Below are 114,681 nucleotides of genomic sequence, written 5' to 3' on the forward strand. Positions count from 1 at the left end.
GCGTACATGTAATGTGGTTAACTAGAGCGCTTTGAACCAAAAGATGAGCCCTCAGAGCCCTTGACACGGCGTGACCAGAAGAAATGTGCTTTACGGTATCCTCAGAGTAGACCTCTTCGAATAGCTCTTCCAAACCGGAACCTTTCATTAAATTACCGATACTGCCAAGGAAACTCATCAGTGTATGGAATCCTCCGAGCCTGCAAACGATATTCAACTGCTTGACTTTGATGATGCCCAATGCTTTCTGCCACAACGGTTGATCAAAGGTAATACAAGGGACAGGAATGTTCGATCTTTTGGCTTCGTCGATTACAAACAAAAGAGTGGAATAGATGCAATTTTCGTCCGAGGAATTCAAATCGATTATTGGAAGGAAGCTCACATTAGCTACATCATACACGTTAGAAGGTTGCGATGTTGCATGCATCATGAAGCCAGACCAACTTGGCCGGGGATTTTTGGACGAAGCGAAAAACCAAGCTGAATGCCATAAAAAGTCTAGATTCATTTCAGCGGCTGTGATAGTTTCTGTAGCTTCGACACGACAATTAAACTTCAGCTCCTTCAATCCATTGAAACTTGAACCGTATAGCTCTATGATCGGTATAGATGACCCTGAAAGGTTTTTTTGACTACGATGCTTCAAACGTCTGATTACCTTTTGTTTCGATGTTTCGCCTGAACCAATTCTTATAATACCCATACCATGGAAAGTTCCTTTACCAGTAAGAGTTCTTATATTGTGGTCCACATTATCTGCTGCCCATTGGTCGAATTTCGAACTGTTAGTTGGTGCGGCGTCTTTGGTTGACAAGCTGCTGGTCGATAGGACGTCTTGGGTTGACGGGCTGCTGGCTGGTGCGACGTCTTGGGTTGACGAGCTGCTGGCTGGTGCGACGTCTTGGGTTAACGAGCTGCTGTCTGGTGCGACGTCTTGGGTTAACGAACTGTTAGTTGGTGCGACGTCTTGGGTTAACGAACTGTTAGTTGGTGCGACATCTTGGGTTAACGAATTGTTAGTTGGTGCGATGCTTTGGGTTGACGAATTGTTGGTCGGTGGATCATTACTGTGTTTAACCGAGGCTATCGCTGATTCTTTGAACAGTTTAACTTCATCTGATGTTATGGAGAAACCAAACTTTGCGAGATGATCGACGAACCATCTAGTAGCGAAAGACTTATCGAGGTCTACACCAATTCCAAAGGGTATAGGTGATATCAAAGATCGTGGTCTCGAAGCTTGGGTAATACATTGTCCTATGCTGATTTGTTTTAGCTTTGAAGGAAAAAGTTGGTCCAGGAATATCTGCAAACTTTCAGGAACCCAATCGCTTTGGTAATCTAAATTCCTCATCTCGAATAGCGATGGGTAAAGTGTCTTATCAAGTGGCATTTCTCTGATATCACTTTTGACAATTTTTGCTGCAGCTACAATCATGTCAATTGGAGTTCGCTCTTTCATTTTCATGAATTCTTCCATGAAGAATTTGCTCATATGTCTAAATCCGATGATGTCGCTACGTCCTTCAGATTGAAAGAAATATATATGTTCCTTGTAGTTTTCGATGAGTTTTGTTTTTAAATACTTTTTATGATAACAGTCAGTCCCTTCACTCAGTTCAATCATCTTATCGTAAATCTCAGTAAGCGTATACAATTCCCCATCTCCTTCATCTAGCCACTGGCACACTTTCAAAAAATTTTCCATCAAAGAGGTATCGACTGGTCTACCTGAGGATTTATCGTTAGTAGGCTTGATTAAACGGAATCGATTCATACAAACTATATGGTAAACGGCTTCTTCAGCCGGTAAGTCGATTATGGAGTTCAAACGAGCCTCTACCTTTCCTCCCCACTTATCATCTCTCTCTCGTGAACATTTCAACAACTGCTTCTTGATCGGTAGAGTTTCTATAGCAATAACGGTCGAATATTTACGGTTAGCTTTTTCGTCGCATAGAAAGCAGTTTTTCTTCCAATCAAAAACAGGTTTTGCAGCATACGATGATCGTAAGCGTTTTGGTTGTGGGGTTGGGAGGTTATCTGGAACTGGAAGGGTACGCTTATCGATTGTCTTTTTCCTACATGATTCATGCACTGCGATACTGGACTCTGAATTCGATGCATCGTTCAGCTCCCTTTACACAATAAGTGAAATGAAAATAAACTTAAAGGAGAAATCAACAATCAAATATTTCTAGCAGGTACAGTATCACAAACACAACACCTCCTATCAGCTCCTATAGAACTTTAATTTAGATCAGACTTGGTTTTTAAACTTGTCAACATTCTATCTAGCTTCTAGTCCAATATTAAAAGGAAATAAAGGTCCACATTTAAACTAAAAATTAAGCTTACCCGAGCAAGATATCCAAACCACGATCATTGCATGCTCTGATCAAAGTATTTAGACCTTTTCTTGTAACGGTAACTTTCTTGACATCACTGAAATCTTTCTTACATATAATGCAATATTCCATAACTTTATTTTAATTTTTCCTTCTTATACTCTAAATGAAAATCGAAGTAAGACTAGAATGATATTCCAATACTAAATACAACCAAAACTCAATATCAAGAGTCTACTTCATACACCAAAAGCTTTTTACTAACAACAAAGATCTAACAAAACTTCGTGTAGGAACTGGAATAAATTTAGATATTCGCACATGGCCTATAATTATAAAGAAAATATGAAAATCAACCACTATTAATTAATATAAGAAAAACGAAATGAAAATATTTTATTATAATTAGAATATAAAAACAAAAGCAGCTGACATAATAGCAGATTTATTGACTTTTTTTCGACTTGCTATAAGCTCTAACTTAATTTAATATGGAATTTTCTCATTATGACGCCATAAGTTTAGGCTCAATTTACTGTTATTCAGTGCATTTATAGGGTATTTTGTAAGCAAAAATGTTGTTCAGCTTTCTGCAAGCTTTCCAACGGTATATAATATGCCTATGTTTGAAGAAGTTTGATTTCCGAAGTTTTTGACCTGATGACGTCATAGACCTTTAAGCCCAATTTACTCACATTCAGTACATATTTGGAAAATTTCGTAAACAAAAAAGTTGTTCAGAATTCAATAAGCTTTCCAACAGTATATAATATTCCTATGTTTGAACAACTTAAAATTTGAACAAATTTTAGCGCAGCCATTATGGATTATGACGTCATAGCTCGTGACGCCAAGGTGCTGAAGGTGGGGGGTTTTAATGGGAGGTTCCCAAGACCTTTCCCTAACTATGTGCAAAATTTCAGCTTTATATGTATTTTTTTCCGGTCATAACCTAATTCCCTTCTACTATCAAGCAATCAGAGCTTCACTACTTTACTCGACGATTTTTCGCGACTCTTTTACATGAATCTGTCGATAGGAAGTTTGTGTACAGGGTGTCCCGGAAAACAGTCATGTGTCAACATGACTTCAAGTAGAAAAATTCTTGTGTGTATGTTTAGTTTCTCTCTTTCTATCCGCAATACAATTGATATTTTAAGTTTTTTTGTACTTCTGCTTCACTGTAATTATTAAAGTGTTAATTACTGAGTTGCGTTAAAGAGATAAACTAGACATACACGCAAAACAAATTTCTACTTGACTTTGTTCTGAGACAGAACTTTTTTTCGGGACACCCCGTACTCTTAGTCGTGTTCTGACACAGGACTTTTTTCGGGACACCCCGCATTTAACATGAAATACCACCGTATGCTTGAATTAGCAATTTTTAACACTGTATAAGATTTTTTTGTTTCAAGTATTTATTTGCATAAAACCAAATATTATTAGTAAAGGATTTTAGATAATATTGATATGTTCCATAAGATAGCGCGGTATTATAAAAAATTTGTTTATAAAGATGTCAATTTTTTTAACCCTGTCCTATTTATCCACTTTTGGTAGGTATTAACGGCCCTATTTATACTAGGTTGTGTAAGTGGTTAAAGCGTCGGGCTGAAGCTTTTGTTTGTGTGGCTCATTAAGCATTTAAGTTCATCAGCATTCGTTCATTTTGCACTTTTTTTGCTTGCCATTTTTTTAACAAACTATATACTGTTGGAAAGATCATTTAAAGCACAACATTTTTTGAGAAACATAATTCGAAAATGAAGAAGAAAATGAAAATTCTCCTTTGATGCTAGAAACTTTGTTTTTGGTATAGAGTTACCAGTAGCGTAGCCAAGAGGGGCGCAAAATTTGTGTATGAGAGTAGATTTTTATGACACTGTAATTACCTATTCATGGTATTAAAAGATAATTATAATGGTACAAAAATCTGCTCTCCTACACAAATTTTGTGCGCCCCTCTTGGCTACGCTACTGGTTACTTTGAATCTTCCCGGTTTCAGCTACTGTATATGATTATTTTTCACATAAAGTTTTTGCATCAAAAGCTACAGCCTGTATAGAAGGTAGCTCGTTTGTTCAAATAACTCCAGTTTGGCTAATGGTAGAAACATGAAATTTAGAACAACGTTGTATATCATTAACATGATTAGTTTGCAAAAGTTTGCTGTCATCAGCAGAAATCAGTAAAATACAAAATTTAGCAAAAAAGTACTGACGTCAGCAAAATTTCAGAAACTTTTGTAAAACAACTTTAGTCCAAATTTATATTTCTACCTTAAAGTTTTTGTTTTTAAATAAGAGTGATATCGTTTGCTTACTCATCGATTTTAATTTACAAGCTTTTTCACATTGAATTGACACGGATGTGAAGCAAGATTGGTCCAGAAAGAGGAAAAGAAAAACAATTTTTTGTTTATATCAGCACTATATAACAATAAGAAGACACTGTCCTGGTATGAAATATGTGTCTGATATAAAACAGGAACACTTATGTAAAATTAAAACTTTTAAGCCTAAATGGAGTTATTCACAAAAAAGTTTTGCTGACGTCAGCGCTTTTTGTTTTTCTTCGTTTTTTTTCTCGAAAATGAGGGCGTAAACAATTAGGTATAACACCCCTACAGGGAAACTTCATCATGGTATCCTTCGTATTAAATCATTAGTTTGCTCATTTTCTGCCGGCTAATGGTCTTCCAAAATTGAGGTAATTTTTATGTTTTTGAGACATGCCATAAGTTACCTGAGAAAATTCTCTACCTACCTTATCGGGGAAAACTTCGTCGGGGAAAATTTTCGTCGGGGAAAAATTCTTCACTTGCTGGTAGTTGGTAAACGCATTAAGGCCGGGGAAAATTTTCGTCACTTGTCCAAAATTTCGTCACTTTTCCCCGACGAAGTTTTCCCCGATAAGTAACTCTTGTTTCCTGAATAGACGTCCCCACGCTAATTGTTAAGAGAAAAAAAATCCACCCCTCCCCCCGCTCTTATTAAGACCCCCTCGCTAATTAAATTCGAATAGTTCAATATCTTATTACAGTGTAGATAGACCTTAAACCTGTTAAAATTCAAGTCTGTTCGCGATAAGTGTGCACTCTTTTTTCTTTTACTTATAAGGGGGGGGGGAGGGTTTCAGGGGTCTTAAATACCGTCATACCGACAAAATTTTGGGTCAAATACCGTAATACCGTCGGTGAAGGAAGCCTAATACCGATACCGATATCATATTTATGTTTTTTTTCGAAAATAATGAATTTTCAGTTGTCAAATCTATTGTGTAGTAACAAATTAAAAACTGTACAAACAAATCTTGTACTTTATGAGGCCCCCAATTTTGCTTTTACATCTTTGGTTAAACGATTGTGACCTTATTGGGCTAAATTTAACCTATTCTTATACCAAACATTTTCGCCAAAATATAAAGTTTTTTGCTAGTTTTGTGACCTTATTCTCGATACCGTCGACTTTTTAAGGCCTCTTTTACAGCTATATGAGTTTTCATAAAGCAATATTTTAGGTCTGCCGCGCCAAAGTGACTTGCTTGTTACGGGAAGCAAATGCAAAATTAAGCCTTTCCCCCAATAATTTCTTCCTTGCAGACCCGTAAGATGTCTTTTATATTTAGAATTAATTTAAAATCGAGGTTTGGGCCAATCATGGTGCTAGAAGCCGTAGACTTCAACACAGGCTTCATACAGGTGGTGCTGTGGTGCAACTAGAGGACGCGAATTTTAAAGTTTAAGCCTTCCTATCGGAGTAAATAAGATAAATGGAAAGTAAGAATGCGAGCGAAGTGAGCGCGAAAATTTTTCGACAATTTTCACTCTCCTTTTGTTATTGAAAAGCGGCCTTAATACGCTATTGTTAGCCAAGTATGCCTTGTTTTGTCACACAATTTTTGATTTTATTTAACACTGACCATTTGTTGGCAAAAATATGGTGACGGTGAGCGACGTACCTGCCGTACCAAGTGCGGCGTTCCAAGAGTTTCGCCCAAGAAAAAAATTAAAATTTAGAATGCCTAGATTGCCTGAAAACGCATCATGTGCATCGTGATGTGAATTATTTTTTAATCGTTTTAATCTGCACAAGATGTTTTTAGAACTAACTACTTTTACTAATTATTGGAAGATTAAATACCGCGTTTACTGTCTCTAAGTCACTGCAGTATCAGTGTATTGTATTGTGGTAGCAATATAAGTGAATATGGAGAGACGACCATATCATTCAGTGCTGACGGATAAAACTTTATCTAGACTCATTCTTTGGATGCAGTATTTGCATCACAAAAGTTGTCATTAACCTTTAGACACCGCTGTTTTTAAAAACAGCGCGCGCTGCTGCCGCTGTTTTTTTCATGAAAATGGAGGTTTCGCGGAAAATGTCATAAAATCTGAACCGCTAAAGCTTAAGTAAAAAGTAAACCCATTTTGAAAAGCTAAGGATCTATTTTTTCAGATAATACCAAAAAGACGCCTCATCACCCTTTTAAACCTGACTACACAGCCTCAAATCAAAACAGTAAAAATTCCATGTTTACGATTTTTTCACTTTTTTTCTTTTTTTTGACAAATTGAATGAAAAAAGTGGGTACAAGGTAAAGATTGGTCCCAGAAAAATTATTTTGTTTTAGTTTATGTTATAAGCCACCATTGTGTGAAATTTCAGGGCTGAAGAAGCTCATTTCATCTCAGAATCTAAGTTTCGGTGAAGCACACTTTTCCACCAAAATCGACACTCTGGCCACAACAGGTAAAATAAGTGGTCCCGTTGCTCTAAAATTGGCCCTGCACTTACCCTAAGCCTGTAAAATTACTACAATAATCATAACAGACTCTCTATTATGTAAATTCAAGCAATAAAACACCAGAATAGTGGAAAACTGAGGCAAAACAGCCCTGAGTTGTTGGAGCTAGAGATAGGCATGTATGTCAGGAAATACCCCCTAAAACCCCTTCAAACCACATAGAAACTGCCAATAAAGGTTCTCTATCTCATATAATGATACTTATATGCTGAAACCAAGAAAAAACCAGACATAAACATGACTTTTCAGTCCAAAAATCCATCAAACACCCTCTGTCCACCACTAAAAACGATGCTTTGTTGACATTTGAAAAATACACCGACATTGAGTTCCGATATCTCGAGATGTATAAAAGCAGGACCCGTAAAATTTTTAAAAAATGAACCTTCACCCCTATCCTGTCTGCTAAACTTTACAGAATAGAAAAATTCTTAAAAAAATGCGCCCGCAGAAAAATAACGAAAATATTTGTTTAGATATCGTAAAGTTTTGTTTATTTTGAATAATCTCACCATGACAATAAGTTAATAGGACATCCAAGATAGTGCGAGGGAAGCGATGAGCAAGAAAATTTTACTGGTTAAATAGCGGAATAAACTTATCTTTTTTGAAAATTTTTCTGCATGAAACTCATGAAGAAACTAAAAGGTAAATAGTTTTGTACCGAAATACCGTTCTTTATTGATAAAAATATCGAAATACCGACAAAAAAACAGGCAATTTACCGATACCGGTAGAAAATGAAATACCGTAATCCCGTTGTTTTTTTCTCGTAATACCGATTTACCGGGGGTAAAAAGGCCCAATACCGTAAAAGTGAAATCCCCCCTTATAACCTTTGAAGGAATTCTTCAATCTTTATAAATTTGGTATCGTTGGAGAGATATTTGTGAGTGGAACAATTTGAAATAAAAAAGTCTTCAAAAAAATTCTAAAAACGAAGATGAAAATAAAAAGAAGAAAAAAATAAAGATCTTGCAGAAAAGTGCTATAACTTTCATTTTTCACTGGGGAGATTCTTTGAGGCAAGCTCGCAATGTATGGGCCAGCGAAATTGTCGGATTTTCAAATGCACGTCACATTCAAATTTGACGGTGTTTTTTTACAGACAGTTTATAACCCATAACATAACATAATGTAATGTAACATCATTCGCTGATGTTAAAAAAGCATTATCAATTTAACGCATAATCTATGTCAAGTGCCAATTAGAATGCCGGAAAACAGTGCTGATTTCAATGTTTTCCAGTGCTTTTCTTTAGTTTTTCCCTCCCGTATGAGACATGGTGTATGAGAGAAAGGCCTATTTCCGATGATTTCAGTGTTTTCCTAGGTCTTCCAGCGTTTTTTCTTAGTTTTTCTGTATGTGTATTGCCACAAGACATGTCGTAAGCGGAAACGTATCACTAATTTCAATGTTTTTCTAGGTCTTCCAGTGTCTTTCCTTAGTTTTTCTGTATAGAGAGCGCTTCAGCGAGGACGACTATTGACATGCTATAAGGCCAAGGCATAATATTGATTTCACTGTTTTTCTAAGTATTCCATTGTCTTTCCTTAGTTTTTCTGTATAGAGAGCGCTTCAGCGAGGAAGACTATCCTAAGACATGCTATAAGGCCAAGGCATATTATTGATTTCACCGTTTTTCTAGGTATTCCAGTGTCTTTCCTTAGTTTTTCTGTATAGAGAGCGCTTCAGCGAAGACGACTATTGACATGCTATAAGGCCAAGGCATATTATTGATTTCACCGTTTTTCTAGGTATTCCAGTGTCTTTCCTTAGTTTTTCTGTATAGAGAGCGATTCAGCGAGGACGACTATTGACGACATTGACATGCTATAAGGCCAAGGCATATTATTGATTTCACTGTTTTTCTAGGCCCCTTATTTTGATCTAAATAGCCTGATTTTAGCCTATTTTTACCTTATTTTTGGGTTTCAGAAGTACAATTTCCACCCCCCTCCCGGCAATTAGGTCCTCCCCGTTTATTAAAATCTAGAAAATTTAAACATTACTAAACCTAAAAAACTCGCGACAAGATCACGCGAAAATTTATTACCGAAAATATATACACTTTAGAGCCTCAGAAATGTTATTCAATTGAGTTTTCGGATAAAGAATTAAGGGTTTTTGACAATCCTTGTTTTCTTTACATATCTATCATGTGTCCCTTTTTGTCGGACAAATTTAACGATATTCAATAGAGGAAAACTTATCTTCAGTTCCTAAAGAATTTAGTCACTCTTTATCATTTACTTTTTTCCCAAGTGATTAACCTTTTCTTACCATCGGATCGTAGAAGATATTCTACTTTTTCGGTGTTATTTTGACATTAAAAAATTTTCTATTTGCTAATTGTGAAATTTATACATTATGGCATTTTAATACCATTGTGAACAAAATTATACTTCATTTGTCTTTTGCTTTTCATGATCAACTAAGAAAGACAATAGAACATATACCATTCAAAAAAAATGTTCTTCGATATATTACCGTGGCTGAAGAGGACCTTTTAGTTTGTATTTAGTTTGCGTTGTAACGCGTGGCCGCGCCTTTTAACACGCGGCCGCGTGTATTTTTTAAGAAACGCGGCCGCATGTTTAAACGCGCGGCCGCGTGTTATAATACACGGCCGCGTGTTATGAGATGCGGCCGCGTGAAAAACACGCGGCCGCGTCTTTTCTTGAAAACACGTGGCCGCGTCTTTTCTTGAAAACACGCGGCCGCATCTTTTATGAAAAACACGCGGCCGCGTCTTTTATATAAAACATGCGGCCGCATCTTTTATGAGAAACACGCGGCCGCATCTTTTATGAAAAACACGCGGCCGCGTCTTTTTTGAAAAAAAGACACATGACGGCTTCCAAAATGTAGACTAGTAACTAGTCGTTGTATTTCGCTGTAGCTCCGTTTTCAACACGCTCACTACGTTCACTGAATACAAACCTCTCATTCCCGTAGCGTTTTTTTTATAAGAATAATTTCCCCGCCCGCACATCACTTTATAAGCACAATTTCCGCGTCTTGTGTCTCAGGAAAACTGGACGCTTGCTAGTCTACCCAAAATGATGCCCACCAATGGGCGCACTGTGTGGGGTGGTATCCAAAAGTATGGTATGTCAAAAGTACCCAGTTTAGACAACAGTCAGAGGTTTGAAAATGATTGTGCCGGTTTATAAAGTGATTAGGTCGGTTTAAAAGGTGATCGGCTTGGTTTTTTCGTATTTCCCGGGAAATCGGATTACTAAGTCCTCCTAAGTATGGTCTGGAAAATGTCACATTTCACTAGATCTAATTATGATAAAGCTAAGCGCCGATTTTTTGGTACCAACTTTTCCAAAACACCAAGCCAAAAAACCAAAGGCCCAATAGATGTATTTAATTAACGATCGTTTTCTACAAAACAAGTCTGTACCTTATTTTACTTTCTTCTAATTTAGAAAAATTCCTACCTAAACTTAATCTAGAAAGTACTTCGGATTAACTTTCGCGAGATAAACTTAAGCGAGTTTCGCGAATTTTGCCCTTTTTCGCGAAAATTTGTCTCGCGAAAAATCTAAAATTGCTCATTCGCGAAAGTTTATCTCGCAAACTTCTGCAACTTTTCCAATTCTCGACCTCTGGAGCTATTGAGCCACTCCCAAATGGTCAAATCCTCACAATTTCATGGCCCTGGTGAGAACTAGACCCTTGGGAGTTGGCTGGGTTCTGTGGTTTGGTGGTTTGTTTTTTAATCAATTTCTTCATGTTTATAACGCGCGCCGCGTGTTTTTCTTAAGAGAAACACGCGGCCGCGTCTTTTTCTTGACAAAAACACGCGGCCGCAGGTTTTATTCCCCGGCCGCGTGTTTTCGAAAAAAGACGCGGCCGCATGTTTTAGAAAAAAGATGCGGCCGCATGTTTTTTTTTTTCAAAAAAATACGCGGCCGCGTATTGTAACACGCGGCCGCATACTGTAACACGCGGCCGCGTATAATTAGCGCGGCCGCGCGTTACAACGCAAACTAAATACAAACTAAAAGGTCCTCTTCAGCCACGGTAATATATTGACTTTTGTATCTTTAATCTTGAGGGCCTCTCGGGTAGAGAAACTAAAGAAAACAATTAAATTAGTAAACAGTGGAAGCCTAAGAGATACAGATAAATCAGTGATACGCCTTTTCGTCGTAGCATAGGTTTGCACGTACTGGAGGGCTTTTTGCATAGAAAAACTGAGAACAAACACTGGAAGACATAGGTAAACATTCAAATTAGTGATATGCTTCTTCAGTCCACGACGTTTCTTGTAGCAATACAGTTAAAGAACCTTCAATACAGAAAAACTTAAGAAAAACACTGGAAGACCTAGAAATCAATAATATGCCTTGGCCTTATAGCATGTAAATAGTCGTCCTCGCTGAAGCGCTCTCTATACAGGAAAACGAAGGAAAGACACTGGAAGACCTAGAAAAACAGTGAAATCAATATTAAGGCTTGTCTGATAATAGTCTTCCTCGCTGAAGCGCTTTCTATACAGAAAAACTAAGGAAAGACACTGGAAGACCTAGAAAAATAGTGAAATCAATAATATGCCTTGGCCTTATAGCATGTCTTATGATAGTCTTCCACGATGAGGCGCTCTCTATACAGAAAAACTAAGGAAAGATACTGGAAGACCTAGAAAAACAGTGAAATCAATAATATGCCTTGGCCTTATAGCATGTCTTATGATAGTCTTCCACGCTGAAGCGCCCTCTATACAGAAAAACTAAGGAAAGACACTGGAAGACCTAGAAAAACGGTGAAATCAATATTATGCTTTGGCCTTATAGCATTTCTTATGACAGTCTTCCACGCTGAAGCGCTCTCTATACAGAAAATCTAAGGAAAGAAACTGGAAGACCTAGAAAAACGGTGAAATCAATAATATGCCTTGGCCTTATAGCATTGTCTTATGATAGTCGTCCTGGCTGAAGCGCTCTCTATACAGAAAAACTAACGAAAAACACTGGAAGACCTAGAAAAACAGTGAAATCAATAATATGCCTTGGCCTTATAGCATGTCTTATGATAGTCTTCCTTAGAAAAACAGTGAAATCAATATTATGCCTTGGCCTTATAGCATGTCAATAGTCGTTCTCGCTGAAGCACTCTATATACAGAAAAACTAAGGAAAGACACTGGAATACCTAGAAAAACGTCGAAATCAATAATATGCCTTGGCCTTATAGCATGTCTTATGATAGTCTTCCTCGCTGAAGCGCTCTCTATACAGAAAAACTAAGGAAAGACACTGGAATACTTAGAAAAACAGTGAAATCAATAATATGCCTTGGCCTTATAGCATGTCTTATGATAGTCTTCCTCGCTGAAGCGCTCTCTATACAGAAAAACTAAGGAAAGACACTGGAATACTTAGAAAAACAGTGAAATCAATATTATGCCTTGGCCTTATAGCATGTCAATAGTCGTCCTCGCTGAAGCGCTCTCTATACAGAAAAACTAAGGAAAGACACTGGAATACTTAGAAAAACAGTGAAATCAATAATATGCCTTGGCCTTATAGCATGTCTTATGATAGTCTTCCTCGCTGAAGCGCTCTCTATACAGAAAAACTAAGGAAAGATACTGGAATACCTAGAAAAACGTCGAAATCAATAATATGCCTTGGCCTTATAGCATGTCTTATGATAGTCTTCCTCGCTGAAGCGCTCTCTATACAGAAAAACTAAGGAAAGACACTGGAATACCTAGAAAAACATTGAAATTAGTGATATGCTTCCGCCCAAGACATGTCTTGTGGCAATACGCATACAGAAAAACTAAGAAAAAAACGCAGAAAGACCTAGGAAAACACTGAAATCATCGGAAATACGCCTTTCACTCGAATACACCATGTCTCATACGGGAGGGAAAAACTAAAAAAAAGCACCGGAAAACATTGAAATCAGCACTGTTTTCCGGCATTCTAATTGGCACTTGACATAGATTATGCGTTAAATTGATAACGCTTTTTTCACATCAGCGAATGATGTTACATTACATTACATTGTGTTATGTTATGGGTTATACACTGTCTGTAAAAAAACACCGTCAAATTTGAATGTGACGTGCATTTGAAAATCCGACGATTTCGCTGTTCCATACATTGCGAGCTTCCCTTCTTTGATCTTAGGAGGTCATCACTTTGAAGAAATTTCACTAAAATATTTATATGATATAAAGTTATGATTCAAAGTTAATAAGTGATTGACCCCAAAAAACAGCAGAAAACAGCGTTTTTAGACGTCAATCAGCTTATAACTTTGTTTGATATCTTTGACTGAAAAGTGAAAATAGTGAAAATTACAGTTATAGCACTTTTCTACAAGATCTTCATTTTTTTCTTCTTCATTTTCATCTTCGTTTTTAGAATTTTTTTTATAGATTTTTTTATTTCAGATTGTTCCACTTTTTGATATCTTTCCAATGATACTAAATTTATAAAGATTGAAGAATTTCTACAAAAGTTATAGGTAAAAGAAAAAACAGTGCACACTTATCGTGAATAGACTTTAAGTAGTATTGGTTCTTGTTTTACGTGTTCATTTGTTAAATTTTCTTTTTAATTTCGCCTAGCGAAAGTATTACGATAGCCTTTCGCGGCGGCGGTGTTGGTGTCCTCGGAAAAAAATTAGAAAACGAAAGTACTCGATACGGTGGATGAACTCACTTAGTTTAATTTAAACTTGCACCCTGCACTCTCCGTTTAACCACGACAATTTTCGCGGTTTTTTTTAGATTACGTCATATCTTTCATATTGGCTCATACTAGTTCGGTATTGTGGAGGTAATGAGATGATCAGTATCATTTTGTCTATTGTACCATTAGCTCCACAGTCTGACGCGTACGGCACCACACTTCTGGAATAAGGCAAGGAGGAATTTCATTTTTAGAAGCGTCTTGCAGGTTTGCATCCATCGATTTTCTATGCAATAACGACTATTTTTAGTAGGAATATGGTTATATTTTGTTTTGCATCGGATATTTGCTTAATATAAAGGCTTTAATAAATCTAAGTTACTAAGTTGGGGCTTTAGGATAATCTGTGGGGCTCGACTGCGACTACGATCTATGCCCTGAGCTATTGGAGGAAATATTTAACCACATCTTTGTGGCTCTTGTTTCCTATAAGCAACTACTTTGCTATAATAGTATATACCTTTCGGTAATTACCGTATTCCTTCAAATACACGCTCCTTCTCTGAGGAAAAACACATTTTTTTAGATTTTTTAATTAACACGTCTTTCTTTAACGCCGTTCGAATAAACACCCCTCCTAAATAAAAGTCTAAAAAATAAGAAGACGCCTAAGGCGTTTATACGAAGAAATACGGTAAGCTAGAAAGTGGAGATACAATCAAATTCTTGTAGAGGAGGAGATACGGCCAATTGAAGTTTGAAATACTGTCAGTTCGAATAAGATTGACGCCAAAATCGTAACGCAATATCTCCCTTTCTGTATGGGTCTTGCTTGTGTTTGTTTGCACTGTAAGTTCCGGTAGGGATATCATGTTCCTGCTAAATATAGTATGGCGAAAAACTTATAGCAGTGAAAAATATACATTATATATTATTACATATTACATTTTATAAGTTTTGAATAACCGTTGAAAAGCTGAAGCGAGCGTATTATAGTAAGATTATATCATAATACGAATTAAAATATTACAGATACTTACTTTACCCGAGCAAACGATCAAAACAAAGAAAATGGCAAACTAGACTGGTCATGGCCGTTTTGATGATAGGCTGATTCTTTTAGGCTGATTCTTTCTTTGACTGGAAAGTGTTCGTATCTCAAATTTTGTGTTTTGTCTTTAAAACTGATCACTACTTTTACTGTAATTTAGTCAGCAGTTCATTCCAGCAATGATTTGTTTTCTTTTTTTCTAAATCTTTATATACATTTGCTCAAGTTTTCAAACGCATAATACAGTTGTTTTTGTTCAAATTGTATAATTTGTGGATTTGCATATTTTAATAAGACCTTTACAGAGCTTTATATACCTTTATAAGACAGACAGGCATGCAGAAAACTATAAAGTAGCTTTAAACTCAGTCTATCGTAAATCGGGCATCAGGGGTTTTACTTCCATCAACTTCTAACAGCAAATCTTTCTGGCCTGTAAATTTTAATTGAAGGTAGATAGAATGTAAACTTTTAAAAATTGCAGACCAGAATAATCTGCTGTTTAAAGTTAATGAAAGTAACCCCTTTTGCTTAATGAAAGTAGCCCCTTTTGCTTAATGAAAGTAGCCCCTTTTGCTTAATGAAAGTAGCCCCTTTTGCTTAATGAAAGTAACCCCTTTTGCTTAATGAAAGTAGCCCCTTTTGCTTAATGAAAGTAACCCCGATTGACTGTAGGTTGTTGTAGGCTGTTAGCCGCTCTCCGCTCACGTGTGCTGCGATCCGGGGGGTACTTAGGCAAATGGAGGGTACGGTATGTGACGCCCTCAAGGGTGCCTTTTTGGATTTCCAAGGTCCCACTAAGGGTCGGAAAATAGGAAAATTTCAACTTTTTACATACTTTTTTATCCCCGGAAAGATCGAAATTTGGTCAGAATTGGTAAAGTTATGTATTCCCCAAATGGGTCGTAGAATCTACAAAATTTTCCTTTGTTTTCTTCTTTTTAGTCCCGGTAAGGGTCCGAGGGTCAAAGGTTGGGCGGCAACCCTCCGTCAGCTTGCAATCCTAGTACCTCTCCCCCTGGGGGCTGCGATCATATATCGTTTTCATCTCCTTTGAAAATAATAACATCGTACGTGCTTAAAAAAAGGTTGTTGCGGAAGACCGCTCCCCACTTTCATGTGCTGCGAACTTTTATTGTTTTCAAGTCTTTTAAAATTCAGCATAGAGAAAATAATAGCATTATAAAAAGCAAGCTGTATGTGCTTGAAAAGAAGTTGTATTTCAACTTTTTTGACTTACAGGACCAATACAATAAAGTTAAGCTTTCGCTTGAAAAGTGCAATAACAGCGTGTGCAAGTGGAGACCGGCATTAACTGGGACATTTACGTGACCCATTCAACAGTGGTACTCAATCTTTTTGAGGGAGAGTTTAAATTTGTTATTATTTCTTAATGTGAGTAATTGCTCTCCATTAAAAACATTGAGTACTTTACATCCGCCCTTGGATTTAGAGCATTTGCAAGTAGGGACCGGCCTGAACTAGGAACTGCTCTTTCACCCTAATTTAATATGGCCGCAATATAATAGCGGCTTCTATTTTGCTTACCTTAAGGGAATAAATTAATGCGAGAATAAATTAATGCGGAATTTAATTGATGCGAATTTGGCCTTAATTCGCATTATTTAATTCCGCAATTCCTGAATTGTGTCATTCGCATTAATATGTTCCGCATGTTCCTTAATTTCGCTTTCATTTTGTTATGAAAAAAAAAATCATTCACATTAATTAATTCCGCAAAACATAATATTTTTCCAGCCTCATTCCTAATTATCAATTCTGAATTTTTTTAAATGCTAAACATTCCGACGGGCCTTCTCTTAATAAAAAGTGCTCTACAAGGGAAAAAAATCTTTATTCCTAAAAGAATTCTTCTTTCGTGAATTTAAATTTGCCTACGACTGAGCCTTTTTTAATCCTTCTGAGTACTCATCGCTCTGGATTTTACAATTGAGCCTTCCCTTTTCTGTGTGTCTGTCAAAGTAGGCTCTTTACACCCTGCGTTTACAATTTAAGCTTACCTTATCCTGTGTATCCATCACTCTGAGTTTACAATCAAATCTTCCCAAATTTCTTATTCCGAGAACCCATCACCCTGGGTTTACAATCGAGCTTTCTCTTACCCCGAACGCCTATCACCCTGGGTTTACAATGAGCTTTCCATTATCCCGAGTGAACCATCACCCTGGGTTTACATCAGCCTTCTATTATCCTGAGGGCTCATCCCTGAAGTTGAGCCCAGTGCTTTAGCACGTTACAGTTTTCAAATAGCACCTATTACCGAAATGATCTAATTCGAAACGAAAACTTGGGTGGTGTAATGAGATTTCCGAGCCCTCCATCTGAACTTACTAAATATTATGATCAGACGGAGTAAATAAAACGAAAGGGACACGAGTGCAGAATGAACTTTGAGACAAATTTAGTTCCCTATAAAAATAATCTTTAACATAACCAGCTCCTAGAGTTACAAAACAAATTATAATTTGAGAATAAATTGATGAAGATTGAAATAACTTCACTGCCATACTTACCTACTTACAAAGAAAATTTGACCTCTATATATACTAGGTGTCCCTACACCTAAAATAAATTTTAATTGCCTGATTACATATGGCTTACATATTATATATGGCTGGGGGTTATGGGGTTAGCTTCTGTATTTCAAATTAACAAAGTCATAAAACTTTGTAAGCACAAGGAAGGCTTAACAGGAAGGTAATTAAAATCGAAGTTAGTTAAAGTGGTAACACAATAGAGGAGATGGAAAATAGCCGTCTACTGAATAATAATTGTCTCTTGTTTTATTTTCGCGAAAAGAACATCCATTTCTATTTATTAACACCCCTTCCGTTAACAAATTTGACTTGAAACACCACGCCCTAATCACTCTTCCCTTAAAACAATCCTTTTATATAGATAATTAAAATCTCTAGTAAAATTATAGATAAAAAACAACAAAATAACCAAATCGTTATCCGCCTAAATCTCTAGCTGTTTGATGAAATTTTCCAGTTTCGCAAACAATAATGTCGGTATTTTTTTGCTAATAAAATAATTTCCTTGTTCTTTGATAATATTTTCACACAACCGATGGTCCCAGTGGGCACACAACGTTGTTTCAACGTCCATTTAACGTTTGTAAGGTTCCATTTTTAATGATTAGAACTTTAAAAACCTATGAAAAAAATTTGATCCTTTCATCACCGTCTGGCATAGGTGTTTCATAGCAAAATTGTGATAATCGTTGATATTTTCTTCTTTTTTCTTTTCACACAGTGCCCGCATTCGAGAAGTATATAACTCCATTTTCGTGGCTGAAAGTAAAAAAATAGTCAATCAATATTACGGATTATCGGAACATATTTTTCAACAATCCGCATGCCGCTCTGTCACAAATCAGGTAGAATTTTTACTAGTCAATTGGAAAATATTTCCCAAAAGATGTTGTTACCTGGTGCAGGTAAAATAAGTGTCAATATGGTGGAGAAACAAAGAAAAAAACGCGCATGCGATTGTTTTAAACGTTTTTTTTTATAAGAATATACTTTATAAGAATATTCATGATGAAATTGGGCGAAAAATTAAGAATGTCCTAAGAATATTACCATCATGAAATTTATATTTTGATCTTCTTTTGACCATAACTCTCTCAATTTACACGAAAAATTTCAGTAATTTCAATTTTTCCACCTTGAAATAGTATTATTTCTGGAAATTGCAATAAATCCTCTTTGGTATTGTATTATTAAGGTATGGCTTTAAAATTGACTAATATAAGAAAGCCTTAAGAATATTTTAGAATGATTTTTCCGAAAAAGTTAAGAATATTCATGATCGAATGGAAAAAGACCATTCTTATAAAAAAAAGCGTGTACCTCTTCTTCCATAAACTTCAACTTCGCACAAAGCTATAGACACGTGTGGTCTTGTTTGATCAAGCCTCACAATATCACCAAAAACATCTTTCGTGGTCTTAATTTCTTTGGCGATTACAGCATTCATGATTCCTGTATCACCAAATGGTACTTCCCATGGTTTACCATCTTTCGAACCAGAAGCTATTGAGCTTAAAACAGTTATTTTTACATTCGATAAATCATTTGTACAGCAGTCGACACGGTTGTATATGATAACGGATTCGATTTTTGCAATTGAGATCAATTGAACTTGCCAAAAGCTTTTTGGATCACGACTAAAATCTATTGAACTAATACCTGGAATTTGCATTCCTGGCCTTGGCGGCATACGGGTTGACGGTATCTGGCCTTTTTCAATGACGGGCCCGGGATAACCACGGCCTTTTTCATACACAGGCCCGGGATGACGACGGTATCCGTCGGAAATAAATACGGGATGAACGGAATTTAGCACTGGCAAGTTTTTCACTTTCATGTCACAGTTCAGGTTGTCTCCATCAACTGCAAGTGAGCTAAGACGGCTGCTTGATGCATTTGTTTTACCATGTAAAGCCAAATTTTCTCTGTTTTGAACATCAACTATAAAAAAATTGTATTCTCTATTTGTTCATGAAGGTAATAAAGATACAGATGGAGAGAAAACGTCTCGGTAATGACCTAAATGGTCGTTGAAATCTTTTATAAATCTATTCAAAGCGGCTTTTCTATTATGTACCATCATTGGAAGTAGAAAACATCAATTTACCTTAAGGGAACTTATTTTGGCGGGAACTAATTTTGGCGCTCAGCAAAAATCTTAAATACTTTTATTTTTGGCGGGAACTTATATTGGCGAATGATGAAATTTTTTAATTTTGGTGGGAACTAATTTTGGCGAATGACGGCGTAAATTTGTTCTATTTTGTCTTATTTTGAGCAATTTTGATGAATTTCAGGGGTTATTTAAGCAAGAAAACAAAAACTTAAATTTTGGCGGGAACTTATTTTGACGAGTGAGCAAAATATTTAATTTTGGCGGGAACTAATTTTGGCGAATTTTGTCTAAATTTGCCAAATTCACCAAAATTAGTTCCTGCCAAAATAAGTTCCCTTAAGGTATCACTTTATAAGAACAGAAAGAGGCTGATCCGTTGATTTTGAAAAACTTAATTTTGCGAGAAATCTTAGTTAAAAATGCGATTCGAAATAGTTTCAACTGATATAAGGATAAAAGAATATATTAACTTCATAAGGATATATTTTTGGGCTGGCATTTTGTGAACATTCGCATTCGCATGACATTATCATTGAAAGTTTTTCTCTTAGAAGTTTTATATCGGACTTGCCGAACCTGCTTTCAAAAAAGGTTTCGCAAACCACAAGTCTTCTTTCGCAAACCACCATTACGAAAAAGAGACGGAATTGCCAAAAAAAGTTTGGAGGTTAAAACGAAAAAACCTATCGCCAAAAATCGCATGGAAAACCATCCGACAGTACCCACCGCTCAACTGTTCGTCACTGAAATGCTCACTTTTTCTTGCGGAGAAACTTGAAATCGCTATATTTCCGAACCCTGACAAGATTTTTAATTCTAGGAATGAACTGATTTCAAAATGACGTCACGTGAACAAATTCACTTTAAAAGTTCACGACTAAAATGACGTCAATTTTTGACGAAGACCCTGCAATATTATTTTTTTGTAAGAGCAATCCGTTGCAATTTTATTTTCAACTGAGGTTTGTTTGTAAAAACATGAAACTGCCAGTATTGAAACAAAAATTTTCATTACTTCTACTACGAAAATAAGTTATAAAGGTAGGGTATAGGAAGCTTTCTATACCTAATACAACCTATCCGAAAATCCAGGTGTTTTTATATCACGAGAAGTTGGATGAAACATAAACCATATCAAAGTCAACTAACATTTTGGGAGCCCTTGAAGATGGGTAATAGCTAAAGACTGCGAAATTCTTTTGCTACCAACTGCAACAGAGAATCAACTTATATGCAATAATACTTGCTGAATCAGCCAAAACAGCAAAAACTGTCATTTCCGTGGAATATTATTAGTTACACGGTCTTCTCGAGGTGGGATACGGGATATACAGGGTCAGTAAAAACCGTATTGGTGGCGAGGCTTGCCGAGTCCCAATACGGTTTTTACTGATCCCTGTATATCCCGTATCCCACCTCGAGACGACCGTGCAACGGATTTATCCCGTTGAAGTCCTTTTGCATGTGTTTCAAAAGCACGAAAAATTTTCAGAACTCTCCAAGCAGATACTTACAATAAAGAGCAAACTGTAAAAGCGGGATATGTGAAAGTGACATTTCATAGCATCGCAATTGAAAGTCTTGCTCGATCCATATGAACCAAATAAAAGTAAAAATCAAAATAACTTAAAGATTTTCTGCATCCTATTGACACAAACATTCTCAATCACTGTTTTCCTCTTATTTTATTTTTTCTGTCTTTTCAAAACAAAACATTCGAATTTTGACCAAAACATTCGAAAGCGCATTCGTCAATATGCAATGTCTTCTTTTTTTTCTCAATCGAATGCGAGGAAGACAGATACGGTTTATATCCCACCTCCACGTGATGTCTTTCGACCAATGGAATTGCGAGAATCTTACTGATGCGGGATAAATGAATTTATCGTCCACCTCTAAGCAAAACGCACTGTCGAATATTTTTAGATATCCGATAGCAAAATATCTCTTCTGTAGCAGCGAGCATAAAGAAAATAGTTTTTTGATCAAATAATTATTATAAATACAGATAAAAAGAAAGTTCTTTTTAACAAAAGAGAAAGGAAATTCGAACGTTTTGTAATTAAGGACATGTTTTTTTTTGACTGTACCAAAATCAGGTTTTCGAAAATCGTGAAAATCACTTTATTTTAATTATTTCGTCATTCGCATGATGAATTTCCCCAAAATTTTGATATGTATTGAAATTTGGGAAGGGCTTTAAAATGAGCTATTTGAAATTTCAAAATTCGGAGTATTTCAGGATTAATTAATCATGGAGTGTTTTGGATCATATCTCACTCCATGACTCATTGTTCGTTCATTTATGACGTCATCAATTTTTGGAAATTTTACTGATTTTCAGCATTGATTTTAACAATAAAAATAAACCTTTTCAAAATAAAAAACCGGCGCGTTTAATTGAAAGAATAACTATTTATCTTCAAGAATCTGAAAACAGAACCTGAATATCTCAACCCGTTTGATTCTGAGATCATTTTTTCTAAACCATACTTTTTGCCTAATTTTCCGACAGGTGGAAATTTTAGGATGACTTCATCGACTTTTGGATGACCTCATGAAATTTTTTTATTCCAGGAAGTTTGTTTCATCTGTACCAATTTTTATGATCATAGCACTTCTAGATCAAAAATAATTGAGCGTGGTAGATTCCACCCCCTAGGGGCTACAGCAATCAAAACAGGTCGAGGTTAATAGGGCGGTTTAACCGACATATTGGGGGACCATATACTGTAGAATGTAGAGACTTCTTTAGAATGATTTTTAATTAACCCTTTCTAGTATGCAATGCCATTTTGTACTTCAAATTATGAAGGCAAGTTACTGAATGTAATGTTTTAACTCGCTAACCAAAAAATGAATAAACAATCGAGGAAACGATATCGGTTTTAAATTTTTGCGTTAAATTTCACAGGATTCACGAGAATTCAGGTTTTTCCTCGATTTTAGTTCCTCTATGGGTCTGTTTCAGTTTTAGCATCACAGTACCAAGATTCAGGTGGCGCAATCATGCAAGCTTAGTATTTCCGGAGTTTATTTACGTCTGTTATTTTATTTCTAGAGTCAAACTATTTTGAGTCTGCTAAATGACGTGCCCTACGTGCCCTCGAAACTTTGACGTGCCCGTGTGCTCACGTGCCCAAAATTTTGACGTGTCCTCAAATTTCCACATGCCCTTAATTTTTTGACGTACCCTCAAATTTTGACATGCCCTCTATTTTTGACGTGCCCTGAAATTTTGACGTGCCCTCTATTTTTGACGTGCCCCCTATTTTTTGATGTGCCCTCTATTTTTGACGTGCCCTCAAATTTTGACGTGCCCTCTATTTTTGATGTGCCCTCTATTTTCGACGTGCCTTTGATTTTTTGACGTGTTGTCTATTTTTTGACGTACCCTCCCTTCACAGACATCATTAAGATTCTTCTCTACCGAATTAATTACAAAACCAAATAAATGAGCTTGTATTTCAATTTGCCGGTATTGACTTTTTATGGGCAGCCATTTCAATTTCAATGATTCACGACAATACGTTGTTAATGCGCACGAGCCTTTTTCGCACTCTTTTTTTTTGCAAAACAGAACACATGATCTTTTAATGAACATTTTGTGGATCCCATTTTATTTACTTGTTACTAAAAGTGGTAACACGGGGTAACAGGGGGCAACACTATGGTAACAGGGGGTAACACCAGGGTAACACCAAGGTAGCACCAAGGTAACAGGGGGTAGCACTCGGGTAACAGGGTAACAGATTGAAAATGGTGGCTCCGAGGACGTTGTTACTAAAAGTGGTAACATGGGTTAACACAGGGTAACAGGGGGTAACACCTGGGTAACAGGGGGTAACACTGGGGTAACAGGGGTAACACTGGGGTAACAGGGGAAACTCTGGGGTAACAGGCCCGTAACAGGGTAACAGGTTGAAAATAATTGGAAAAGAAGAGTTTTTTGTAGGCACGTGGCGTTTTGACAAAATGCTGATACCCTGTTCACATTTTTGACGAAAATAATTACAAAATCATAAAATATGATGCCTACCAGGAGAAAAAAACCAAAAGTGTTAAGTATACGGAATAGTAGGGGGAAATTTGTAAAATCGCTCGAATTTTTTAGTCAAAGCACTTGTTATACATTTTTGGAAAGCTAAGGGGTAGGGGAATCAAAATAACTTGGGTGCCAATTTTTTTTCGGACACTTTGGTGTGATTTTCGGACAAATACGACGGTCTCAGGCAAAAATCATAGGGTGAAAAATTAATGAAAATTTTAGCTTGAGAAAACGGAGACCTGTTGTATATTTTTGGAAAGCTCTCAAAAAATTAAGATTAGTGATATATTGCGAGTATAGGTGATTTCTTTACCTAACTCGAGATATTAATCCTTAAAAACAGTGTTTTTCAGTGTTTTTCAGCCAGAAACAGCTGTTTTGTCCAGGTTTTGCGCTTTCGGAAGCTCAATATCTCGAGTTAGGTAAAGAAATCACCTATACTCGCAATATATCACTAATCTTAATTTTTTGAGAGCTTTCCAAAAATATACAACAGGTCTCCGTTTTCTCAAGCTAAAATTTTCATTAATTTTTCACCCTATGATTTTTGCCTGAGACCGTCGTATTTGTCCGAAAATCACACCAAAGTGTCCGAAACAAAATTGGCACCCAAGTTATTTTGATTCCCCTACCCCTTAGCTTTCCAAAAATGTATAACAAGTGCTTTGACTAAAAAAGTCGAGCGACCTCAAAAAAACGAACAAATTTTCCTCTACTAGAATGTGATGACAGCAATGTGGCTGGATATAAAATGCCCCCTGTTACCCTGGTGTTACCTGCTGTTACCCTAGTGTTATCCCCTGTTACCCCGTGTTACCACTTTTAGTAACAACGCTTTATTTATGGTATGAGCTTAGATATTAGACTGGCACTTCGAAATATGAGGGCACGTCGAAATTTGAAGGCACGTCAAAAATCCAGGGTACGTCGAAATTTGAAGGCACGTAAAAATTTTGGGCACGTGAGCACGCGGGCACGCGAGCACGTCAGGCACGTCAATGTTTCAAGGGAGCGTAGGCACGTAAGTACGCGGGCACGTCAGGGCACGTAAGCACGTCAAAAAATTGAGGGCACGTGGGTACGTAGGGCACGTCATTTAGCAGACTCAACTATTTTATGCTAGCTAGAGTGTGTCCGAAAAAATTGGAACAGAATTTGCATAGATTCAAATACTCAAATCTTCTATCCCAACGAGTTCGGAATAATTACAATAAGATGGAAATGTTTTGTTCAATTAAAAGGTATTCAATTCCCAAGCTATTTTAATAGGTTTTGGATAAAAGAAATCAAGTAATTGATTGATTCTTTTCATAAATTCTGTTCCATTTTTTCCAGACATTCGAAATAACAAAACCTAATTAATCACTTACATTGGCGCCCATAAACTTCAACTTCGCATAATCTCAACGGTTGATCTAAATATTTCATATCAATACGAACAACCTCGCCATACGCCTTCTCTCCACACTTGACATTGTTGAAAGGGAATTCGCGGGCTAAATCGTACACATGTCTACACAGGGAAATCTTTCCGTCCGAATTGATGACTGTAATATCAAATTGTGATAACGAACTGTCACCGCATCCGTATATTAAAACATTTTCAACATAATACGATGTTGGCAGCTGCACTTGCCACCAGATTTTTCCGTAAGGAGATTGTGAAACCATTGTGCTTGAGCATGCCGTGTTGCTTGAACAATTAGCTTTGTTACCATCTACAGCTTTGGAACTTGGAAAATTGGATAGGGTAGAGGATTGCCTTGTTAAACCGTTTAATGCAAGGTTCCTACCATAAGATTTGACTGAAAAAGAAATATAGTATTTGTCCATAGACGATGTTGTTCATTAATCTCAAATTTGCAGCTGAGACAAGAAAGGTTGTAACTTTTAATATAATTCGAATCATATTGCGATTTTGTGCTCGTTGAAAAGACATTCGTGAGTGGAACATGATGAAACAAAACAAATTTGAAAAATACATGAAAAATGAAAATGAAAAATGAAGAAGAAAAGAATCATTTTCTGGTAGAATTGTAATTACCATATTCACAGGAGTGATTCTTCAATCTTCATCACTGTGAAAATTGTTTTCAAAAATATTCATTCAATCAACAGACAAACAAAGTTTATTGCTAGTTAACTCTATAAAGTAGTAAAAAACAACAAAAAATGATTGTCAATTAACCAATATTATTATCCCGGGGGGGGGAGGGGCACTCGATCTGAAAACGACCATACGTTCGGGCCAAAATTTGGCTTCTAAAATCGGACCCTTACAATTTTTCCTCCAAAATTGACCAATTTTGTGCCAATTTTACCAAGAAATTGGCCTTTTATCAAAACTTCCTACCCTTGCAGTGCAGTTCAGTGCAGTTTTGTAATTTCCTACCCTTACAGTGCACTAGCTGAACTATGAAAAACCTACCCTTCAGGGCCGAACGTCTGGTAGGTCATTTACCGTGAGTGCCCCCCCCGGGATTATTATATACCCGTAGGCAAAAACAGCCATTGAATAATTCCTGATATACTACGGTAGATTTTTTATATTTTCTTTTCGAAATTTGATTTTTTTGTCACATTTATTCTGTTGCAATTAAAGAGAGACAATAAAATAGTTCAATTGTGAATTTTGTGAACAATTTAATGACTTAAGTCATTAAAAAACAATTAGAAAGAAAAACATTCAAATGTTTCATTCGTGTGAATCTCTCTACAAAATAGAAAACTTATGTCTTGTTTTCGTCTTTGGGCATATGATAAAACATATATTCAATAGGTTTACGTTGGTTATTGGATTTATTAACCCTGATGAATATTACGTCACCTCGGGTAAATAAATCTCAATAACCAACTTTTACCTATTGAATATCTGCTTAGTAAACTTTGCTTGATATCTTTTGATCAACTGGATATTTGTGAAATATTTTTTCACAGTGATGATGATCTAAGATGAGGCACAACTCCTTTGGAAATGGTAATTATAACCACGATTCTACAAGAAGTTGATTTTTTTCTTCTTCATTTTTATTTTTTTCAATTTTCTATATTAGATATTATTCCACTCGTAGATATCTTTTCAACGCGAGTTTATAACCGCAACTTGATTCGAATTCTATCAAAAGTTGCAACATTCTTTATCTCAGCTGAGATAAGGTTTAGTCTTTAACAGCGAAACATGCATAAAGAAATTTTTGTCCGACCTATAAGGTTTTCTCCAGCAAAAAAAAAGAGAAAAAGCAAACAAAATCGGCCCAATAGATTAGATCTAGCATTTTCATTGCTTTCGGAAAGCGGGGTGAAGAAAAGTAAGCGGTAAAAGTTCCATCTCTTAAACCGGCCAAGTCTCATGCGGTATAAAGAATGATTTTTCTTGCTCTACCTAACCCAGCTGACACACAACGTTGTTTTTACGTCCATATAACGTTCATAACGTTAGATGAACGTTAAAACAACGTTGTGTGTGAGCTGGGAAGCCACTGACCTTGCCCTTCGGCACCCACAGTAGCTAGCAGAAATCAAAAGCAGAATGCTTTCACTAACCTTTTTGTCCATAAACCATAACTTCACATAAATTCAGCTGTCCGTGGACTTGCTTTTCAAGCTTGACTTTATTTCCTATTGCACCAAAATTGCACGTAACTCGTATCATTTTACGAGATACGCTCATGTCTCCGGTATTTGCACAAAAATGTGGTTTGTTGTTTTTATCATAAACGTAAATATCAGTATGTGAAAGTGAGTTTGCATGGGCGTAAGGGTTGTAATTACCAACATAAAGAATGATGTATCTGACATCGTAAGCTTTGTCCAGTGTGACAGTCCAAGATGGATTCTGTTGCAGACCTGTGTTCGTACTCTGGTGATCCTGAGGAAAGCATTTGTCATGTTTTCCATCGACGGCAAGATTGCTACCGCTATTTTGGCCTGATTGAGAAGTCGGTCGACCCAAGGCGAGATTTGGCGGACCTGTAGATAAGAGTTTCATTGGTAAACTTTGCTTTGACGTTACAAACCCTCACACGGACAGATTTTTTAAAAATTTGAAAAATCACCCCGATATGGGTTAGGTACAGGCTTAAATTGCACGATACCAAGTTCAACATGGATATTTTTCGTCCTATTCAACGGCGCTTACAGAAAATACTCAAAATTAATGAAGGAGGGCGTTTCTTTTGTATTATTCTTTTTATTTTATGGGAGTAATTGCTCTCCATTAAAAACACTGAGTACCATATGTGACCGCCGTTTTCTGAGACTTGGTGGAAAATGCAGAAAAACCTAAATTGTCTAAATGAATGGAACATTTGAAAACTTGTTTAAAAATCATCAGTGCAATTGCTCACGACTTTATTATCCACTATAAGAAAGAGCTTGATAGCTTGGTAAATAGCTTTTTTTATGAAAGTTAGACTTTACTAGTAAACAGCCAAAGCTGTAATTATTTAGGACACTAGGTCCTATCATTGTTACCAACTCAAAATTAATTGATGATAATGGGCTTTTCCAGAAAAAAATCGTGCACCCCCTGTTGAGGAGGTCCATTTCCGTTCCAAGGGGTAAGTAGGGTTTGAAATGCAGTGGAAGTCCATAGGGGTAGACAAAAATCCATTAGAAATAAGCGGAATTCCATGGGGGTAAGGTTTGATAATCTTTAAAAATTCGGAATTCCAGAGGAGTAGAATCCTAAAATTGTCTGGAATTCCAAGAGGATAGAGTGTGAATAGTTGGCGACCTCCTCAACAGGGGTTGCACGGTTTTTTTCCGATAGCCCAATAATAATTATTATGTATTACCTGCAATTGAAAGGAGCTCTTTTTGAGTGTCGACTGCGAATTGCTCCCACAATTGAACTTGAGACATTACAGTCTCTTGCCAATATTTTTGAACAAGTAATAATGTTTGTTTCCAATAAATATCCTCGTGTCTGTACAGCATGTCTTTTGCGTTAATTCCAAGCCATTTTTTGAAATCATGCCATTGACCATTTGGCCGATTGTGTGCTTGATATTCACACAATTCATGAGGTAAAGCATCAGCGAACATTCGACATTCACATGCGCGTGACCTGTCGACAACTTTTTTATCACTCCAAAAGTCTTTTGCTTTTTTGGTTTCCTTCATTTCTTTACAATGCATTGTCTTCTTACAGAGATTCTTTGATTGTGCACCATAAAAGTTGAGTATAGCGTTGTTGACTTCGTGAGCGTATTTAATAAGTTCTTGTGACACTGTGATGCTTTTTTTCAAATAAGCGATGTATTCGTCCCATTCGCCTCTTTCGTTTTTGAAACTGTCCCTTACTGAGCGCAAAACGAGTAATGTTAAAAAGGAATAATCTCGGAATGCAGGAAATTGCATTTCCAATTCTTTCAACTGTTCCCGGCTTACTGTCCCCTTCTGTAATTGATTTTTGAATATCATAAATTTGGCTCTTTCGCTTCGAATAGCTAAGTATGCTCTTTTTTGGCATTGGTTCACTTCAGTTTCCTCATGATAATGGTGAAGACAGGCCGACCATTTCGGCATCAACGTCTGGTACTCTCTTTTTAACATGATGGCTCTGGACTCGATAATTTTACCATCAACATAGCCTTTCATTTCGCTCATCCTGTTATTGACGTCTTCGGCAAACTCCTCAAAAGCTTTATTAGTAGCATCAAGAATATCCTGAGCACTCGGTTCACCTCCAAGATAAGACAAGATTCCACTTACAAACCACATGGTCGATGCCATCTTTGAAGCAGTATTAAAAACTTTTTGAACGTTTTTTATTTTGGACGACCCTTCTCCAATGAAACCTGTAAGTCCTGCAATAAATCCTGTTGCTTGGGTACCTGCTGAAAAACCACTGAGGATTTCGTTTTCTTCAAGTGTAGCTTTGGGAGCCTTAATTTTTTGGATCGTTTTAATACCACCACCGGGGACGTATGGCTTTGGATCACAATATATAGTAGAGCCAATAAATTTACCATGATAACGGTCCCCCCAATTGTACGGTGATTTGTATGCATCTGCGCATGGGCAACACATACAAAGAATGACACCAATAAAGATCAGCTTTTCCATTATTGCACTGTATGGAAGATCGAATAAATTGATTAGAATTAAACCTTTAAGTGCCAGGGTTTACTTTTTAGGTTTTGGGATGACAAGTTATTAAGTCATCGGCACTTAAAGGGTTAAAAGAATCATATAGATAGCTCAACCCAGCTGCCACGCAACGTTGTTTCAACGTTCATCTAACGTTAAATGAACGTTCTGGATGTTAGATGAACGTTGAAACAACGCTCTGTGCCAGTTGGGAAAGCTATGAGTGAATTCATCTCTTTTGAATGTAACTAGGTCAAAATTTGGTCTCTTAATAATTGCTCCTATTCAGTATACCAGATAGGATTTTAATGAACACCATCATTTTTAAGAAATCTCATGATCTTTCAGGAAATATATACTTTTAAGCTGCGTGTCCACTGAAAGAAAATATGTCCGTCGCAAATGATCATCGCGAAAACATTTGTCCATCGAAAAAAAATTCCAGTGGACACATTTCATCGCTAAATATTTTTTGTCTTAGAATCAAAATTAATTCCGAATAATTGGTGATAGAAAATGAAAACGTTTTCAATGCGTTTGCGTTTGTTTTTAATAAATTTGTATTTTGTGTTACCATGGAGATAAGTTAAGATACATCTTTTTTGAACACATTTCTTTTAACACTTTCCTGACGGCCCCAGCTACTTTCGTTCAATTTGGAACGATATTTTTCGGCTGCCCTAATTTTTTTTGAGGAACTAATTCAAAAATCTGGCACACTGAAAAGATAAAGCATGAAAAGAGCTTTGCAACGAACCCAAACATATTAAGATTGCTCGGAAGCTGAGATAATTGCATGTGAAGTTGGAAGTTCTAAAAAACTAACGGAAAGAGTTAAATACAAAACTTATTTTCATGATCGCCGAAATATTTCGTAAGTATTTATTTTTTAGATGGACATTGTGAACACGTGCCTGCGATAAAGAATTCGCGACAAGAAATTTATTCATTGCAAACTATTTGCAATAGCTTAATTTTAGTGGACACGCAGCTTTATTGTTTAACCCTTCGTGCATCTTCCTATTTTTTTATATGCGGATCATCTTGAGGGGCATGTTAGCCCGCCCCCTTCGGATCTCAGGATTGACAAGTGCTATGAACTTGAAATTTTCACCAGTGACAGATATTGACAAATGAAGATGATTTACAAATTTTCAGGTCGGCCACCTGTTTAGTTGGTATTTTACAGACCAGAATGCTAAATTAGCTGCTAGAATGAATTATCCAATTGGCTTGGTACTTTTTGTTGAAATTGCGTGTATTTGCCAAATCCAATCAGAGTAAACCGAAAAAAAATAGTTCCAGGGGTATTCGTATTTAGTACTATACACACCCCCTTTTCCGGAACTCAAGGACTTGAAATTTTCACCAGTGATAGGTCTTGACCATCTAAGACAATGTGCAAAATTTCAAGTCGGCCACCTGTGCGGTTGGTATTTTACAGACCAGCCAGTATTTTACCTTAAATGCTCACCTTCTGCATAACTAATGGTCCGATCTCGCTAAAATTTTGAGAGAAAGTTTCCATTATCAATACCTACCACTGGTCAAATTTCAAGTCAATAGCATTTTCCAATTGAGATATAAAAATTTAGGACTAATTTAGGCAAAAAAGGCAAATTTGGGCCGGTCTGTAAAATACACGCCAATGCAGGTGGGCAAAATTGACCCTTAGTCCGGGGGAATTTCTGGCTTTTTTTAGGGAACCCAAAATTTGCCTACACATGGAATTTTTTGATTGAAATGTGTTCATTAGGTCCCTAGGAGTGAAAAACCGTCAAGTGCCACTTTGCACACTTTGTCTTCGAACATAGGCATACCGTATTACTTCGAATAAACGCCCCCTTCTTTTAAAAGCCCCCCTCGAATAAACGCCCCCCTTTTTTCAAAAATTATTTAATAAACGCCCCCCCCTCTTTTAAACGCCCCCCTCGAATAAACGCCCCCCCCTTAGAGGGGGCGTTAATTCGAAACACGATTATTATATGCAAGTGTTAGGCATCACTGAACATTGTTTTTAACCAATTACTTTTTCAAAGCGGGCTACACGGCTTTTTGCGCAATGCAATTAGTACTTTTTGCATGACGACGGGCCTACACTGTCCAGAGTTGCCCGTCGTTAGGAAAATTCATTGTGACGTCACTTTTTCAAAGGAAAATGAACAAATGCGTTGACATCATTTCTCTCATTTTTTTTTCGCTTTATTTTGCTATTTTTCCTGGATAAAGCGCTAAAAATCAATCGAAGCTGAAGGAAACGGTTAACAAATACAATAATAACCCGCTTTTTTCGGGCTGTACTGAGAAGTACTGCCCGAGGTCAAGTAACGACCGAGCTTGCGAGCCCTCCAGCCTACAGCCCTCACTAACCGGTCATTATTGTATTACTACTAGACTACTACTTTGACACTCAATGTTCCACTCCTAGGATTACAAGCTTCCTGCTATCATAGCATGAAAGTATCTAAGTATTATATAAGTATATGTTATCAATCGTTTACAAAGGGAGCAGGCATCATTACAACCGAGTATCGTAAATTGGGAAGAGGAACGAAAGTCCCCCATCAAATTTGTATGTCATAATACTGAGGACATTTTTGTCTTGCTAACATCATCCTGTCCATAAATACTCAGTGCGATCACCATTTCTTATGAAATCCTTTTCAGATACTCATCAAAATCAACCAAAGAACTAAGAAGCAAGCCGACATTGTGACGCCAGCAATTCCTAGGCATCTGGTTGTGTAATTTTTCTGTACATATGACAGTCAGGTCATACTAAACACTATCACTACCCTTACACTGACGGGTTATTGATTACCTAGCCAATATGATCATCTATCTCCATACATCCCTGTCTGCCATCAGAGTTTCGCGTTCAGTGGTTTCGATTTCGGTGGTTTTACAGCCAGTGTCTTCAATATTATGTAGTCGGTAAGTAACTTTAGTGTGGTCTATTTCCAACATTTGCTTTTTCCTGTTTTGGTTACGAGGTGATAACTTCACTGGCAAGCTTGTCTTTACTCATGATCGAGTCACAGGCAAGCATGTGATACGAAATTTTATGATGGTTGGAAAGAATTGGTAGTTAGTTTTTTATAGAAGCGCTCTGTAGTTGGATGTTCACGCCAGGAGATGTTCAGCACTACTCGAAGCTCAGCCTGTGTTTGTACTGCATTTAGGACGTGTAGTAGACTTCTGGTTAAGTGACGATTGAGAGAAGTCTTCATCAGTACATAGCATAGCCACATAAAATAGAAAAGGTGTCATCACTTATATCGAAGGGATCTGTATCGCTATCAGGCGATAGCATTTGTTCCGTGGTAATGTACCACGATTGAATTAATGATTGGATAAGGAATCCCATAAACTTCAAAGATGTTTGCTATCTTTCCTTGTGTTGTTTGTCTATTCCTTTGAGTCGAAGGCTTTTGTTAACAAATAAGGATATTATTCCATTCATTTTACGTCACTTCACAAGTTTTCAACTGGATACCAAGAGTAACAAGCTACATGCTGAATGGACCTACCTGAAGATTGATGTAATAAGACAATTGAAAAATGAGAACAATAGTATGAAAATGCAGAATAATACGAGAACAACTCAAGAAATTCATGGAATCCGGCGATTCTCGGCTGTTCTGGCGATTTTTAGAAAGTTCCTGTACCAAAATCAGTTTCATTAAAGATTGAACCATGCTTAATCGTGGACATTCTTATAAATGATGTTTTTGTTTGAAAAAAACAAAGACATGAAACGAAAAAACCAATGAAAATCTGCAACAACGGAAATTTCCGGCTTTTTTGGCCGGAAAAAACATTTTCTCAAAAATCGAAATCGGTCATGTTTTGAACATTGCGAATACGCATCATTTTGCAAAAAATCAAAGAAAAATCAGGATGAAAATTCGAGAAAATGTAAAAAAAAACCGGTTTTCTGGCATATTAAAATGTTTTTCGAAAATCAGGCTCCGTCACATTTTAGGTATTGTCATTTTGCATCAGTGTGCAAAATTTCACAACAAAATATAAGTACAGCTCGAGAAATTCAAGAAATACTGTCTTTCCGGCGAAGATAGGTTGTTCCGGCGACTTTTGAATAGTTCCGGCTTCAAAAATCAATTTCATTGGAAATTGGAACATACTTGATGGTGGGCATTGCTATTAATAATTTTTTTGAATGAAAAAACAACCAATTATGAGGAAAAAGTCCAATGAAAATCCAGAAAAACAGCAATTTCCGGCATATTTCCGGCATTTTCGGCCGGAAAATTTTTTTTCTCAAAAATCGGACTCGGCCATGTTTTGCGGCATTGTTAATATGCATCTTTGAGCAAAAAATCAGAAAAAACTAGTGATAAAATCTCGAGAAAGTGCCAAAAAACCAGTTTTTGCGGGATATTTCCGGTATTTTCGGCCGGAAAATTTTTTTTTCCGAAAATCGGGCTCCGTCACATTTTGGGCATTGCCATTTTGCATCATTTTGCAAAAAATCAGAAAAAACTAATGAGCTAATCCCGAGAAAAGCTGGCAACAGACGAACGAACGGACGGACATGGGTTAATTTAAAGGACCTCCACCGGGGTACCCGGAGGTAGGTCCAACAACCTAGGTGTGGAACTGACCGCGAGCCATGTACAATGGTTGATAGCACCCATAGAGGTGGTTCAGTCGGTCATTAACTATTCCGAAGATATACCGAAGATTCAATCATTCAAGAAAGCATCTATTTTATTGCTGCCTGCTACGGAATAAAACTGAATGAAGTCAATCTGTCAAAAAGGTAGATTCTCCATGTGGGTCAAGCGAACAAAAAAAGAGGTTGTCTGCAGCGTTTAAACCATTAGAATCCATTCGACCTAAAGTCAGGGCACTTATTAATTTCGTTTAGTGAAAGTATTACGATCGCCTTCCGTGTATGTGTCTGGCTGGCGAGACATTTTTTGGGGTGCAATATAGGCGTGTGGGCGTTTTTTAAATGGGCGTTTCTTTATAAGAATCAAATCAATAACTTTTGATGGACGGTGATATACCTTTCGGTAACTAGTTCTTTCAAAGTAATTAAGGGATGACGCACAATATGAGCATATTAATTTTTCTTATAAGCATATACTTTATAAGAATCAAATCAGTAACTCTTGATAGACGGTGATATACCTTTCGGTAATTAGTTCTTACAAAGTAAACAAGGGATGGCGCAGAATATGAGCATATCTATTTTTCTTATAAGCATATACTTTATAAGAATTAAATCAATAACTCTTGATAGACGGTGATACACCTTTCGGTAATTAGTTCTTACAAAGTAAACAAGGGACGGCACACAATATGAGCATATTCATTTTTATTATAAGCATTTACTTTATAAGAATCGAATTAATAACTCTCGAGAGACGGTGATATACCTTTCGGTAATTAGTTCTTACAAAGTAAACAAGGGATGGCGCACAATATGAGTATCTATTTTTCTTATAAGCATATACTTTATAAGAATCAAATCAATAACTCTTGATAGACGGTGATACACCTTTCGGTAATTTGTTCTTACAAAGTAAACAAGGGACGGCACACAATTTGAGTATATTCATTTTTATTATAAGCATTTACTTTATAAGAATCAAATCAATAACTCTCGATAGACGGTGATATGCCTTTCGGTAATTAGTTCTTACAAAGTAAACAAAGGATGGTGCAAAATATGAGCATATTTATTTTTCTTATAAGCAAATACTTTATAAGAATCAAATCAGTAACTCTTGATAGACGGTGATATACATTTTGGTAATAAGTTCTTACAAAGTAAACAAAGGATGACGCACAATATGAGCATATTAATTTTTCTCATAAGCAAATACTTTATAAGAATCAAATCAATAACTCTTGATAGACGGTGATATACATTTTGGTAGTAAGTTCTTACAAAGTAAACAAAGGATGGTGCAAAATATGAGCATATTTATTTTTCTCATAAGCAAATACTTTATAAGAATCAAATCAATAACTCTTGATAGACGGTGATATACCTTTCGGTAACTAGTTCTTACAAAGTAATTAAGGGATGACGTGCAATATGAGCATATTTAATTTTCTTATAAGCATATACTTTATAAGAATCAAATCAATAACTCTTGATAGACGGTGATATACCTTTCGGTAACTAGTTCTTTCAAAGTAATTAAGGGATGACGCACAATATGAGCATATTTAATTTTCTTATAAGCATATAATTTATAAGAATCAACTAAATAACTCTTGATTGATAGACGGTGATATACATTTTGGTAATAAGTTCTTACAAAGTAAACAAGGGATGACGCACAATATGAGCATATTTAATTTTCTTATAAGCATATAATTTATAAGAATCAACTAAATAACTCTTGATTGATAGACGGTGATATACATTTTGGTAGTAAGTTCTTACAAAGTAAACAAAGGATGGTGCAAAATATGAGCATATTTATTTTTCTCATAAGCAAATACTTTATAAGAATCAAATCAATAACTCTTGATAGACGGTGATATACCTTTCGGTAACTAGTTCTTACAAAGTAATTAAGGGATGACGTGCAATATGAGCATATTTAATTTTCTTATAAGCATATACTTTATAAGAATCAAATCAATAACTCTTGATAGACGGTGATATACCTTTCGGTAACTAGTTCTTTCAAAGTAATTAAGGGATGACGCACAATATGAGCATATTTAATTTTCTTATAAGCATATAATTTATAAGAATCAACTAAATAACTCTTGATTGATAGACGGTGATATACATTTTGGTAATAAGTTCTTACAAAGTAAACAAGGGATGACGTGCAATATGAGCATATTTACTTTTCTTATAAGCATATACTTTATAAGAATCAAATCAATAACTCTTGATATACGGGAATATACCTTTCGGTAATTAGTTCTTACAAAGTAAACAAGAGATGGCGCACAATATGAGCATATTTATTTTTTTTATAAGCATATACTTTATAAGAATCAAATCAATAACTCTTGATATACGGGAATATACCTTTCGGTAATTAGTTCTTACAAAGTAAACAAGAGATGGCGCACAATATGAGCATATTTATTTTTTTATAAGCATTTACTTTATAAGAATCAAATCAATAAATCTTGATAGACGGTGACATGCCTTTCGGTAGTAAGTTCTTACAAGGTAAACAAGGGACGGCGCACAATATGAGCATATTTATTTTTTTATAAGCATTTACTTTATAAGAATCAAATCAATAACTCTTGATAGAGGGTGAAGGCTCGATGTAAAGTAGATTTCAGATTAGCTTCAATCTCTACTTCTTGTTTTTCCTATGTAGTTTAAATTCTAGGCGAAACTTTCGACTTCAAATCGTGTTGTTTCTTTCAAAACATGCATTTGGAATATTTATCAGATTTATTAAATTTCAGAATTTTAGACGTCATTTTTGACACCTTTTATCGCTTTTTATTTGCACTAAGTACATTTATTGTTGTTCAGCATAAAAAATCTTTTTCAACGGTGTGTATATAACACTTAATATTTTAGCCAAACTTTGGAGAAATTTTATTTTGACACTACCTTCTATTACTTATTACATTGAATAATTTTTTCAAACTTTTTTGAAATAGTAAAGAAAAGTTGTTAATCATGAAAAATCCTTTCCAACGGTATTTATTATATAACACTTAATAGTTTGGAGCAAATGTCAAGTTTTGGGAAAATGATAACGTCATTTTGACACTTTTTATCGCTTTTAACCCACATTGAGTACATTTTCAGACTTTTTTGTAAGCAACAAATTTGTTCTCCTTTCAATCGGTATATAATATGCCTATGTTCGAAGACATCAAAAATTCAAAAAACTTCAAAATCCGCCATTTTGGAATTTCCGCCATTAGTGAAAATGCCAAAGTGTGCAAAGTAGCACTCAAAGGTTTTTCACTCCTAGGGACCTAATGAACACATTTCAATCAAAAAATTCCATGTGTACGCAAATTTTAGGTCAACCCTAAATTCCCCTGGACTACCCTGTGCCCCTTGTATAAATGTCAAACGGAGTTCCCGTACAAAATTTGAACAAAAAATATAGAAGTGAAAATAGGTTAGAGTGGGGTCCTATTTTTGGAGGTTTTAAAAATTGATGACGTCATCAGGTGGCAATGACGTCATCACTAATGATAAAATTGTGTCAGAAGTTGTCAATCCATGATTTAGCCATACTGCCAAAATTTCATGAAAAAATATTAAGTCTATCAGAAGTTATTAAAAATTTTCGACCAGGGGGGGGGGCTTTAGCCCCAAGATGCACCAAGGGTTAAAAACATTTTTTCGGGAGTTATTAACAAAAAAAGAGAAGGTATCAATTCAAAAAAGATCCATTTTTTGGGTATATCGTTTTTTGAGGGCTTTCCAATGGTGTAAGTGGTTATGAGTTTATGAAATAATTTGCTGGCCCTAATTCGCTTACCCCTTTTTAAATACACTTAAATGTATTGAGTCTGCAAAAATTATCAATTCTACAATCTGATTATTTTGTAATCTTAGCCAACAATCTCGTACAAGAGGTTTTTCACATTTCTTTAAGTTACTCAGTTTCTGCCATTATGGAGTAAAACGTTCGAATTGTGTAAGGGATCGCCTCTACGAAATCGAATGCTTTCTTCTATGATGGCGGAAATTACGTAACTTTGCAAAATGTGAAGAACCACTATAGCGCCCCCACGGAACAATTAAATAAAAACTAGAATAGAAATCTCTGTACCGAAATCTTAAAATTTTTCAATGCCACTATGCCTGAAATGGTTGCACTGTTTGCCGGAAAAGATTGTGCGGATCAAAATAGTTACCACAGCTGCGGGAGTTTTAAAAAGGGTCTTAGAATGTTTGTCTGTGAGGAAGATACAAGCAGACTTACCTTTTTGTTGTGCACGCGTCAACTTTATATGTCTTCTTCGCAAAGAGCAATGCTCTTATGAATTACTGAGGCATTGGTTCCTGCTTGATATCCTATATGATGTTTCAATATCATTTTTTTCTATTATCAAATGAAGAAACCACAAAAATAAAGGAAAACCATAATAAACTACGTGGCATTTTTAATCAAATTTTTTATTGTCCCCATTGAAAAAGATTTTTAAAAAGTTTGTGTCAAAAAGGTGTGCATTTTTTATTCTTTTTGCCGATAACTTTCCAGCCATTTTTCGCATAATAAAAAGTTTGGTATCGTTGGAAAATAATTTAAATACGCTTATATTTTTCACTTATCAGTTTTTCAAAATTTGTCCAAGAAAGTGAAGAAAAACGAAGAAGAAAACTTGCTACTTTTGATAGAAAGGTGTCACGAAAATGATTTTTACACCAATCGAAAACTGAATAATACCCGAGTCCAAAAATATATAGGTTCAATCAAAAATTTCATTTTCATTGTGAGATTTAAAGAGAATTCTTGCAACGTTTAACTCATAATTATTCCTTTGGGAACCAGCTGTAAAACTACTTTTTTTTTAATTTGAGTAAGTAACCGTATACCATGCATGCATATTTAGTGGCTTGTAATTTTATTTCTCTTAATTCATTTGAGAAAACAAAAAAGAAGGAATATAATACCCCCTAATTTTGACAAATATGACATTGGAAAAAAGTATGAAATATTTCAAAACCTCTTAACGATAAGTGAAATTTTCGACTTTGAGTCGACTTGTTTGAGTCGTCTTATTTTTCTAATATGTTTTAGATTAAAATTTGTGATTAAATAGTGTTATTAACAAATTCATAAAAACACGCTAGCAATTTACCTGTGGTGTTCCACAAACTTGTTCCTCTTAAAAAAGAGGAGATAAAAAATGCAATTTATTTTAGATTTTATAATCTCGTGTAATTTTTCTTGCTTTCTTACCTAAATAACTCCTGTTTGTTACATTGAGAAGGATTTCTTTGTGCATGGTGTTTTGCAGAAAATCTATACGATAAAGTGAAATGTTTACAACACCCCTGTCTCTGTGCCCCAGTGGGTGTTAAAAACCCAATGGGGTGGGTTGTGACAAATTTAAAATTCACTGGGCTGCAAGATATTTTCTAAAAATTGAGTGGTGTGATCAATCTCTCCTTGATTTTCACTGGGGTGAGGGGAAGTTAGAGTAGTTAGTTATCATCATCATCATGGTTCCACCGCAGTCGAGACCACGGGATTCACTATTTCCCTCCAGACATCCTTGTCTTGCATTGCTGTATCCCGGTCTTCCTTACATAATCCAGTATCTCGGGAGATAACGTCTGGAAAGGATTGTTTCTACCTATACGGATGATTGTTGGGGGCTTCCATAGATACCTGTGAGAAACACAGGAAAAAGTCATCAGTTCCCACGGATGGGAAAGTCAAATTAAAAGGGTGGGAAAGTACATGTTTCCCACGCGTGGGACCCTGCAATGTTTTACTCTGGTGGGAAGTGCCAAATACCACTCTATAAAATCCCACGTTGAAAAAACAGATTCCAGCGGTTTGAAACTAAATTAACATGCAAAAAGTGGTTGCTCTCGACATTGTGCGGAGAATAGTGAAAATGAAAATCACACGCCTAAATTTGAACTTCACACCCAACTTATCAAAAGGTCAAATCGAAAATCACACGCCGAAATTTCAATTCCCCACCGAGCTATTACCAATTATTTGATAAATTGTTAAATGTATTTCATCATTCGTGAGCATTGGCTCGATAGCTCCCATTCGTTCTGTCATGTACTTGCGCTACTTTGAGAATCTTGGCACTTTGTCACAACATCGGAAAAACGACGTGATACCGATTGAACGGCCGCACGGCGGATGACGATTCCACTGAGCCCTTGCGACGCAAGTCCATTGCGAACGAACGAGGCCGCCCTTGCGGGACGCCTTACCTTTAGCATTGTGTTACACACTGATCGAATTCACTCTTATAATGTTAATGATTTGCATACAATCTGAACAGTTTTGACCCAATTTTCACTTGTGGTTTTTTTTTACGCATGCGTTACAAGTATGGGTATTTAATTGTACTTTCCCACCCTATATATTGTACTTTCCCACCGTATTAATTGTACCTTCCCACCCTATTAATTGCACTTTCCCATCCTATTAATTTGACTTTCCCACCCTATTAATTTGACTTTCACACTCTATTAATTCAACTTTCCCACCCGTGGGAACTAATGATTTTTCCTTTGTCTGTCTTGACCTACTGCGTTTTTAGAGTTTTGTAGTGACTATATAGTTGCTAAGTGTTTATTTGAAATTCACACCTAAGATATATCAAAAAGACTCTAAAGGGGTTTCCGCAGTGTGATATTAGTAATACCGATGTATGGATGTATCAAAATATTTTAGATAAAGTCCAGGGTGTGAAATCGGAAATCCTAAAGATTCAAATTTGTACCCGAATTTTATTGCAGGGAAATTTCAATGGGGGAAATTACGTTTCACACTAGCGTAATGTGCTTTTTCTCGTAAGAAGGGTTTATTTCAATATAACACGTCTAAAAATTCAGACTAAAATATTTTTTGAAAAAAGTCCGCAGTGGGATTTTGCAAATCCTCTGCCTTAAAAAATTCCACTTTGCAGCTTGAGAAAAATTACGCGGAACAAATAATTTTTAAAGTTTCCAGCGCTGGAAATGGGGTTTTCCCACCCGTAGGATCTGATGAATTTTTCCTGTGAAATGTAGCAGGATGGTGCGCGTCGCACTTTCTTGTTATCTGAATACTCTTGTCTGTTAAAGGATCAACTGAAACACGTAAAATATAATCGACAACAATGATAAACAAAAATGAGGCAAGTGTATCACCCTGAAGTATTCCTGCCAGAATTTCGAAAGGGGAGGTCTCGTCTTCGGTAGTAAGTATTTTTGAATATGAGTTGGTGTAAAGAACTTTGATGCCGGATAGTATTTTGGGGGGAATACCATAGAGTTCCAGAATTTCAAAGATTTATTTTCTGTCGACAGAGTCAAATGCCTTTGAGAAATATTTACAAAAACAAGGAAATGCCTAAGCTACAGAGCTCTGATTCTTCGATAAGGCGACGAAGGCAGAAGATTCGACTAATGGTAGAACGTACCCTGAGTACCATAGGTTGAGTTTTTAAAGAATACTAGCCGTATGCGCATGCGTCACCTAGAGGCATTTTCGTCACTTTCCCCCGACCAAAATTTCAAATTCGTCACTTTTCCCCAACCAAATTTACAATTTAGTCACTTCCACCAGACTAAATTGTCCAAATGAAATGGTTTCCTTCACTACCTCGAAAATAGATCTAATTCGATGTTTAAAGCACTAATTTCGGTTAATAAATGCGTAAAATATTTGGATTTGAATTTTGGTTAATGGAAAAAAATCGAGTAAAGGTTTTGGTCGGGGATTTCCATGTTTTCCTTGGAAGATGGTGTTGCTTGTTTGCATGCTGATTGGAAAGATCATCGATTTTACCAGAGATGAGAGCTGCCTCGGCGCTCAGATGAGCATCATCCAGAGTCTTTTTTGTTTTATCTAATTGAGCTTTTCTCCTCCTAGCTGCGTACTTACTAAAACGTAAAACGCCCAGGAAACGAGGGGAGACGAGGGGAACCGTCTGGAAATCGAAGGGATAGGTTGATTTTTCAATATTGGATAGCTTTTTCAATTTAGAAGATCTTTACTTAAGACAATTACATTCAACTGGAGGTAGCTTCAGTTACTTTCATTGTAGGATAACAGGACCACAGCTCCAAATTCATTAATAATTTATCTTGGAAAACTTTAACTCTGACACTTAGGGTAGGCAATTTCTTAGCTTTAATCACTCCCTGCACTGCATCTGCATCATACGTTAAGCATTATGATAGGAAAGAAACGAATAAGAATTTGTTGGCTACGAAATATTTGATCGACTGTTATTTTTTCAAAGTCACTGATTTGGTTATACTGACGTTGTTACATGTTACATTGAGATTACTTCTGGCTTCAGAGATATCAACAGGGGTATATTTCGACCGTTCAGGCATCTTAGCAGAACTGAATGTGCGACTTCCCTGTTAACTTTTATCAATTGGTCGTAAACGTCATCAACATTACTGGAGGTGATTTGAGAAGTAGGAATTGCAGAGAATCTGTTATAGACCTAAACTGCATATTGATCACGCAGATTCAAGTCACCAGACACGCTTTTCCAATCTATCTGCTTTAATGGGTTGGGTTTAGAAGGTTTCGAGGTAATCTTATTGAGCGCGGTCACCTGAAGGAGTATTTTGTAGGTATTGTCCTTTGTGATATTCATTGAGTAATATGTCTTAATGAAAAAAAGGTACTCAATTACAAAATGTAGTCGGAAACCCTTCTAATACAATATACCGTTTTCCCGTCACTTTTTTCGTCAAATCCCGTAATACCGTACTAAAAAAGGGCCAATCCCGTCACACCGTAGAAATACAAACTCCCCCTGTCTATTTTGCTAAGAATATATTTAGTACTGGTAAAAAGCTCCAATGTGTGACAATTTAGTGAATGAAGCAGGGTACTGTTAGTTTAAATTAAATTGAAAATACCTTGGTACTGTAAGATTAAAATGTCTTCTTATACAATTTGATTTCTTTAGAAACGTTCGCTAAAAATACCTCTCACTCAACACCCTTTGTCTGTTATCAGAAATAAAAATCAAAAATTTTGGGTCTATAAGAATTTTATCACTCGCTACTGGGTTCCTCTGGCGATAACACAAAGACTCAAAAAATTAAAATAGTTTCAGACAGACATTTTGCTGATCCATCTTTCTTGGCAAATTACCTTTTTAAAACACTATTTTGTCTTCTAATAAGTTCACCAAGATTCTTGGTTCAGAGACAAATCCCAATAACATTCCTTTTGGAATATTGACTGGAATTTCGAGTCACGTTTTCCAAGTAAAAGTTTTCAAACTTTTTTTCAGAAATACAAAAATACCTTAATTAAATTTCTTAATGTTTTTTGTACAAAAACCTTAATCTGACCTTAATCTTAGTGCATGCCCTTTTCTTAAAGTTGAAAAGACAAGAGATTTTTATCTTGCTACTAAATGAGGCCCCCCCAGCGGTTGGCGTGATGGCGTGTTGGAGGGTTTTTCGTGGCGTGATGGCGTGAAATTTTGAAAAAAACGGCGTGATGGCGTGAAAATGAATTGCCGGCGTGATCGTGAAATCGAGTTTTATTAGGCGTGATGGCGTGAAATTTGCAGTTCAGCGTGATCGTGAAAATTATATTTATTACTATTAGTTGAATCGTATTTCTATGTCCATTTTAGCCAATTTAGAGGGTTTAAATTTCAAAATTTTCTTGGTCGGCCCCAACTGGTGGGACCTTCTATAGATCTCATTTTAAAACATAAAAGAAACGGTGCAAACAGTTCTATTCATCTGCCATTTATCCTTGTAACTTCCGATTGTTTTTTTTGCAGTTGCTAGCTTGTCTTTGAAATAATAAAGTCGAACGCTATCAGAGGGTCGAAAATTGAAAATTTTCCCCGTCAGCGCAAACCATGGTTGCACTTCCTCCGTAACTAACATTTTCCTCTCTTTCTTAAATGCTTATTCTTATAGATGCATCAAAGACATCAGGTCCTTTATTTCATGAAAATATATATATTTATAGCAAAGCCTTAAACAAAAAGAAGCAACAGGTTTATTATGAGGTGTAATTTTAAGCAGATTAATCAAAGGAATCCTATGATGTTTAAACCATATTTTGGGAAAAAGAGAGTAAATGAGGGCGGTTTTAGCCATACTAAATTGAAAATTTCTCCCGTCGGTGCAAACCATTGTTGCGCCTCCTCGTTTCCCTTTTGAAAACTATTCACGCTAGTTCACAATTAATGCCCATGGGTCCCGTCAACGGGGGACCAGGGGGGCATGGCCCCTCATGTTGCTTGTACTTTTAAAAGATTTCCATTATTTTTACATGAATTATTTTTCAAATTGAATTGAAATGGGTCCTTAAATAGCACTTTGAACCCTTCAAAATTCAAAAATTTTCTCCGTTACCCAACCACGGTGAGCTTTGTCAATTTACTCAAATATACCTCAGCCCTCAAACTGGTGCTCTTTAATTTGACCAGTTGTCCAACAATTTTTGATATGCACAAGTCAAGATTACGTCATTTTTCCTATCGAAAACACAAAAAAAAACTGGAATTTGACCCCTGTGTATTCCTAAAAATAGAAAAACAGAGATGAAATTTCTTCCAAACTTTTCGGGTGTTTTCAATAGGAAAAATGATATAATCTTGACTTACGCATATGAGAATGCCCAAACACACATATATGTTGGCAAAAATTAAGTTTATATAACAAAATATGAGCGTGAAAACTAAATTTCTAGGCGTAATGGTGGGAAATCGAAAAAAAATAGCGTGATCGTGAAAATCAAATTTTTCAGTCGTGATGGCGTGAAATCGAAAAAAAATTGGCGTGATGGCGTGAATTTTGGGTCCGCTGGGGGGGCCTCCTAAATAGCAAGAAAAATTAAAAAAATTAATTAATTTAAAATTGAATTCAAACCTCTTTCGAGACTAAAAAATGGAATGATTCAAAGTTGAGTCATACTAGAGACTCAACTGTTGTATAGATAAAATAAAATTGGAGTATCTAAGGACGTTCCTCTGATAGTAAAGTAGACATAATGAACCTAATTTCCAAAAAGATATAGGAAAATTTTTGATTTTCAACTGTCTTGTTTGGCATTCCCTTTTTTCTCAAATTTTGCAAATAATTATTCAAAATAAAAATATAAATGAATTCAGGCAAATATGTTCATGTCAAATTTTTATGTTCCATTTTCTATTAACCCTTCGACAGTGCACTGGTTTTTGAAAGTAGCGTTTTTTTCCAATTTGTTTTTTGATAAAAATCAATTTTCAAATAACGATATTTTGGCTCAAAAAATGGCTTTTAAGCAAAAACGTTGGAACAGTTGGAAAGCTCTCGGCCTCAGCTTTCTAAAACAACTCGGGTATTTGATTTGAAAACGTAGTAGTTCTGAGTTATGGTTGGTAGCATTTAAGATTTACTCGCAAGTAAATTGTCAATGTTTGATTTTTTGTCCGATTTTGTGCAACACATACTTACCTATTAGCAGTGCAGTATAAGGCTGATGGGTTTTAGTAGTAAAAGCGCTAAGATTGTTGAAAAATTTGCGCCCTTGCTTCGCTCGCGTTAGAGATGGTCCGCCTTGGGAATTTGTGTCCCCCTGCTTGCCCCTTGTCGCACCGCTGTACATACACTAATTTACGAACTTTCATGATCTGATAGATATTAATACTTTATTAGATTTTTACTGATGACAGCAACCGGCCCATTTTTAGAGGAGCTTGAGTGGAACAACAACTAAAGTTTTACTACTTTGATTGAAAAATAATTTAAGCCTTTTTTGTGTATTTCATTTTCACAACATGGATTCCATAAGAGAAGAGGAGATTCTAGTGGGGTGACTTTTTGATGGGAAAATTCTACTGGGGTACATTAAAATCAGAACATTTTGAGTGGGGTATGTGTGGTTTCTTCGTTATTTTCAAGGGGGTCATTTTCAGCTATAAGATTCCAGTGGGGTGAGTGATTTATCTAGTAGGGTGAAAAAATGGGCCATTTTCACAGAGACTGGGGTGTTTTACATGTACTTACATTATGATTATCATCAAAGTAAAACAAGTTTATTTTCCTTGGGGAAATGTTGTAGATAGAAATTAATTTCATTCCAACTTTTAATGACACGCATGCAATGAAGACCGATTCGCTCAATTTGATTTAAAGTGAATGCAATATAAAAAAAACTTTCGTAAACAAGGAAAGCTTCTAGGGTGTTTTTCCACTGAAGGCTTTAGCAAACATGATCAACGAAACTTTTAATAAAACGATGAACAGCCCAAAAATATAATTCACGGGTAAAAAGAGATGCTTGTCTGTAGAGGAGTTTGAAGAACTGGTGGAAATGATTCTTTCAAATGTTGTTCAATAATTTTGCTGAAAATTCATTTGTATGTATGTATGTAATAGTTTATTTCAAGTTGACGAACAGGTAGCAACAAAGGCTAATAAAAGTCAACGCTACTTTACAATTTGTAAGGTGATTACAAAAAGCCGACACCGTCAATATAGGTTCGGCAGTTTCTACACGGGCATGATGTAGGCCTCCATTGCTTAATCTTTTCCTTAAAAATACTAAGATCAACTATATCTCTATACTCATCCGGAATTAATTCCCAAACTTTTGGCCCTAAAAATGAAAGTGACTCTGAACCGTGAAAAACAGAGTTTATTTCTCTTGATCTGAAGTAAGGCGTTTTGCGATTTACTTTGATATTTTCATCATGTTTGAAAATTTCTTTAGTTAGATCTGATATGTTATTTTTACATTTGAAAAGTTCTATTGCTAACAACTGAAGATTTTTATGATGGAATTTGATGGCACCGTCTTTCTCTAAAAGCTGCTCAAAAGTAGATGTATGATCAGAATACACTATCCTTAAACATCTTTCGTGGAGGTGATTTATTTTTTGATCTAGCCTGCGAACATGAAACATCCAGACAAGCGAACAATAATTGAATTGACTTCGAAAGAAGGCATTCATGAGCCTTTGTTTTTTCTTTTGATTTATGTACGGTGCTACCCTCGCAAGTGCACTGATTTTCTGGCTAGCTTTCTTATAAATCATGTTAATGTGTGGCTCAAAAGTCAGACAGTTGTCAAAAGTTAATCCTAGGATCTTGCCTGAGTTGCTGTTAAAGATGCGTTCATTCTGTATAGTAATGAAGATTTCTTTGCTGGTATTGTTAGCTATCAACTCAGACTTGTCTGCATTTCCTTTCATTTGATTTTGGGTTATCCATTCAAAGATGATAGCAGCTCCATTCGAGAGCTCCTCACCAACCTGTTCCCAAGAATCAGCTATCACAAAAGGTGTTGTATCGTCTGCATAATTCAGTACATTTCTATTTTCAAGAAAGTAGAACAAATCTCTCATGTAGATGTTAAATAGTAGCGGCCCTAGAATGGATCCTTGGGGAACACCTACTTTAACATTATGCCAGGTACTGTAATGGTCGCCAATTTTCGTTCTTTGCTTTCTATCTGATAGATAGGCTGCTATGAGACCTAAGGCACTCCTTGAAAATCCGTATGCTTCAAGTTTAGCAATCAATAGTTCGTGCGAGATGCAGTCGATAGCTTTGATCGAGAGTTCCAAATTCGAATACACGGGTTTCGAATTAGTTTTTTGTTTTGATTCCATGTAATTTGCACGAAAAAACAAACTCTGATTGGCAGAAAATTGTGCACAATAACATTTTATCTAATCAGAAGTTTGTTTAGTTGGAATTTTTCCTAGGAGTTCCTTTCTGTAGGAAACATTCCTGCAAAATTTCATGGTCATATCTCTTTTAGATCAGAAGATTTTCATACCTGTTGGAAAACACCCCTTGGTTCTACTACACTAAAAAAAGCTTGGTCCTAATAGGGTTTAAGGGTGCCTTTATATATTGGACCTTCAAAATCCAGCTAAGGGAGTAAAAAAATCATAAAATCTAATTTCAGTCCCCGTAGGGGGGGGTTGTACTTTTACGGTGTGACGGGATTGGCCCTTTTTTAGTACGGTATTACGGGATTTGACGAAAAAAGAGACGGGAAAACGGTATTTTAAAATCAGACGGTGACGGTATTTAGGTACATTTTTGCCCTGTAAAAGCCGGTGTGACGGTGTTATTATTTTTCCAATTTTCAGGATTCTGGGATTCAGCAAAAATTTTGACGGGAAAACGGTATTTCGAACCCCTACAAACCCCCCCCCAACGTAAGGATTGTAAAATCAGCATCGAAGTTAAGTCCCTCTAAGGGTCGGTTTTAGTCCCTCCAATGCGCCCACCCACCATAAGTCGGGCGGCACAACCGTCAGCTCGCAACCCTAGTACTACCCTCCCGGGGAAATATTTCTAAGCTTCAAAACAATGTGGTTCTTGAATGTTATCATTATAGTTTTTATATTTTTGGACTCGCGTATTTTTCAATATCGACAGTCTCTCTCTCAATGAATAGCTAGAAAAGATAAACAAAAGATGCTACCTATGATCACATATCAGGATTAATGAATTGAAAAAAAGGTGTATATCTATTTCTTTTCCAACTATTTTCGGTGATTCGAAGACGCTTATTTCATCTTAAAATCTCATACAATAGGCGAAATTTGCGACTTTGGGTCGTCTTGGTTCTTTAATATGTTTTAGATTGTGAAGTAGGTCAGAAAATCGAATCGGAAATTGAAGCCGGGTGGATAAAGTCTTCTTAGGCGAGACCAATTTAATTACGTTGTATTTTATTTTTAATTTATTTTTAATTTTCTGATTTATTTAACGTTGGTCTGACATTGTAATAATGAAATACTAAAATTACTAATTAATACCACCTAATCTCATAACATACCATCATTGCTACGGCATATGATGATCTGAATACTTTTATTCGCCAATCCTTGCAAATCTGCGTGGAAGCCTGATGCGTATAAATAATACCTCATGACTAATATCGAAATTTCAAATTTCAAATTGGTTTACCCGATAGTCGGCTCTGTGCCGCAAAAGAAAAGTGGTCTCTGCAGATCCTCCAGCGGAACCACGGGGTTTACATTGCAGCGTCCCGTGAGTGGAGCGGAGGACCTGCTTGGAGATTAACCATGGACCCTAATAACGTCTTTCGTGGAGCGAAACTACCTTATCGGCCCTTTTTACGTCGGCCCTTATTTACGCCAGCGACGAAAAAACGCCAATAAGGGCCGGTGTAAAAAGGGCCGATAAGGTATGCATTTCCGTGTTTCATCTATCGATTTCAATGTTAGCAGTGCCGTGTTTGTATTATACATTGGATAAGCAGACCCGAAAGTCATTATGAGCCTATGGACACGTTTTCGGGTAGTTTTTTGGACCTACCTTTGGAGGTCCTATAAATTAACCCGTGTTCGTTCGTTCGTTCGTTCGTTCGTTCGTTCGTTCGTCCGTTCGTTACTAGCTTTTCTCGGGATTGGCTCATTAGTTTTTCCTAATTTTTAAATTAAATTAAAGATGCAAAATGGTAATGCCCAAAATGTGACGGAGCCCGATTTTAGAAAAAAATTCATTTCCGGCCGAAAATGCCGGAAATATGCCGGAAAAACCGGTTTTTTGGCATTTTCTCGAGATTTCATCATTAGTTTTTTCTGATTTTTTGCACAAAGATGCGTATTAGTAATGCCTAAAACATGGATTAGTCCGATTTTTGAGAAAAATTCTATTCCGGCTGAAAATGCCGGAAATATCCCGGAAATCGCCGTTTTTGCAGATTTTCATTGGACTTTTTCCTTATATTTCGTTGTTTTTTCACACAAAAACATTATTTGTAGCAATGCCCACCATCAAGCATGGTTTAATTGTCAATAAAAGTGATTTTTGAAGCCGGAACTTTCTAAAAATCGCCGGAACAGCCGATTTTCGCCGGAAAAACGGTATTTCTTGAACTTCTCGAGCTGTACTTTATATTTTTTCATGAAATTTTGCACACTGATGCAAAATGGCAATACCTAAAATATGACAGAGCCTGATTTTCAATTAACGTACTTTTCCGGCCGAAAATGCCAGAAATATGCTGGAAAAACCGGTTTTTTGGCATTTTCTCGAGATTTCATCAATAGTTTTCTCTGATTTTTTGCACAAAGATGCGTATTAGCAATCGCCAAAACATGGCCGAGTCCGATTTGTGAGAAAAATTCATTTCCGGCCGAACAGATATCTTTCCAATGATAGTAAGAATTTCGTTAAGTATTGTGAGAAGTGGCATCTTAAGTATTAAGTAAACCTCTACACTTGATATTTTGGTGTAAATAACCTTACAACAAGTATAATGTACTGAGTCTGACAATACAAGATGTTCTACTATTTTTCGCCTTGCAAATGTGTTTTGTCGAACAACTGAGTTGTCGAAAAAGTATATAACTAGCATCAACTAAGATATTGACAGCAATATTTTTCTTTTTAGACACACCTCTGGCACACAATCTGTTTGGATCGAAGCGAAGTTTGACTTTTTAATAATGGTTTCAATTTGCTAACATTGATGCACGATCGAATTGATAATGTTTTGTTGTGTTGTTTCAAGAACTCGGGTAAGTTATGGCATGTCTCAAAAACTGAAAATTACCATAATTTTTAGATCGCATTAGTCGACAGAAAATGACCAAACAATTGACTGAACATGAAGGGTATTATGATGTAGTTTCTAACCTGACGTGTAACCTAATTGTTTTTTCGCTGATTTTCGCGAAAAACCGCAAAATCTGATTACTACGTAATAATCGATGACGTCATCAAAACTAAAAATTGAATTTCTCAAGAATAGTTAATCCAATTGTCTTTAAACTTTCACCAAAGTTGTATCTTATTAAAGTCGATCATTTGAAAAAAAAATTATTTCGAAATTTTGATGACGTCAGCAGAAATTAGTGAAAAACGAAAAATCCTATTTTCTGCTGACGTCATCAAAATTTTGAAAAAATCTTTTTATCAAATGATCGACTTTAGTACGATACATCTTTGGTGAAAGTTTGAAGACAATTGGATAAACCATTCTTGAAAAATTCAATTTTTAGTTTTGATGACGTCATCGATTATTACGTAATAATCAGTTTTTGCGGTTTTTCGCGAAAATCAGCGAAAAAACAATTAGGTTACACATCAGGCTAGAAACTACATCATAGTACCCTTCATGTTCAGTCATTTGTTTGGTCATTTTCTGTCGACTAATGCGATCTAAAAATTATGGTAATTTTAAGACATGCCATAACTTACCCGAGAACGTATCCATTCTCCTTCACTTTTTAATAATGGTTTCAATTTGCTGACACTTGATGCACGATCGAATTGATAATGTTTTGTTGTGTTGCTTCAAGAACGTATCCATTCTCCTTCACTTTTTAATAATGGTTTCAATTTGCTGACACTTGATGCTCGATCAAAATTGATAATATTTTGGTGGCTTTCTTCAAGAATAACGTATCCATTCTCCTTCAGGTAGTACATATCATTTTTCTGTAAAGTTTATTCATCAATGAAGTGAACTCCACAACTGTCCAGGAATGCTTTCATATGTTCAGATAGATTGGAATGTATAACATTGGTTGGTGTTGTCTTAGCAGGACTGATTTGCTAAAATAACCGGACCACAAGGAAAAGGCTTATTTCGACCACTGATCACCCTTTTAAATATAGCCTTATTTTGCATTTCTTTTTTAGCATGAAATAATTTTTATTATGTGTTTAATTGTAATGGGGTTTAAACACTCAAGTACAAAAATAATTAAATGGGGGTTATTATTAATATATGATATTATATGATAATATGGTATATAATATAGGATATTTTCTCTTAAAAATTGGAGATTTTTGATACGTTTGTGGAAATGTTATTTTGAAGTGAAAATCGAAAAAAAATGAAAAATGACCCTTTGACAAATCCAGTACTTAAAGCTAAAATTTTATCTAGCATTTTGTCCTAAGTTTGATCCTTCTTTTCCTCTGTTTACATTTTTTGGTGATTTACATTTTTTTGGACTCGCTTGATTATTGCTACTAGTACCTGGTAAGCAATATTTTAATCTGAGAAAGTGTTTAATAATAATCATTTTGTATTTCCATTTTTGACTTGCTAGTTTTTTCACACATCAACAATTATATTGTTTCTTTTCTTCTTGAACTTCTGCCATTGATTGTACTAGTAAGATTATATGAATTAAAATTTGAACAGTAAAAATTATTCGTACAAGAATAAAATTATACGGTAAAATTTTATCTTATTTACTCATTGATTAATTACTGATTTGACTCTAAGCACTCTATGCAATATTTTTTATTTCTAAATATATACATTATTTAATCTTAGTTTATCTGTTTTATCTCCAGTTTGCAGTATACAACCTCTTTTGCAATTTCTCATCAAGTTCTAGTTTTACCACGTTTTTCAGATCCTATCAATCCTTGACAATACCACCTCGACAACAATTTTGACATTTACTTTGCACTGTCTTTTCTTTCCAAGCCCTATTCTAAAATACGGTCACGAGTTTAGTGATTATATTACTTATTAGTTTTTACCTAAAATATTTATAATATTTACCTAACATTTTAATCTGATGGTCTGATAAACACTAACATTTTGTAGCACTAGTCACTTCATGATACTACAACTGTACCTAACTTCTCCTCAGTCTTTATTACTACGACAGAGCGTCCCATAAAAAAACCCACTTCAACTATGAGAGAAAGTATAATTTTGTGTTAATAAAAGTTGACATTTTCTCTCTTTGTCTCTCTGTCATTTAAAAAAACATATTTTGTCATTATGTCAATCAATTAATTTTTTTTATAAAAAGTACGGTTGTAAAGACAAATAAAATAAAGCAATTCATAACTCACAAGGGACCTTTAAAGAGTTATATTGTTTTTTTTTAAGATAAAGAAAAAGTTTCGTAACATGATTGACAGCTATTTGTCACTTTTTATAAAATCAAGATTATATTTCTCCACACAGTCGGAGTAGGTAATTTAAATATATTTTTTTAATATTTTTTAGATATTATTTCTTTATTTAATATGATTATTTTTACATAGAACGAATAGCCATTGTAAAATATGGAAGAGCCTTTTTCATAGAAAATATTATTTCTTTATTTAATATGACTATTTTTACATAGGACGAATAGCCATTGTAAAATATGGAAGAGCCTGAAAGACAGTTAATAAAAAAAATCACTGTGTTTAGTTTGACCTTTCACATAAAACAAAAATTCAAACAAAATCAATTGATTATACTCTATTTGAACTACCACTTTTAAGTTTCCGCCAAATTTATTTTATTTTATGTCCGATTTTTCACAACTTACCCCCGAAAAGAATGTGATATCAATGTTTTGCACCCTGACATTGAATCTAAAAATATGTCATCCGTTAAATTAAATTCTCACCAAAATCAACTTTTTCCCTAATCGGCCAAATTAAATTCCCTATGCTATCCGGCTAAAATTTCGTCCTTTAATGTACCCATCACTCTGAGATTTACAATTGGGCCTTCTTTAATAAAAATGTCCTTGGTGGAAAAGTTTTGAAATTGAGGCTGATACAGAAGAATAAGGGCAAAACAGGGAACTTTCATAAATATTTTTCCAAAAATTAATAAGCGGGGGGGGGGGGATAAGAAATACACATTAGTGGGGGGACGCTTATTAGGTACCCGAGAGTAATGTTTACAATTGGGCCTTGCACTCTCACACGTACTTACACTGAAGTTGAGCCCAGTGCTTTAGCACGTTACAGTTTATACCAACCTTGATCGTCAACCTGAGAAAATTACACGGTTTTGATTGGTCGAGAAGGATTTCGAGGATTACAATTAATCGTTAATTGTACTCTCTGAGAATGCAGTATTTCAATTGAAATGTAAAAAGCAGACCCGAAGTTTTTCCAATTGAAAAACAGTTTCTTGCAAAGAAGTCAATAGAATGTTGATGTGTTCGGGTCTGTTTTTTGAAAATTGTCCAAAAGAAGACTTTGTAAAGCTCTGACGTTAATTTTTCTCAAAGTTGAAGTTTTAAATGACGTCAATTTTATTCAATTTTCTTTGACTGAACTTTGCTTTCTGATAATTTTTGATGGTGCTGAAGTTCAGACGAGTAGACTAGAGGATATTACAAACTATGTAACACAAAAACAACAAAAGGTTACCACTCTTACACAGATCTCTTATATAATGTATTATCAGCGTCATCCAGTCTATCAAAAAGCTCTAAGTGGCCTTCGGGCTAGGTTGCGTGTGAATCTGAATTATGACATTTTACAGACTAAATTATCAAAAACAAAACTAAACATTGACTTAAATAACCAGAAATTTTTTATATTTTTATAATAAATTGAAATAAATTTAAAGTTAAAATTCAATATTGTTCATTTTAAGAAATTTTTTCAATTCAATGATATCTAAATTTTCATTTTAAGAAATTTTTTCAATTCAATGATATCTAAATTTTCACTTTTTTAAGTCATGAAAATTAAATAGCAGACGTTTTTCTAACGTGCACTGATCTGACCTGTACATATTTTTATAAATTCAAAATCTTGGTAATATTTAGCATTATCATATGTACAGGTTCATTTATGCAGCCGCAAGGGATTGTGGTTTGTTTTCTTTGGTATCCAAGCTTCAAAAACTCACCAAAAAGCTGCACGTGCATCAGACTTTTCTTTTTCCTTCTTTCGTCGTAAAGCTGTCAAGATCATGGCTTCATTCAGTAAATGTAAGTTATATATACTGTACTAAGTTATATAATACAGTTTCTTTCTAAATATAAAAAAATACTGTCTTAGCTATAAAACTTAGCAACTTGGAACTAACTAGCAAACTTTGCCACATGTATTTGAATTGAGAAGTTTAATAAAATTTTCACATTTTTTAGCTCAACCATCACCATCTAAACGAATGAAACACAGCGATGAAGTTAGTGGTTTTGTCATTAACTGCCTGGATGAAATTGTCAAAACACAATCGAAACCAAACAATTATCAATCACCGAAAAAATCGCGTCCAATTAACTGGTTCAATTTTGGTTTGGTGACAGAAAACAAGAGATATAGATGTGTAAGCTTTTGTCCGCATCACATCGACATTGTAAAGTCTGTCAATAATAGCAAAACATATGGTTTAAAGTTGACAAACGTTGAATTTACTGGGGGTGAAGAATATAAATTGAATATAGAATCAAGAATCGAAAAAATAGAACTGCATAAAAAATACGATCCTGCGCACGCACCATTCGTAACATTATCAGATTTGTATGGAAAAGAATTTGGCGGATTGGCCTCAATTAAATGCAAGGTAACAAAAGTCGAAGAATTTGAAGGAAAAGTCGTCCGTTATGAATATATATGTACAGATCCATCAACGTCAATAACACTATCATCATTTCAAGACTTAAAACTCCAAAAACTCAAGAACTATTCGATTACAGATCTAACCATATCACACTTCAGTAATGAACTGAGATTGCAACATTCACCAATAACAAACATAATTGAGTTAAAAAAGGCAGAAATAAAATTGGACTCTCAAAAGAACATAAAAATTGAAAATGTCAACATTACGTCTCTTACAAAACCTGAAATTGATTACAAATGCAAACGATGTGACCATTTTTATGATCAAAAGCTGGATTTTGTACCATTGTCCGAAGTGCTCGTTTACATGTCTTGATTGTCAGGAAGTTATCCAAATGGGTGAAATAAATGTTATTGTGAATGGAAATGAAAAAGTTTTCAAATTCACCGACAAAATTTTTCTCTCTGTAGAAAATATTGGTATCCTAACAAATGAATTTACTTCTGAACATTACAAACGACTTCTTACTACAAAATACGATATTGAGGTGAGTGGTGATGAAGTCATTAAAATATCATCAAAGATTTGATTTGTGAGAAACTGTTATTTTATTTTACTGTTTAAGTCAGGCCTGGTTTAAGTACAGTAAACGTTTGTATTCTTTTGATTTGTTCTACATTTTCACGACAAGCATTAGGGATGGATATGAAAACGATACATGTTGTTTTGTGTGAAGTGATACTGTAAAAATGCTCAAATATTATTTTACTGCCATAGTTCTAATACCAATAAGCTGAATAGGTTCGATTGTTCATAATAATTTTAGTACATCTATACATTTATACACATGCTATGAACATATTTAAATGTTGTAGATCTAGGGCTCCCTCCCCTTGTACGGCAAGCGTATACAAATGTATATAACCTCTGCTTAGTACCAACTTTTACTCTGTTTATTTTCTTTCAACCAATTTGCAAACAATAATAGGGCTGTGAAATTTTTTTTCCTGTGTACATAATTTTTCTTTCAACTCCTCCCCTCCCTGTTTCCCTCTCCCCCTCTCCCTGTACACAAGCATGCACTTTTGAGAAAACACCCCTCCACCTTAGTGTGTACACACTATGTGGTCAGCCTTTAAAATGAAATACTCTTATGTCTTGAATTTTAGTAGTGCCCCAATAGCTTTTTTTATATTTATTTTTGGAAAGTAGCTACCTTTTACATTTAAACTGTAATGACAGTTCTTTTTATATTTTTTAATGTTTTAGAAACATGTTCTATTTTGTGATATAACTTGATTGTTACATTTTAACTGTAAGCAGTTACAGTTCATTTAATATTTGTTTTGAACATTTTAAGATGTCTATTTTGAAAATTAACTTTATGTGAATTTATTAAGTAATTCTTATGGATTATTTATAAATGAGGGTTAGCATAGATTCATCATTATATAGTTTTATTGACAATTTCAAATTTGCTTTTTGAGACTAGCAACTTATTTGAAAATTTCTCTTGCTCATTATGTTTAGAAATTTTGCATCACTCTAATTCTTATTTTAACCTCCCGTTAAATACACAAAGTACAACTTTTCTCTATACATTTTATGTGCACATTTTTGTTTATGTTTATATTTCAGCTAAAAAAAATAAAAAATTTAATAATGTCTCAAATTCTTTCGCATCCAAATGTTCACATCACCTTTGTATTCTTAGCATTTGTAATTCAAATTCATTTGCATGGACTTTTACGTCAAGCAATAGCGAAATGCTAACACAAATTACAATAGCTGGTTCTATTTTTGACTTTTCTATATTAGCTTCTAAATTGTGTAAATTATGTTCTGTTTTTATTTATTTTTACAGACTGAAAAATAATAATAAAAAAAATGAAATGGCATGGATTTTCATCACTGGAACACTGATATATATCTTGAAAATTATTGGAAGTAGTTGTGTTTAGAGTATTGATGGTTTATTTCAAAAGATGAAAAAAATACAATATTGGTAAGAATGTTTCATTCTTTAGTTAATTTGTCTGTCAATAATCATTGGACCTACCTTGGGGGTCCTATAAGTAGTTAACCTTTGTCTGTCTGTTCTTCCGTCTGTTTGTTTGTTTGTCTGTTACTAGCTTTTCTTAAATTGGCTTATTAGTGTTTGCTGATTTTTGCAACAAATATGTAAAAAAGCAATGCCCAAAATGTGACAGTTTCAAAAAAAATTCATTTCTAGTAAAAAAATGCTAAAAATCGACATTTTTTGCATAGGTTTGTTGAATTCTTTCGTTATATTTCTTTCTTTTATAAACAAGAATTGACAATTTCTGATTCGACATTCTTATATTCAATAAGATCCCTAATTCAATAAAATTTAAAATCAACAAGAAAGTCTCATAAACGACGCTCTATAATTTGATAGGCTTATTGGATGAAATTCCCCTTGAGATGGAATAAGAGAGGGTCAACCATAATACCAATGCCCCACAATTGAGTTATGGAAGAGGAACTGTGCATATTTAGACTAATAAACTAGTCGTATTTCACTGAAGTTTCACCTGCCTACACACAAACCACTCCTGCAGCTGCAACAATTTTTTTGAACCTACCTTGTAAGTCCAAAAAATTAACCATTTTGTTCGTTCGTTTGTTCGTTCATTGCCAGCTTTTCTCGAGATTAGCTCATTAGTTTTTGCTGATTTTTGGCACAATAACACAAAATGGCAATGCCCAAAATGTGATGAAGCCCAATTTCTAGAAAAAATTCAATTCCAACCAAAAATGCTGGAATTGAACGAGAAAATCCAGTTTTTTTAGCATTTTTTTGAGATTTCATCATTAGTTTTATCTGATTTTTTCCATAAAGATGCGCATTAGCAATGCTCAAAATATAGCCGATGCCGATTTTGAGTAAAATTCTTTTTTGGCCAGAAATGCCAGAAATCGCTATTTTTGCAGATTTTCATCAGAATTTCACAGAAAAACTTTATTTTAATAACAATGCCAACCATAAAGAATGGTTCAACTGTCAGTAAAACTGATTTTGAAGCCATAACTCTGTAAAGATCGCCAGAACAGCCATTTTTCGCCAGATAAAAAGGCATTTCTTGAATTTCTAAGGCCTATACTTTTGTTTTTAATGAAACTTTTCAAACTCACGCAAAATGGTACTATCTAACATGTGACAGAGCCCAACTTTCTAAAAACATATTTATCTGGCCAAAAATGCTGCAAATGCCTTTCGTGTTGTTTATTGAGGTATAAAATGAGCTCTTGCAGTGTCACAATTTGGACATTCAAATGATTCTAATGTTCAAACATTCGAATGATTCGAAATGTTCCATTATAGACTTTTCAAATGTTTAGCTTTTTTATGCATGAGTACATAAGTGTTAGTCCTTCAGATTTAAGAATTACTGTAATCTTTTTTAAAGATAAGCTATAAATAAAGTACAAAACAACAAAAAACAACCCGAAAGATATTCCAAAGCTTGGTGATTGCATTAAACGACCAGTATTCGAATACTCTGCATTCATTTACATCAACTAATCAATTGGAAATTTTGAAATTTTCTCTGGCAAATTTTGTAATTGGTGATTGGACTGTCAATAAACAGAAAGAGACAAGAGGAAAGTAGAATTCAACTCGTTAGAAGAAGGAAGAAAAGAATAATTATTTTATATTACTAGGACATTCTTGTAACTTAAAAATTCTTGTTGTCAAAAAAAAAAGACATAAAGGAGGCATAAAAGAATAAAAATAAACAAATAGAAACAAAGAAAACAAAAAAAAACAAAAAAAAACAAAAAAAAACAAAGACAACAAAAAAAATGCCCACAAAAAGAGCTTGTAACAGCCAAGTCCAGCACAGGCACCGTCAGGGTAGTGAGAGATACTCTCTTTTGCTACCTTGGCAGGACTATAAACGCCACGAAAGTCAAGCACGGCACGACTATGAACGCCACAATAGTCAATCACGGCACGACTATAAACGCCACGTAAGTCAAGCACGGCACGACTATAAATGCCACGTAAGTCAAGCACGGCACGACTATAAACGCCACGTAAGTCAAGCACGGCACGACTATAAACGCCACAAAAGTCAAGCACGGCAAGACTATAAACGCCACAAAAGTCAAACACGGCAGGACTATAAAACGCCACTCAGAATTGCAACGTCAAACAGAGCACAACGTAAAACACCACCCAAACTTACAATACTTTCAATGCCAACATACAAATAGAAAACCCTTTACTTACGATACAAGTTTTTTGCTATTCACTCAGCTTACTTTAGATGGAGATGTAGAATTGAATCCAGGACCAACAAAAAATTCATTCAAATCTCCAAGTGGTAGACCAAAAAAGAAAAAGTGTTTCCGAGGAACCCCAAATAGAAATGAGACAAACGATAACGATAACGTCAACCTTCAAAAATGAGTGATGGGTATGTGCGGGCGATAAGGGTCTGTTACAAAAATCATACACTATCAAAGTACAGGGTGTGAATTTTTCTTTTGGTTTATGTATATTTTTTTGCAAACATTTTCATCAAAAGGTATTACTGATGGTTTATTGTAGAAAATATAGATTTGGCGAAAATAAAAAAAATGTAGAGTTTCCTGAATCCGTCCGGTTGAAAAAAAGATTATTCTGACCTGGCCGCAGACTTTCGTTAGTACAATCCTGGACAAAACTAGTGGTCCACCCCTTCCCCCAATATCAGTGTTGATGTGGAAGTTGTTGGGACTGGGCTAAAAATCTTGAAAACAACATTGAACTTGGGGGAATGGGGTTTAAAGGTTGAAAAGGTGTATGGACAGGGGTTTTGTCCACGATTGTAGTTGATACATTTCAGGGCTCACTGCATACTGTTTTTACAAAAAGTTATCTTTGTTAAAGTTCGGTTTCAGTGATGTTAAGTTAACAAAAATAGCAAAAAAATATATTTTCCAACCGGCCCCATGAGAGCTTTTTTCGTTCGGAAACACTTTTTTATTTTCGCCTTAGTTTACTTTTTTCAGCTATACATTATGTACATTTTTTGTTTTTAAAGTTCTTTAAAGCCGGTCTTTAGTTTTTAGTTTTTTTTATTTAGACTAAATAAATGCTGACTTTTATTCCTGCTAGTTCAAAGTACAGGGTGTCAATCTGTCTTTATTTAAGTGTACTTTTTTTGCGAACATTATCATCAAAAGTATTACTTAAGGAAAACCTGGAAAAGCCAGGGAGTTTTTATGAAATATCTTTAAAAAGTCAGGAAATTGTTTTCCAGAGTGCCTTGAATTTAATGTTTTTTAGCCAATCTAGAAATCTCCTTTATTCAAAATCTTTCTTCTCGAACCCAACCATGATGGGTCGTCTAAATAACCATTATGACCACAAATGTCAGTTGACTAATGTAAAAATGGGATAGGGTTGTTTGTGAATAGTGCAATTTTTCTTTAGCCACAACATAAAAGATTTGTCGTTTTTGGTCAGGGAGAAAAGAAGGTGAACTTTTAACTAAATCTATTCTGGGGAGCTTCTGAGAACACTCCGTGAATGCGTGCGTTAGTATTTTAATCCTTTGGGGGTGAGAAGGGTTCGATTATGTTTGGAAATTAGCGTCGCTTTTAAAACAGAAGACTGTTTCATAATGTGTGTTTCATAATGCTTGGACTTTATAGTAATAACATTATATTTCCTTGCTTTTTGGTCAGCCCAAGCTGAGCTTTCAAATGGGCTTTTTCCAGGCGGGGCGTCAGTCAAAATAAATAGTTATCAGATTCGGATTATTTTTCGGGAAAACAAGTTATCGGGAAAATCGGAAAAACTATAATAAGATTGGGAACGAGTTGGTCAATAACAAAATTCGACCATCTTTTATTACAACTTCTAACTTAGGCTTTATATCTTTGCGGGGGTCAAGGAAGAAATTTCTGGAATATTTCGAATTCTTTGGCCCTTTTCAAACAAGACTTCACGTGCACAAGACAGATTTTCCCCATCAGATCAATTCGTATCCAAGGTGAGTTTTTTTAAAAATATCTTATTGATACTGCCTAATTGTCTTGAAATGTTGAAGTACTTGACAATATCTGTATTTAACTCAACTTCCCAGTATGCAAATTGGGCATGAGCGATTAAAATGGACTCAAATTCATCGAGAAATCACTTTATTTTAGGTGTAAGAATTTCTTCCATCTGCAGGTATCCAATGTGCATGTAATTCTTTACACAGCACTGAAAAAAATTTTTTGTTTGTTTATATTAGATTCAACTATGGCATCTCCATCTCCATCAAAGAAAACCAAAAAAGGTATTTCTCAAACATTGACATTACATTCACCTGCATTTACATCTCATCCAGTCTGGAAGGAAGGAAATGTTTATGCCAGAAATTTCCGTGCTATAGCCTTGGTATAAAAGCATCAGAAATCGTCTGCCGGAGATATCCGGTGGGCTCTCCAGATTGGCATGTCATCAATACACATCAGTGCTACTAGATTAGTCCTCCCTACTTTCAGTCCTTACCTTACCTTCACAAGGCGGTAACCTCTCTTCAGTCCTTACCTTACCTTCATAAGGCGGTTATCAAAATATCTTTGTTTCGTGTTGCCCGATTGACTCTTGAAAATTGAGTAAATTTGAGTCAGTAATGTCAGACTTTTTGTGACAATGACTTTTCCTTTGCTCAAAAATTTTACTTTTGCTAATATTAATTGTGAGCAATACACCTTTCCCGTATTTCAGATTTCCCGGAAAAAGACCTGTTCTCCACCATTGTGATATTTTTTCACGGGAGGTAAACAAACTCGATTTTGCCTACGTTTGCTTAGGGGAAAGCAGTTTTTGTCTTCTATCTTTTGATGCACAAATTCGTTTTTAAAAAAATTTGGAGGGTAGTATTGTATCATGAATAGTAAAAACATACCATAGTTTGAAGAAATTCTATACGATGGAAGTTGAGAAAAGTCCAAAAAACCACCTTTTTCTAAGCAATCGCCAGCAAAAATAGGTTTGTTTACCTCCCGTCCAAGAAACGATGGAGAGCCAAAAAATATGCGCGCGCATATTTTTTTTGAAATACGGGAAAGGTGTATTGCCGCCTAAATTTGACAATAAATCATTGGTATAACTCAAAGTTTTCAAGCTAAAAGGACTTTCGCAATACATTAACTGGTAAATTAAAATCTTTTTATTTTTAGATCTAGTTAACTTGGAAGGCTACGTCAATTTTGTGGGTTCACCAAGAAAAGCCAAGCAAAAGGCTGCCGACAAAAAGGAAATCGAGTTCTTTGAAGTATCAGTCAATTGTGAAAACAATACGGTCCGTGCTGTTTGTTATGATCTCGATCGCAGACCTTTGTTGGAAAAATTCAACAAAGAAAGTAACTCCTGCTGCTTGCTGAATGCAGAAAAATCAGATAATGATGTCATTATTCTAGATGATACAATTATTAAACAAAAGAAGGTTGCTTTTGATAACAAAACTTTTGAACCACAGATTACATCATTAATGTCAGTTTTACAAGAAATTCCCATTTGGGCCAGAGTATCAGTGCTTGGCAGAATCTATGACCTACAAGACACGTCCTCATCTTCAAAACAAAAGACAAAACTTAGAGAAGCCAAAATCATTGACCAATCAAATGTTTCCCGTCAGATAACTTTCTTTGACCACTTTGATGAAGTTGATGAAGGTAAGGATGTTTTAAGAATTTTTAATTGTTTCTATTCATTACCATCCTCTCCTGACAACTTAATTCCCTGGTGAACTCTCAAAAGTTTGATTGGAACAGTGCGAATTTTTTAATATGCTTAAATTTGATTTAGCTCCCCCTGACACGAGCTTTATTGGGCAGTTCCAGAAAAAAACCATTACCCCCCTGTGGACAACAGGGTTTTTTGGAATTTTTTGTCACTTGGAAATCCTGAGAAATTTGAGAAAGGTCTCGGAAAATCCATTATTTTTCTTCATTATTTTGTCATCCGTATCGGAAAATCCTGGAAAATCCATAAAATTTGCTCTATTTTCTTGCAAAGTATCGGAAAATCCAAGATTTTTCCTTAAAAAATCTTGAATGTTACGGAAATCCTTAAGTTTCTCAAAAGTAAATTGTTACGGAAAATCCATGTCGTCCACAGGGGGGTAACGGACTATAACTGGAACCGCCCATTGGTCACATATGGTGAAATACATTACGTAATCTAACTACATGTTTGTGAATTTGACCCTCAACAGTACAGCCACTTTTCATTAATTTAGTTACGTTGTTAAGTAAAGTGAGGTTAAATTTAATTACACTTTGCGCTAGCTTGTGGTAAACCATTTTAGCATGGCTTCAAATGATAAAAGTGGTGCGCCTCTCATTATTGTGGCTTTTTTTTCGACCAAAAGCAAGTATTTAATTCATATGACGGCCATCGAAAAATGTTCTATTCGTGTCACCCACCCGCATCATTTTTCGCTGATTTTCCAGTGCGGAGATTCCGGTGAGGCAAAATCCGGGAAAAGCAATTTGTTCTTATAAGGTATAGCTGTTTTCTTGATCGCTCTTGGAGGCCATAAAAAATTGTATTGTTTGCCGCAATTTTGAAATACCTGGGAATTTTTCCACCGCCTGTCCACCCGCATGAATTTTTAACATCCGCTGTGACGCTAACAGAGCAATTTTTCGATGGCCGTATGCGCAATGTGAACTATATTTATTTTGCCTAAATATAGCGCACAAGTTAGAAAATAAATGAGTTTGAGAAAATAAATGAGTTTGTTTTTCATGCAACTTAACTTTCTTTTTCTTTTAATTTAGGGAAAGTATACAAGATTACAAATGTAATGGTTGCAAAGTATGATAAGAAGAAAGTCCTCAAAGTTTCGGAAAATTCTTCAATCCAAGAAATTCATGATAAACCTGAAATTCCAAAACCAGCAACAACCACTCGCTCATCTGAAAAATGTTCCGGTATAGTTTGTATGGTCGACCCGAAATCCTTGAATACAAGATTTTTATGCGGTAAATGTGAAAAAGAAACACAACGCAATCATGATAACTTGTTTTATTGTTGCAATAACATATCAATCGAGTCAGAAATGGTGAAGAAAGAAGACGTCATTTTCATGGTGAAATCGTCAGTCGGTGAAGAAAGTCTTAAAATTCAATTAAATTCGAAAAAGCATCTGCTGGAAAGTATGGTTGGTGTGCCGACAACAAATCCTTTATTTCTCAAGTTATTTATGGGATCCAAAGTTGATGTTACTTATAAAATGGTTTCAACTGTGAAAGATGTTGTCGACATATCGGATTGTGCTCAACAATCAACATCTAAATTGGCTCCCCAAAACATTGACGAACAGCCTTCAACTGACTCTATAAATACAGAAAGTAACTGAACTTTTTTGGATTACGTTTCAGTTTGATTTTTTCATTTACTTGTTTTAGTTATTATGTATGAGTGAACCTTGTAAATCTTTTGAAACTCTACTCTAAACCCTTAAGTTTGATGCCGATTTCAGTTTTGAAAATCTGAATAACAACCAAAATTATGTTCAAGTGTGAGCTATTCTCAAACAAATAACACTTTATTCTTTACTGAGATATTTAAAATTCAAAACCAACAATGTAAATAGATTTCAGCTTTTTGTTTTTACAGTATTTCTAATACTAGCATTTTGTTATGATATCTTTTGTTGTTGTGCTGGCCACAACTCCATGAATGTATTTTTTCAAAGTACAACGAAAAACTCAAAATGTAAATAAAGCCTAAGTATTTTAACTTTTTACCTTAGAATACTTGAAAATATTTTATTTAAACCTGATCAAAAACCAAAATGTAGATAGACTTTATAAATTCTTGTATTTCTATCATTGAACAAAACCACGACATATAAAAATAACCTTATTTCTCAAATTCATTCAACATTCAGCTAACTTGAATAGCAAAGTCTAGCAAAAGTTCAAAATATTTGGTTCTGCAAAATCTGCAAACACCTCGTTATCGAATGTTATACTATTCTGTGCTTAATTGTTGGTGGTGAACCCCGAAAATTTTTGAAAAAATGACATAAATGGCCTTGGAAAAAGAACTAAATATAGGGCAAAATAGCCTTTGAAACTCTGAAAGTGTGTTTTGACAATTTTAAGAAAAGGGTTTCCCCGATTTTCCCGATTGTAATATTGAAGATGCCTTATTGGGGAAAAATTTTCGGGGTTTTAATTTGTCGGGGAAAAATCCGTCATCTAGAGGCAATTCTGTCACTTTTCCCCGACCAAAATTTACATTTTAGCTATTTCCATCTTAGCCAAGCGGGTGATAAAATATCGAGGAATTTTTTCGACGGGAAAAAACTTCGTCAACTTAAATTTTTCGTCACTTTCCCCGACATTTTTTCTCCGATAATTGCGTAATTCTACGAACTATTGCATCAGTATTTTATCTCCTTAATGTTAAACACCCGATACACCATACCGGTCAATCTTTCTTTCCGGGTTTTTTTGCTCTCCATCGTATTTAATATTTGGTATAGGATCCTCAAAGCTACTATTTGGAATAATTAAAAAAAGGGAGAGTGCAAGTTTCTTCCGGGCTAAATTTGAATGACGGTAAAGTCGAGGTGACTATTTCTCCAGTTCTACCTTCCCAATACCTGGCTAAGCAGTGTTACTATTATGAAGTCATGAAGCATACAAGGTTTTGGCTGGTTGCAAAGACGAAATAATCAATGTCTCTTCTCTATTGAATGGGTAAGAGTGTTTCGATTTCAAGAGAATTTTTGATTCCAAGATATTTGTTTCAAAAAGATAGCTGCAAGTGTAAACTGGTAAATATACCTCACTTGCAAGTTATTCAAAAGATAGCATAAAGCTTGTCTGTGTTATATATCAGACAAGCAGCTACACCCCTAATAACCACTTGTCATACTTGTAACACTTGTCATACTTGTAACACTTGTCAAACTTGCAAAACGTGCAAAGCCTTCAAAGCGTGCGAAGCCAACAAAGCTTGCCAAACGTCTTGTATATCTTTATTAACCTGCGGTGTAAGGGCTTACTTAAACTATACAACATACTTAACAACATACACAGCTTACAACATACAAAGCCTGCCAAACCAAAATTTCAAGAACCTGCCAAACATCAGAAACTTGCGAAACTCTGCAAAGTTGCTAATAACCTGCTAGCATACCTCATATTCTGCTGAGTGACTTTCATTTTGAAAACATGTCAAACTTGCTCCCATACCGAGTTTCAAAATTTGTATTAGGCTCATTTAATCAGGCAAATGAAGATTTATTCGGTCGAACAGCTGGGACCCAATGCAGTGCTAATTGCCTTTATGCTATATTTTGGTCAAATTTTCGCAGAGTCTCTATTTGGAAGACTACAGACCTAGATAAAATTTTGATTGAAGGAGACAGTCTATACAAACTACTTGATACTAGAAGCTATTTATCTGTTGACGAAATGCCACGATTCATTGAGACAAATGGTATTATAACTGAAATAAATTTTTTGAATAATGAAAATGGTGAAGCCAAATTAATTGATGATTACCCTTTTCTGCAAATTCCTCTGAGTACTTCTCAAAATCAAGAATTTGACGCCTTAATGATAATTAATGGTTTCACTATTGTTATAATGAAGAGGTTTCAAGGCTTTTATGTTTTTGACTCGCATAGCCGTAATAAACTTGGGTTGCTTGATCCTACTGGAATGTCATGTCTGTTAAAGTTTGAAAATATTTTTGAACTTGAGAAATATATCCAGCATTTTTATTTAGTAAAAATGGAAAAAGAGAACGCGCATTTTGAAATCCAATTTGTTGAAGTTCTTGAACTAAAAGATGAACTTAAAAAGGCACTCCAACAGGACTTTTCAGCATTTTTAAAACAATCAAAAAAGCGGAAAAATGATTGCAGTGATAGAAAAGATACTTCCAAGCGTAAAAAAACAGAAAGCAATATGAAATACTATGAACAAAACAAAGAAAAAATAAAGGAAAAAAGAAAAGAGTATCGCGCCCAAAACAAAGAAAAAATTAATAATAAAAAAAAAACTTATCGCACCCAAAACAAAGAAAAAATAAATGAAAAAAATAAAACATATCGTACTGAAAATAAAGAAAAAAGGAATGAAAAGAGTCGAGACTATCATCAAAATAATAAAAATAAGTTATCAGAAAGAAAAAAGACTTATTATGAGAAAAATAAAACCCAAATTGACAATCTAATATCAAAGTTTAAAAAGCTTGTATATGAAGGTCCTTTTTATATCTGTGTTTGTTGCAACAGATGTCTCTACCGAAAAACTGTTATAAAATATTCAGCTGAAAGGTATAATATGCCTCAAGAAAATTTTTTTTTTCCTATTACTTCTTTTGACGGTCAATTATACATCTGCAAAACATGCCATAGCAAACTCCTAAAAGATGCTCTACCATGCCAATCTGTCAGAAACAAACTGAAGCTTGACGAACTACCAGCTGAATTTTGTAGTCTTCGCAGACTTGAAAAAATTTTGATTTCACGTAGAATTCTGTTTAAAAAGATAGCAATCATGCCAAAAGGCCAGTTTCCTAAAATTAAAGGTTCAATTTGTAATGTACCCATTGATGTTGAAGATATTGCAAATACCTTGCCTAGAAGAACAAGTGATAATGGTTTGGTCATTGTGAAACTAAAAAGAAAATTAGAATATAAAGGGCATGTTATTTTTGAGCCAATCAGACCTGATTTTATGCAACGTTTATTGAATTACTTCAAAGCTAACAATCCTCTCTATGAGGACATAAGGATTGACGTGAATGATATTTCTAATGATGGGAATATGATAGAAAATGATACAACTATTGAAAGTTTCAATTCTGAAGAGACGATTGAACATGAAGAAGAGGAAAACTCTGATGCCAATGAAACACAAAGTAATGGTACAGTTTTAGAGGAACTTGAAACTTCAGCAAACCCTCTTGATGCATTTCGCTCAAGCGCAAATGAAACAACCCTCATGTCACACACCCCAACAGATGCTGAATTAGACAATGAAATTTTGACATTAGCACCTGGTCAAGGGAAAAAGCCTGTTTCAATCTTGCATGATGAAAATTGTGAAATGCTTGCCCATCCTCATTTATTTCCTAAAGGTCAATTTGGATACAAAGTCGAACGGGATGTTAAGCTAAGTCCTTCAAAGTATTTCAATCAACGCTTGTTAAACTATACTCAAAAATTTGCTTCAGACCCAGACTACATTTTTTTTGCTAATTCTGTCATTCAACAAGTTTCGTTAACTAATCAAATAAATGTTGCGATGAGAAAAGTCGCAGCCTCAAATTTGAATGCAGGTATGTTGAGTCAAAACTTTAAAGAAACAGTGAGGCAATTCATTGCAAATGATAAAGCTTTTGCGTTTATGAGTACTGTCAAAGGAACCCCGGCTTATTGGAAAAAATTTCAGCTTGAAGTTTTAGCAATGGTCAAGCAATTGGGACCACCAACTTTCTTTTTCACATTGAGTTGCGCGGATCTTCGTTGGAACGAAATGATTTCCATAATTTACAAACTCAAGGGTGAAGATGTTACCAATGAATTTATTGAAAATCTTTCATATCACGAAAGGTGTGATTTGCTAAACAGTAATCCAGTACTTGTTGCTCGTCATTTTCAATATAGAGTTGAAGTATTCTTTAAAACTATTGTCTTGGACGGTCCACTTGGTAAAACAACCTATTATGCTATTAGAGTTGAATTTCAAGTACGAGGAAGCCCTCATATCCATTCTTTTCTCTGGATTTTAAATGCACCAAAATTGACTCTAGAGACTAAAACTGAATACATTGAATTTATTGATAAAATTATCAAGGTTTATCTTCCTTCCAAGGAAGAAGACCCTGATTTATTCCACCTTGTTACAACATATCAGTTACATCGACATTCAAAGACATGTCGTAAATATAAAAATACACCTTGCAGATTCCATTTTGGAAAATTCTTTTGTGAGCAAACAATAGTTTCTGTGCCCTTACCTCAAGGATTATCTCAAGAAGAAAAGCAAGCTATTTTGACATTGCAAAAAGAAACACTAGCTAAAGTAAAGAGTTACATCAATGAAAACCTCAATCCAAGCAAGCGAAACTTTTTTGACACTGAAGCCGAAAACTATAGTCCAGTTCCATCTATCGACGAAGTTCTTCTTGCACTTAATATTTCAAAATATGATTATGAGTATGCTCTCTCAGTGTCTGAGGATGATGATTTTCATATACATCTGAAGCGTGATACAAATGCATGTTTTGTGAATAATTATTTCACTGAAGGTTTAAAAGCTTGGGAAGCAAATTTAGATATTCAACCTGTGTTCAATTATTACAAGGCTGTCACTTACATGTGTGCATACCTGTCCAAAACAGAAGATGAAGTTTCACATGCTATGACCCAAGCTGTTCAAGATGCATTCGAAAATGGTGGTGACAAGTATGAACAAATGAAATCTGTTGCACATGCCTATGTTTCAAAGCGGGAAGTATCAGTCCAAGAAGCAGTCTATCTAAGCATGCCACAGTTATGGCTTAGAAAACTTTACCCAGGTGTAACCTTTGCAAACACCAATTTACCAGAAAAAAGGTTTAAAATGTGCCTGAGTGAAAATGAAATTAATGAGCTTCCTGAGGATAGTACTTCAATTTTCAAGAAAAATATGCTAGATAGGTATTGTGATAGGCCAATTGATGCAAATGGAATTTACAGTTCTGTATCGAAAATGTGTTATGCAGAATTCTTAAGGTTTTATAGTATTGTGTATGAAGAAACTGATGAAAATGATTGTCAACCGAATGAACTTGAAGATAATTTGATTGAATCAAATCATCAAACAACAAACAACTACCCAAAGACTGTTCCACTTCGGTCAATGAAAGGGAAATTAAAATGTCGGAAAGTTCCACTAGTTCTTCGACTTCATGAACCTAACCGTAATAAAAGGCCAGAAGATTATGCGCATCATCTTTTGATGCTGTATCTCCCATTCTATGATGAAAATGAATTACTATCCCAAGAGCACAACTCTTACACAGCCAAGCTATTAGAACCTGGTATTATTGAAACTGTTGAGACCAATAGAGCCTTGATTCAACCATATGCCGGTTTAGTAGATGATGCCTTACAAAGGTTTAGAACTGACATGGTACTCAATATGAATGACTATGAACAACAGGAAAATGATGAAACCAATGCTGAGGTAGAAAATGCTCCTTCCAACGATAATGAATCAGATGATGATACCAATGAAGGTACCCAACTCAGAGCAGCGATACCAATGGAATCAATTTTATTCCCTGACAATGAAATAAATGCTCGCATTAGATCTCTCAATCAGCAACAAAGAGAAGTCTTTAATGTAATTCACAAATGGGGAAGGGACTTTGTAAAAAACCTTTCTTCTAAGACACCTAAAAGTGTAGAACCATTTCACATTTTTTTAACTGGTGGCGGAGGCGTGGGAAAAAGCCATTTACTAACTACTATATATCACTCATTGTCAAAACTTTTGATGTACAGAGGTGGTGAACCTACAAAGGAAAGAATTCTTGTACTTGCACCAACAGCTGTTGCTGCAATCAACGTCTCGGGAACCACCATACACACTGGTCTGATCATCCCTACCAAAAAGCTATTTCCATTGAATGCATCTTCCAAAGATAAATTGCAAAAGAAACTAGCTTGTGTTGAAATAATTATGATTGATGAAATTTCTATGGTTTCTAGTCGTTTGTTCAGACACTTAGATTCAAGGTTACGTGAAATATTTGGTGTAGACAAACCCTTTGCTGGAAAGTCAGTCTTATTGTGTGGTGATTTATATCAACTTCCACCAATTTACAGGGACCCTGTATACAAAGCTGATTGTTCATCCATGCAAAATATTATTGCATTTGAATTATGGCGTACTTTCCAAATGGCAGAATTAACAACTGTCATGAGGCAGCGTGATGATATAGATTTCATTGATCTCTTAAACCAGATTCGTTTAGGTGAACTTGACAAAGAAAAAGAAGAGCTTTTGAAATCTAGATTTATTTCAACAGACAGTCCAGATTACCCTGCTAATACGACCCATATTTTCGCAGAAAATAAACCAGCAGACTTGTACAATTTACAAATGTTGGATAAGCTACCAACTGAAAAGTATTCCATCGTTGCACAAGATGAGGTGCCAAAACATTTGACAAATAATGATTTGAAATTCATTGAAAATGCTAGACCAGGGGAAACAGGTGGCCTTGCCCGCATAATTCATTTAAAAGTAGGTGCTCGTGTATTTATCACAAAAAACATTGACATTGCAGATAGATTGGTTAATGGCCAAGTTGGAACAGTTATGAGGTTCAAATTTAATAGCAACAACATAATATCAGGTATTTATGTCAAGCTTGATGATGCTGCTGCCGGTAAACAAGCATCCAATTTAGACCATGTGTGCAGAGAAAATAATTGGACTATAATTGAAAGAGCAGAATCTACTTTCGACACAAGAAAGAACAAAAGAAAACATGAAAATACTTTAATGGTACGAAGAACACAATTCCCTCTGACTTTATCATACGCATGCACTAGTCACAAAGTACAAGGATTGACTCTCACATCAGCAGTTGTTAGTTTTGAATTACTTAATCAAAGATATTTTAATGAAGGTCAAATGTATGTTAGTTTGTCTAGAGTTACTGACATTAATGGACTGTTCTTAATTGGCGAATACAATAAAAACGCGATTCGGGTAAACAATGAAGCTGGTCTTGAATATGAGCGATTAAGAAACGACTGTTCTTTGCAAAATAATCTTTCTTTCTCATCAGTTACAGAACTCTCTGCTAAATATTTGCATGTCTCCCTTCTTAACGTACGCTCTCTGAAAAAACATGCTGATGACATAAAAAAGACAAAAGATCTCATTAGCAGTGACTTGTTGTGCCTCACTGAAACCCAGCTTTCTTTGTCAAGTGATACAAGTGACATTGATCAAAAATTGGACACTTTCAATATTGAGTATAACAATATGTCAGTCAATCGCTTTCAAAACAGTGCATGCTGTTCAAATACATCGACTCAAGTTTTAGATTGTGATAAAGTAGCTGGCTATACAATGATTAAATTTCTGAAAAAAACATTTAGTAATAAGGCTATTAAGCTTTTGCTTTTGTACAAGCCACCTAATTACTCGACAGATGATTTTTGTGAAGAATTAAGACAAGTGACAGCTTATGATGACATTGATATAATAGTCGGAGATTTCAACATTGACGCTCTAGATCCAGCAAACAACTTCTTGAAAAATATTCTTTCTTCATATGAAATGGTAGTGAATGAACCAACTCATCTAGCAGGTGGTCTTCTTGACCATGTTTATTTAAAGAAAAGCTTTAAAGATAAAAAAGAAGTTAAATGTTTTGTAAAGGACGTGTATTTTTCTGATCACGATGGAGTTTGTTTTGCCATATCAAACAACAATTAGTTCTTCAAACCTGTTTAACCTACTTAGCCTACTTGATCCACTTGACCGACTTGACCGACTTGGTTGACTAGACTTTTATATGGGGAATAGGGGAGGGTGGGGTCGAAGGAGTTGCAAAACTCTAGAGCAGTTTAAAATGATTTTCGATGAACTGTAGCATTCAATGAAACATGCCCTTTGCTGCTGAGATTTGCAACTCCTTCTTACACAGCCATGTACATCTAAATCTTTCATTCGTTAAAATGTAGAGAAAGCTCCAAGGCAGCTCATTGATTTTCATTCAAACTTTAAATTTATATCAACGCTGAAATGCTACATGCACATGGTGGTATTGCTTTGGGATCTAATTTAATATGGCTAGTGGGAGAAGAATGTCACAAGTCTGTTATTGATTTTTTAGAAAGAACTTTTTCAGGTCACTCTATTTAAATAAACTGAGTTTAACCAGTCAAGTACCGTTATGCTAGCAATTTTATCTTCCTGTGATGCTTTGAGAGTGTTGATCTTGTCACAAAAACTCTGAATGTCTGTGATCAAAATTACAAAGTAATACCTTAAAGGGAACTAATTTTTGCGGGTTTTGAGGATTTGGCCCAAACCGCAAAATTAAGTTAGCGCAGAATTTTTCAAATGTGAAAAACGTGGAGGTGGAGTAATTTACAGAACGGCTCAAATTTTCTTTGAAGTCAAAAATCTGCAAAATTAAGTTCCGCAAAAATTACATTAGTTCCCGCAAAAAATAGTTCCCTTAAGGTATCATTCAAAAAAGAGACTTTCCTCACTAACCATACCTTTTCTGATTATTTTACATAGAACTTTAAATTATTATATACTTTTTTGTACTTTACATTTGTTTTTTTTTGTTTTACACAAAAATTCAAATTACTTTTATACAAAAATTGGAATTGTTTTTATACAGAATTTTGAATTATTTTTGTAATTTTCATTTATAAAATCATCTTTTGCAATTATTTTTTCAGTAACATGTTTTTCTTATACATATCTTAATAGTTTAAATTTCAATTTTTTGCATATAAACCTCTATTTTATAAATCAAAATTTTACAAAATTTACAAAAAATGAACATTCAAATCTATTATCTATTGACAAAAATAATGGACAAAATGTATATAATGAATGAGTTTTGGTGTTGAAATGAAAATGTTGGTAATTTATTGATTGTTTATTGTTGTTTTAGTATCTGGTGTTACATGTTTGTAGTGTCGAAAAACTCCATGGCTTTGCATCGTTTGAGCTTGACATAGCGTCACGTTCCTGTATTTGATGTTGTTTGGTACAATATACTCGATTATTTCACTCATCATGGCTTGGTACTTTTAAACCATCGGTTCGTTTCTGGACACCTGAATATTGTAAAGAGTTCATAAAAATGATAGGTAAGCTAAAGGTCTCTTTTTGATCAATTTACGATAGAAAAATGTTGACACTTGACGTTCATTTCTAGGTCTTTTTTACAAAGCAATCATTTTGCAATTGCAGTACGCGACCGTGAATAATCTAAGATTGAAAATGTGAAATGACTTTGTTCATATTATTTATTATTTACCTGTGTATTTGACTTTGATATCTTCATTGTTTGTTGTAGATATGCTGTCCAGAGATCAATCAGTAACCGTATATCATGATTCATTATCAGCGAAAATATTGCTTCCCTCTAACACCATCCAATAATTTGAATGCCGACACTACAAAAATCGAAATAAGGTACTATAAGTCTCCAAAATGACCTACATTAAGTGTTTGCATAGTGGCCAATTGGTCAATTGATATTTTGATGAATGAGTATTATGTCGAAAAAGTGCGAGTCTACTGAAATGATTACTTTATAGATTATACCTATCCATGAATTGACCTCTTTTTTTAATTTGGAGAAAATAACTTGTAATTTTTTTTTCTACAGAAATTCAATCATCCACAATCAATTTCCAAAGTTTCTTCGCCACTGTTATGCAGATATGATTGAAAATACACACATTAACGTATCCTATGCTTGACCGATGTATTTTTCAAAGCTTTTACGTCATTACAGTTCGTTTTTGGAGTATTATGCTGTAATGTCTTATGGTACTTATACCTATCCTGTTTCTAATTCAATTTGTCTCGTTATTCGAAATACTGCTGGGCCTGGAAATAATGAAATTGGAATTGAACAATAATGGTAGACTTAAATTCAACTGGACAGTATTTGTCAATTTTGCAAAGGATCTTGTACAATAGTAATTTTGTTTATATTTAAAAACAACTACATGATTATCTAAAACAACATTATTCATTTTATTTGTAAATTGAAAATTATAAAATTGAAGTTGTTTCAAAGTTCGTTAATCGACCCTATTGTGACAAAATTTGATTTTTGAACCCACTTTTCCTAAGCCAAGAGTAGTTGAAATCTTTATCCTGTGATCACATGCTTTTTGCTACTCTCGATAATCTTTTAATCTATCTTATCCTTTGATCTATCTCATCCTTTCGGGCTGACCTTCCAGCGCAGCTGGTTTATTTAATATAAAATGTATACAAATACTCCGTAATAAATATTGTAGCCAATACCATTTCTTGAAGCGTTCGTGGGTTCCCGTTGACACAGTCACCAAATACTCGGCTTATTTGGAAATTCTGATTCAAGTAGCGATTCCTTGCATCTTTAAGATGCTCAAAGCCTTCTAATAAGTCCAAACCAAAGTGTTTCAAAGTTCAACCTCCCATAATAAACCGCCTCATAAAGATCTTTAGCGTCTTGCATATTTGGTAGGTCTTCTTCGTTTATCGGGATGAGCTGATCTGTTTGCCTCCTGATATTAATAGGCGTGCCTCGTCCTGTAAGTAAAGAAAAAAATGTGAGTAAACGAAGTAGTTTTTTACACAGAAATATTGTACGCTGTACTAACACACTTTGTAATAACGCCACACTTTGTAATACCTGACAAGTGCGTCAGATGTTATTACAAAGTGTGTCAGCTTTTCATATTACAAAGTGCGTTAGGTATTACAAAGTGCGTCAAGGTGTATTACAATAAGTGCGTCAGGTATTACAAAATGTGGCGTTTATTACAAAGTGCGTTAGTACACCAGTGAAAAAGAAACATCAAAAACAATCATTAACAAGAAAAGAGCCTGAGCAAAATAACGACGAAGGAAATTCTTTATTCTTTGAGGCGTTTTTGTACTCCATTCGAGCCAATTGTAATAGCCCAAGTTACTTTATCTAAATATAAAATTCCTCGCAAAAATTGTTAGACCAAACTAGATTTCAAACCTGGAATGCAGTTCCATGAATTTACAACAAGTGTGATGCCGTAGCTCGTCAATAACATCGCAGTAATAGATACGCAAAACCTATGGACTTTATTTTCCATATCAATTTGCCCAATCCCTAAATCTTTTGGAAGATACACGTTTTTTTTTTTTAAGAAACACACTTTTAAGAAACACGAGGCTCAGAATGCCTAAAAACTAAGAAACATCTAAGAAACATGCTGAGGCTGAGAATGAGAAAATAACATTTTTTAATTCGGTTTCTTTTAAAAACCTTCCAATTCGGCCTTCCATGAGACTGATTTATGTCAAAAATTTTAGAAACATGTAAGAAACATTTAAGGCTCAAAAGGCCGATTTTATAACAAACATTGAGGCTGCTTGGTAAAACTAGTTTCTTAAAAAAAAAAACGTGTATTCTTTCTCAGCTTTGGATGGTGATTTAACTAGTAAAATTGATATCTCTCTCTTCTCTAGAATATCTCTATCAGTATGGACTTGTAGTATGAACTTAGGAGTATGAATTTCTTTAAAATCGAGAGCTTTCTAGTCAAGAATCTGATAATTTTCAGATTTTTTTATCAATTCCAATGCCTTATTTTTATAATTTCAGGAAACCGGCCCCAATTTGGAAAACATTTGTGGTTTCAAATTATGAAGTGTGTAAGGTTACGGGGAAAGTAAAATCAATCAACAGTGTGCTTGACGTCAAAGTAGATTTGGCTATGCTGGAAGCAAGAAACCAACATTTTAGTGTTCTAGAAATCCAAAGTGAAATTGCTGTCCTTTTGGATGTCGACGAAAAATTGGTCATCCTATACAAGGGTGGGTCTCCGGTGAAAGATTCCGCAAGTAGTAGAGGTAAATATGTCTAGGACACAAAAAACTTCGATTCCCCAAACTCAAACATTGAAGAAGCATCACTTAAGCTGTGTTTCCACTGGCAAAAACAATTATCTAAATAACTTGAGAAAAGTATGTCTGGAATTTTAATCTTGTTTTATTTAATGATAATCCGTTGGGAAAAGTGCTTAATATTAAGCACTTTTTTCAAATTTTTATAACAAAAATTACTGAAACACAATTAGGATTATCCTGAAATACTTTTTTGAGCAACTAACATATTGTGTTAGTGTTATAGTAAATCAAGGATGACAAATGAAGCTGTTAAGGACCATTCAAAAAGTACATACGGCTCAAAATCGGTGAAAATGACACCCCCTCCCTCCTTGTCCGCTACGTCGCTTGGCATTACCCCCCCCCCTTTCGCGTACGTACGCTTTGAAACGACCCCCCCCCTCAAAAAAAATTTAGATCGTATTAAACAGTCTATACAAAGGTAAATTAGGGGATTTTGAGAAAAATTAAAATAAGTTCAACTTCTGTTTGTCTTTGTTGATGATATAATCAGAAGATCTAACCAAACTTTGGCTGAAATTTCGTTGTATTGAAAAATGTCAAATCGTACGTACCTTTCTACCTGACCTCCCCCTCCCCCTCGTACACTTTTGGTAGTACCCTCCACCTCAGAGCGTACGTACTTTTTGAATGGACATAAATTGAGGGTTTGATTGCCCAAAAATTCTGTTAATCGATAATTTCATTTTTTCTTTGTTAGGAATGTCAAATTGGAATAATAAAGTAGCTTTTAGAGCTGTCGACCTTGAAGTATTTTCTGAATTGAAACCCGATTCTTCGAATTTGGTTAAAAACGATAATGGGTTTTTTGATACCCAAAATGCTGAAACAGATGTTGGAGCAGAAAGTCGACGTCATCAAAATTCGTCTCCATTAGTGCCAACACTGCCTGATTCAGTTACGTCTACAAACGACTACACTGGTACTATGTCTACGCCAAACATAGCTGTGTCGTCTGCACCAACACTTCCTGGTGCGTCTACTACGCCAAACAAACAAGATAGCATAAAAGCTGCTTTAAATGAAAGTCTTTCATCCATTGAGAGCAATTCCAAACCTAACAGTTTCCACTGTTGTGCAGCGTGTGGGCGCTACTTGGGCTGCTTTCATTGTTCAAACCACATAGCAGACAAACGGTGTCCAACATGTAGGGGCAGACTCAATTGTACTGTAAGATTTTTCATTCTGGGGATTGAGGACATTATACAGTGCGACCTGTTGCCGCCTGTAGAACCAGTTGTTCCAGTCCCACCCACCTGCATTTAATATTGATGAGAGTGATACTGACTTTGAGAACGAGTGAGTTTTTAGCATCTGGACATGTTGATTTGTTATTGTTTAGCTTCTGTTATTGATTTATACATATAGGAGGTATATTAGGTCTTTTTATTTTCTGTTTTTGCAATTGACAAGTTGTTAAGACATTTTTAGACGCTCTTTTGAAAAGGACTTCGATATTTAGCCTACATCACTATCCACCTGAAACTTGAAAACGATCTGTAAAGGTTGAAATGTCGTTCAAAAGAAAAATGTGTTTTTTGTTATAATTCACTACCCACCCAGTTGCTTATGTTTTAGTTGGCAAAAAATGTTGAAATTTGACATCACCAATTTGGAGACATTTTTATTCAAAATATTCAAACAAAACCAGGTGCAATAATCACATAGAATGTATTTTTCTGGCGGAGTCAAAGATCTTTTTGGAGCACTATTTTTAAATCAATCAACAGGAACATATATTTTCTAGCTTTTGTTAATATTTCTATTACACAGACATTTTGTTTTTTTGCTTTTGCTGATTTTTTGAAAATTTCGCGAGTCGACCATTCGCGAAATTTCGCGTATTTTGATGGAATTTAATTTCGCGAATCAGCAACATTGATTTACTTTTTGGGAATTAATTTTCGCGAAATTGGATTTTCCAAAACAAAAATGCTGATAAAGTGAGCTAAAAAGCCTGTTTTATTATCTATTTAGAGACAAATGACCAAGAAATTCTGAAAACTGTGTTCCTTAGGAATTTTCGCCAATCAGCCAAATCAACTCTTTTCGCGGCGGGAATTTAATTTCGCAAATCATTCACGAAAATCGCAAAGTTTTCTGGACGCAAAATTTTCTGACTTTGATGGTATTTTTAGCCTTTTGTTAATTGGTTTTAAGTAAAAAGAAAAATATTGACAATTTATTTATTTCGTCAATTTTAACTTTTGTTAATTTATTTGTAAGGTAAAGAAAGACATTGACGGTCATTTCATTTTTAGCCTTTTGTTAATTTATTTTAGGTAAAAAGAAAGAACATAACTAAAAACAAAGTTTTTTAATTTTTTGTACTTCCTATTATACATATTTTGGAAATTATAAGATTGGATTGGATGGTCGAGATAAATTCTCACAAATTTTCGTGATGGGATTTTGCGAAAAATCAGTATAAAAAGTCCAAAAGGGTCGCGATTTTTGAAACATGAACACAACAATCTCTCCTCCAGGACAACTAGTAACCACATGAGTACATTTTTTACATTTTAAGAAAAACGAAAACTTGTAGATATATCTAGAGGACAAATTTTTATTATTTATACCACATTGTTTTGGTGATTAAAGGGATTGAAATAAAAAAAAACTATAAAGATTCGAAATCATATGGTAAACATTCGAAAACAATAGAATGTCTTCATTTCTCACAAGATTAAAGAGAGGGGGAAATGCGCGAAAAATTTTACCCCCATAATATTCATAATATTTTTACCAAGCATAGGGTTAAGCATAAGTCGAGGCTCAAAATTGAGCTTCAGCCTAAATTTACCGTATGCTTATAAAAAAAATGAGTGAGCACGCTTTTTAAGAATAGTGTACTTTGGCTGAGGGTCAAGTAATAATTTGGCAAATTTTCACCCTGATATTCTTATAGAAGGTATTCTTATAAAAAGAAAAGCGTGTATTATTTTCATAAATTTCATCAAAAATACCCCCAAGCCAAAGAGCATCCCTAAAATCACGAGGATACGCGAGAATTAAAGAGTACGCGAAAGCCGCATTTTGAGAGGTGTGCGAATATTCAAGCTGAAAATCAACACCTTTTTGTAGATGAGAAGCAGAGAAAGTGAGTTCGAGAAGCAGAGAAGCAGATCTGAGAATGAGAGAAGTGAGTTCGAGAAGCAGAGAAGCTGAGAAGCAGATCTGAGAATGAGAGAAGTGAGTTCGAGAAGCAGAGAAGCTGAGAAGCAGATCTGAGAATGAGAGATGCAAGTTCGAGAAGCAGAGAAGCAGGGTTGAAATACTAAAAAGTCGTTTGGCCGTAAAGGTACACTGATCGTGTACTTTATCTAATGACATATTTATTAATTTTTTTGGTCTACAAAAAGAAAAAAAAAATTGTATACAGAAGATCAAAATAAAATTTAATAAGAACATTTTTTCTAGTTTGTAGTATTAAACCTTTGGTAAGCTACAAAGAATTTAGAATACAGCATTTTTTGCCATTATTAGACACTAAGTGGTCAACCAGGGAAATAAAAAGGAATTGACTACGTACATGGCATTTTTTTGGTTCTACAGGAATAATATAAATAAAATGGGTGTAAATTAAGGACCAAACATTTAACAAAAGCAAAATATGTAAATAGTACAATAAAGAACAAACTTAAATGAATCTAAAAAAAACATTAAGTGGGTAAGCAAAAGTAGTAAAACAAAAAAAGCAAAATCCTAAAAAGAAGGGTTCCAAGAAGTCACAATATGTGGAAAACTGAAAAAGCTCATAATTTTCGAACCAGTTTGCCAAATTTGATGTTTTTTATATCAATTCATATCAGAATCTGGCTCTCTTTCTGATGGTGTTGCCTAAACAACATCAAAAGCTTTAAAATATACGAAATATTTAATATCAATTTTTCACTGTGTGTACTTGTGAGAATAGGGCAGAGGCTTGGCCTTGAAAATCTCAAAATCTGATTTGGAATATTTGGTACGTTTTGAACCTTCTGAAAAATACCTGATAGGTGGCAAGATAACATAATTAGGTGTTACTGCTTAAAATTAATTTTTAGACCCCCTTAGAGTCATCTGAAGTATTTTTGTGCTAACAGATCTCACTATACAGTCAGATTAACCTCTATAAAATAGCTCCTCACTCTATGAAGGCAAAAGACTAACTGAATACCTAGTCTAAGGCTCTATTTTTACTAAAATGATTGAAAATCAATTATGTCATTAACCACCTGGTTGGGGAAAACAATTTTTACGTTGTTAAATATCTTTTGTGTATACAAATTATTTCATGAAAAATAAAATTCAGTATAAATAGAGCCTTTGATTAGTAGGTATTCAGTTAGGCTTTTGCCTTCATAGAGTAAGGAGCTATTTTATAGAAGTTAATCTGACTGCTATAAGGCTTTACAAAGGACATTAGAGTGAGCCTTAATCAGGTTGAAATCAAAACAAATTATTTGTATCTAAAAACCCAATATGCAATTAAGCATATTTGCCAGAGTAAGAACTACTACTCTAAGGTCCCGAATAGTAGGGGGGTCTGAATAAAAGGGGGGGTCTGAAATTTTTGCAAAATATAATAAACGGGGGGGTCTGAAATAAACGGGGGGGTCTTGAAAATATTTAGGTAAATAAAGGCTAAAATCAGGCTATTTAGAGCAAAATAAGGGTCCTTCTCTTTGACAGCTGAAAATATTCTTAAAAACTAATAAACGGGGGGGTCCTAATAAGAACGGGGGGGTCCGAAATATTTTCGAAAATTAATAAGCGGGGGGGGGACGTCTATTCGGGACCTTAGAGTACATCTGGATAATTAAAAATATAAGGTAAGACGAAAAACTTCCAATGGTTAAAATTTTTCATTTAATAAGTTATTTAGTGCCCAGGCTAAATTCTAGAAAGGCAAGGCAGCGTCCGCCAGAGACCAAAAAAGGCACTTTTTCTGCTCTGTTTCATAAAAAAGCTGTTTTTACCATTTTAATAATTCAAAAGGGGTAGGGGTAGCATCCGATAACCGAACGCTAAAAATGCATGGTCTATTTCTTTTGGTTGAGTTGCAGGAGGTTTAAGAAGCCTATTCTCTCAATTATAGATGCTTATTAATGAGTGTTCCGTGAGCACCTTGAACTGACTACCCAATTCCCCTCACACGGCATGGGTTGACCCGGGCGAAGGAACGTTCACTTGCCAAGTGAACTGCCATGAGTGGGAATCAAACCACTATACCACAGCACCTTAGCATAAGTCTGGTGGCTATCCCTTCTAGATAAAATCATCAATGCTATATAATTATACCTATAACTACTTATACCTAATTATACCTATATAACCTATAATTATATATAACTTATATATATCACATGGAAGAACATGCTTGAATATATCTGATAACATTACCATAAATATCAATACCATCTGCAACTGAATGAGCAGTTGGATTTATTTGTTGATGCAGATTAGATAACTGTGTAGGTGTAAGCGATGCAATATATCGAGGCACAACAACTGAAATGTCATCTGGCTCGACTAAATTGTGCGATTCCAAAATTTCTTCCACAGTAAGATTCACCTCATTGATATTCCGTCTAAATAGATTGTTCATTGCAGTGTAATTTTGGTGTTGGGAATTGAGGCTTCCTTGATAAAATAATTGCAAAGGGCTTTTATTTTTTTCGGTGCGAACAGGATGGTTATTGTGGGCAATTTGCCAATTCTTTAGCATATTTTGAATACGGGGGCCAAAGACATACTGCAGGCTAAACATATGAATTGGATTTTGTATATCCAGTATGTTATGGTCTTCCATATGGTAGAAAATGACATAAAATTTATGTAAAACTTTCCAATATACATTTCGCCAGAGTCTTTCGATTCTCTGGTTATGGACAGAGCGCCCGCGTATACAGCTGCCCCTTCCTTCCCCATTGAAAACTTTTATCATATGCTCCACATGATTGAATTCTTTTCCTTTATCTAGTCTAATTCTGCTAGGAACACCAAATTCTTTTACACTTTCAATGAATGCGAAAAGAGCAGAAGCAGCCTTGTTATCAGAAGACAAATTAAGTTGGGTGACAAGTCTTGAATAGCCATCAATCTGACCAAAAACAACATAAACCCATCTGAAAAAAGTAAAACATGCCAAGGAAAATTAATCAAGCAGTGATAAACTTTAAAATTACTGTTCCATGTGAAACTTCTTTGCAGAACACTACAGAGTTGGTTTTCTACTTTACACGCTAATTCGAAATTCACGCAAACCCAATTTTTTGGGAAATCTGGAGAAATTGTCAAAAATTGAGGTTTTTCACATTTCCTTAAGTTACGTAATTTGTGCTATTATGGACTAAAACGTTCGATTTGTATAAGGGATCGCCTCTACGCAAACAAATGTTTTGGCGGAAATTACCTAACTTATCGAAATGTTAAAGACCTCTATAGGGGAACTTTCACGCATTCACGCAAACCACTGCCGGGGGCCTTTTAACTGTTGGAACCATCTGGAAAACAATAGTGACAGTGGCGTAGCCACCGGGAGGGGGGGGGCAGGGGGCGGTCGCCCCCCAAAAAATAAAAATTGACCAAAAGGGTCAAAGTTTTCCCAATAAAATGTGAAGGGGTCTGTAGTTTTTTTGACCTTTTTCCCGACTACCTTTGACCTTTTTAAGCCCTCTTTTAAGCTGTTTGACATTTTTTATTTGACATTTTTTAGACCAAAATTTTCGCCAAAATTTTCGCCATGATTACAAAGAAAACTCTCTGCGACATGAAATTTTATGCTTTCTGCACTTTTTGTGACCTTAACTTTGAGCTTTCTTAGAGCAAAAATTTACGCCTGCGGCGCATAAGTTACGAGAAAATTTTCCCTAAAAAAGGTCAAAATTTTCCCAACCTCGTCCCCCGAAACGAAAATTCGTGGCTACGCCTCTGAGTGATGGAGATCATGGATTGATCTTACCTTATTAGAGCATGATTAGAGTCGATATGCCTGTTATAAACTGTTAGGCGATGGTACACTATATTGCCTCCGCTTAATTACTTGAGCCCAACGCCTTGCTGTCCCAATAGGATCTACTTCCCCTAAAAGTCTTGACATCTGTTTCTTTGTAAAATTACTGGTGGTTCCAATCTTTTAAGATGTGCAATCATCTCTCTAATTCCTGAATTTGGGAAATCTTTTTTTATTTCTATCATAAGCAGCTTTACCTCCTCATCGGACTTTGAAGTTTAGCGCTGACGAATTGAAAGCATATTTTCTCTGACCATAAAATTATGGATAGTATTATTATCAGTAGCGGCCTGGCTTAATTTTCTTGGTGGTGCAAAATATGAAATTGGCACCCCTGTTTTTTTGTCCTTATTTGCGCCCTCCATCATTAACCATTAAGTGAAAATATTAAACTGTAAGAGCAGTGACTGGTTGAAAGAAACGCCCGGAAACTTTGAGTTAAAAAAACTTTTATTTATATGTGGCGGTGGTAATGATAACTTGTTATCTGTTTCCTTGTTATAATTTGAAATGTCATACTCATAGTTTTCTGAACAAGGAAAATTTTTCAATTTTCAACTTTTAAAATGGCTAGAAATGCCCCAATTTATACCGATTTAGCACCAAAAATAAAGCTCCTCAAATAAAAGAGATGAGCTGTTGCTGTTGGAAGTTTTATACCTAGTAAGCCGATTTGCTCAATATTTTTATTTTCTAAAACTTTATCAAAAAAATTCATACCTGATAATCTTTAAACTTTTGCGACACTGGTTTTACTTTACTGTCCATTAAAGATAAAATGGCTGAAAGAGGCCCCAAAATTCGAAGGTTGGCAGGAATAAGAGTTATAATTAAATTTTGCGCGGCAGGCAAAAAATTTTTGTATAAAAAAGGTCAAACAGCTTAAAAGATCTTCTAAAAAGGAGAAAGTTAGTCAGCATAGGACCACAAAAAACCACAGCGAGCATCAACAAGTTTTGATCTTTTTCCTTTTTTGGCAAACTCTCATTTTGTGGGTGAGCATCCCCTTTAACCCCTGGTGGATACACACTTCTCTTGCTTTGACTTTTGCGATTCAATGTTGATAGTATTTTTGAAAAAGTTCAAAAGAAAGGATGCAAGAGCGTAAAAAAAACGAAGCAGCGCAGGCAAAAAAAATAAACATTGAACTTATAGAGGGCGCTATAAACTTGTCGAAAGGCGCCAAATCGCCCAATCAAACATTAACTAAATTTTGGCGCCCCTTTGAAAAGCTCTTTTGGCGCCCCTCTCAGATCTTTCTGGGTGGTGCACTGCACACCCTGCACCCCCTGCCAGATTGGTTACTAAGTAGAAATATACATCTGAGCTATCTACATAGTTTTTCTTTTTTCCTAGTTAAAAAATAAATAAAAAAGTGAAAATTTATGCTCGCGAAAATAATTTTTAGGTCCAATATATGCAAAAGTGCAACCTTGCAAAACTTTATGCTTCATCCATTAGCCCAGGAGATATTAGAGTTCTAGTACCATAGTGTCAAGATAGTAACAAATTAAGTGTGATACAAAAGAAAAGAAATATGGAGCAGTGTAAAACTGTTGTTGCGAGCGAACCGCAATTATTTCAAGAAACATTATCTAATATCTCCCGGACTCATGCATGGTTGGCAGACTTCTGCTCTTTTTCAGGTAGGTCCTTGCCATTTGAAAGCTCCTGGTGCAAAAGACCTTTAATCTTGGGAGTGTACATTTTACCAATTGAGGTTGGACTCCCTTCTTTGTACGTTCCAACTTGTCTTGACAATTAACAAGGCAAAATTCTGAAAAAAAATAATTTGGTTATTAAACTTTGTGAATGAGTTAAAATACAGAAAATGTTACATACGTTAGGAAAAGAAACTTTTGCGAAATGTCCAATTTACGAAAGTTTTCTTTTGTGACATGCGAATATTTTGGGAAAGTTTCTTCCCACAAAAGTTTCTTCTCCTAAAGTACTTCAAAAATCATCTTGACGCGAAAGTGCCTTTTAGATACCAAGAAAATTCACAATAATTGCCAACAAACAAATGATTACCAAGAGTTAGTAGAGACAAAAAGCAACTTACGGAAAATAGCATGCTTAATATGAGGAGGAATTATGGTGTGAGTGTCGGTCTCCTCCTCCTCCACAGCCAGATGTGTCTGTGTTTGATGGGTAAAGAATCTTAAGATAAAAAAAGTAGACTGTTTCCGTAAAAAAGCAGTCAAATTCCAAACTGTTTATAAAAATTATTATAAATTATTCCCAATGCAATTAAATGGCTTTAATGAGTAATCAGGAACATTTTTTAGCATTAGGCTTAAATTACAAAGATTTATTAATTTAAAATCTGCAAGACTTTTTTATTGACAGTGTATAATCCATAAAGCAACCAGGAGAACATGCTTAATAGATCTAATTTAAGCAAAGTAAAGTAATAACCTTCTAATCAAATAAGAAGCCAATCATTTGCAAGAGGCTTCAACAGAGCAACACAAAGGGTTTCAGGCATGACCATCACTCCAGTGCCTGGAGATAATTCAACCATTTGTTGCTGTTTTGGCGGTTTTTGTGGCGGTTGCTGTTGTTGTTGTTGTTGCTGTTGAAGTTGTTGCTGTAGTCCTTGATTCTAAATTGACATTAGGTTTATAATACACTACTAGGTCTTAAAACATCAATTGTGGACACGGTTGATGTTTTTATTCACAGTCAATCATTTTTATGGACAGTCAATATCCAAACATCGACTGTCAATACTTTTCATCAACTGTCAATATCCAGATATCAACAGTTAATATCCAGACATCAGCAGTCAATTTTAAAAATAATCTCAACAGTTGATCAAAAGTATTGACAGTCGATGTTTGGATATTGACTGCTGATGTCTGGATATTGACTGTTGATATCTGGATATTGACAGTTGATGAAAAGTATTGACAGTCGATGTTAGGATATTGACTGTCCATAAAAATGATTGACTGTGGATAAAAAACATCAACCGTGTCCACAATTGATGTTTTCAGGCCTAGTAGTGATAGAATGTCCCATTAAAGTACATTAATATTTGGTCGAGTTTTCAGTAGACAATGGAACCTTATGTAAAAGATCTAAGGTATATTTCTACTTACGCTCTCATTCAAGATGCGAATTTGTTCCTTGAGGTTTTCATTTTCCTCATTTGCTTTGATAATGGCAGTCTAAATTAGAGGGGAATAAAAACAGTATGTAATATGAAACTTGTACAAAGCGTCCTCCCCTTTTTTACTGGAGGGTCTGGAGATTCCCACACCAAAATAGCTTTTACTCATTATGGGAGATAAACATTGTCAATAACACCTTCAAGTTAATGTTACTACAAAATTTATTTCATTTACATTGATCTTTTTTATAAAGGTCATTCACATATCATAATTTTGTAAATTTTCTGATTCGCAAAGGTTTCTTTCCATGGAAGTTTCTTTCCTAAAGAAAAAAGTTTTAAATTTCTGAATGAAAAATATCTATACTGTTTGTTCTTTGGTTATCGTGCCTTTATCATTTAATTGTTGTTCATCTAAAGACAACAGAAATAATACACAGGTGCATATGTCTCAGATTTGTTTTGATAAAGTTTACAGTTATAAAGTGAATAATTCGCTAGCATATTTGAAACATTATACTGTGTAAAATAGCCATATAATTAAATAAAATGTTTAAAAAAATGCAGTGTAAAATGTTTACTCACAATTTTGAAGAGTGTTCTTCAGCTTAAACACCCGAACATCCTTTTGCTCACAATCTACACACGAAGTAACACCAAGGCTCCTTGCAATGCCAAAACCAATACCAGAGAGTCTTGAGTTAGGTGAACCTAGAGAAAAACTATAAAATTTGTTGTTGTTTTTATCAAGCTAAACATTGAGTATTATTCCTACTTTCATGGCGGCATTTATTTCTCTTTTGTTTTTACATTTCTAAAATTAATCATTATAATTTTTTATTTTGGAAAGTATATCATACTTCAGCTAGACGTCTACTGAAAAAAAAACAAGTTTGTCCTTAATTGTCCATCGCAAACAAAAATTACATGCTTGTAAAAAAAGTGTGTCTGTAACAGTCTGGAATTGTTTTTTGTTTATTGTGCATCTAAATAACAATACATTTTTTGAATTCCAGACATATCTGATCTGATCTTTTATTTGTGACGGACAAATTAAAAACAAACTTGTTTTATTCAGTGAACACCCAGCCTTTGGTGGTAAACTGCCTAGAGTACTTTCTAGTTTATCTTTAGATTTCATGAGTAAAAAGCTACATGTTTAGCAAGTAAATAATAACAAATTTTATAAGATGGACATCAATGAATTTACTCTTCTCTACTCTAAAATACTTGACAAAGTAAATTCTGAAAAAAAAAAAAATTTTTCATTATGGGTGATTTTAACATTGATCTACTGAAAATTGAGACTAAACCTCAACATGAAGAATTTTTACAGTGTAACCTTTCCAATGGTCTAAAACCTTACATCATAAGACCTACAAGAATCACTCCTACTTCCAAAACATTGATCGACAACATCTATTCTAACAACATAGATAATCAAAATATTTCTGGAAATCTTATTTTGGCTATTTCTGATCATCTTCCACAATTTCTCCTGGTCAAAGCTCCAAAAAAAACAAAGACCTATACCTATTATTCTTGGCGAGACTTGAGAAATTTTAATGAAAATAATTATTTGCTTGAGTTCCAGTACACAAACCGGGACACCTATTTCATGGAAAAATTCAAAATTCTAATTAAAAAAACAAATGAAATTATTGACAGACATGCACCCCTCAAAAGATCTAAAATAAATAAAAAACCAAACAAACCATGGATAACAAAGGGCATCTCTAAATCAATTAAGCAAAAAAACAAACTCTACAGATATTTCATGCGTGCCAAAAACCAGAAGATAAAAGCACAAAAAACACTTAATTTTCAAAAGATACCGTAATGTTCTGGTAAAGGTCATGAGGAAAAGCAAATCAAATTATTACAAAAACTATTTTCAACAAAATGAAAAAAACCTTCGTAAAACCTGGATTGCCATAAACGAGATCTCACATGGAAGACTGAACAAAGAACAACAAATAAATGTCATTCAAAGAGAAGACAAATTGTTGGAAAAGCCTGAAGAAATAGCAGAAGAATTCAATTCTTATTACAGTTCGATCGCCACAAAAACAAAATCAAGAATACCAAACACAGAAAAGCACTTCTCTAGTTACCTTGACGATCCAGTGTTAGACTCCATTTACTTATACGAAACAAACAAAGAGGAAGTAGACAAATTAATTCACAAACTAAAAGATAGCAAAGGCACAGGACCAAACAGTATTCCTACAAAATTTTTAAAAATCTTATCTCCTGCCATAAGCCAGATCATTTCCAATTTAATCAACATTTCTATTCTGAATGGAATATATCCTGACTGCCTCAAAATTGCTTCTATAAAACCACTACACAAAAAGGATTCCAAACTACTAACTGGAAACTACAGGCCCATCTCCCTCCTTTCTAACCTGAACAAAATTTTTGAAAAAATAATTCATTGCCGACTTTATCGTTTTCTTGAAAGTAAAAAAAGCCTCTACAAACATCAGTTCGGTTTCAGAAAAAAACACAGCACAAATCATGCAATCATAGCATTAACCGAAGAAATCAGAGACGCTCTTGACAACGGAGAATTTGCCATAGGTGTCTTCATTGACCTACAGAAGGCATTTGATACAGTAGAACATTCTATACTTCTTGAAAAACTTGCAAATCATGGCATTAGAGGAACTGCAAACCGTCTGTTGACATCCTATCTAAACAATAGAAAACACTGCACTAAAATTAATCAAAAATCATCAACATATAAAGAATGTAAACATGGAGTACCTCAAGGATCGGTACTCGGTCCTCTACTTTTTTTAGTTTATATAAATGATCTCCATAAAAGCATTACCAATTCCAAAACTTTTCATTTTGCAGATGATACTAGCATTGTTTGTAGGGGAGCCTCCCTAAAAGACTTAAAACTCCTTGTACAAAATGATCTCTTCGGACTAGTCCATTGGCTTAGAGCAAATAAAATAAGCCTCAATGCAGGAAAAACTGAGATAATTATTTTCAGATCAAGATACAAAAAAATTGATTGTAAGCTTATCTTCAAAATGAGTGGACAGAAATTATTCATCAAAAAGAAAGTAAAATACTTGGGTATCATCTTAGATGAACATCTTACATGGTCCGAACATATGATAATCCTAATCAGCAAACTATCAAGAGCTACTGGTATCTTAGCTAAAATCAGACATTTTGTAAATTTTAAAACCCGCCTCTCAATTTATTACTCTCTCTTTGAATCACATTTAAATTATTGTATTCAGTGCTTTGGCCACCTCCCTCTAACAAATCTTTCAAAACTTCAAGTTCTTCAAAACAAAGCAATGAGAATGATATTTTTCAAAGGTCCTAGAGAATCAGCAAGACCACTTTATCTACAAGCAAAAATCCTGCCTGTTGACAAACTATTAATTTTAAAAAACTGCCTCTTTATCTTTGATCATCAAAACAAAAAACTTCCTGCTTTTTTCGATTCATTTTGTGCTCCTGTTGCTGAAGAACATGAAATTGGAACCAGGGATTCAAAAAATCGTAAACTAGCTGTTAAAATGACCGAAACAGTTACATATGGTAGTTGCAACATTAAGAACACTGTGGCAAAACATCAGGGGGGGTCGGTAGTAAAATCTCAGACATAATGACGTTTACTACGGTGGTGGTGTGACGAAAAATCAAAAAAAAANTATGATAATCTTAATCAGCAAACTGTCAAGAGCTACTGGTATCTTAGCTAAAATCAGACATTTTGTAAATTTTAAAACCCGCCTCTCAATTTATTACTCTCTCTTTGAATCACATTTAAATTATTGTATTCAGTGCTTTGGCTACCTCCCTCTAACAAATCTATCAAAACTTCAAGTTCTTCAAAACAAAGCAATGAGAATGACATTTTTCAAAGGTCCTAGAGAATCAGCAAGACCACTTTATCTACAAGCAAAAATCCTGCCTGTTGACAAACTATTAATTTTAAAAAACTGCCTCTTTATCTTTGATCATCAAAACAAAAAACTTCCTGCTTTTTTCGATTCATTTTGTGCTTAAATTGACCGAAACAGTTACATATGGTAGTTGCAACATTAAGAACACTGTGGCAAAACATTGGAATTTAATAATTCCCTATATAAAAGTTGACATCAAAGATGTCTCTTTAAAGACACCTTTAGAGATCATGTAAAATCATACATAATTGACAAGATGGCCTAAACATTATTTTCTTTTCCCTAGACCGAGCACTGACTTCTCTGAAATCTTTTCACTTCGAACAATTCATCGTAAGTATTGGTAAGTATCTATTGTTATTTATTTCAGTCGTTTCAAAGAGGTATATGTAATGGGAACTCGACAAACCTTGACACTCTCATTTAAAAACAATTAAGTACAGAATGGATCACCTCCCCCTCCCCCTTTAGTTCTTTTAGGCCTTTTCTTTTGTTAATAAAACATTCCATATTAGCCAGCAAGGTGGTCATGAAACTTTAGCTAACGCTCCTCTCATTGGCCTGCCTTCAAACGTGAAGCTATAGTTTTTTACATTTTTATCCTGTATATATCATACAGCAAAGTAGTTTTTATCATGTATATAACTTGTGCTATACGTTGAGAAATATATTTACCTTACCTTACCTTAGCTTTCTCAGTCATTTTCTTTTTCATTCTTTCCCGTGCGGACGGTGCACGGCATTTCGGACTTTAGGTGTCGAACCGGGTTCTGGGCCTACTTTTTGAAAATTTGCGTTTTTTGATACTTGTCTTTTGTCTTGTTCTTGTCTCTTTGAACTTGTTTGTTTTGTTTGTTGTTTAACCCCTTTTTTGTTTCTTTGTAGTTTTTGTTTATTTTTCTATGTTTGTACCAGACCCGATCAATCGAACTAATCGAACTCCATCGAACGATTAAAGTTCGATTAAAAAAATTAATCGAACTCTAAGATTTTTTAAAAGAGTGCGAGTGTTCGATTAAGTTCGATCAATGGGTTTCGGTTCGATCAATTCGATAAACCAATTTTGTTTGACAAGTTTGTGCTACTCCACCATATTTTAGCTTCTTTTCAAAGCCAAATTCAGAATGCAAATCGGGAAATTACTTCCGATATCGGATTACACACTTTTCCTGTATCCTTTTAGCACCAGAGGCAGTTTGTTGGGGCGTAGTATTCCGCCACTCGGCCGCGCGCGAGATCGCAACAGAGGGGCTACGGACTTTATTCCGGATAGACAAATATCCGGGTACAATAAACTTCAAGCTGTTAAGTCCGGGAACTGTCGAAATGTGCCAGGACAAAGTTTTTGCAAGCGAGGGAAGATATAGAGGGTTTAATATCATCGAACTTTTTACTGACCGAACTAATCGAACTGCTATTACTTCAAAAATTGTGAGTGTTCGATTAAGTTCTATTAATTTTTTTAATCGAACATTAATTGTTCGATGGAGTTTGATTGGTTCGACAAGTTCGATTGATCGGGTCTGGTTTGGACTGCGGGTCGGTTCAGGGTTATGGAATCCTGGGGGAGGCTGAGTGTGTGTTGGAGGTCCTTAAAACATGTATAAAGCCGCTGCGCCTGTCGCAAGTCTGGGACTCCAGATTGTATTTGTTGGGTTTTTGGTTTTTGGTGTTTGTGTTTATGTGATTGCTGTTTTGTTATTCTGCTTGGCTTTTTAAACTTTGTGTCTATTGGTTTCTTGGTTCTCTTTCTCATAAAATTCTCATTGGGCCATTCCAGAATTTGTCTGTAACAGGGGGCGCAACAGGATTTCCGAGGGCAAAAGTTTTCACCAAAATTCAAAATTTGCCAGGCGAGAGAAGAAAATGTATGAATTTTCACGCCAATTGAATTAAAAAAGCAGAAAATAGTGGATTTTCCAACGCATTTTGCGAAAATACATGGATTTTCATTGGAATTTAAATTAAATGATGCAAAGTCTTGGGTATCACCACTTTTTCTGTAAAGAAACGATCAAATAAGTGTCACGGAAATACAACAAAACAATCTTTATTCAATTTTTTGTCAGAGAATACATTAACACCGCACTGTACCACACAGAAACCAGGGAAACATGGTGCAGTATTCTATTTTTGATAGCTAAGTTAAAAGAATTTAACACAGCTGACTGCTTGGTTTCTATCCATAGTAAGAAGCACCAAAAAACGTCGAGCTTGCTAGCTTGCTTGGCTATATATATAAAGTGTAGATCGTGAAGAAACCAGGAAAGGTGCAATGTTTGCCCTCTATTTTTCATTGTGATTTAATTTTTAAAGTATATCATTTGCTTTCTATGATCTCGCTCACTGAAATGAATATATTTGAATAAGTCTTCATTTTCTTTTGAGTAGCAAAGCCAAGGAGTTAAAAACAAACTCATAAAGATGGCAGCCTTAACTACGACAATTTCAAAACATTGCAGGGGAAGAGAACAAGTTTGTTAAAGCACAAAAAAAGTTATCGATGACTCTTTCACTTTAGAGGTTCTTCAGGTAATTTGAATCAGTGTGTTCCTCTTACTTATCATAAGAAAAATGTGAAGAAACTTTATATACCAAAACAATGTCTTGTTAAAGAATTTAGAACTAATTTCCAGGTGTTGTATGCAAAATTTGCACAAAATATTAGCAGTTACTCCACAAAATAATAACTGATATTCAAAATTCTGTATTAGGTACCACCCTAAATGCAGTTACTCCACTGGAGGAGTAACTGTTTTTACTTTTTTAATTTTAGCTCCCATACCACAAGTGTCATAGTGTTCGAATAGAAACTGCATGTCCCCCCCCCTGCCCAAAACCGGCAAATTTTAGAACAGTAGGATTTCGTCGAACATAGGGTCAACCTAGAAAAAATTATTATAAAAGGTTTCTATATACCATATATACCATTGAAAAGACAATTTCATCAGCTTTCGAATGCCGAATATGGTCAATTTTTTCCTCTTGGGCGATTAAAGGTATAGTTTGCATGTATGAATCTCGAGATATTTGACTTTTAAATTTCGCTGACTCAGCATATTTTAGCGTTTTTGCTGGTTTTTTGGCTGGTTGGACTAAAACACTCAACGAAGGAATTCATAAGCCTGAAGATCTTCCCTTTCATTTCTTTTGATGTTACCAGCACCACCCTTTTTAGTGTTATAAATGTCAACAATATGAATAATTTATCACTTACCAGAGTAAAACTCTCTGGATATCCCTCCTAGAGTAAAACTCTCTGGATATCCCTCCATCATCTTGGCCTTCTTTACCAAGATATTAGATTTTATATCCACAAAGCTGTGTTCTTTCTATTCCAGCTTTTCGCAAAATGTTCTTTAAAATCAGAAAATTCGAAACCTCTTCGGACATTAATGTATTGATCTTTTTTTGTATCCACTTGGAATTTTGAAATGCACCTCTTAATTTCAACAAGGAGTTCTTCTACAGAAAGGCTTGTTTTTGGTTGAATTTCTTCATTGTTCTCTTGAATTATTTGAACGTCCTCGTCTGATTCAACTCAACAAAGTATTTTGCAGTTTGTCATAAGCACTCTGAAATTTTAACAAGCATTCATTTGCATGTTCGTTAATATCATTTGCGGCATATTGATTATTACATACTGGACAAGGGTAAAAACTGATTTCATTCTCTGTATCCACAAGCTCTGGAAATATAGCAACGTTTGGCACTCCCCACTCTCTGGCTGCAGGAGAGTTGGGAGTTGCTGAAGCAGACAACGACAAACCGTTTGTACTGGTCCAACATCAAAGCTGTTTGGCAGATGATTGTCGTCGTACAACAACGACAGGGAGCAAAAAGTCAAAATCTGACTACTGCACGTCATGGTAGGTGTAGCGAGCCACCATGGCTAATCCACAGCTACTGGAAAAAGCTATGACAAAGTCCATTCGAAGCACCAAGGTTAAAGCCCTTGATCCTCTACTTGACGCATCAAGTCTTGACGAAAGTACCTTATCGTCCCATGACGAACCAGCTCTCAATCCTTCTGGAAGACCTGATTCTAATAGAACTCGACGTGTCAAGTTATCCAAACCCTCTCAATCGTACAAAACTAATACGTTGAACTGCAGAACTCTTTCAACCATATTTTCACGTAAAGAACTTAACTATCTTGTGTCAAAACACGATATCAAAATACTCTGTGTCCAAGAACACCGTTACGTTCATAAACCGAGCGATCCTGAAATTGTTTCCCATGGTATTGGGTAATTGCACACTCTTTACCTCCTCAACCACAACAAATGAGCAAGGAGCATCCATTCACGGTGTTGGCATTGTGTCCACTCTTCCATTCTACCCTTACCAACTTTTGTAGACTCTATTGACGAGAATATTATGATCGCTGTCTTCAAAGGCAACCCAAAAACGTGTGTCTTGTCCTGCTACTCACCTCACAACTCGAGACCTGAACAAGAGGTCATTGACTTCTACGAAACTCTTGATCTGATAACTCACTACCAGGCCATAAAACATTGATTAGGCCCATGTTCAATGTTTTTCATTGACTTTCAGCAAGTTTTATTGACTGTCAAGAGCAAATTATTGACAAAAAATTTACTTTTCATTACTTATATTGACAGTCAATACAAAACATTGACTTTAAAAGGGGAAATATTGACAGTCAATGTAAAATATTTTTTGTCAATAACTTGCAAACAGTCAATGAAAAACATTGAACATGGGCCTAATCAATGTTTTTTGACCTAGTAGTGACTGAAGCTATACCTCATCACAACATGTTACTAATCCAAGGAGATTTCAATGCTAGACTAGAAGGCAAATTTTCCTTCCATGATGATTTTAACAGAAATGGCAAATATTTACGCGAATTTGCAGAACAACATAATCTGGTCGTAGGCAACATCACTTTTCAAAAGCCTCGCAAAAAGCTCTAGACCTGGCGCTCACCACGTGGAGATCTTGCCCAGATAGACTATTGCATGTATAGGAAACGTTGGAGAAACAGCATCCCCACGTTATGAGATCTGCAATCCTTGATACAGACGGAATAGTTTTGAAACGTAGAAGCAGAAGACATCCTCCAGTACTTCTTAGTGACATCGCATTGATCGAAGAAGAAAGAAAACTATCAAAAAGGCACAAGATCTCCTACACCGAGTTGAAACTGATTGCCAGCGGGTTGGTCTTTATCTGAATCCAAAGAAAACAAAGTATATGCTTGTGAACTCGAATGATTCTACCCCTTTAAAAACTTCAAACGATAGTATCATTGAAAAAGTCGATGATTTTACCTACCTGGGTGGTCTGACAAACACTGCTAACGACATGAATGTACGGATTGGAAAAGCTTGGGGTGCAGTTAATGCCCTGAAAGTATGGAAGTCTCCAGTTAAAGTCAGCAGCTTTCAAAATGTCTTGAGCATTGGCGTTTTCAGACGCTGTAACTGGGATCTTCGAACCTCTCTTATTTATCAACTTTTCTCCAGATAGCTCCACCAGACCAACTTTTATTTTTACCACTTTTGGTGCTGGATCGTCTCTTGATGTCTAAATAAAAAAAACACTGTCTGCTCGGGTGAGTTAGGGCAAGTCTAGAACTTTTATTTTTCACACGCGGGATTTTTCTTTGAAAAACGCGTTTTAGAATTTCCGTCTTTTCATTGGTTAAATTTCCGCTGACGAAGCGTTTTTAAGCAATTGTAGAATTTATATGACCGTCTACCGATTTGGAGAGGCTTCACGGATGAAGGGAGGCTTGTTTACTAAATCACTGCAATTTATGACGGCCATCTTGCTTCTTCGAGAGGCACATCATTCACAAACCAAGTTTTTGCACCTCTCATTGAATCATGTGTTACAATTTTCTCATTACAACAGGTAAAAATAATTTTCTTTTGAAGCTTGTTTAAATTTATCGTTTTTTAATCTACCATCAAAGCTAAAATTACCATAGACTTAGGTTTTTTCATGCTTCAAAAATTTTAGAAACAAAAGATTTTGCTTGGGGGCATTTATAACTTGGATAATTTAAATAAATTATGTACTTTTGAGAGGGGATGCCAATAACAAAGGCTGAGAACAAAGCACTTTGAATCCAGGGTAAATGAAACTATCAATGTGTCTGCTCTCCAGCCCTCAATATATATAATCAAATTGATTGAACTATCCCAGACTCCCCCACTTGGTTTAATCGATAATTTCTTCCAATCGAAGACCAATCGATTGCCAGTCATTAGGTAAGATGATGATTGATAGGTATTTTGCTTATCCTTATGGATAATTGATTGGTTCCCCAGGGGATGTCAATCGAACGTTCGATTGCCAATCGAACCAATCGAATTAATCGAATCTACTCGAATCCAATCGAATGATTGATTTTCGATTAGCCGAATTGATCCAACGCCAATCGAATTCTAATCGAAACCGAAAAACATGTGAAATTCGATTGGTTTCGATTGAGTTCGACGAGCTTCGATCAACTTCGATTAACGTTCGATCAACTCCGTTTAACGCTTAAGAATGTTTGCTTAATTCCTGGGGGGGGGGTACTTAGGCAAAAATGAGTGATGAGTATGCGAACTAATCGTATCAATTGAAAAGTATATGCAATCGAAGCTAATCGAAACTAATCGAACGTCAATCGAACACCAAGCGAACGTTAATCGAATCCAATCAAAAAAAAGATGTGAAATTCGATTGGCGTTCGATCAATTCGGCTAATAGAAAATCAATCATTCGATTGGCTTTGATAAAGTTCAATTGATTCGGTAATCGAATTTTTCGATTGACATCCCCTGGTTGGTTATTTTTCATCTATTGGCTATCAATTGTTGATAGATTTTCATCGCTGACGTAATAAGGTCCACAGTGAATTTCTTAACATCAGCCTTTTGTATATTTGCATTATATTTTTTCATCGCTGTCGTAATAAGGTCTAGCATAGCAGGGCCAATAAGGTATATAGTCAATATTCGATAATGATCAAAATATGATCGATATGTAATCAATGGTTTCTAAAAATAATCGATAGATAATTAATATTGATAATCGATAGCTTTGAAATAATTGATTGCTGATTGATTCTCAAGAAGGGGGTTGTTGCTAAAATCTCAGACACGTACTCTCGGTTGTCTATGGTAATAAACATACAGACCAAAATAAACTTACAGTGGGGGTATAAAATTGGAATTAATAAACGTACAGGCTGAAATAAACGTACAGACTGAAATAAACTTACAGGCTAAAATAAACATGGAAAAAGCTACCAATTTTTCAAAAATAGAACATCCAGGTCGAAACGACTGACTTATAAGTCATTATTTTAAGCACTTGTCATTGATCTATAAGAGATATACCTCTATTCTCTTATAGATCAATGACAATTACTTAAATGATCTATAATTACTGTATGTAAGTAAGGAATAAATCAATTGAGTCAATATTTTTTATCAGTTTTTAGAAGAGAAAGTATCTTGAACTTTTTGCACATGTTGAAAATAACAATTTTTTTCCAGTATGAATCAGGCAATATTGGGTCAAAATTAATTAAACGTAAATAAACGTACAGGCGGGAATAAACGTACTGGCGGGAAATTTGACACAAGAAAAATATACGTACATGTACGTTTATTAGGCACCTGAGAGTATGCATGCATAAGAGCATTTAATGTGACCCACTTTTTAATTTTCCAACTTTGAGGCTTTGGTGAAATCTTTAGGCTTAGGGGTATGTAGTCATATCAAATCTTATTGATTTTGACCAATATTGATATAGACAAGTTTAAACAGTCATTTTTTCTGATGTAACAGGTACTCAAATTTTTCTAGAGGGGGTTTTCTTTCAAAATGTGAACAGATAAGGTTTTGAAAAAAAAATCAACATAATTCATCGTCAACATGCTTTTTCCAGTTTGGTTTTTGTTATTCTCACAGACAGAGGATATGAAAAATTAAAAACACAGCAAGAACCGCTAAAAAATTTTTCAGCATATAAATTTAAAAATGTTTTTTTGTCAAATTTGTCAAAGAAAAAAATTGAAAAGTTGTTTTTACAGTACTAGGAATCTTTGTATTTGCTAAGAATCTCAAGTTTTTTTTACTAAATCTTTGTTGTTTTTACTGAGAATCATTGTTTTTACTGAGAATCTGTTTTACTAAGACTCTTTGTTTTTTTTACTATAAGAATCATTGTTATTTTTACTAAGAATCCTTGTTGTTTTTATTAAGAATCTTTGTTCTTTTACTGAGAATATTTGCTTTTACTAAGAATCTTGGATATTGGCTGGCAGTTAATAAATTGTTTCCGCAACCGTTAAATCTTAAATCTTCATTTTGTGTATCAATAAAGATTTTTAGTAAAAACAAAGATTGACTCGGTCCTTTACTGATTATTGTGAAAAATCCCTATGAAATTAAAGGAAGTTGGAAGATAGTTGGCGATTGGCCAAAGATAAGTTCTTGAGAAAATTGTTTACAAAAATTATTTACTCTCAAAAATTAATCCTCTTAAGGTATTTCAATTTCGCTTCTTTTACTTTTAGGATCGCATTGATGCCCTATCTAAGACAATGCAATGTCAATGAACCAGATGGATTACTACCTCAATAATTATGCTGTAGACAAAGAAAATTCAAGTGCAGTTGAGATGGCTGGTTTCGAGAAAAAATTCAAGTATGCTTTTTATCTTTATTTTTTGCTCTTTAGAATTTTCAAAATCATAGATATTGGAATTTTAAATATTTTGTTTAGTTGCAAAAATGGGCCTCAAAGCCTCCTGCAACTCGACTAAATAGAAACAAAAAACAAAAAAGACTATTTTCACTCATTTTACTAAAAAAGTTGAAATGAATTTTGAACTAATTTTGAGAAGTTTTTCATTTTTTGAAGATTGAAAAAGGACTAACATTAAAAAGAAGAGATTTTCTTCACTTTCAGGTATCATCTAGCAACCAAGAAGACTCACAAATCGACTCCACCTATTGTGTTGAAAAAGACCTGATCGAAACATTCTGTGACGTATTTGTGAGGCAGATTGGACAAAAGCAACTTGATATATATTTGAAAACAAGAACCTCAATATTAGTTAACTGAGCACCTTGTTCTGGTCTCACTGGGTATGTGGACGAAGAGGTCCTGAATAGTGATATAAGATATTTTTCACAGATATTATTAAATCTACTTTCAACATGACTAAGTTTTTTATGGAAAAGCCAAATTCAAGCAAAGGAATCTGAAGGAATATATTAGTAAAATAAATATGTCAGGTGATACCAACAACTAGTTATGAATCACGTTTGTATAAAATTGTAAGATATTTTTTTATAAGCACCTTCGCTCCTTTATTTAAATATTTTAGAAAATATGAAAAATTCTTGAATAAAGCTCAAACCATAGACTAACTTTTGAATATTTTATTGAAACTGAAATGAGAATTCATATATTTAGTAGTTGAAATGATGTTAGATTTGTCGATTATTTTATTTCTGAATAAAACAAAAAATCTCATTCACCTGCATTAAATCGCATTAAATTTCTTTTTGACCTCTTTACCTAGGAACTTTGAAAGTAAAGCTCTTTTCTTTTCGAGCAGAAGCTGCCCTTGTCTAAATTTTGGAAAGAAGGTCACGTACAAGTTTTGGCAATGAATATGATGATTGAAGCGCAAGAGAAGGTTTTCCGGGAAATAACGTTAGTTTGGAGCACAAGTTGTTGAATCAATGTGATTAAGAGGGTGGGATTCCGATTTTAAGCGCAAGAGAAGGAAAAGAGCGTTTGGGAAAACAGTTCGTGTTAAATTAACTCACAATTTGTGTGAACATGTTTAAGAGTAAATCAAAAAATCGTCCGATTTAAATCAACACAAAGAATTTTCCGCGAAAATAATTGTTTTAACAAGAATTTGATTTCATTAGCTCAATAAATTTACATAATTTGAGCGGATTGATCCAATTTAAGCGCAATAAAGGTTTTCAAAAAATTCCGTACCCATATAAAAAATCATCTGAAAAGCTGAAGCAATAATTTCAAAAATAACACCGAATTAAAACCACTTGATATCCGAAACATTTTGAAATTTTCCGACCTGAAAAACAAAAAAGAAAACCATTGAATGGACCTTAATGAAACATCTGCCGAAAACGGCACTAATTGTACAAAAATCACTAGTGGACAAGCGAAATAAGAACAACTAGAGCTCTCTCCGCGGGTAGCAATTTCAAAAAAAACTCCAATCATAATATTTTGCTTGGCCGGCATTCAGGAACTTGGTCCAGGGATATATAAAAGTCAGTGGTTTAAGGGGATGGGATTCCGATTTTAAGCGCAAGAGAAGGTTTTCCGGGAAATACCTTATCGGGGAAACTTTTACCAGATTTTTTTATCCCCGACCAAAACTTTTACTCGATTTTTTCCCCTAACCAAAATTCAAATCCAAAATTTTTACGCCTTATTAACGTCGAATTACAAGATCTATTCTCAAGCTAGTGAAGGAAACCATTTTTGGAGAATTTAGTCGGGTGGAAGTGACAAAAATGCCTCTAGGTGCCGATACTTATGAATTCGATCAGGAACCAAAAAGACTTAATTCGAAAAAATAAGCCCGCGGTCCATATTTCAGGGCCTCTCAAGCGGTGAATAATAAGGTAAAAAGGACATAAGTGAAAGATATTCACCATTGCATGATTTTTTTTCTCGATTGATTAAAACTAAATCGTTTATGATGAATTATAATAATATAATGAAAATAGTTAAAGTTATCCTTGAAAAATTGTTAAAAAATTTCGAAAATGAAGACTGAAAAGAAGAAAAAATAAAAATTCCTATACACGACAAAAGAAAACTTTGATTTCAAAGACTGTTAAAAGTGCTGATTTCCGATATTTCTTCAGAATTTTCTAGAAGAGATTTACCAATCAAAATCTTGCATAAAGAATAAATCTTAAAAATTTAGATGCAAAGGGACTTATTTCGACGATAACATACTACACGTTTTTTTTTAAGAACTTTTAAGAAGGCTCAGAATGCCTAAAAACTAAGAAACATCTAAGAAACATGCTGAGGCTGAGAATGAGAAAAGAACATTGTTTAATTCGTTTTTTTAAGAACCTTCCAATCCAGCCTTCCATGAGGCTGATTATGTCAAAAAGTTTAGAAACATGTAAGAAATATTTAAGGCTCAAAAGGCCGATTTTTTAAGAAACATTGAGGCTGCTTGGTAGAACTAGTTTCTTAAAAAAAACGTGTAAGCCATTATAAGAATAAATTAGAAATCAATACTCACTTGTATACATATTACAAGAACCGAAAACCGAAATGTACAAGTTATTAAGAATAAATTAGAATAAATTAGAATAAATTAGAAATTATTATGGGATTTCATTTACATATCATATAACAAGGATTGGAACAAAAGTATAAAATAATTTAAAAAAATAAGCATAAATATGTCCATTCAAAAATTCTAGTCACACTAGTAGGGCATTTTCCAGGCCTTCAAAAGTGACCGGGCGTGTGTGTAAGTTCTTCGAGCGGTGATTATGTCGATGTCTAGTTCATCAAATAGAGGCTCGCGTTCGTTCTTTAGAAAAAAGTTCTTCTGCCATGTTTTCACTAACTCCTGAGATCTTTCATACTCATCTTCAACCATCGATTTAAATTGGGCTGTCAAATTTTGACAAATAAAATACGATTTTTCTGACTGGTCTTGCTTGTAGAGCTCATGGTGCTTGTCGAAGTCTTTAACCTTGCTCGTCATTCCAAAAACATAGTAAAGGCTTTTCGCAGTTCTCGATTTCAGTTGATAAGAAAGATCTGTGAAGAAAAATGAATTAATAAATTTACAAAATGGACCCATCACATGAAAAATTAGACCAAAATCGTCCTCGGTTCGAAAAAAAAATAAAATCATAAAGATTATAAGTGAAAGGAGTTATAATTACGTGATCTCAGGGTAAATTTTTACCCTCGATTTACAAATAAGCACGAAGAGCTTTTTACCTGGGATATCGTTTGCGGGACTTTCAATGACATCGGTTACCACAAGATCAATATCTAAAATTAATCAAAACATTAATTTAACTGCAAAGTAGGGCATAAATTTTAAGTAAAAAGGATTTTATTACGACTTTTAAAATAATAAAACACCCAGCCAGTGGGAAATTTGGCAAAAATTTCGTCCCCGCTGGGAAAATACCCTGAAATTTTAGCCCCACAAGAAAATTGACTTTAGTTTCATCCCCATTCGAAATTCAATGTTTGAAAACTGCACTCCAAACCCACCCCCACTGGATTTTTTAACATTGGTATTAGAAATTATATCCCCATTGAGATTTCAATAAGTTTTTATCCCTACATACTGAAGAAAAAAGTTCCACCGGGGCTGTGAGACAGGGGTGTAATAAACAAGATTCAGATTTCACTTATTTATAGATATCCTAAGTATTACCTCGATCCTGATCTAGTGATTGATCGACGTGTACATTTTCATGGATGTCAATTCTATGATAATCATCTAAAATGAAAAAATATCTTATCAAAAATCACATTTGAACCAATTCCCGTTTATTGTGATGTGTGTTCATCAAACTTTCCTTGATACCAGTTTCCACGAATTTAAAATTTTTGAGAATAAAAGTAAAGAAATACCAGGCTTTTTGGGCTCTTCTTCTGTTTGTCCTTCTGCGTTTTCTCCCTCTCTCAATCTTTCATTCACATCCTCCGATTGTTCTAAAAATATTTAAGTTGATTAAAGTAAGTTTAATCTTTCAAATAGACAATAAGAGCATAAAACTTCCCCCATTTTTTCAACTATACCATGTAAAAGAAACTTTTCTATGCACTCACCATCATCACTAACACCATCAAAAGTCTCATTTGTGGTCATCTCTGCAATACCATTCGCTTTACACGTTTCCCAACATTCTTGGACCGGTCCGTACGTCTAGTAAAAATAGACAAGAAATAATAATTTTTATTCACCAAGATTTAAGAATGAGAAATTTAAGAGTGAGTGCGCCATGTAAGATTCTTGAAAAAAAATTACCTCATATATCTTTGTGTCGACGAAGCTACGAAAGGGTGGTCCTTCGACTCTGAAACATGGTGCCTCGTCTCCGTCATGGAATATTAAATAATTTCCCTCTTTCGTCCACCAAACACCTTCACCGCAAACCAAATAATCTGCAATATCTTGTAAATGCGTTGTCCAAACGTCAGGCGGGAACTCTGAGACCAAGAATTTCACGTTCTCCCCCTTCTCTGTGATAAAAATAAAAATGACATTAAAGTGAAACATTTAAGGAATAGAATAAAGAGGTATAAATTCTGTTAATCGATTTTAAATTAAAATCAAAATTGAAACTATACCGATTCCCTTTGCAGCTTTGCTGATCTGACTATCGATATCAGCTATCGTAGAGAGGTTCTCCTGAGCTTGGAAGTCTCTTTCTGCTTGTATTCTATGGTAAGACAAACTTAATTTTGATAAATAAAGTACACTATAATTACTACTATGCAGAAAAGTTACCTTGATTTCATAAGTTCGTAAAATACGACAAATAGATTCTACTGTGGATATATCGTAAGCCTATAGAAAACGCTTGGCTGAACTGTACGCAAAAATTTGAATTAGAGGAAATAATGTCGATTTTAAAATTTTATCTACCTCACAATTCCAACATCACGGACAGAATCTGGACCGCGTTGTGATGTGGCAAGACCAATCATTCTGAGGGTTCCAAAAAGCCGTTCCTGTTTCTCTGTGTGTAATGAGGAGGGGGCGATGATACGGCTTATCGTTGCCAAATGACTGATGGTAGCATGGTGGTACTCGCCGTAAAACTTTGTTAATTTGGGATAAGATCCAAAAATTTGGTTACAGCGGTAACCGTGAAGAAAAGTCATGTTAAAGAGACGTAAAATAGATTTAGGTGATCGATCCTTGGCTTTCGAATACATCAACCTCGAAATTTCAACAAGAGAGAAAAGAAGATCTTTTACTTCTGTTGAAACGCGATCTCTAAATTTACGATAAATTAATATGATTGAAAGGCGATAGTCAGCACCCCTGTATGTGTCCTTGGAACCGAGGCAAACCTTGATGTGCTCTTCAAACTCAGATCGTATTTCCGGAGGGAGATGTAGAGGTAAAAGATCCCACACATTTCTCACAAGGCCCTTGAAATCATGAAGAGGCTCAATTGGACTGACCTGAAATAGAAGAAAAACATTTTGAGTTGAGTAACAAAGTTTCTTTTCAAAAATATGCTCTTACTGTTTGAACAAAATATGACTTGAAAGAAGTTTGAAAGACCTTTATTACAGACTCTACACGTATGGTAAAACGAAAATAAATAAATCGTCACGTCATGTCACTGTCAGTCGACAAAATCAGAACCGGATGAGAATTGAACTCATGCACAGGGAGAGGAATCCCTTGCTCTACCGAACTGAGCTACCGGATCTTATAATAGCTGTTCAGAGAACAAATCGATTTCATTCAAGTCTGTCACGTCATGGCATGTCATGTCAAACTCAAACCTCATAGTTGTGGAGATTTAGATCTTTCATGGTTTGTGTAGCTGCACCATGACACAAAGCTGGGACCCTTGCTAAACCTGAGAAGTGATCTTTGACCAGCTTCTCCAGATCACGCTTAAGCAAACTTTGGTTCGAATCTTTGTCAAACAATATCCGCACGGATGCCTCGTGAAGAAGTTCCTTGGCCTTCAGGTTTGAGAAAGGTGAGATCAATTTCTCGTCCCTACCTCTAAGTGTCAGTGTAATCTATCATAAATAAATAGGATATATATAGTATGATTACATATGGAAAACATTTGGAGGCCTTAGAGAAACACTTTTCCAAAAACATCGGACGGGGCTTTAAATTCAGAGATACAGTATTATTGACCTCAGCAAACCTTTGGGCTTTTAAAATAACTCAAATCTCGCAAACTAAAGAATGATTCTTACTTTTTCCCTTCTCGATTCTAAAGAAGTTAATTGGAACTTCAACATCTTATTAAGGCATTTGAAATCTTCGACATGACAACCACACATGCAAGGATAATGACCTCCAATACTGTTTCCTGCCTCGAAAGCGATTTCAGGATGGTCACCTGTGCAAAAATAATTTCAAATATAGAAATTTGGAAATAGAATCAGCATAAAAAAGATCGACAAGAACGGAAAAGCTCATGTCAACCTTATATCCTTTTTCTATTTCCAAATTTCTATATTTGTGTGATTAGACTTCATGAACGTTAATTGCATTATCAGTATCTAAGTACTATAAAAGTACCTTGAAAAAAACGCATCGTGTCATTTATTTTGGCGCCATCGATAAGAAGGGGTGTTGTTAACTCTAATATGTCCTCACGTCGCGCTTTGACAAAAGATAACTTCTCCGCAATTGTGTCATTGCAATTAGCAAGGATATAAATCCATGGTTCCTCTGCTTTACTTTGGACATTCATTTTCACTTCTTCGTCAGGACGAAAAATGCTCTGATGATAAATCACATTGGTTGTGTAAAGTAAAAAACCATGACTTAAGAGGGAAGAATGGTCACCCCAAACAGACAGAAAACGATCAAACACCTCCAGATCACGTAGTATTCCTGTAAAATTGAAAAATTTGATTGTTTATGATAGGATCAATACACTTGCAGTACTTGCAACATGCATTCATTAATAATGAAAGTAGAATCGGTTCACAAGAAAATAAGTTGTGTATAATTTTTTAAATCCTAAAAAATTGAAGAATAGCTAATTTTAAAATTTATATTCACCAAGTCTTTTATGTTCAGCAAAAATTCTTTTCCGCAACTCCAACAAAAAAATTCTTCTACCCTGTACAGTAACCGTCTCCTCCACAAGTTCGCCATTTGGTTTAATAAAAATCTTTGTGAAGGTTTTTGGTTCGATCAGTTCACCAAGTACATATTTCCCTTCAGCTACGTATTTCAACATTTGCTCACGAATTTTCTTGTAGCATGGTGGAGCAGGTACAGAAATCCCAGAGCCACCTTTAAAAAATCAAGCATTCTCAATGAACCAAAGGAAAATATTTAGGTCGGAAAAAAGGAAAGATTTTAACTGGCTAGCTTTGACTTGGAATAATACTAGGCTTATAAACAGATACCAACTATTACTATCGATTAATCAAAACAAAGAAATGAAAACTGAATAAAGGACCTAGCAATCTTTCAAAGGGTAATAGAAACCACTGTCTTGCTGATCTACCTTCACATTTCTGCTTTGCTCTTCTAAGCTTATCATTCTTAACAAATGGGATGGTGAATCGAGAGAGGTCTACATTTTCTTTCTTCAAAAAGGAGCTGACCAGTGAGCTTGTGTCAGGCCCGTTTGGTAAACCATGCTTCCTGCCGAGTTCGGCGTAAATCAACTAAATTAAAAGATGAAATACATTGTTGTTAATTTTCGTAATTTTCTCCAACTATCTTGGAGAAATGAAATCAACTGCTTTAGCACCTAATTAAATGATGGTTTATATCATAAGAAAACTCCTTTCTCAGTTCAATACTTGACTTTTCTTTGGAGAAAAAAAAAATCATTTTAGCCTAGGAACCTGTTCTGGTCTGTAAAATACACAAACAGAAGCCAATTTTTTGGGTCTAAGATTTAAATCCATTTTTGACGCCTTAACTACAATCATGAGAGGTCTCATGTTTGTACACCTTTGTGCACAATGCTAATGACTTTTGGACTTTATGCAGATCATTTCAAGTTAATTAAAGTGTGTCAAAAATCTCATACTTTGCCGCCAGGTCTACTTTCAACATCTCGTAAAAGATCTTCTTTGCAGAAATCCACAGTGTATGGATCAGGTCTATGAGATTTAGGCTTTGCTTGTCCACTGTCTTCTAAATGTTTTCCTATAATGTGATACAAATCCCTCATTTATCAAAGGTCTCGGTATAAGAAAAGAGAGAGGGCATAGGGTCAGATCAGGTCCCAGGCAAAAAAAAATAGGTCCTCCAAAAATTTAGTCCATATACCTAGTATAAAATATTTGTTGATTTAATTTAATCACATTTCTATTCTATTGACTATAATGGTTAATTCAAGATGACAGACACAAGTGAAAACAAACAGAATCAATAGACTGTAGAATGTAAGGTTTTTGGATAAAAATGTAGAGATATAAAGAAAAGTAATAGAAGGAATAGTCAGCCCCAGCCTTGCCATTGAAATTTTAGCCCCCAAACATATCAGGTCTCCCCAAATATTTGGCTGTATTTTAGCTCCCAGTTTTCGTTTGTAAATTTTTTGGTGTAACCCTCCCCCCAAATATCAGGGGGGTTGACGCTATGGAGGGAGATACATGTATATACTAGACACTCAGAAGTTTCATTAGTAACATAAAGAGCATTAATAGAAGACCTATAAAAAGTTTTATTCAGTCTAGAAGACAGGTAATAAAAAATAGTTACGCTTGAGTGTTCGTTTTTTCGCCTGGTCAGTGGTTTCCAAGTAAAGTGATCTTCTTTGTCTGTCATACTGTCTCCCTGATTGCCTTGTCCCATACAGGGTACCTTAAATTTTCAAACTTTTTCATCTTGACATTCATTTTGGAAAAGGTTATTCATTTAGCTCAAAATCGAAATTGATGATCAAGTTTAATCTCTCTGTTTGGCTGATAATAACGTTTATATATCTTCAAATCCAATTAAATTTTGAACATGACACTCCAAAGTTAAAAAGAAATAAGATTTTTTTCTTATGGTTAAATCAATTAACTGAAATAAAGCTAACCCTATGAATTATATAAAAATTGATTTTACCTGGTAATCTTTCAGTCAGTGTTGCTTCTATAGATTTCTTGATTGATCTGACCTTTATTCTATCTTTCTTCTTTTTCTCATACGGTGTGAGTTTTTTAGTGAGGTTAGTTTCAGAAAGCTTTGGGAGGACATCTGTGAAATTACTTTTGAAAGTATCCTGAAATTGATCACTTATCTGCCCCAATATCTCCCTTGCTGCATGTTTTTGAGCGGTGACATTTATCTTTGTTGGTATTGGCACCTCGATATTGAGGCTTAGTGTTGATAAAGGGGTCACAGGGGTCTTTGGGTTGGATGGATGTAATTTACGCAACGGTGCATTTGAATTTGATGTTGACATCATACGTCCAGGTGTTATAACAATGGAAGTTGAAGGAGTACGTAAAAGGGACGGTGACACTGTGGTAGACACAATAGTGACTGGACTGTTGAAAGATGTAGGATATCGTATACCAGAATATGAGTTATCAGGAACAAGTGCAGAAAAACCTGAAGTTGAAGGTGTAAGCAACAGTGGCGATGAAACTAGAGCTGTTGTTGATGGAATAGTGCTCAAGGAGTTGAAGAATGGAGTAGATTGAAAATTTGAATACCAGTTTGCTGCATCAGGTCGAAAAAAGCCAGTGGTTTGGGGTGTCAACAAAGGTTGGGGTGTCGACAAAGGTTGTGGTGAGGTAGCAACTATTGTTGATAGAGCTGGAGTATTTGATGACGATAATGATGGAGTAGATTGAGGCTTCAATGATGAACGAAGTATGACAGTTGGACAAGGTAATGGACGTGGTTTGGGACAAGATAAGACTCTGGGTTTTGGCAAACTTCTTGGAACTTGGATTATCAAGGGTTTGCATGGCAAGCATTGATTAACAGCATGAAGTGTTTTATAATGATGGTCAAATTTATCCCATTTTTCAAGAGAAAATTTTTCCATTATAATCTGTTTCTCTGTTGATGAGACTTTTCTCTTTTGGGTGTGCTTGTAAAAGCGATCCAAGTATGTAAAGAATGTTTTTTGATCAATTTGAAGATGGCTAAATTGTGATATGAAGGCCTCATATTTCTTTTCTTTCTCGGACGAGTGGAAGTCATTGCCATATGAGTAGATGGCTGCTCTCATAAAATAGCAATGGAAAAATGACGCCATCGCCACAAAATATTACATCATACTTTTAAAATAGAAAAAAATTTACACAAATAAATTTTGTAAAAACAAAGAAAATTACTACGCAACCTTCCAACAGAATCTACTTAGATCTAAAAAAAGTAGATAATCTTAATACAATAATGACCGGTTAGTGAGGGCTGTACTGAAAAATATTGCCCAAGGTCAAGTAACGACCAAGCTTGCAAGGTTGTTGCGTTGACCGAGGACAATATTTTCAGTACAGCCCGAAAAAAACCGGTCATAATTGTATTTGTAAACCGTTTCCTTCAACTTTGATTGGTTTTTAGCGCTTTATCCAGGAAAAATAGCGAAATAAAGCAGAAAAAACAAGCGAAAAGAGATAAAAAATTGCTATAATTTCTGACGTCAGAAATAAAAAATGAGAGAAATGATGTCAACGCATTGTTCATTTTCCTTTGAAAAAGTGACGTCACAATGAATTTTCCTAACGACGGGCAACTCTGGACATTGTTAACCGGTTACTTTTTCGAAGCGGACTACACAACTTTTTGCGCAATGCAATTGGTTCTTTTCGCATGACGACGGGCCTACATTGTCCAGAGTTGCCCGCCGTCAGGAAAATTCATTGTGACGTCACTTTTTCAAAGGAAAATGAACAATGCGTTGACATCATTTCTCTCATTTTTTATCTCTGTTCGGTTGTTTTTTTCGCTTTATTTCCCTATTTTTCCTGGACAAAGCGCTAAAGACCAATCAAAGTTGAAGGAAACGGTTAACAAATACAATTATGACCGTTTTTTTTCGGGCTGTACTGAAAATATTGTCCTCGGTCAACGCAACAATTATTGTAGGCCTGTCGTCATGTGAAAAGAACCAATTGCATTGCGCAAAAAGCCATGTAGCCCGCTTCGAAAAAGTAACCGGTTAACCATGTACCAAATAATAAACCTAAACAAAATTAAAGACCTAAGAGAATCAAACAGTCTATGAAAAAATTACTACAGCATAATACGTTACTTTCCCCCTCAGCCAATAGTAATTAGATTTAATAGACTGCACTGCTAAGTCTTTAAAGTTTTTAAAAATGAGGGCATGTGTCAAGTAATAAATTTTAGCAAGCTAACAGATTAGGGTTAGAATTTATCAAATTAATCAATTTTTGACAGTATAAACTGTAATAGATTTTTTATTAATCACAATGTCCATTTTGGACCAGCTTCAATCAAACTTGTCGAACCTGGTTGCAAACCTATTGAACTAATCAAGCTCCATCGATAAATATAATTAAAGTTCAATTATAAAAAATTAAACAAACTGTAAGATTCATTGAAAAATTGTCAGAGTTTGATCAATGGATTGCGGTTCAGTGGTTTGAAAAGTTTGTGCGGCTTCATAGAATATATATGAGAGGGAAATCCCTCAATTGCGGTATACTGCAATTGCGGTAGTTTTCATTTGTGTTTAGCTTACAAGACTTATAACGACTACATACAGTGCTGATCAACAAAGATAAACAAACATCGACTATAAAGAATCGTACGAGAAGAAAGCTTTTCCTTATTAAAAGAATCTGATCTACGGAAAAAATATTTTGTCTCTGCGTTAAAAAGATATGATCAATTATGAACAAAAATTGCCTGTTTTTTCCTTGACTCTTGAATGCTGATTCCTGAATATACTGCAATTGCGGTATTATATAAAAAATTGTAAAAGTGACGCTTATACTGCAATATTGCAGTAAAAATTTACTATACTGCAATTGAGGGATTTCCCTGACTGCTTGCAGCTCTACTCTTACCATTTTAAAATCTCAAACTTTGTATTTATATCTTCTTATATGACGTCATGAAGTCATGCCATTGGGCATTTGGTCCGGACTAACTCAGGTACTTGCATCAGTGGAGGGAAACTTTGTATCTTATTAATGACCAGCCAGGTCATTCAATTGAGGGTATGTATGTTAGCCTCTACTCTACTGGTGCAAGTTACCTGACTTCATGGTAATAGATAACTACCGTGAAAAAGGGTAACTTGCTTCAGTGGAGGCTAACATCCATAGCCCTCAAATGAAAGGCCCGGCTGGTCATTAACATACGAAAATAAATCAAAACAAAAATGGTAGAGTAGAGCTGCGAGCGGAGCTGCGTATGTGTATTTTAATGACCAGCCAGGTCATTCATTTGAGGGCTATGCATGTTAGCCTCCACTGATGCAAGTTACCCTTTCTCACGGAAATCCATTGCGCATTGTAAAATCTTGGGTATTAATTGATTATTGATTATTAATTTTTTTACTGATTGTCTATAGTTTATGATCAATCGGTTGATCATTTTAGAGTCAATGAATGGGCGATTGGTTATCGATTGGTCATCGATTGGAAGAAGTTATCGGTGTTGTTATACCGTGAGATCGGGTAGCTTGCATCAATGGAGGCTAACATGCATAGCCCTCAAATGAATGACCTGGCTGGCCATAATAAAATACAAAGTTTCCCTCCACTGATGCAAGTACCTGAGTTAGTCCGGACCAAATGCCCAATGGCATGACTTTTCATGGTATGTCAGTATGTGTTATGATTGGGTTGGGAGAGTCTGGCAGGAAAGCATGTAAGGCAGGCAATTAAAAATGACTGTAAAAATTTACTACTAAGAATCATAAAACTGACCCAAACCTTGTCTTGATCAGTCCTTCCCATCCCTTGCTTGTTGCTATGCTGTTGGGCCCAACCATGGGTGTTGGGAGAAAAAAATATAGAAAAGATATATACCTTTACTTTCATTTTCACCAACTGTGAACAAGAAAATATCTCGACTACATATAAAGCATTAACATCAGTATGCAGCAGTTGCATCCTTCAAACCAAAATGTATGCTTATCACCAACCAAAAAGTCCTTTTTCAAATTATGTTTGTTTTCGATTGATCGCTCAAAAACACTTTTTTCCGCCAATACGATTCGTACGGTAGCCGAAATTCGAACACCACGGGAAAAGTACGGGAAAGCGCGTTTTTGTTTCTATATTTAGAAACTATTGCGTAATAATCGCGAAAACTCATAAAATCCAAAACCGCTAGCAATAGCCGGCAAAAACCGGCAAAACAAGTTATTCTATGGGATTTAGACAATGTCTCCGCGTATTACTCCGGTTGTTACGTAATTGATTAGGTCATATTTTTCGCGAAATTGAGATTTTAAGAGACTCCGCAAATTTTGAAAAATACGCTAAAATGGAAATTATGACGTCATGAAAGCCTAAACAATTAGGTCACAACCGGTACATAAAACTTCAACCTATATATAATTTATTTCAATAATTGTTTTTTTTACTTTTTCATGACTATTGGTCGCGAAAAGTTAGGGGGAGATGGACCAATTATGCTAGACACGCCCTAACTCACCCGAGAGCAAGTGACGACTCTGAAACATATACCTAGCTCATGCCCAACAGATAAACTTATGAAGCATTTTAAATCACACTTCAACCCTCCTGATCCTTCCTCGACAAGGACCCCTGAAGAATTGATTCGAATATCCCAGAATTTGTCGAAAACCTCCAACGCATATCGCAGACTGTCCTCATAAACGATCAGCCACCAACCCCGAACGAGATCGAACTTTATCTTAAAAAGCTTAAATCCAATAAAGCATCTAATGACATTGATGCTGAGTTTCTCAAAAAGCTGAACCACCCAATTATGTTAGAAGTATTGCATCGCATGACCTCAAACCTTTGGCAAAACCTGGACGTACCCCACGCTTGGGGTAACTCTCGACTCCGTGCTCTTTGGAAAGGTAAAGGATCCAAAAACGACCCTACAAAGTACCGTGGACTTAGCATCGGATCAACTGTTTGTAAGTTGGTCATCAATCTCATTCTGGGTCGCCTTCGTCCTTGGTACGAAGCCCAGCTTTCAGAGGAGCAAAATGGTTTTCGCCAAGATAGGGGTACCACCGATGGTATCTATACCATAAAACGAGTTCAACAGATCACTCACCGCAAGAAGCAACCTCTTTTTCTCCTCTTTGTGGATCTCACCGCGGCTTTTGACCACATCCCCAGAAAATGGTTATTTGACTCTATCAAACTACGTTTCTCTGATAATCGTTGTCCCCAAATCCTCAACATCCTTGAAAAGTTGTACTCAGACACAAGTCTAACATTTGAAAAAGAGACATTTCCTACTACATCAGGCGTACGTCAGGGTGGTCCTGAAAGTCCATTTCTGTTCAACCTCTTCATCGACTTCGTCATGCGCGTCTTCCTCGAAAAGTCAAATAATATCCAATTCTTTCAGCAAAAATACCGTATCAGCCCACGAAGTGTTTCCAGGGATGATCGTTACGTGTCGAGAGAACAAGAAATCGATCTCAATGGTTCATCTCCCCTACCATGGTGCGGTTATGCGGACGATCTAGTTTTGTTTCTAA

At 35.1% G+C, this 114,681-nt stretch overlaps 2 protein-coding genes and 2 long non-coding RNA genes across 4 annotated transcripts; 3 read left to right on the forward strand and 1 right to left on the reverse strand.

Moving 5' to 3' along the window:
* Positions 1-17,959: 17,959 nt before the first annotated feature.
* Positions 17,960-38,685, reverse strand: LOC136804220 (uncharacterized). Its single transcript, XM_067060921.1, has 6 exons — positions 38,599-38,685; positions 28,393-29,672; positions 27,140-27,565; positions 24,967-25,401; positions 18,753-19,373; positions 17,960-18,191 (listed from the first exon to the last, which is right to left on the reverse strand). The coding sequence occupies exons 2-6, from the start codon at positions 29,663-29,665 to the stop codon at positions 18,037-18,039; spliced, it is 2,910 nt and encodes a 969-aa protein (XP_066917022.1). The 5' UTR covers positions 29,666-29,672; positions 38,599-38,685; the 3' UTR covers positions 17,960-18,036.
* A 22,761-nt stretch (positions 38,686-61,446) lies between these two features.
* Positions 61,447-65,474, forward strand: LOC136804221 (uncharacterized). Its single transcript, XM_067060922.1, has 4 exons — positions 61,447-61,604; positions 61,851-61,895; positions 62,785-63,279; positions 64,390-65,474. Exons 2-4 carry the CDS (start codon positions 61,859-61,861, stop codon positions 64,968-64,970), a joined length of 1,113 nt encoding a protein of 370 aa, XP_066917023.1. The 5' UTR covers positions 61,447-61,604; positions 61,851-61,858; the 3' UTR covers positions 64,971-65,474.
* Positions 65,475-66,171: 697 nt separating this feature from the next.
* Positions 66,172-75,430, forward strand: LOC136804222 (uncharacterized). Its single transcript, XR_010846252.1, has 4 exons — positions 66,172-66,321; positions 74,279-74,477; positions 74,687-74,805; positions 75,002-75,430. It is a non-coding gene; the product is annotated as an uncharacterized lncRNA (long non-coding RNA).
* A 21,619-nt stretch (positions 75,431-97,049) lies between these two features.
* Positions 97,050-100,778, forward strand: LOC136804225 (uncharacterized). The gene is made up of 3 exons (XR_010846253.1): positions 97,050-97,204; positions 99,868-99,997; positions 100,262-100,778. It is a non-coding gene; the product is annotated as an uncharacterized lncRNA (long non-coding RNA).
* Positions 100,779-114,681: the final 13,903 nt, after the last annotated feature.

This window comes from Clytia hemisphaerica, unplaced genomic scaffold (genome assembly GCF_902728285.1).
Source record: "Clytia hemisphaerica strain Z4C2 unplaced genomic scaffold, Clytia hemisphaerica genome assembly, whole genome shotgun sequence".
Classification (NCBI taxonomy): domain Eukaryota; kingdom Metazoa; phylum Cnidaria; class Hydrozoa; order Leptothecata; family Clytiidae; genus Clytia; species Clytia hemisphaerica.

Bases quoted from the DNA above. Each gene is read 5' to 3' on its own strand.
- LOC136804220 (XM_067060921.1), bottom strand. From the start codon at position 29,665: ATGGAAAAGCTGATCTTTATTGGTGTCATTCTTTGTATGTGTTGCCCA. The intron at 27,566-28,392 runs GTAATACATAAT...TCTTATCTACAG, and splicing joins AGAGCTCCTTTCAATTGCAG to GTCCGCCAAATCTCGCCTTG. The intron at 18,192-18,752 runs GTACACGCTTTT...TTTTACTTTCAG, and splicing joins TGAAGTTTATGGAAGAAGAG to CCACGAAAATGGAGTTATAT.
- LOC136804221 (XM_067060922.1), top strand. From the start codon at position 61,859: ATGGCATCTCCATCTCCATCAAAGAAAACCAAAAAAG. The intron at 61,896-62,784 runs GTATTTCTCAAA...TTTTATTTTTAG, and splicing joins ATCAAAGAAAACCAAAAAAG to ATCTAGTTAACTTGGAAGGC. The intron at 63,280-64,389 runs GTAAGGATGTTT...CTTTTAATTTAG, and splicing joins CTTTGATGAAGTTGATGAAG to GGAAAGTATACAAGATTACA.